The following is a 131,711-nucleotide window of genomic DNA, read 5'->3' as shown; positions in this document are numbered from 1 at the left end:
AAGTGAGCAGTCAATGGGGTTGATTCTGAGTGGTCTAGACCAAATGACAAAGCATTTCCATTTGTTGAAATAGCAGTGTCTTGTGTTGGGTTTACGTGCCTCCTTCAAGACTTACATATATCTTTGTGGCAAGTTTAAATGTCTAAACTCTATTCAGGAGCGAAGCTGCTAAGTTCAGTGTTTGAGGGCATGGATGGAGTGTTGTCCCCTGATGTTGGGATAGCATGTTGTAAGGGCACAGTAGTTTGACTGGAGAGTGAAGAGACATTTTGAGAAGGTGTGAAAACCATGGCTGTTATGTGCCCCTGTTGATGCTATCACGATAAGAGTGACTTGTTCCTGGTGCATCTTGTTATTATTTTGTTCAGAAGTGGTGTAAAAGTGGCTTGCACTGCTAGGTTGCAAAAGGGTGTTCTCTTAAACATGTTTTCTTCCGTCCACCACTGCAGTGTCCACTAGATGGCCCCACCTACCGGCTGCTTGAGACCAATTTTTCGCTAACCACGCTTGCATGGGATGCATACGCAAACGTGCGTGTGGGACAAGGTATATGCATGAATCCATCATCCAAAGAAGGCACATTGCATTTCGTATGGTTATCTGGCAACCAGCTACATAGTGAGGGATTTGAAACAGCATGTTTTGTACCCATTAGTTGGAGGGGAAGACTAAAGTCTTTGTGTGTTGGAATCAATGCGCCCTGGAATTGTTTTACTTGGCTGGGGACGAGGCTGGATTTTTTGTCATTGATGGAGAACCCCAATTGGAACACAAGGTTGATTGTGGCTTGTGTGTGCTGTTGACACCTTTGTTGTGTGTATCCTGTTATAAGCCCGTCATCTAGATAAGGGTAAACTGGGATGGATTGCCATGTTAAGTGGACTGTGTGAGGAACCTGAGGGCGTCCTCACTTCTTTTCCCAGTGTGCCCTCCTCTCGTGTGGCGAGGGAAAGGCCATCGCTCTTGGATCCTGGCACTGGAGTTGGATATGCGAGGGAGGATCACCTGGGTGGAGAAGACTTGGGTTGTGGAGGAGAGACGTCCTTGGGTGAGACATGGTATCCCCCCATCTCCTTTCCATAATGAACCCTCAATCTCTTAAGCCTTTATAGGCTATTTTCCCCCCTTTCTCTGTTCTTCCCTTAAAACATTCCTCAAGAAACCTCAGTTCGGTACTGGGACAAGGAAGAGACCAACTAGAGAGACACATCCTCATTTTGTTAACACACACATCAGTTGTGTACTGAGACGAGGAAGGCAGGACTACAGTTTCAACAGTGAGCTATCTAGTCCTTTTTGGACCAGTCATGTTGGCGGGAACTTTAAAAGCTGGAATCAATGTGCAAATGGAGTCAGCTGTGGAAGCAGGGCTACGGCCTGCTGGGTGAAAGCAGACCTCTCCGGAGAAGCGGTCTGGCAGGCGGAGCGCACAAGACCCTTTGAAAGATGCAGAGTTTATGTAGTGGGAAACAAAGTGGAGAGGCTCTGGAGGCCAGTGACGAACTGCGAGAGGGAGGCTGGCGCGTCCGAGTGAAGCAGTGGTATGAATCCAGAGGTGCAGGAGGAGAATCGATGGTTGAGCAGAGCCACGGAGAGCTGCTGGGAGACTAAGAGAGAACACATGGCAGCAGAGGACCTTGCAGGAAAGCCGTAAACTCCAACCGATGAGTGTACCAGGAAGTGAAAGCAAGTTTAAGCACTTTTGAATCCTAAATGGAATGAAAGCAACATTTGAATATTGATCGGAGTGAACAGCAATTTTGATGAATACCGATTTCAGTGAAAGCAAGTTTGAGCACCAAACGGAATGAAAGCAAGTTTTGAATATCAATCGGAGTGAACAAAAGTTTGTTAATCTGCCGGCAACAAAGAACTGTGTTATTTGGGAAAACAGCCAAGAGAATTTGAGGAACTGTATGTTATGAGAAAACAAGCGTTGGCAAGAGCCAGGAGAATATAAAAAAGCGTAACAAGTGCATGGTGGCAAACCAAGCCAGAGTACAACATCAGGAGATTGTGACATATGTGAATGAATGAAAGCATTGTTGTCAAGTTGAAGCACTGGCTCAGTGTTGATGGAAAAGCAGCAAGTAAGGTATATCGGTTGGGTGATCTTTAATGGGTGGACAATGTGGTCTGACAACTGCGCCTAGACCGAATGCAACCCTGCATGGAAAAGCCACTAAAAGCAACCATTAAGAAGCTTGTGTTTGAACTGCCAAGAGCGTTTATGTGATGCTGAAGTCAAAAAGTTGAACTACATATGTGAACAAGTGAAAAGTAACAATTTCAGACAAGCTAGAAGTGTCCCAAGGAATTGTGCTGTTTTGAAAAGCTGGAAGATTGTGTACTCTTGTGGAAGGGTACCCCTGTGTCTTATGAACTATTTGAACTCTTGGGGAAGGGAATACCTGTGACATATTAACTATTTTAAACTTGGGGAAGGGAAAGCTGATTAAAAGGTGGGAGCTGGAAGAAGCTCTGAACCTTTATTAACACTACTTATTTTGATCCTAACATCCCTACACATTGTATAAAGTTAGACATGAGGGCAAGTATAGATTTTGGACAAAGACAGACATTGGCTTTGGACTTCCTGACACACACCATCCTTAGTTCGTTTTAGGTAGGGAAATACCACCTTAGCATAGGGCAAGTTAGGCATTAGTCCATCCTGCATTTCTAGTTAATAAAAGTTTGTGGACCAAACCTGTACCTGTTGTCTGCGTCTGCTTCATGATGCCTTCACAAATGGTGTCAGAGGTGGGATACTCCAAATCGGTACACATTGTGGAACCCTTATGCCTCTTGTAGCCCATCACCCCTCTGGAAAGGACACTATTGTAAGAGTTCAGGTTCAGGAGAAAGTTTCGACAAAACTTTTATTGCCACTCAATGGCAGATTCCGATTAAGTATTAGGATTTAGTAAATGAATCACAAATCCTTCATGACACACTTCCCCTGACCACTTATCAATTGAAACACAGTGACAGAATCGTTTTAAACATCAGGAAACCCCAAGTCTTCATTCGTCCAGTGGCATTAGGTTCATTTAGCACTGGAAAAGGATTCCCCGCCCCAGCCGCCTCACCCTTCTCCAGAGGTCATCACAGTTAAAGGGGAGAAAAGGAATGCACATTCATACAGCCCAACCGAGATAGCCTAAACCCCAGAAACAAAAGGGGACTCAGAATTATTTTCTCTTTCTGATTCTGAAGAAATCCTCAGTAAAACCCCCCTGGCCTCAAGATGCCATGGCATCCCTAGAAGATGTGTTAGCCCAATTGGTGGCGCTCCAAATACAAGCTGAGGAACGGTTTAAGAGAGGGTGAGATGAACTGATTTCCGCTCAAGAGATACCAAATATCCCACAGGGGTTTCTTCAACCCTAGAAAGAGGGGGATGATGACATGCATTACTCACCGTAATTGCATTTCTGATGATTGTATCTGCTTAGATTCACATGCTGTGCATATAGTCTGACGTCTAGAGGTAATCGCAGAGTATTACATTTTTCTTTCGAGGATCGAAAGGGGACGTTGACATGGGAATGACTAACACTATCCCTAATGTGACGTGTAGTGTACGCAAAACCCCTCACGCATCGAGGTCCCTCCAATTGTGTTTTTTCCACTGTGAGGGAGCCTTATAGTCAACGTGAGTGAGTACAGAAGAGAGAAGGTGTAAGATGTCTATGTTCCTTCTACTACATGAGGGGAGGAAGATGGGCGCATGTGAATCTAAGCAGATACAATCATCAGAAATGCTATTATGGTGAGTAATGCATGTCTTCTGAAGCTTGTTAATCTGTTTAGAATAACATGCTGTGCATAGACTAGCGAGTAGTACCCAGAGATGGTGGTCGGATATGAGAAGGAACAGTAGCAAAGATGTCGTAGCACCACTTGTCCCACCTGAGAATCAGACCTAGAGTGTGCCTCTAGGCAGTAGTGTTGTGTAAAGGTGTGTACAGAACTCCCGGTTGCTGCTTTACAAATGGACTCAAGAGGAACATGGGTAGAGTGTGCTCTAGGCATGAAGGGCAGATCTCTCTTGGCAAGAGTGTAGCACAGTGTGATGCAGTTTACGATCCACTTGGAAATAGCTGATTTAGAAACAGGTCCCCCTTCTCTACCAGCTGGCACTGAAACAAAAAAACTGGTTTGTCTTTCTTAGTGGTCTTGTCTTTTCCAGATAATAGATCACCGCTCTCCTCACATCTAGGGCGTGGAGGCTTCTTTATGCCACGTTAGTGGGGTTCTGGAAAAAGGTGTGTAGTTCTATGGACTGGTTCACATGGAACTTTGAAATCAATGTATGCGCAAATCGTGGACGAGTGCGCAGGATCACCTTATCCTTGTGAATTGTGACAAATGTGTCTTGAACTGAAAGGGCTTGCAGTTCACTAACTTTCCTTATAGATGTGATCGCCACCAAAAAGGCAGTCTTGTAGGTGAGTGCTTTAAGGCTATCCTTATACATAGGTTCAAAGGGAGGCCTCATTACCCTAGTAAGTACAGCGTTCAGGTCCAATTCGGGAGCTGGGATGGAAATAGCGGGATGAAATCACTTTACCCCTTCCATAAATGCCTTGATTACTGGAATTTTCCACCACACAACCTTCTTCTGGGATGTGGTGTATGCTGAAAGTGCAGCGAGGTGGACCCTTAAGGAATTGAAAACCAGGCCTGAATCTAGCAGGTGAGTTAGGTACAGGACAATATGTGTTGGTGTGCATTTAATAGGATTGATGCTTTTGTCATTGCTCCAGATGACAAAGCGTTTCCATTTGTTGGAGTAGCAATGTCTGGTGTTAGGTTTCCGTGCTTACCTAAGTATGTCCATACATCTTTGAGGGAGATGGAGGTGCCCAAACTCTATGACCTCAGGAGCCAGGCTGCTAAATTGAGAGTTTGAGGGCATGGATTTAGAGTTTCCCCCTTATCTTGTGACAGCATGTTGTAAGGGCATGGCAACTCGGGGGGGGGGGGGGGGGGAGTGTAGACAAATTTCCTTGACCATGTTTTCCAGAGACCGTTACCCTTGGAGCGGTTCTGCAGGTACCTGGAGGCATAATCTGGCCATTGTGCATTCTCCAGAGTTGTGAACAAGTTGATCTCTGGAAAGCCCCCCTCTGCGAAGAAGTTGAGAACAATGTCTATGTGTAATCGCCACTCGTAATCTATGGGTAGTGGGAAGTCTCTGCTGAGTATGTCCCCCTGGAACGTGTTGTGACAGGAGGAACATCTTGTGTTTGAGAGCCTATTTCCATATGTTCTGTGATGGTTTGGATAGCCCTGGAGAATGAGTGTCCCCTTGTTTGTGTAGGTAATACATGGCCGTAGTACTGTCCATGAGGACTAGGACTGTCTTCCCCTGGAGGTGTGTTTGGAATGCCTTCAGGGCCTTGAACACGGCTAGCAGTTCCAACAGGTTTATGTGGTTAGTTGCTACCGCTGGGGACCACACGCCGTGCACCATCTGATGAAGGAGGTGAGCCCCACACCCTGTCAGAGATGCGTCCGTGGTGAGAGTGGCTTCTACTGCGAGGGTGGTGAAGGTCTTCCCTTGAAAGAGGTTTTCCCTTGACCACTTCTGTAGAGACTGAACAAGGGCTTCCGAGACAACCACTAGATCGTCCCATTGTCCGCTGGTCTGACACCATTGGCTCGAGAGCCACTCTTGCATGGGGCACATTCGCAGGCGTGCATGTGGAACTAGGAAAATGCAGGAGGCCATCATCCCTAGCAGTCGCATGGCTTTGCATACAGTCACCTTGTGACTAGCTACATAGTGAGGGATCTGCAGCAGCATGTTTTGAACCCTGTCATTGGAGGAAAAGACAAGGCCGTCTTTGGTCTGAATTAGAACCCCCAGAAACTGTTTGACTTGGCTGGGGTCTAGACTGCACATTTTCTCGTTGATCGAGAACCCTAGACTGAAGAGGAGATTTACTGTCTTCTGGGTATTTTTTAGGCATGTTCCAAATAAATCCCCTGTTATTAGCCAGTCGTCGAGGTAAGGGTAGACTGGGATGGACTGCCTGCGCAGGTGAGCAGCTACTACCGCCAGTACCTTCTTGAACACCCAGGGAGGTGAGGCAATGCCGAACGGAAGGACCTGTTGTAAATAGCGTCACGAGAACGCTGCGTACCTGTTCGTCCAGTTGGATTCCTTGGTGATGAGGCCAGGCTGTCGGATGACCCGGAGAGATGTGACGGATGGCGCGGGGAACCAGCCCAACACCAGCCCGAATGGAACCGGATTGGAGGTGAACCGGCTCCCAACGCCACGGGTTGGCTCACCCCTAATTGAGTGGCGTCAGGACAGTGCAAGCACTGGCAGGGGGAGCCTCTGAGTTGATGGTCCGGGGTCCTTGGTGGGATTCCGATGGTAGGCAGGTCCGGGGACTGGAAGCTGAACGGTCCCTCCAGGGACGAAGACAAGGAAGCAAGAAGAGCAGGCCGGTCAGGAGGAAGTACGGAACAAGAGGGGAAGCTCAGAGCGGATAGGAACTGTAAGGACTGGGCAGAGACTAAAACCAAGGAGGGCGAGCGGGACTTCTGGAGCTGAAGGAAGGGGAAGAAGGAATGAGGAAGGACAAGGCGAAGGGCAGGGGTTTCCCAGGCAGAACAAGGGAAGTGGAGGGCAGGGGTTCCCCAGGCAGAACAAGGGAAGGTGGAGGACAGGGGTCCCCCAGGCAGAACAAGGGGAAGTGGAAGGCAGAGGTCCCCCAGGCAGAACAAGGGAAATAGCAAGGCAGCAAAGACACGATCCGAACAAACCGCGTTGAGACGCGGTTTGGAAAAGGATCAGGGCTCCTTAAATAGGCCCGCCAGCACCTGGGAGGCCTGTCACGCAAGCCGTGCCGTCTCCCCGGCAACGGACACCCCACAACGAGGCTTGAGCCGCACGCCCTCCCGAACCGAGCATCCTGCGCACTGCGCATGCGCGGAGCGCGGAGAGCGGGCGCCCGCGCATGCGCGAAGCAGTGCGCGTAGGAGACCCGGAAGCGCCAGGGACCCAGGACATCCCCGGACCTCGGAGCCGAAAACGAGGATACAGCCTCCAGGACGGGGAGCGTCGTAGCGGGTAAGGGGACCTCAGGACGGGCGGCGTGACACTATGCCCCCTCCCAGAAAGGCCCGGGGCCCCAGGTTTCCAGGGGAAATGAAGAAAATATTCACGGATAAGCCGGGGAGCGTGCACATTATAGTGCGGCTCCCAAGTGCGATCACAAGCGGGATAACCCTTCCAATCGATCAGGAACTGGAGCACACCCCGACGAATCCGCGAATCACAGATCTCCTGAACCTCAAATTCAGGAACCCCTTGTACCAGAACAGAGGAGGGCAGAGGACTAGAGCGTCGAAAGACATCCTTCACATAGGGCTTCAGAAGTGAGACATGGAAGACAGGGTGTATCCTCCAAGTGCGGGGCAGCACCAATCGAAAAGCCACTGAGGACAAACGCTTGGCAATCTTGAAAGGCCCATAGAACCGGGGTGCCAATTTGGTAGGTAAATTACGAATAGGTAGATTTTTGGAAGACAACCAAACCAGATCGCCCACCTGGAGATCGGGCTCCGCGGTTCGGTCCCTATCGGCCTGCTCCTTCATGCGCTCACGTGTCTCTGTAAGGGTTCTCCGGGCCAGGACATGTTGTTTCTGAATATTGAAGACCAAGTGGTCTGCAGACGGAACAGAGCTGGGCACCACAGGTGAGAAAGGAACCAGCTTGGGATGTTGTCCAGCTGAACATAGAAAAGGACTGATGCCGGTGGCAGCATGGGCCGCATTGTTATAGGAAACCTCCGCCAAGTCCAGGTACCTTAGCCAGTTTGACTGAGTGGCATTGGCATAGCAACGTAAGTATTGCTCCAGGGTTTGATTCGTCCTTTCGGTCTGACCGTTGGTGTGCGGGTGATAGCCTGAGCTCAAGGCTCTATGGATGCCTAGATGACTACACAGCTGACGCCAGAAAGATGAAAGAAATTGTGAACCACGATCAGAGATGATCTTCACAGGGAGTCCGTGTAACCGATAGATGTTGTGTAGGAATGCCAAAGCCATCTGGGAGGAAGTAGGGATCTTCATGAAGGGAATAAAATGTGCATATTTAGTGAAACAATCCACGACCACCATGACACAAGTGTGATCAGCAGAGGGCGGAAGCTCAACAATGAAGTCGGTAGCGATCGTATGCCAAGGGTAGGGAGGTGTTTCAGTAGGCCTAAGTAGTCCCAAAGGCTTTCTTCTAGGTGTCTTTGTCTGAGCACAGATAGGACAACTTTCCACATATGACTTTACTTCTTTGGCCCATCCAGGCCACCAGAATTGTCTGGAGATCAACTCCTGGGTAGCCTTGATACCACGGTGACCAGCTACTTGAGAATCGTGAAACCCGTGGAGAATGTCCAAGCGAAGGGCAGCCGAAGGTATGTATAACCGGTTCAGGAAGAACAAAAAACCGTCGCGTTCGCAGATCTGGGGTTTCTTTAGTAGATCGACATGTTCCGGATCCCTCAAGGTCTCTTGGATGATCTTCTGGAGATGCGGAGCTAAGGTTAGGAGAAAGTGTTTGGGAGTTATCATAGGCGTATCCAAACCGGCTCCCACTTCTTCCTTTTCCAAGGATCTGGACAAGGCATCAGCCTTCTGGTTCTGGGAGCTAGGAATGTATGTGATTTTGAAATCATAGTGAGAGAAGAAGAAGGCCCAGCGGGCTTGGCGAGCAGTGCGACACTGCAATGTTCGTAGGAACTGCAAGTTGCGATGGTCGGTGCGAACTTCTACAGGGAAACGACCACCAAGTAAATGATGCCTCCATTCTTCAAACGCTGTCTTGATGGCCAAAAGTTCTTTTTCAATAACGGCATAGTTCAGCTCACTAGAGGTGAGTTTCCGTGAGTAATAGGCCACAGGATGTTCATCGCCGGATGCAGGATGTTTTTGTAGCAGGACCGCTCCAACAGCGAAGTTGGAGGCATCTGCTTCGATGACATATGGCATCTCATCGTTAGGATGACGCAAAACAGGGGCTGTACTAAACGCTGTCTTCAAGCACTCAAATGCTGTCGATGCCTCTTGATCCCAAAGGAAAGGTATCTTGGCACTGGTCAGATGTGTCAATGGGGCCGTGACCTGTGAAAACTGTGGAATAAAGCGCCGATAAAAATTGGCGAACCCCAAAAACCGCTGAAGGGACTTCAAATCATGAGGTTGTTTCCAGTTCTGAATAGCCTTCACTTTGCCCGAATCCATGTGTATACCTGCATTGCTGATTACGTATCCCAGGAACTCCATGTTATTCCGGTGAAACGAGCATTTTTCGGCTTTGGCGTACAGGTGATTACGTGACAAACGCAATAGTACTTCGCGGACATGCGAGACATGTTCCTTCAGATCGTCCGAGAAGATCAGGATATCGTCTAGGTAAACCCAGACCGAGATGCCAACCAGATCGCCAAACACGTTGTCCATAAACCGTTGGAAGACGGCCGGGGCATTACACAACCCGAAGGGCATTACCCTGTATTCGTAGTGTCCAAAGGGCGTTTTGAATGCCGTCTTCCACTCGTCGCCCTCTTTGATTCTAACCAGGTGGTAGGCTCCCCGGAGATCCAATTTAGTGAAGATCTTGGCCGAACGTAAGGACTCCATGATGTCCCGAATCAAAGGTAATGGGTACCTGTCCTTGAGTGTTATGTCGTTCAATTGACGGTAATCGATACAGGGCCGCAGGGTCCCCTCTTTCTTCTTGACAAAGAACAACGGAAAACCGGCGGAGGATCTGGAGGGTACGATGTAACCCTTCTTAGAACAATCATCCAGATAATCCCGGAGTACTTGTTTTTCAGACTGAGTTAGAGAGTATAACTTCCCATGAGGAATCACAGCACCAGGGATCAGGTCTATGGGGCAGTCAAATGACCGATGAGGAGGAAGAGGTATTTCTCCGGGTTCCGAAAACACGGTAAAAAAGTCGGCGTAAACATTCGGAATCTGGGACAGGGAACATAAGGCAGACGAGTCCTCTCCCGGGATTAGAGGGACCAAGGTTGTAGACTTCAAGGAGGTGTTGTGGCAGCAACATTCACGGAGGCAAAAGGCAGAAGCAAATTTCAAAGTACGGGACTCCCAATCGATTGTAGGATTGTGTCGCAAAAGCCAAGGCAGTCCCAAAACCACAGGATACGATGGTGACTTGATGACGTCGAGGGCTATGTTTTCTTCATGCCCCTTGACCTGTAACAGCATGCCGATGGTATGCAACCGAATGGGACCGGAAGCTAAGGGTGTACCATCGATGACCTCTACCGGTATAACCGTTTTTCTGGTAAATAAAGGCATACCAAGGTTGATGGCGAATGTCTCGTCAATATAGTTCCCGGAGGCCCCACAATCTAATAGACCATGGACATCGATCCTTTTATCAAGCCACTTCAAAGTGATCACTAGATTCATCAAGACGGCAGGCTGCATTGGGGGCAGTTGTAACCCAGGGCTGGAAAGGTCTGAAAGCAAGAAAGGACCTGTCGTAGCCTTTCCCTTAGACGACAGGTCTTCTAGTTTCCCCCTTTCTTGATAGGACGTAGAGGGCAGGTTCCCAGGAAATGTCCAGCGCCTCCGCAGTATAAACACAGTCGCTGACTTCTCCTGCGCTTCTTCTCCTCTTCCGATAACGGGCCCCTTACAGCTCCTAGTTGCATTGGTTCTTGGGTAGCATCCGAAGGTGTTGATATCCCAGTAGGATGAGTCAGTGGTCTGAGGTTTCCCTTTTCAAACCGACGTCTCTCTCCTTTTCTCTCGGCCAACCTCTGGTCTATCCTCAGAACTTGTTCAATAAGTTTCTGTAGATCATCAGGTTCCGGTATGTGCAACAATTCATCTTTGTATTCTTCTCTTAATCCCCGGCGAAACAAGGTTTTTTGCGTTACTTCTGGCCATAAGGAGTCAGTTGCCAATTGACGGAAACGGCTGATGTAAGAAATGATGTCGGTATTGGCTTGTTGTAGATCCATCAGTTGATTCTGCGCTGCAGAGGCTAGATTGGGGGATTGAAACACATCCAAGAATGCTTTCTCGAAGGCTAAAAAATCATTCAGGATTGGGTTATTAGTAACGACCAATGGAGTCGCCCAGGCAAGAGCGTTACCAGATAAGTTGCCCAATATGTATCCGATCTTGGCCTTGTCATTGGTAAAGTGTGATGAACGGAAGAGAAAGTGTATGCGGCAATGATTACAGAATTCACCCACACGGCGGGGATCTCCATCGAACTTGATGGGAGCTGTGTGAGCCATGGGACCTTCAGGTTGTGGTATGGCACCAGTGTTCTGAGTCACCATTTGGCGTAAGGCTACATTTTCCTGACGGAGTGCCGCCATCTCGGCACGAAGCGCTTGAAGTTCGTTACGAAGACCCGGATCCTCTTCCATCGTAAAGTCCGAGGAGTCAGAAGACAGGCGTCTCAATCTGTTGTAAATAGCGTCACGAGAACGCTGCGTACCTGTTCGTCCGGTTGGATTCCTTGGTGATGAGGCCAGGCTGTCGGATGACCCGGAGAGATGTGACGGATGGCGCGGGGAACCAGCCCAACACCAGCCCGAATGGAACCGGATTGGAGGTGAACCGGCTCCCAACGCCACGGGTTGGCTCACCCCTGATTGAGTGGCGTCAGGACAGTGCAAGCACTGGCAGGGGGAGCCTCTGAGTTGATGGTCCGGGGTCCTTGGTGGGATTCCGATGGTAGGCAGGTCCGGGGACTGGAAGCTGAACGGTCCCTCCAGGGACGAAGACAAGGAAGCAAGAAGAGCAGGCCGGTCAGGAGGAAGTACGGAACAAGAGGGGAAGCTCAGAGCGGATAGGAACTGTAAGGACTGGGCAGAGACTAAAACCAAGGAGGGCGAGCGGGACTTCTGGAGCTGAAGGAAGGGGAAGAAGGAATGAGGAAGGACAAGGCGAAGGGCAGGGGTTTCCCAGGCAGAACAAGGGAAGTGGAGGGCAGGGGTTCCCCAGGCAGAACAAGGGAAGGCGGAGGACAGGGGTCCCCCAGGCAGAACAAGGGGAAGTGGAAGGCAGAGGTCCCCCAGGCAGAACAAGGGAAATAGCAAGGCAGCAAAGACACGATCCGAACAAACCGCGTTGAGACGCGGTTTGGAAAAGGATCAGGGCTCCTTAAATAGGCCCGCCAGCACCTGGGAGGCCTGTCACGCAAGCCGTGCCGTCTCCCCGGCAACGGACACCCCACAACGAGGCTTGAGCCGCACGCCCTCCCGAACCGAGCATCCTGCGCACTGCGCATGCGCGGAGCGGGGAGAGCGGGCGCCCGCGCATGCGCGAAGCAGTGCGCGTAGGAGACCCGGAAGCGCCAGGGACCCAGGACATCCCCGGACCTCGGAGCCGAAAACGAGGATACAGCCTCCAGGACGGGGAGCGTCGTAGCGGGTAAGGGGACCTCAGGACGGGCGGCGTGACAGGACCTTGAACTGATAATGCACATCCACTATCATGAACCTTAGGTACTTTGTGTACTGGCAACATTGAAATATGAAAGTATGCATCTTTTATATCCAATGTTGCCATGCAATCTCCCTGCACCAGCAGTGGGATTACTTCCTGCAATGTTGTCATTCTGAACCTTTGCGGTTTGACATATTTGTTCGCTAACACAGTGCGCATGGTGAGATCCTTTTTGGGTACAAGGAAGTACACTGAATAAATACCCATGTTTACTTGGAGAATGGGGACAACTTCTATGGCGCTCTTTTCCTGAAGGATCTGCACCTCTTCCAGCAGGAAATGTAGGTGTGCTGGTGATACGAGTCTGCTCTTTGGTGGATGGTATCGAGGTGGCCGGTGGAATTCATTGCAATAACCGTAGGTGACTGTCTTGAGCCCCCACTGGTCTGATGTGATCCCCTACCATGTGTGAATGAATGATGACAACCGTCCCCCGACCGGGGAGTCATGGGAGAGGACCCGGACTGGCGAGTCATTTTGATGCAGAGGCTGGGAAGCCTCTTAGGGGGGAGTTTGTGCCCATATCCATGCCTCTGCACGGTCCCCTTTGCTGATATTGGCTGTTGTCAGCTGAGCCTTTTTTCGGAGGACCATGGGGTAGCTCCTGCGCCATATTGCCTGTGTGGAGATCGGGAGAAGGACTGACCCCGAAAGGAACGGTGAGAGTTTGCACCTCCCTGCTGTTGAAAGGCTTAGCTGAGATCTAATTGAGGGGTTTTAGCATATCATGCTCTTTTTTAGCCATTTCCAGGGCGTCATCCACAGCCTTACCAAACAAATTAGACTCTTCTACAGGCTTATTTATCAAGGACACCTGATTCTCCAGCTTGAAACCTGAATTCTTTAGCCAGGCGTGTCTCTTGAGGAGCGTTCCCTGTGCCAGAGTGTGTCCCGCCATTTCAGCAGCATCTAGTGTGTTCTTAAAAATGTTGTGGGTCACCTGTCTACCCTCAGAGATGACCGTCAGCAGGCGCGATCATGTGGGTTCAGAGACCTCTTGGAGGCCTTCTTGGAGCAGGCCCCATTGCACGTCACTGTAACTAGCGAGAAGGGTGGTATTATTCGCAATTTTGGTAGAATAGGCTGCGGACGGGGTAATGCGCTTGCCAAGGGCATTGAGTTTTTTTGCAGTCCTTATCGGGGGGAGCCTCTGCCGTAGACAGTGGCATCCAAGACCTTTTTCTGGTGGTTGTAAAAACCAGGGAGCCTAGTGTGGCATTAACTTGAATGTACATAGGATCAGATGGAGAGGGGCGAAACAGTTTCTCAACCCAAGGGTTGATAGCCCTTGTAAGGGAAGGAGATAGTAAAGAAGGAGCAAGGTGCTTCTTTATGGGAGGTTTTTCTTTAAGAATGTCCTCAACAAAATCAGAGTCCTGAACAGCCTCCTGTGTGGCGATCTGAAGGAGGTCTGCTGCCCTCTTTAGGATGGCATTAAATACCATTTGGTCATCTATTGGCAATGGCTGCCTCTGTTGAGGGGAGGAAGGCGGGTCCAGACAAATAATGTCTGGGTCTGGGGTAGGAGTGGGTGAGAGCCAAGGCCCTTTGTTTGCTGGTTGATCTTGTCCCCAGTCTGGGCACTGGTCAGTTGTGTCCAGACCAAAAGGATTGTCCCCATGACTAAAAACATCCTTGTGTGTTTCTTCTGGCTCAGAATACTCAAATACCTCCTCCTAATGAGTTTGTGTCTGAATGGGAAGCTTCTGCAGCTTTGGTAGAATGGGGCAGGAGTCCTCCTCCCTAGGTCTCTTGGGAGTAATGTATCTTTCAGAAAAGTCTATGAACTGGGACATCTTATCCATATAATTTTCAAACCTCTGCCTTGTCCACAGGGATGAAGCAGAGGGGTCTGGAGGAGGAAAGGCTCTTCAGAGGGGGGGTGAATTTACCAGCTAAAGTCCTAGAGAGCGCCTGGGGGCATTTAAGAGTACTCCTCTCGACAAGAGGGGGTGCTTCTGGGCCGTTCTGCTGGCAAAACAATAACCGCAAGACTCTTGTGTAATTTCAGCGGCTGTATGATGAATTTAGATGTGCCTGTAGGCAAAGCCGCGGTTGTCAACTCCACCAAAGCCTTAGGATCTGATGCGCTCTTGGACGGCATGTCGGCACTCGTGTGCTTTTTAGTGGGAACACCCTTATGAGTAGAATGCCCAGACGCATGCTGAGAAGCCAGTTGTGGGGAGGGCGCTGGACCGCAAGGTTCGGCAGGCACCGTCGAAATTTTCAGCAGGCCTGTTGGCGTTTGAAACTTCCTCGACGTATCCAATATAGCTAAAATGAAGAGGAAGAGGACAGCGATGACATTGGGGGAACCATGGGGTTGGATAAAGATCCTGGGAAAAATGACGATGACGAAGGGAGGAGGCCATGCCGCCCCTCCAAGGAAGTAAGCCCAGAGTGGGAGACATTGTGGGGTGGAGAGGAAAACATCAGGAAGAGCAAGCCAGGACCCGACGGACACCTTGAGCATCGCAAAGGCCGATTACATAGAGCAGACAAATTTACTCCATAGATGCTGAGGGCCTCACCGAGACGGAAAAACAGCAAGTATGACGAGAGCATTCACAGCCACAAAAGACACAGGGAAGCACGATAGGAAAGTCGAATTGACACAGTTCCCGTTGCTAGAAAAAGGTGGCGGATCACCACAATATATACAGTGACAACAGATGAATAAGGATAATTTGAGGTGCAAGTTACCCTCGTTGACAGCAGGGGTGGGGAAATGGATAGATGAGTTCAAAAGGCTGACGTCAGGGACGACAGTGGCAGTGGGCGACATGAAGAGCTTACATTCAGCCATTCTTGGGGAGACAGCTGACAATGTGTGGAAACATGCAGGGTACCCAGGAGTGACAGCAAGAATACGCAAAACTGCAGAGCAGCCATATACCAGGCTCAGAGTACAGTACCCAGAGAAGTTCTGACTGTTGAATATTGTGAGATAGGCCTGGTATCAAGAGAGAGACAGACTCAAAAGGGTACGTTTGACTTTAAAGGGGTAATTCCCTTAACAGATGTTTCTAATGGCTGTCGTTGTCTAAGAGTATAAAATAAAAGTCTGTTTGTGTCTAAACCTATGCTTTCCCTCTGTAAAAAAAATGTGATAGGAAGTCTTTTTAGAATAAGAAAAATAGTGGTTCAACAAAAATGGAAACCAGAGTTAGTTTCAGGTGGTCTTCTTACCAGCTGGTCTTCTTACCAGCTGCTGCTTGGTCAATGTCACACAAATGAAACTAATGAAACAAAAGGCAGCGTGTGATTCTTGCCGCTGTTGTCACTCCAACAATGGCGAGAATCACACGCTGCCTTTTGTTTCTGGGCATTTAACCCTTTATACAGGACATTTCAGGTATTGACACCATTTATTGAGTCTGCAATGGATTTATCCACTGAACTACTTTGAAACACCCATCTCATCGAATTCTTGAGCGCATCCAAGCATATCACAACGGCAACAGTCCAGGAGAGACACAGTTGTATTCCTGGATCTTTTCTACACCTATATCTTTAGAGGGATACATCCCCTATATTACTTGCCTTGAGGACGACCCTTTGGGTCGAAACACGTGTCGGCTGAACATGCAATTAAAAGTCTTCATTTACGAATCTAGATGGCTACTTCTTTGAATACTCAATAATACTGAGACTTGACAATTGGAACTTGGTGTCCTCAGCGCAGTAGTACTGCACATCCACTCAGCTTAGGTTTATAATCATTGGAGATAGATAGGGGTATCTCCTGTGCTGTACTTGCAGCAGCAGACCTCTCATATTACCAGCAAGTTTGTGCGCACCCCAATTTGATCACTTTCCCCTTGCACAGTTCTCTAGTCTATGGGACAGTGGTTTTCTCTAAAGTAGGTTTCCCTTACTTTCCCCAGGTTATTCCTATGGGTCATCTTTACTGATCTCCTCATCTCAGTATTTGTTGGAAATGGGGAGGTTGGAGATGAGGTGAGATTGTAAATAACCCACAAAAGCGGAGGGAGAGTAGGGTAAGGTGTTATCAGGATTGGGGAAATACCATGTCTTGCCCTCGGGTACCCCACAGCCCAGAGACAGACGTAATGCATTCAATCCTATCCGTTACACCCAGCCTGAACGAGGAGCCACGTCTGGGGGTGACCATAGGTGACAAAACTTTCTCTTTTCTCGTGGATACAGGGGGGACCCAATCCTGTATTAGGGAGGGGAGATACCCAATTTCAGACATTGCAATGAATGCGCAGGGATTCTTTGGGGCTAGAGATTTGGTTCCTTTCACTGACAAATTTCTGATCTCTGTAGGGGAACACAACCTCACTATGCCACTGTTATATTCCCAACAGACACAGGTCGACATAATGGGTGGAGACACGATGAGCTGACATAACATGATCATTTCATTCACAAAGAAGGTAACAGTATGCTCAACCCCAGGAATTCACTACATGAACACATGAGAATTCATTCAGGCCTTTTGCGGTCAGACTGTACAAAGGGGGGTGCTGGTGAACCCTGAGCTGTTCCAATAGGGGTGGAAGTACTTTTAGCATGGCTTCCAGGGATACAGGGTAAATTGCTTCATCTACCCAATGAGTTCTTAATCAGACCAGAGATCTCCTTAGAGGAGAAGGAGGGACAAGTGTTTCCACTAGAACTAGAGACGGTTGTAGTAAGGGATGACAGGATAGTGTTGCATGGGACTGACAATACAAAACAGGCATGGAAAACAGTAATTGCGGTAAGAGAAGGGCACAGACTGACTGACGTGACTGACAAAGAGTTGTTTATAGATGATTATTCAGATTTGGAGACAGTGTACTCTATGAGCATCACATACCCTATTGAAAAAGGCGCCAGCACCATTTCTTGTGGAAGACCTAGCACAATCGTCAAGTGTACTATGGACCAACAGCCTGTATGATGCTGGCTTGTTGACGGGAATGGTAGCTGTTACAATCAAGCTCAAGCCAGGGGCAAGCTTACCAAGGGCAAAATAATATCCTCTGTCTAGGGAAGCAGACAAAGGCATTCATCAGACAATCTCTGTGTTAGTGCAACATGGGATTTTGGTGCCATCAGAATCACAGTGTAATACAGCGGTGTACCCAGTAAAGAAGGCGAAAGGGGGGCAATGGTGTTTTAATCAGTATTTGCGCCCTTTAAACAATATTGTTGAAGCACAATTCCAGCTAGTTTCCAATCCAGTGACGATACTATGCAGCATTCCGCTGGAAGATGCATAGTGATACACTTGAAAAATGCTTTCTTCTCTATCCCACTTCATGAGGAGTCACAGTGCCTGACATTGTTCCTACATAGAAACAGCAAGTGGAAACAAACAATACTTCCTCAAGGGTACTGTGAATCACCATTCATATTTAACAGGGTGCTCCAAATGGACCTAGGGAACATACATTTATATAGCACATACATTCACTACGTAGATGACATCTTGATTTGTAGCAAGTCAGACGAACAGTGCAAGAAAGACTCCATACAATTGCTGACAGTATTAGCAGAAAAGGGTTAAGAGGTGGACAAGGCAAAACTGAAATATAAGCAAGGTTTTGTACATTGGACAGATTATATCACAGAAAGGTAGGAAGGTAATGCCCGAAAGAGCGGAGGCGATCATCAGAACGCAACCACGCACACTGTAAGGGAAATGCAGCAATTCTTGGGTCTCTGGAATGACTGCAGAGCCTGTGTGTTCAATTACAGCACATACACAAGACCCCTTTTAAGTGGACTCCGGCGGCTCAGAGGGGGGCTGGTAAAGTGACATGGATGCAGGAGATGATGAAGCATTTGAGGAACTGAACGGGGCGATATGCACGCCCCTGTGTTAGGGATCCCTAGCTACAATTATGAATTTTACTTGTTCTTGCACTGCAACGGATTAGTGATGATGGTGGTGCTCACACAAAAGACGACCTTAGGGCACAAACCAATAGCTTACTATAGTGGGCATTTAGACCCAGTAATGAGAGGGCATTGGCCTTATGAACAATCATTGGCTGATGCTGGATTTGCAGTCGAGTAGTCAACAAATGTCATGATCGGCTTTAGTACCACGTTATATGTGGAGCATGCCCTTTTTGCCATTTTCGAAAAACCCAAGAACACATTGACCACACAGAGGGCATCTGGATACGAGGTAATCATCTCGAACCCTGCGAAAGAAATAGTGAGATGCAGAATTGTTAATCTGGCAACATTCATAGGAGAACCAATAAAAGAAGGAGACTATGTACACAACTGAACCATTTATACAGAGGACTATGACGACATCCCCAGAGCAAGAGAGAATGTCCTCGAAAGAGGGGAGATACTCTTTATTGATGGGTCCTTGAATATAGACCATGCGACGGAGAGAGACAGACTGGGATTAGTATTCGCGTACCTTTTGGGATCAGCTCTCGTACTCCGCTCCAGGATCCCAAACAGTCAACATCTCGGCGGATCTCTCTCCATCAAGAAAACCTCTACCTGGAAAAAGAAACAGAGAAAACAACATTAGTAAGCGTTTATCCTTCACATTCAAAAAACGCTCGCTCACCTGCATAGAACGGCCTCCAACACCTGCAGAAGAACAGAAGGGCTGATTCCGACTCAGAGTGCCAGTAAGCGGTTCACTCACCGCTCTCCATCTTCTCGGCACGCAAATTCCAGATCAGCATCGCAGCCTGCAAGAAAGACAATATAAACAGGTTAGCACAAGAAAAGCATTTGGCGCTGCGCTCCGCACTTTAACATCTCGTGCACAAACTGCGCGACATCACGAGGGCAGCATCCACACCTATAAACAAAGGAAAGAGTTAAATAGAGACAATTACAAAACAAAGAACACACAGTCAGACAGACTTACCTGAAGAACGGAGTCGCAGCAGGTCTGGACTCTGTAGAGTTGCTCCAGTGAAGCAACTAGGCAGCGACAAGCCCACCCCCAACGCACCCCTGCACTGAGTGGCAGGACGGAGAGTGCACCTTATCAAGAAGCAAGGTGAGAGGTGCGCGAGGGGGTTCTTGGGTCCATATGGGAGGTGGGCACCGGGTCAGAGGAGACAACCAAGCTAAAGTTTAACTCCTGTGTTTCAGACCTGGTCTTCAGCCACACAAGGGTCCAAAGGAAAGAGGTCCAAGGGTGAAGCACTCCGGACTGGGTGGCGCCCCTGTGGATACCAGGTGAGCGTTACAGAACGCAAAGCCCCACAATATATAATCCACCTGGGCATCATGGAAACCTCTGAGACCGACCAGCTAGCACAGCTGTTGGGGCAGTTACATGCGGATGTGCATACAGCCAGGCAGGAGACCAATGCATTGTGGAGGGAGTTGATCGTGTCAAAGGAACAGACTGACGAGCTGAGTAGACAGCTTCTCCAATCACAGTACAAATCACTCTTCCAGGAGCAGTTCCATTAGCCCCACCAGAACGTTTTACAGGGGACCCTAGAAAATATGCCACCTTCATGAACCAGTGTCCACTCCATTTTCTTTGCAGACCTGGAGCCTTCCCTAATGATCAGTCGCGAGTTGCCTTCATGTTGTCTTATTTGAGTGGCAGTGCTGCAGACTGGTCAGTACCTTTTGTCAGTCAGGATGAGCCTCTGTTACGAGATTTTGAGGGTTTCCAGCACGAGATGGAAAAGCTCTTCGCCCATCGTACTCATGGACAGGCAGTAGATAATGAACTCTTGTCTCTTCGTCAAGGAAGCCAGGACCTACTAACCTATATAGCAACCTTTAACAGGCTCGTGGTCGAAGCAGGGTGGCCGGAGGAGAAAAGGACCACGTTATTTCATCGGGGACTACGGGGAGAGTTAAAGAACGTACTTGCCCAAGTGGTGGATCCGCCAAAAGACTGTGGAGAGTTCATCAACCTTGTGGTTCAACTTGATCACAGGTTGCAAGACCAAAGGGCAGATCAGAACAGGCCTGACATTCGCCCACTGTTCGTGCGGCCCAAAGACCAGATTTCACGAGCAACGGGCAATTCGGTGGAACCGATGCAACTGGGAGGGGTGAGACCGCCTTTAACTAATGCAGAAAGAGATAAGAGAAGGGAAATGCAGTTATGCTTATACTGTGGAAAAGCAGGTAATTTTCTCAAAGAGTGTCCAGTAAGGCCTCCAAGGAGAACTGTGGGTGCCACGGATAAGGAGACCACGAGTGAAGAGTCGGAAAACTACCAAGCCCGGAAAATGTAGGAGTCCATTTGTCGAGCAAGGAAGTCAACTACAGACCTCCCATTTTGCTTTGCCCGTGATTTTAATCAACCACCAACAACCGTCTAAAATGCATGCCGTGGAGGCATAAATCGACAGCGGAGCATTTGGGAATTATATGGACCAGGATCTTGCAGCAAAGATGGGGCTCTCCCTACGTCCTAAGTCGACCACTGAAACAGTGACCACAGTAGATGGTACAGAAATCGCTTCCGGCCCAGTATCCCAGTGCACGACAGTTCTAACCCTTCTGTGTCAAGATGGCCACTGGGAATCGATTGCCTTCGACCTCATCAAGGCGCCTCAGTTCCGGTTGATCCTCGGGATGCTGTGTTTGGTTGCACACAATCCGCTTATAGATTGGCGTACTCGAGAACTGGTGTTCTCGAAAGACTGCCTCCGCACATGCTATCCCAAGGAAAGTAAGGCAACAACTACCAGTCCCTCAGTCCATGGAACCGCAGCAATGACCCTGGGGGTGGTTGGTATTCTACCGAGTGAATATCAGGACTTTCAGGATGTGTTTCAAAAAGAACAAGCTAACACTCTACCGCCACACAGGCCTTATGATTGTCAAATTGATCTGGCACCAGGAGCTCAAATCCCTTGTAGCCGAATCTATGCACTTACGGAACCTGAAAACCAACCTTTGAAAACCTACCTTGAACAATACCTGGCTACCCGAGGAAAACTTAGTACCGATCATGGCAGAGATTGAGAAGTTCTCTGAATACTCAGGGTACAGGATCAACATTTCTAAGTCGGAGCTGTTTCCGCTTACACCTAAAACTAGAGACATGTCAGACACACATGATTCAAATGGTCTCCTATGCACATCCGCTATTTGGGGATCATGGTATCGAGAGACAAGAGTATACTGTACACAGAAAACCATGACGAACTACTACAATCCCTCACAGTTAAATTACAACTCTGGAACAAGCTCCCCCTATCCCTCTATGGGCTACTTAAGATGGTTGTGCTACCCAAGCTTTTATACCTTTTTTGCAACATACCGATTCTTTACCAAACTCAGCACGCTAGCCACTACATTTGTATGGGGAGGGAAGACGGCCAGGTTGAAATGGTCCAAAATGACAGAACCTTTTGAAAAGGGTGGGATCGCGGCACCAGATTTCAAACTCTATTACCTGGCATCGCAGGCGCACTTTGCGAGACACTGGTTCGACCCGGAAGACACAGCAGCACATATAACCCTGGAAAGATATGCGGCATCCCCCTCAGACCTACGTGCGGTGATGTTCGACCCCAATCGAAAAGACACATGCGAATATGACCCTTTGAGCACCACTGCACGCGCATGGTTTATGATATATAAGAGAATCGCTCTCACAACCCCATATGATCCGGAGGTGCCACTGTGGAACTTCCCGGGTATAAGCCCCACATTCGATAAGGCCCTCCAGGGTACATGGGATCCACAGAGGCAGTTTAGAATGCGGGACATGTTCCCAGAAGGGAGGTATTTTGAATTAGACGATTTTGTTGGGGAGCTGGGTGGAGATCACCTCAAGCGATTCCAATTTCATAGGATGAAATCCGCCTTTGCAGCTAAATGTCCCTCGTTCCCAGAAGAACCGCCCACACATGAATGTATTGCAGCCATAACGGAACCGGGGGGACACAGGAAAAGTCTGTCCGCACTATATAACCTTGTTCAAACACACTCTGAGCCATGCAATAATATTAAAGAGGCCTGGGAACGGGACCTGGGTGTGGAACTATGCGAGGCCACATGCTTGAGATACTGTCAACTGACCAAACACGTTTCCATGAACTCGGGGCTGCGTCTCATTCAGTTTAAAGTTCTAAACCAGCTACATTATAGACCGGCCAAGCTAGCTAAGTTTGTACAAGGCTACACAGGGAAATGCCCCAACTACGTTGCCCTTAATGCAGACTCTTACCATATGTACTGTGCTTGCCCATCGGTAACTAGATTCTGGGGGGAAGTGGCGGAGATTCTAGAAGACATTACGGCAATACCTGCTACACCTTCTCCACGGAAATACCTTTTTGGGGATATCGGTAAGGCTGCAGTTACCACCAGACGACTGTTTAACTTGGCATGTGTGGTTGCGAAACGAAATATACTAAAATGTTGGAAATCTGTAGATCCTCCTAGACGGCTGGACTTTCTGAAAGATCTATCAATGGTCAATGAGCTTGAGGAACAATTTATTATAACATTGCCATCGAGATGCCGCCCCAAGGACATATGGGCACTGTTCAGACTATATTTATGCGATATGATACCCGACGAAGATGAGAATATGTCAACACCCTTCTAAGTACTGTCAAACAATATGAAAATATGTAACCTATAATGTAAATGTTCACTAATAATGTTGTGCTTTGATGTGATGCGCCGACTGCCGGCCAGTTTAGTCTTGATATAACTCTCTCTGAACAAAAATAAAAATTATTTTAAAAAAACAATACCTGGCTAATGGTTTTATTCACCCCTCAAAGTCACCAGTAGCATCCCCCTTATTCTTCCTACCGAAGAAGGAAGGAGATTTGAGGACTTGCATCGACTTTCGTGCACTGAACCAAATCACCATAAAGAATCGTTACCCCCTGCCACTTATTCCGGAATTGCTGGACCAAGTCAAAGATGCCCAAATCTGTACAAAATAAGATCTTAGAGCAGCATACCATCTCGTCCGAGTTAAAAAAGGAGATGAATGGAAGACCGTGTTTTGCACCAAATATGGCCTGTACAAGTACCAGGTAATGCCATTTGGCTTTTGTAATGCCCCCGCTGCATTCCAATATTTTATGAACGATGTCCTGAGAGAGCTGATTGACGTCTGTGCCCTGGTCTATATAGACGTATATTCTATACCAACCTCGAAACAAGACCACATGAAGCATGTCCGCTCCATCCTTGTGAAACTCTGCCAGCATCATCTCTATGCCAAACTCGAGAAATGTTTGTTTCATGCCACCGAGGTGGAGTTCCTCGGCTTCATTCTCACTCCAAAAGGAATCCGAATGGATGCACATAAGGTCGATGCCATCCTAAACTGGCCAGCTCCAAACTCATTCAAAGTAATCCAGAGCATGTTGGTGTCATGATGCCTACCCCCGGGGACCCAGACCAAGTCCAGCAACCCCTGAAGCAGGCATCAAGTTATACTAAGCAAACCCAACAACCCCTGCTAGGGGCTATTTGGGTGCAGTCCTGGCGCCTATGGCGCCAGGCTCATATGGAGAGTCAGTCCTGGCGCCATAGGCGCCAGGCTCATAGATTAAAACTTACCTGATGCAGACCATGCTGCAAACTCACCTGATGCAGACCATGCTGCAAGAGCTCCAAGCCAAAGGAGGCTTGGAAGGGACTACTTTACCTAAGGGACTATTTTTTACTCGGGTGGGGCTGGGGAGGAATACTTACCTGGGACTACTTTGGAGGCTATTTAAACCACGCCCAAAGAGCAGCACACGCTTCCCGTTATTCTGCATCCAGCAGCGTAACGCTCACCGTGCCTGCAAGTCTGCATCCAGTCTTCTGCCATGCCCGCCTCGAGTCCGGAGCTCCTAGAAAAAGGGGAGAGAAGGAGAAAAGGTTAGAACAAGAGCAATACCTTTGATCCTTACCTGAATTCCTGATCCATCGCGCCTTCGAGCTGGAACAAAGAAGTTATTTTATGCGTGTCGCCTCGCCTACAGCACACCGCGCTGAACTCACCGGCCTTTGCAGCATCTTCACATTCCACCGCATCCTTCTGCATGCTCCCGCCGCACTCCGGCACCTAAGGGGAAGACAAGAACAGCAAGGTGAGCCAAGGGAATACACAGAGGCAATATTAGTTACTCCCCATAGACTTACCTGATTTTACCACCGGGGGTACTATTCCTCTTCACGGGTCGGCGCAGCTTCCACTGCATCCTCGCCGAACCCCGGCCCTAAGGGGAAACAAAAGGACAGCAAGGTGAAACAAAGGGACAAACAAGGGGAAACCTCCTCACCACAATAGACTTACCTGATTTTACCACCGGAGGCATTATTCCCTGAGACTTCATATTTTCTCTCAGCTCCTGAATAAGGGAGAAAGCAACAGGTTACATATTGACATTTTATCGAACTGTGTTGAACAATACAAATCCTTACCTGAATATTACCGGTTGCCACGAGGAACTCTTTGCTAGGGTCAAGCTGCAACCTGCAAGGAATCAGACAAGAGTGAAAGTCAGACATTTGAACTCTTACGAAGTACATACTTACGGCGTCTTGCCGGGAATCTCAGAGTCAATATTGTTCTGGAACTCACCAATTCCTTCGAGCCAGTGAAGCAACTGGTCATCAACGCGCCCCTGCGCTCAATGCAGGGTGGAGAGCTCATCTTTCCAAACCAGCAGGTGAGACTATAAGAGGGGAGAACAGCGGGAGTGGGGGAGGGTTAATGTTCAATTCCACGGGTGGTTAATTCCCTTTCTCCATTTGCAGAAGACTATTCCTACGGGCCAAGCAAACGAAGCTAGGTGGGCCAGTCCAGTCCGTCATCTCGGCACTACGCGTGACATTGGTGGAGGCCGCAGCTGTCCAGTTCAGATCGACACCCCTGTGGGAGCCAGGTGAGCGTAACAGTTGGGCTTTGCAAATTTTTACCGCTGATTCATTCCACGATTTTCTCAAAAAGTGCATCCAATCACATCTTTATTGAGAAAGTGCAACAAGAAGTTCCAGTGGACAGAAGAGGCAGAAAAGGCCTTCCAGGAACTCAAGGTGAGATTTACCTATGCCCCGATTTAACAACACCCTCGACCTGATCTACCATACGTGGTGGAAACAGACGCCTCCAGTATGGCAATGGGCGCAGTTCTTTCGCAAAGGGACCCACAAACCGGTCAGCTGCACCCGGTTGCCTTCTGGTCCCGTAAATTCTCACCACCAGAACTCAATTACGCTATCACAGATAAGGAGATTCTAGCTATCAAATCAGCCTTTAAGGCCTGGCGGCACTATCTTCTCGGTGCCAGACACACTATCACTGTGATAACAGACCACCGGAATCTGCAATACCTAAAGACTGCCAGGGCCCAATCTTCACGACAGTTACGCTGGGCCCTTTTCTTCGCAGAATGATTATGTAATCACTTTTCGACCGGGAGTCAAAAATGGAAAAGCTGACGCCCTTTCCCGAATGGGTACGGATGAACTGGTATATACGACCCCCGATCCCGTGGCTATCATTCCGAGTGACAAGGTCCTAGACATTACAACCACGATGACTCAGGAAGAACTGCGGTATGAAATCCAACGCATGAGGACTCCCGAGTTGTTACAGGACTGGGATTCGCGAGGAGAACCCTACACAATCAAGGACCAACTACCATACTTTGGAAGCCGTTTGTTTGTTTCCAAAAAAGAGCTTCAAGTCCAAGTAATCTCAGGGTATCATGGCTCTTTACTGGAGGGCCACCCTGGAATTGCGAAAACTTTAGCCAAAGTAAAGCGAAGTTACTGGTGGCCCACGTGGCGTAAGGATGTTATTCAATTCATCAATTCGTGTGGGGTCTGTGCACAAAACAAATCATCTAAGCAGAAACCAGCTGGGCTCCCCAAACCATTAGAAATTCCACCTGAACCTTGGGATACTTTGTCTCTTGATTTTATCACCGATTTACCACCCAGTCAGGGATACAATACCATTCTCGTGGTTGTAGACTTGTTTTCAAAGATGGCCCACTTTCTGCCCTTTAAAGGTCTCCCAAACGCATGCAGCCTGGCGAAGGTTTTCCTTGAACACATCATACGCCTTCATGGAATTCCGTCTGTGTTGATCTCAGACCGAGGTACCCAATTTGTGTCCAACTTCTGGAAAAAATGCTGTTCAATGGCTCAAATAGACATCAGACTATCCACTAGCCATCACCCCCAAACAGATGGTCAAACAGAGAGAACAAACCAAATGCTCGAACAGTCCCTATGCTGCATGTTACACCAAGTTGAAGGAAACTGGAAGGACTTGTTCTGGGTAGCTGAGTATGCGTATAACAATTCCCTGCACAGCAGTACCGGACAGACCCCATTCTTCACAATTTATGGCAGACACCCACGCACTTCCGAATTGGACGTGCCAACGACACTGGAGATGCCGGCCGTTGAAACCTTTCACACCATCATTTCTCAAGCCTTCACAAGTGCCGTCAAACACCTACGTCAAGCCAAGGATCGCCAGAAGAAATACGCAGATCAACATCGTGAGATGGCCCCAAACTACCAGGTGGGGGAAGAAGTTTGGTTAGCTTCAAAACATGTGCCTATTAAGGGGACTCACACATTTTGGCAACAGTATTTGGGACCTTTCACCACCAAGGCTATCATAAATCCAGCTGCAATTAAACTGGCCTTTCCTACTAACATGCATATTCATCCGGTGTTCTATGTGTCTCTCTTAAAACCAGTCCAACCAGGGACACGAATAACCATTCCACCTGAACCAGTAATGGTTAATGAGAAACCAGAGTTTGAAGTTAAAAATATCCTGGACTCAAAGTATGTCAGAAGGGAACTATACTATTTAGTGGATTGGAAGGGGTATGGCCCACAAGACAGGACATGGGAGCCCTATGATTACATCCATGCGCCACGCCCGATTTGGTGTTTTCATCGGGATTATCCTACTAAGCTCGGACCAGAGGCAAGGACCACCTTGAGAGGGGCCTTGGGGGGCGGGGAGTGCTGTCACGACTCCTGCCCGTGGCCTGTGCTGTCAGACCATGTGGGCTGCACCTAGTACCTCCATCAGGGCCTCAAGTGCCTTGACATTTGCCCCCAGACTCACTCGCAGTCAGTCCTGGCGCCTTTAGCGCCAGGCTCATGTGAAAAGTCAGTAATCTAGGCCCATGAGGGCATATTACAACAACATGTATGCTCCCAAATGGCTCAGTTCCATAACTGAGCCATGCGGTCTAGCATTTTGGGTGTGGCAGGCCCAGGGACACCTGGGATACCTGCAGGCTATATAAGCCACGCCCGGATTGCAGAACACGCTTCGCGATGCTCTGCTTGTGGCAACGTGACGTTCACCGCGGTCAGCTGGAATCTTCATCCACACGCCGGACCTGATCTCCTACAAGAACAAAGAGAAGACACCATTAGTATTTGCTTACCTTTTGGGATCAGCTCTCGTACTCCACTCCAGGATCCCAAACAGTCAACATCTCGGCGGATCTCTCTCCATCAATAAAACCGCTACCTGGAAAAAGAAACAGAGAAAACAACATTAGTAAGCGTTTATCCTTCACATTCAAAAAACGCTCGCTTACCTGCATAGAACGGCCTCCAACACATGCAGAAGAACGGAAGGGCTGGTTCCAACTCAGAGTGCCAGTAAGCGGTTCGCTCACCACTACTCACCGCTCTCCATCTTCTCGGCACGCGAATTCCAGATCAGCATCGCAGCCTGCAAGAAAGACAATATAAACAGGTTAGCACAAGAAAAGCATATAGCACCGCGCTTTCTTACCATCTCGTGCACAAACTGCACGACATCACAAGGACAGCATCCACACCTATAAACAAAGGAAAGAGTTAAATAGTGACAATTACAAAACGAAGAACACACAGTCAGACAGACTTACCTGAAGAACGGAGTCACAGCAGGTCTGGACTCTGTAGAGTCGCTCCAGTGAAGCAACTAGGCAGCGACAAGCCCACCCCCAACGCACCCCTGCAACGAGTGGCAGGACGGAGAGCGTACCTTATCAAGAAGCAAGGTGAGAAGTGCGCCAGGGGGTTCTTGGGTCCATATTGGAGGTGGGCACCGGGTCAGGGGAGACAACCAAGCTAAAGTCTAACTCCTGTGTTTCAGACCTGGTCTTCAGCCACACAAGGGTCCAAAGGAAAGAGGTCCAAGGGTGAAGCAGTCCGGACTGGGTGGCGCCCGGTGGATACCAGGTGAGCGTTACACTACAACTCCCGACAGCCATAGCAGTAGTGAAGTGCCAGGCACACAGGTGGGGGGGGGGACATGATCTCCCATGGCAACTAATCTGCAGACACAGAAGCAAAGTGAGTGCATATTTTACTGAAATAAATTAATTTGGCACCCCACCTTACACATGCACATGTGCGCTCGACATGATACAACGCACAAGGGTATAGTTCACTACCCATTACCCAAGTAGTGGAATTTCAGGGGTGAGCACCAGTAGATGAGAAGGAGTTATGGATGAGAAGAGGGTGTTCATTATCCCCAACGGATGCACTGTGAGGACAGGAAAGCTGGTGATCCCCATGGCATTGTTACAGATTGCGCTTGGGCAGCTACATTACCCTACTCACCTTAGTAAGGATGTTCCTGCTGCACACATTGGGGAAGATTGGTTCTGTCTCAACCTAGCAGAATATATTTCCTCTTTTATGAACACTTGCATAGTATGTCAAAAATTCCACGAGGGTCACACGTTGTGTGTAGTGCTAGGAGCAATACCATGCCCTAATGGACCCTTCCAACACCTCCATGTAGATTATGTATGTGGATATGATCCAAGTGTGCCAGGGATATAAATACATTATTGTTATAGTATGCCCTTTTTCCTCGCTGAGAGGTGTTCCCATGATGTGGGGAGTAGGGGATGCGAGGTCCTGCGTTCAGACAATGGACCTAACTTCGCAAATAAAGTATCTGAGCACATCACAACCCTCCTGGGAATTAAGCATACATTTTCCTGCGCTTATCCGCAAGCGAATGGAATTTGTGAATGCCTCAACGGCCTGCTCAAAGAGAAAATAGCCAAAATAAAAGCGACATTAAAGAAAGGTGTAATGCTTACCTGGTATCCATCGGGACGTCACTCAGCCTGTTCTGACCTCTTACGACCTCAAACTATTCCCTGGAGTCTATTCGACTGGAGACTGGGCCTGAAACACAAGATTGGTAGAATTTAACCCCCTATTGTCTCTGTGTGCTTGAACCCCTCTTCCCCGGGGTCCAGCCCTTCCCTTTGATCCACAGCTCACCTTGTTTTCTTGGAAAGTGTGCTCTCCATCCTGCTTTCAGCGCAGGGGCATGTTGATTGATGCGGGCTCGCTGCTGCCTAGTTACTTCACTGGTAAAAGTCCGACAGGTAAGTATAATGAGTCTTTTGAACAGTTCTCTAACTTCGTTCCTTTCCTTGGCCGGCGTCCGGGGATGGCGACGTGCTGCTGAGATGAGTAGCGCTGAAGGTGAGTGAGAGCACGATGCGCGATGCCGCCCTTTCGTATTTGTATTGAAATGAGTCCTTTTTCTGTGTCTTAGGTGCAGCGACGTTTTCAGCATGGATGCCGGTTATGAAGAAGAAATGCAGTGAGTAAGCGCGGTATGCGGCACCTCTAGATGTTTCCACGCTAACCTGGAGTGTCTTTTCCCTCTTGCAGATGGATGAGAAGTTCCAGAGACAGAGTTCCACCAGAGCGGCTGGGATTCAGGTAAGCGTTTGAAGCTCGTACAGTATTTAAAAATAAGCAAAGATTTGCTGAATGCTTACTAATGCCTTTTTTCTGTTCTTTTCCCTTTTCCTTAGGAAGCGGCGTGCCGGGATGGGAATGACATTGCCGAAGATGCCCGCAGAACAGAAGAAGCGATGAATGATGGGCAGAAGCGCCGCAAGGTAAGGCTGTTCCTAACAGTGTTCTTGTTCTTGCAGGAGCTGAACATAGAAGAAAGATGCAGGCCTACTGGAGACCGATCCGAACACGGTGAGTGTCACGCTGCAGGTGCAGAAAACACTAAGCATGTTTCTCAGCCTGGGTGTGGCTTAAATAGTCTCTGGGTATCCCAGGTGTCTCTGGGCTGAACCACACACACTGCACATGCAGTTCTGGGAACCGAAATATGTGGGGGCATCCATCTCGTCTCCATCAATGCACTACAAGTCCAATTCCCAATGTTATCCTATGGGAGTGAGTGAGTCTGGTGCCACAAGCGCCAAGTCTGACTCCAAGTGGGTCTTTGGACGGATGGAGAGGCCCTTGAGGGCCATGTAGGTGATCGTGGCCTGGCTCCAGCCTGACATCTTGGAGGGCTGGGGACATGAGGGGCAGGAATCATGACAAAAGGATGGCTACATTGCCCGCCCTTAGCCTTCTTCACTTTGTGCAATCAGTCTGGATCTGACCACCATTTAACCCCTCATGAGGTGGTGACAGGACGACGCATGCAGCTCCCAATTGCTCCTCCCACTATAGCGCTGATAGATGGCCAAAGTACATCCACTGTCCTAGTTGATGAAATGCATGATTACCTCTCTACAATGATAGCTAGTGCTTCTTTTATCTCTCAACAGCTGCAATACCAGTGGGGCAGGTCAAAGAAGGATGAAGAACACAACCCACCTGTAAAAGACTCTGAACTGCTTAAACAACCCCTTCTCTATCCAGGAGACCAGGTGCTACTCCGTAATTTTGTTCAACTCTGGTATAAGCCCTGCTTCGAGGGTACCTTTTCTGTAGAACAAGCAACGGACAAGGCTGTTAAACTCATAGGGAAAAAAGGCATGGAACTACATTGGAGATGTCAAACCCTGCAGAGGTGAGACTGTCAGAAATGTCTGCAGTGGAATCCCCTAACACTGTTAGATCCTCCTCCTGCTTCTCCTCACCTGAATCCTCCGATGACGACACGTGGTTCTTGTCTTTCTTTCTTCTGTTTATCTTCTTCTTTTGGAAGAGGTACGGCCTTCCTCGGATGGAAGCCACAATGTCGCTGTGTGACTACAGCAGACAAAGTACCCCCGCCTGAGAACGCCCGAGTAAGAGGAAAAAGGCAAAGGCTAAAAAAAACCTCTTAGGAGTTGATCCTGGAGTGCATTAACTGGTGAACAGACTGACCGAATGTGTGTCCACAATCCGTAGAGCAGAGGAGCCTTGAGAGGTGGTGAAGAGGTTCCACTATCCGTAGAGCAGAGGCGCCTTGAGAGATGGTGAAGTCGCCTCCAATACAAGACAGCAGGTAAGTATGCTTCCACAGGGGAGCGGGTCAGGAGGGATGAGTATAAGAAAGCACCCGCTGAGGCAGGCAAGCGGGAAGAGGAACCGTGAGAGACCACTGTTACTAACAAAACCAAGTAAGTAAGAACCACGGTAGGTAAGTCCAGGGGACTGAGAAGGTAAGAAAGCTAGACAGATAGAAGGACAGAGAAAGAAAGGAAAGCACGCCCAGCAGAGCGGGAAAGAGGACACCGTGCAGGTCGGAGCGGGCACCGAGAGAAAGGCAGAAGAAGGGAAACACTAGCAAGCAGAAATCAAGAACAAATACGGACAGATCACAAGCAGGAATTAATACAAAACAGGATAGAGCGACAGCGGCAGCTGCAAGCGGAAAACTGTAGAGTGTCAGAACCAAAGCGAAAGTAAACACAGGGGTTGCAACGCTAAGCTCAGAAAGAAAGGTGGGGCTAATAAAGGAAACAGAGATCAGACCTAAACAACTAGAATGTTACAGTGCAAGCGCAGGGAACGTGATGTGCCAATCAATGGCAGCGAAACCTCCAGGCATGCCACAAGCTCCAGGAGGGCAGGCGCGTGACAGAGACATTAGCAACAGAAATCCCAACAATCAGAGCACAGTGCCTCATGCACCTGTCGCCCTGCACTACAGGGGGTCGATTTTAAGGAAGATGGGCTACATTAAGATGGATGTCCCAGAAGATGTTCCCGTACAAACATAGCTATATCAATGGACAAGAAATGATAGAGGACCATTGGAGCACTGACAAGACAATAGGATATAGTTCTGATGGCCCAAACAAAGGAGAAGCTAGAATAGTGACACAACAGGAGTTGCAATGCCAAAAGACAGGACAAACTGAGATAGGAGGGATGCCCGGATGCCGGGAAAGATCTCAACTGCTAGAATATGGACAAATATTCACAGGAGAAGGATGGAAAGAGGGAATGGTAGGGTGCAAAGCACACATGCTCCTGTCAATTCCAGTTGAAGTGGTGCAGAAAGAAAATAACGATTGTGTGGAAATCTCAATTTTTTTCAGTTGATCAGTTCATAACAATATGGCTTGCAGGAGAGCCTGCTATAAAACATAATCTGCTAGGGGCCACATACAAATGCCATTCAAAAGATTAGGCCTCCCTTCTTTAACACACAAAGCTAAAACATTAGGCCTCATGTTAGGCACCTTACTGCTTAAAACTGCACTATGCATAAAACTTGCTTACGCCCGCTGGATTTCAAGATAAACAGCATGACCTCTCACCGAGATACACGTGTTGAAAGTACATTAGCTCATCCCAGATGTGAGAAAATTCAGCTGACATTAATGGGAATTTACAGTAAACCATTTTATTAATAAAATGAGACTGGCAGAAGACTTCACTTTTTCTGCTCATGGTCTAACCTTTATACACGGTAAACGTTTGTGCTGCTCACTTTCTTCCCCATTTTACAAATAGCATTTGCTTTCAGTGACACGATTTGTGATGTATTATGACGCAGCTGCCTTTTTCCTCTCTGCATATACCGTCCTGACACATTCAGGGATAACATTGCAGAAGTGACGGAGGGGTGATTAATCTGCCACGAGATGTCTAGGCACGTATTGTGTGGGAGTGCTGTCTGGTATCTAGCTATATAAACATGGTCATTCTGCTTTAAAAGTTGTCAGCAACTGGGGACTGAAATGACTTTTTTCTCCGTCATTGTAATCTTTCTTTGCTCACCCACTTAAGTGTTATTCTTAACAAATGCTTGCAATTGTGAAAACCTCTGTGTCGGAATCTGTATGCATCTGATGTGAAAGTGTTTGTTCCATTTATATTTCAGACGAGGCAAACCTTATCTCAAACCACTGTAAATTCCCTATTTACAATTGCCTCAAAGAATGGGCAGTAAGTGCAAAACTGCTCACCTGGTTGGAAAATGAAGCGGGTCCTATGCCAATCATACCACTCGAGAATGCTTCCTTATGTTTCCAGAATGACGGTCCAGGATGGGGAGAACCTAGGGTATAAACGAATATCAAAGATACCAGGCATGAAGGTCAGCACTGCAGTGCTAATGGATCACTACTGGGCCTGCGGATCCAAAGCGTACATGCAACTACCGTCATATTGGGGACGAATATGCTCTCTAGTACAACTGAATATACAACCACTGGTAGTGCCTTGAAAAGACATGCAGTAGATGTATTCCCCAACATGAACACACACCAGAGGACGACAAGGTCTGCAGAACTGGCAAGCTTAAAGATAGGAAACTATATTTCAACAAAGATGGAGGAAGCGCTTGATGCAATACCAGCAGAGCACAGACTGTTCAGCAGAACCGAAATGTTTTTGCATCGGTTAACCCAGGAATCCAGACCAGCTCGAACGCCAAATGGCTCCAGATAACATGATGGGAACTGTTGCAGACAAAAACTGGCCTGTCAAGAGGTTCAATGCTATCAAGGAAGTGTTGAGAGCTGTCAGGTTGACGACCCTGCAGAACAGATATGTTCTGGATTTCCTCACAGCCAATGAAAGAGGCGTTTGCACAAAGATATCAGGCCTTCCTGTTGCATGCATGTGCCTTTCCGTGATGGAGAGAATGGAACAATCACAGAGGCAATCATGCAATTATCAGACCTGCCTGCCAAGATGGAGGCAGTGACAAACCTGATAACCCGATAGAAGATGGAGACTGGCTGCCATACATCTTTTCCTGGATACCATCATGCATGGCTAATGGACTGAAAGTGCTGATAGCAGCTTTAGTGCTAGTGTTATTCGCCTTCTGGGTTATCTGAATAGCTATATCACAATGCAACAAGACTACCGAAAAGACTACAGGGATGAAAATATTATTGGACATGGAGACGAAAATACAGATGGAGAAACACAGACTCTCAACGTATTGCAATCACACTTAAAGCAGTGTACCTGTTCCCGGCAGGCACATGGTTCTCATTTCCGCCAGATCCATGCAACTATTGGGGAAGATGGGTGTGGTGCAAGCCTGATGGGGATTGCTGCTACAAAGCCTGGAGTTTAGATGAACAAGAGAGACATGCTGGACATCTGAGAGGAGTGGCAAAAGTATACAGCCCAAGATCACACATGAATAAAGAAGGTTGTTGAGGTAGTGTGGCCGACCTATCGACCAGAGGGGGAATTGAAGAGGGAGACCTAAACATGGCCTTCGTTGTACCCATCCTGCTGTCAGCTCGGCATCAGAGAAACGAGAGCTGCACATCACTTATGGGCCCTTCCTCTCCATCATGGATGTATCTCAGACGCGACACACGCTACTCCCTCAGACAGCCATTCAGACCATACCCGGATGGCAGCATTGAAGAAATACAGTTGCCATCAATCGAACAAGTTAACTGAACATCTTTGGGGAACACCGATGATGTCCCAACTGGAACCATGACATAGATACGTTATACATGAAGCACATACGCATCCCGGCACGAAGCTACGCAGACATTTAGCTTTATTGCTGAGAGACATGTAGAATATGCTTAGGACTCACGTAGCTAGAGAACTGACACACTTATAAATTTCGGGACACATAAACCGCAAGACGCATAACAATAAACATAAACTGCTAGCTGACGCTTAACGCAACTAACAAGAACAGCCATAGAAATAAAGATGGGAACCACAGGTACATTGGAGTGAAAGGGAGAAGCTTTGAGAACTCAAGACACAGAGAACGCTGACAGGCTGATCCAGCTGAAGCATGCAGAACAGGCTTCCAGCGTTGCTACTGTGCACAGCCAGCAAATGACAGTGAGAGAAGGAAAGTTTCCAGTTAACAGGAAAAATAGGGCACCTGCAGGGAACACAAACCGAAAATGCTCATAATTACAGACAGGAAAAATCTATTTTGTGGCCCTAAACACAAGACCCGCACCTGTAAAACAGAGCCTATTCATTCGAGCCAGATAGAAATGGCTGTTCCCATTGGACTGGAGGCAGGGCGATACAAGAGTAATAAAGGATCAAAGCTGAATGATCTGTCCCAAGGCCTAGGAGATCAGAGATGGTAACTTATTTGGAACATGCAGCTCCTTAGGGGTTGTTCCCACTATCTTGAGTAGTTGCACTTGGCATGTTAACTGTCCGAAGTTCCAAGTCAGAGAAGAACCTTCCTGTGCAATCCCTAGCCACCTTCTACGCTAAGCTACACTTTGTTGCAGCGGTCAACCACATTCCACTAACCTGGAACTTAGTTTTTGATACTTTTGGAGGTGGTCTCTGGAGGAGCCATCAGATATGGTTTATGCAATGAGTGCACTAATCCCATATAGAATAGATATGTAGTTCACCTCACTGACCAATCCCTTCCCCCGTTAGGTTTTTTAGGATGTGACTTCCTTTTTGTAACATCACAGGTTAACAAACCAGACAACAGGCTCCTGACAAACGGGACCGTGTGGAGAATGTTACATTGTTCTTGCTGCAATCCCTGTCATTTGAATTTGCAATAAAGACAGTAAACTTTTGTGCTATGACTGGGTCCTCATTTGTTGGTGCAGTGAATTTCCAGGGCCCAGTTCCTCTTGCATGTAGATGGGGAGGCTGATAATAGTCCCCTGGCCACTTTTACAGAGGCGATTTAGTTCCACCTGAGACGCTGATAAAAATACACCTTAGGTAAGAATCACTTGTGTCCACGGAGACCAAGAGATCTACCCTAAAGTTGCCATTCCCATACAGGTGCATGGAACGACTACCATCTTTCCCTCAGCCATTATTGCAGGTCTACCAGAAGAAAAAATCATTGGGATAGATTTCCTTAGTTTTTAATCACTAATACCGGAGGTCAGCCCACGCGCCCTTCACAATTTTCACCCTTTAAAACTTGGCAAGAAGAACCATGTATACCCAACATCTTCTGTGTGGGATTGGTCCTCTATTCCGATAGACTCGCAGCAAACCTCCCCCACCGACCACCCGAGAGAGGAACACCTGCGTGGAGGAGACTTGGGAAATGGAAGGGAGACGTCCTTAGGTGAGACATGATATTGCCCATTTAATTTCCTTTCCATAACAATCCCTCTATCCCTCAAGCCTTTATAGGCTATGGTCAGTCCTTTCCCTGTTCTTTCCTTAAAAAAGTCCTCAAGAAACCCAGTTCAGTACTGGGACAAGGAAGAGACCAACTAGTGGGACACATCCTCATTTTGCTAACATACATACACCCACCTACAGGCATAATCTGTGTACTGAGACGAGGAGGAGGCAATCAAGTGCAAGGCAGGACTACCGTTTCAACAGTGAGCGGTCTAGTCCTTTTTGGACCAATCATGGTGGAAGGAACTTTAAAAGCTGGAATCATTGTGGAAATGTTGTCAGCTGTGGAAGCAGGACTATGGCCTGCTGGGTGAAAACAGACCACTCCAGGGAAGCAGTGTGGCAAGCAGAGCGCTCGAGACCCTTCAGAAGATGCAGAGCTTATGCAGTGGAAAGCGAAGCTAAGAGCTGCTGGAGGCCAATGGGGAACCGCAAGAGGGAGGCTGGAATGACTGAGCAAAGAGGTTGGGTGAATCACAAGCTGCAGGAGGAGCATCGGTGTGTGAGCCGAGCCACAGAGAGCCGCTGGGAGACTAAGAGAAATACCACACGGGAAAGAGAGAACTTGTGGCGGCAGAGGACCTTGCAAGAAAGCCATAACTTCTGATTGGTGAGTATACCAAGAAGGGGCAACACTGGGCAGGCAGGCGAACATGCAGAGCGAGCAATGAACCTTGATTTCAATGGAAGCAAGCCAATTTGGTGAATACCAATTTGAGTGAAAGCAAGTTTAAGCACTTTTGAATACCAAACGGAATGAAAGCAAGTTTTGAATATTGATCGTAGTGAACAGCAATTTTGGTGAATACTGATTTGAGTGAAAGCAAGTTCAAGCTCTTTTGAATACCAAACAGAATGAAAGCAAGTTTTGAATATCGATCAGAGTGAACAGAAGTTTGTGAATCTGCCTGATACAAGTAACTGCATTATATGGGAAAACAAGCATTGGCAAAAGCCAAGAGAATTCGAGCAACTGTATGTTATGAGAAAACAAGAATTGGCAAGAGCCAGGAGAATACAAGAAAGTGTAACAAGTGCATGGTGGCAGACCAAGCCACAGTACAACGTCAGGAGATTAACATATGTGAATGAATCAAAGCATTACTGTCAAGTTGAAGAAGAGGCTCAGTGTTGACCGAAAAGTATCAAGTAAGGTGCATCAGTTGCGTGACCTGTATTGGGTGGACCGTGTGGTCCAACAACTGCGCCTAGACCGAGTTCACCCCTGCATGGAAAAGCCACTAAAAGCACCCATTAAATAGCTTGTGTTTGAACTGAAAAGAGCTTTTATGTGATGTTGAAGCCAAGAAATTGAACTACATATGTGAACAAGTGAAAAGTAACACTTTCAGACAAGCTGGGAAGTGTCCCAAGGAATTGTGGTGTTTTGAAAAGCTAGACGATTTTGAACTTTTGGGGTGGGGAACCCCTGTGCGCCTTATGAACTATTTGAACTTGGGGCAGGGAAAGTTGATTACAAGTCAGAAGTTGGAAGCTCTGAACTTTTATTTGAACATTATTTTGATGCGGACATCCCTAGAGGTTGTATACAGTTAGAGGTGACGGCAAGTATAGGGTTTGGACACAGACAAACATTTGCTTTGGACTTCCTTACAAAGGCTCTGTTCTCAACCGGCTCTCCTCCTACCTCTCCAACAGTTCTTTTGCTGTCTCCTGGGGCGGTTGTACCTCCTCTTCTCTCCCCCTGGAATTCAGTGTTTCCCAAGGCTTTGTACTCGGACCTTTCCTTTTCTCATTTTACACTTCCCTTCTTACCGCCATCATCTCCTCCTTCGGTATATGTCACCATTTCTACACCGATGACACCCAGCTTTTCCTCTCCTTTTCTTTCACTCCTGACCTCCACCTTAATCTTTTGTTCCTGCTATCAAAAACTGGATGTCATCCCACTTTCCCTCCCTCACCACTGATAAGACTGAAGTCTTAGTCTTTCCCTCCAACATGCTTGCCCCTCTCTCTCCCCCTCCTTTTATTCTCTTTCCCTCTACTAACCTCCCCATCTCTACCTTTGCTAGCAATCTAGGCCTCTACTTCGACTCCACCCTCTCCTTTACCCACCACATTTCTCTTACCTCCCGCGCCTGTCTCTACCACCTCTTCAATGTTCGCAAAATCTGTTCTTCCCTCACATTCCATGTTGCCAAACTCTTAATCTCTTCCCTCATCTTCTCCCATCTTTTCTATTGCTCTTCTCTCCTCTTTGGACTCCCTGCCTCTCATCTTGCTCCTCTCAAATCCCTCTACCACTCAGCCATCAGAAAAACCCTTTGCGTTCTCGCTCCTCATGATTCCATTTCCTCTTCACTCTCTTATCTTGGCTGGCTTCCCTTTCATTCCCAACTTAAATTTAACTTCCTCTGTCTCGTTTTTAAACCTCTTCATGATCTCACTCCCACTACCTTTCCTCTCTCCATTCATTCTACGCTCCCTCTCGCTCCCTCCGATCTGCTGATCTCTTCCTACTCACTGTTCCTCCGTCTCCTTGTGTCTCTTCTGGTTTCCGATCATTTCACCTCCTTGCCCCCCTACACTGGAACTCTCTACCTCTCTCTATCCGCTCCATTTCCTCTTACTCCTCCTTCCGTGCCTCCTTGAAATCTCTTCTCTCCCATCCTGACATCCCTCATTACTTCCCTCTTCTCTCCGACATCCCTCATTTTTCCCTCTTACTTACCGCTCCCTATCCGCTCCATTTCTTCTTACGCTTCCTTCCCTCCCCCTTGAAATCTCATCTTCTTCACCTCCCGTCCTAACTTCCCCCTTACTCTTCCTCTGTCCTACTTCTCGTTTATTGACCTAGGTAAATTGTTCTACATACTGTTTTTGATGGTTTGTCTCATGTTTTGTAATTATGCTTCTATTTTATTATATTCTAATGTATTCCTGTTGTTGTAATGTACAGCGCTTTGGCGTAAAGCGCTATATAAACTTAATAAATACAAATACTATCATTAGGCCCTCTATCTTTAGGCCCTCATTACGAGGCCTTTCATTACGAGTCTGCCGGTAACCCACTGGTTCTAACGGCGGGTTACCGGCAGACCTGGCTTACCGTTTCCACTGCCCGATATCCCAGTGTTACCAGGCTATTACGGGCAGCCGAGGAACAGTAAATTCCTATTCCTAGGACTCCATGGGAATGGGAACACTGAAGCACCTGCACCATTCAGTGAAGAATCTGCCAATAGGAGCCATAACAGAAAAGGTGCTGGTAACCGTTGCGGTAACTCATGGTCTCACACCCCGCCCTCACCCGGGACCCTCTCGGGAGAAAGAGGTGACACCATGAGTTACTGCACCGGGTGTCACCAACCCTAGTGACGCCACTGGTGGTAGCTGAAACAATAGTTGAATGAATGAAGCTCTGTTTGCTGAAACAGCACCTATAAGAGGCACTGGTATCCTGATAACCAAAGCACAAATTCCTCCTGATAGTTTCTAAGAGATGTAGTGAATCTGAAAGGTGGGGTGATCTGCTCAGCCATCACGAGTCCTGTCCGTTTTGTGAAATACTTCAAACACAAAAAAAGAAATTGACAAAACTAATGTTCCGTCACTTGTGCAAATATGCAAGTTACCCCATTACATTCACTTGGTACAGTCTGCCTGCTATTTAATCAGAAAGAATAAACTAAAGTCGTCCAGTCATGGAATAGCAGCTCACTAACATGATCTTGACCATGGAGTGGAAACGGATAGCTGTGAAAGTCGCCAAAAATGAAGCATTAACGAGCACATGATTATGCTACCCATTCTTTATATTTTCTTTCTTCCATACTGCATTTCTAAACTTCATTTGCTGAAGGTTATTTCATGCTGTTGACGTGAAACAGGCTTGGATTGTCCCCGAAATTAACAGCCTGTTCCTCATATTTATTAAAATGTACCGAAAACTGTGCATTGCTTGGACTGGACACGATTTTCAGTGCACAAACATATTTCGATGTTGGTCAAATAATGACGACTGACAAACAGGAAGCAACACAGGAAACCGTGTTCATTCATGATGAGATCATTGCAGCCCTCCAAATCAGTATCCAAGTAAAAAAAACCTTAAGGGGGATACATTTGTCCAAACAGCAGGACAAATCTTTTATCATTAGCTGTTTCAAAAGGAAGAAAAGCTGGTGGGTGGAGGGGGGGGGGCACGAGCTTTGATACGCTCCTACCTGACGGCTACAAGATCCTCTCCGCTCCCAGGACCAACTGCTCTGGGGCGGGCGTAGCCCTGATCTTCCCCGAGTGGATTCCTGCCTCTTTCACTCCTACGTAGGCCTACTCCTCTTTCGAATGCCTCGTCTGAAGGCTCTCTCTCTCTTACTGTGGCTACTATCTATCGGCCACCTGGTCAGATTTCCTCCTTTCTCTCTGAGTGGGCGGACCTCTCCTCTTCCCTCCTGGTCTCGACTACCCAACCCCTCCTTCTTGGAGACTTCAACATCCACCTGGATGCTGCCTGTCCTCTTTCTGGACTCTTTCGCAACGTCTGCGACTCTCTCTCACTCACTATTCTCCCCTCTGGCCCAATTCACTCTGCAGGGCACACTCTGGATGTTCTGATCTCCTCAGACCTTCCCCTCTCTGTCCCTCTCACCACTCCTCTCTCCTGGAGTGATCACTTTCTCCTCTCCTCCCACCTTACCCTCCCTACCCCTCAGGCAAAGCCACTTTCATCACTGCCACCCACCTTCTCGGTCATCCGACCCATGAAGCGCGTGTCAGCTGAGGCTTTCGCTGCCACCTTCTCATCCTCCCTCCCCCTTTGGCTGACTCTCATCCTGACACAGCCCTCTCCACGCTCCACTCTGCTATACCTGATACTCTTGAAATCCTTGCCCGTCATGAGAATCCGCCTGAAGCCCGAAGCCAAGCGCAACTCCTGGTACGATTCCGACCCTGTCACCCTAAAACGCAAGTGTAGGGTGGCCGAGAGGAAATGGCATGCTTCATGTACATCCTCAGACAAACTGGCCTGCCTCCTGCTGCATAGGCAATACCGGCTCTCTGTTCTAGCCAAAAGGAGAGCGCATACCCAACCTCTCTTCTCTGCGGCATCTACAACTCGGCAAGGAACTGGCCAATCCTGCCGCATTCTCCCCCCACTCCCTGCTCTTCCTCTGCCCTTTCTGCAGCCACCTCTCCTCCCTCTTTCTCTGCCTTTCCCCTGTTCTCCGCAGACGAGGTTGCTATACAAGTCTGATCTATGAAAGTCTTGTTGAAACAGGTTCACCCCTGTTCCTGCAAAACTATCAAGGACCACATCGACTCCCTGGCTCCTGCCCTGGCTGATTTCTGCAATCACTCCTTCACCACTGGGGTCTTCACATCCCCCCCCTGAAGTACTCCTTTGTGCACCCCCTTCTCAAGAAACCCACTGCCGACCCCTCCTGCCCAGCCAACTATCACCCAATCTCCATCACTCCCTTCCTGGGCAAGCTCCTGGAGAAACTGGCCACCTCCCAGCTCAATCTCCACACTGAATCTGCTGGCTGTCTACATTACCATCAGTCTGGCTTCAGAGCTGCCAGAAGCATGGAAACTGCTCTCCTGAACATCCGTGACGACCTGCTCTCCAACCTTGACTCTAACACCCCTTGCATTCTCATCCTGCTTGATCTCTCTTCTGCCTTTGACACAGTCAACCATGCCATCCTGTTCAACCGTCTCCATGATAACCTGGGAAACACTGGTCAGGATCTGGTGTGGCTGACATCTTTCCTCTCCGACTGACCCTCCCAGGTCCAACTTGGGTCCTTCCTCTCTGCTATCTTTTTCTACACCTTTGGTGTCCCCCAGGGGTCTAACCTCTCTCCCTGGCTGTTCAACCAATACCTGGCACTCCTGGCCCACTGTCCTGCTGCTCTCTGCCCCACTTTTCAGTGCTATGCAATGACACCCATCTCATCTTCAGGCTACCCTCTGCCGCCTCCTCCATTTCCCTCATCTCTGACTGTCTGTCTACTATCCAGGAGTGGTGTGCTGCCAATAACCTCTGCCTTAATGCCAGTAAGACTGAGATTCTCCTCATCGGCACACCCGCTACCTTCTACCCTGTAGCTCACTGGCCGGCCTCCCTTGGCCCTCTTCCTGTTCCCACCTGCAAGGCTAAAAACCTTGAGGTCATCTTCGACTCTACACTCTCCTTCTCTCCTCACATCTATGACGTCTCTAAGAAGTCACACTACCAGCTGCACCTCCTCAGAGGTATACTTCATTTCCTCTCCTTCCCCCAGAGGCTCACTGTCTCCAGAGCTCTGATGCTCTCTAGGCTGGACTTTTGCAACAGCCTCTTTCTAAATCTGCCTGCTTCTACTCTCCGCACTCTGCAACTTATCCAGAACAGGACCGCAAGACTTGTCCTTGGCCTCAAGCCCAGGGATCGTATCTCTCCAGGACTGAAATCTCTGCACCGGCTCCCAGTGGCTGCAAGGATTAAGTTCAAAACCCTCTGCTTCATCCGCAAGGCCTTCTGGGGCCTGCGGCCTCAATACCTTGAACTCTCTCTCCCTAAACACCTTCCCTCTCGTGCTCTTAGCTTATCTACCTCAAACTCCCTCAGTGTCAGTCATTTCTCCAAGTAACGAGTTGGTGGTAGATCTCTTTCTTTGGCTGGTGCCTCCCTCTGGAACAGCCTCTCTGCATCCCTGAAACTTGAGGAGAATCATCTTCGATTCCGGAATCACCTCTTTGCTTCTGCTTTATCTCCTCCTCTCCCTTGCTGACTTCCTGGCTGACACTGAATTTGCACTGGTTACCTGGTCACCCTCTGAACTCGGGCCCAGGTCCCTTCCCCTACCAGTCGCACTCCTGCACTGCCTTCCGGGCTACCCCCGCACTCAGTACTATTTCTGTATCCCTACAGTCCCATAACCAAGACTTGACACCTGATGTTTGCACTTATCCTTGCCACCTTTGGGCCGTACTTTTACTTACTATATATTTATTTTTTGTTTGCTTCTTATCCCATGTACTGCACTGTCCTCTCCCCCTTCTCCCACGCACTTCTCCTCCTTCCCAAATCGTCCTCCTTCCCCTTCCCATGCACTTGCGCGATCTGAATGACACCTGGCCTAGTAGGATCGTTGTCTGTCCACCCTTGTACCCCCTCCCCTGCTTCATCGCGCCTTGAAACACTTGTGTTTAGGCGCGTTATAAATGCCATATCATATCATATCACATCATATCACATTCCAAATCCAAATGGAAAACACCCGAGGAAATGTATTTCTTTATAGAACGAAAGAAAAAAATAGAAACAATGTCCAATGACGTGTCAAAGTCGGTACTGCTCTGCCTTCAGTGGGGAGGCACAGCTTAGGACAAGTGCAGACAGCAGGGGAAGAAATGAATGAATCTGTGCGGGCAGATGTAAGTGCTGCCTGCAGTCTAAAAGCAAGGAGCCAACACAGTCACTGTGACACTGCACGTGCAGTGGTGAGAACAAAACGTGCTTTAGACGGCACTGCAGAATAACGTTGCCGCCCTGACCTTGCCCAGCTTTTGACAGCAGCTCTGTTGTCACTGCAACACCTCTCTCCACAGTGCAGACTGGTGAAAGCAGCAGGTACGCTACAGCCGGTCATATGCAGCAATAGAGTTTGTTGTAGAATAGCTGCACACACACACACACACAGTTTCACCAGACAATGCGAAAGTCACCTCTATTGCCAACGTCTTTCTTTTAGGTGCTTATGGGTGTGTTTTGGTGATTGGCCTACCTAGTGACTGCACATGACCATGCTAATCCCTTTGGCCATTCCCACCGAGTTCCTGCCACTCCTCCTCCCAAAACACCTCCTCAAGGGAGCTCTTCGAGCTTGTTTTAATCAAGCCTCAAGTGCCTGTCAGTGTTTTTTCTTTCAAATAGTCTTCTCAGAGTTAATGACTCAATTGGAGTTGTAATGCTACTGGTGTAAAAAAATGTCTTAACCAGGTCTGCCTTCAGCCACTCGATTTATAAACACTATGTGTGTCCTTCTTCATTGTTAAAAACAAGCAATGGCAAAGCGAACAGTTTTGGCTTATTTGTAACTATTAGACATTTGTCAGACACTTCTATTAGATGCCCATGTACTCGCACTATTTTGTACCTGCTACCATCAATGGCAGTTAATACCACTATGGAAGGGCCTAGCAAGTGCCTCTCCCATGCCTACACAAAAGCCCAAAACCGTTGCCATTGCCAATGCTTGTTTTTAATAATGGAGTTGGCAACTGGTTTGCCTTCAGAATCTGTTTTGCGAACTTGGCTCTGAAACAGCATCAAGTTAGTCATGGACAAATGTAGATAGCAAGATACTGACTGCCCTCTTTGCAAATAGATTGCGCAGAGTAATCCCCCTGCTGATCCACCAAGACCAGACTGGCTACGTGCCGGGTGCTCTATCACCGAGAACCTGCACAGGTTACATCACGTCATATATAGCACGGAGCGAGGGACTCAGAAATATGCAGTCGCGTCATTAGACGCCACCAAGGCCTTCGATTCGGTGAGATGGGAATGGTTATATGCCACCATGGTCAAGATGGGAATTGGACCCGCCTTTTTAAAATGGACCCAATTGATCCATACCAATCCCACCGCTAGGGTGCGCACTAACAAGACATATTCAGATAAGTGGTCTCTCCACAGAGGCACTCGGCAGGGATGCCCACTGTCCCCAATGTTATATATTATCGCCGCAGAGCCCGTAGCCGCATATCTCCGACAGGAATACGGAGACAGGGGCATTGAAATAGATGGGATGACCCACCTCATCTCCATGTACGCAGACGATAGGCTGCTGTACCTGCACAACCCCAAGCACCTCTTACCCTACATTTTAGAGACCCTAGATGGCTTCCATAGACATACGGGTATCCAGATTAACAAAGACAAGTCTTGCCTATACCCCCTCGCTGCATTGTACAGTGACGAACACAGATCCCTGCCCCCCCTAGAACTTAAATGGCAGGAGACTTCCTTTAGATACTTGTGTATCACCATACACCGAAATCCTAGCACTGAACACATTCTCAACACGGTCAGGGCCAAAGACTCCCTTGTGAAATCTATGGAATTTTGGGTTAAGCTCCCTCTCTCGGTGGCTGGGCGGGCGGGTCTCCTCAAGATGGTGGCGCTCCCCAGATTACTGCACTATTTCACCAACGTCCCCTTTAACATCCCCCCTCATTCTTCAGAGACACTAACAAACTCTGTAGGGGATTCCTATGGCAAGGAGCGAGGCATAGGGTAGCGCTGGAAATTCTCTAAAGACCATACGAGAGGGGTGGGTTGAAAGTCCCTAACTTTGAGCTATACTACCTGGCAAGCCAACTGAGGCACGTGATACAATGGATGGCCGATGAGACCACCACAGACACTCGACTCCTCCAAACAGCCCTGCCCCGACTGTTACTCCGAGACTTACTATGGGTCGAGAAGGGGGCCCTGCGACATTACCCATACCTGGTTAGGCTAGGGACCCAGCTCTGGAAAAGGGCCTGCCGAACAGTGGGGGCAACAGACCCGCTCTCCCCGCAGATTCCCATCGTGGCAATCATGGCAAAACTTTCATGGGGCCAAATAGAAACACGTGCCCAGTGGGAACCCTGCAGTGTGGCAGTACTGAGAGACCTTACTCAGGAACAGGATCTTATGTCATTCACTGAACTTACCCAAGCCACAGGGCTACCCACAGGCCAGTTTTTGCTCCACAGAGCAGTGATACAGGCTATAAGGAACAGGTGGCCAGAGGCTGCCGACCAGGTCATAGAGAACGAGATCATTGAGACAATGTTAGACACCGCTGAAGGAGGCCATGAAACCTCCAGAATATAGCCTTGATGCTGGGTACGACCGGGAACAAACTCAAAAGCAGGGGGAGGTGGGAGACTGAACTAGGCCTGGAATTCGAAGACAAAGCATGGGAGGAGATAACCCATTATCACAAGAAAATCTCTAGAAATGCCCGTCTACAACTCATCCAACTATACATCACCAATAGGGCTTACCTTACACCCGAAGCCATATCAAGGTTCAAGGGGGCTGCAATCCAGACATGCCGCAAATGTAACGAGCCGAAGGTGGGAATGACCCATATGTTCTGGGGATGTCCGGTGATTCAGGGATTTTGAGCCCAAGTGAGGGAAAGGGTGGCAAACACGGAGATCGAAGTGGAAGTTCACGAACCGGCAGCCTGCATATTGGGAAGATACAGGCGAAGCAGCAAGAACAAGCCCTTAAACAAACTTCGAGACTTGATATACATAACGGCGAAAAGACGCATAGCCATGGGATGGAAAAGCGCCAGAGGCCTGAGTGAGGCCCTTTGGTGGGGAGATCGCAAAAGATGGATAGCCGCTGAGACTGCTGCATGGGAAACAGCAATTCAGGTACAGAGGCTGGACTCCAGCGAGGAACTACTCCGTTGGGTAGCATTAACTGTAGCACTGCTCCACCCCGCGGCGCCAGACAATGCCTCGGACAGTATAGATGGGCCTGGCCCGTCACACGGCCCAGAGAGGACAGAGGATTCAACTGTGGTCCCGGAGGGAGGGGGGAGGGGCGGGAGGGAAGGGGAATGTTGTTCTTTTTTGGAATTAAGCACATTGCAATGATGAACCATTGATTGTTACACCTTGTTAAAAACCAATAAAGAAATTTAAAAAAAAAAAAAACGTTAGTCGTGGACACTGTCCCAGAGTGAACTATGGTAGCTGGCTAATAATGTTGTATTGTTAGCTATGCATACTTGATAGGCTGCTGATGTGGATACATTTGTACCTACAGCTAATCATTCATTGCTCTCCTTTTCAGGTGGTGCGGCAGCATACGCTAGTGGGGTGCCCACCCTTTTCGTTGTGGTTGTGGCCACTAGGGAATCTGGTTTTAACTGTCCACTAATGTAGAGGGGGCCAGTAGGAGCAGGTTTAAAGGTTCTCTTGACACTGGGATTGACTGCTCTGGTTAGAGAAGAGTAGACAAAGAAGGCTGATTAAGTTTAACAACTGACTGAAGTAAGGGAATAAACTGGCCAACAGACTTGTTTTCCCCTAAGAGGTCGTCAATAAAATCTATATCTTGCACTGCTTCTTGAGTCTGGATTTTAAAATGATCAGCTGCCTTGATGAGCAGATCATTGTATTGAATTTGGTTGTGTATTGTGGAATCCGCAACAGGCCGATCTTGATCTTCGGGCGATAGCAACAAATAATTTTCAGGATTATCATCATCTTGATCATGGGTGTACTGATCATCAAACTGACCTAGATCATTATCAGTGTAAACGTCATCCTCCAACTCTTGATCATATTGGTCCTGTTGATCATCTGGTATAGAGATCACCGTTGTGGGTTGGGCGGAAGATTAGAACCTTTGAGATTTAGCAGGAGGCTCTCCCTCTCCTAATCAAAGTATTTTTGTTTCAGAGGGTTCTTTTCTAGAAAGTTTACAAAGTATGACATTTTATCCATAGACTTTTTGCAACCTTTTCTTTAGTCCATTACCCTGGCACTTTGGAAGTCACAAACTATAGAAACATCTACAGCTTGAAAAGTGTGTTGTGAATATAAAGCCTCTGAAAGTGGAGAGGAGGCAGATGTACATAGTATGTGTTTTGACGTACTTTCTAAGGACGTTGAAACCTGTTTTGAAATATGCTTATGATGTGTGCTTTTCAATGTACTGTCAGAGGGTGTGGAAGTGAATGGAATCTTTATGCCCAGTAGTGGAAGTTGTTTTGTTCGAAGTCCGTTTCGAGTGTTTGGCTTGTGGAAAACGGTAAGATGAAGGCCCAGAGGACAAAAGTCGCAGGTGAAAAAATGGGTGTTAGGGCAGCTGTAATGCCTATATTGCCAGAGCCTCTTTTAATAGGGTCAGATGTGCCCAATTTTCTACAGATAATAAGGAACATAGAAAATAACTGGTTAGAAACAGCACCTTTTTACAATCAAGAAATGATCAGTCCTTTAACAAAAGAGATGAAGAGTCGAGCCGTCAGAAGAAAGATGAAGAAAGAGTGGGGAGGAAGAAATGTCTTACTGATTGCTGTAGATTGGAGAATAGATGAAGGAGGGATAGTTTTCGAATGGCGCAGGAGTTAGACCCTCTGTTAAAACATGCCAGAACCGCGGCCTGAGAGAATACCAATAAGTAAGAGCCTTATTTTCAGGAGAGGGGATTATTATATCGTATCACTAAGGATGACAGTGGGAAAACAGTCCAGCAATTATTGGTTCCCAGTAAATATTATAAAACCGTATTAGAAGTAGCACATGTAAAAGTTGGGGAAGGACATTTGGGAACCGACAAAACAATTCAAAAGATTTTGTCCAGGTTCCTTTGGCCAGGAATTTACGCTCAAGTTGCCAGGTTTTGTCAGGCATGTGAAGAGTGTCAGAAGAAGAATAGAGCCAATGTACTAAAGGCACCATTACAACCAATGCCAATAGTTCTAGAACCTTTCAACCATATTGGAATGGATATTGTAGGACCACTCAACCCCTCCTCCCGGGGACACAAATATATCTTAGTGATTGTTCACTACGCCACAAGGTATCCTGAGGCTTTTCCCTTGAAATCCACCAATGAACAACAAATTTGTGATGTTTTAATTCCTTTTATGAGTAGGGTAGGAATACCTAAAGAGGTGGTAACTGATCGAGGGACTCATTTCATGTTGACTGTTCTTAAACAAGTATGTGAAATATTACGGATTGATCATTTGAAAACAGCAGTTTATCACCCCCAAAAGGATGGTCTTGTTGAGAGTTTCAATCAAACCATTAAACAGATGCTACGTAAAACTACTGAACCAGGAGAGAAAAATTGGGATAGACTATTACCCTGGATACTACTCACACTTCAGAATACTCCACAATCTTCAACTGGATTTTCCCCTTTTGAACTTTTATTCAGCAGACCAGTGAGAACTATCTTAGATATTTTAAAAGAAACTAGGGAAGAACAACCTTCTCAGGAGATAACTCTTACAGAATATGCTTGTCAACTGAGAGAAAGAGTGGAGAAGCTGCAGACAATAGCGCGAGAAAATTTCTTACATGCTCAAGGAAAACAGGAACAATATTACAATCGAAACACTAGGCTGTTACGCTCACCTGATATCCACGGGGACGCCTGTATGCCCTGGTTGCCGGATTTCCCCCAGATGTACTCAATTCGGGATGATGTCTTCTATGGGAGGTGGGCCTGAAAACACAGGAGGACTGGGCTTAGGTTCAGATTTTGTTTCCTCCCATCAGCCCCTTGGACTCGACCTGAAGGCCCCCCTTCTCACCTTGTTATGATGTCTGGCGTGCTCTCCGTCCTGCTTTCTGCGCAGGGGCGCATAGTTTCTGTGGGTTGAAGCGACCGAGTTAACTTCACTGATGCCAACCCATTCAAGTGTCTTTAAAGAGGTAAGTTCGATTATAGTAGTCTTTGAGGGCCTTTGCTTTCTTGCGGGCTATTAATGTCTTTCCCTGATTGTTTCCCCCTTAGATATGCAGAGGTTCGCTGGGTGCGCTGCTTGGGTTCGGCTCCTGCCGGGATTTACAGACGCGGAGCGTATGAAGAAAGGTTGGTTCAGCGCGAAGTGCGGCACGCTAATGTCTTTTTGGGCTAACCTGTATTCTTTATTCCTTTTCAGGTTACGATGGTCTTTCTGGGCATGCAGTGATTTCCAGAGCGGAACCGGGCAAGATATGCCCAGCCAGGTGAGGAGATTTTGGTTACTGCTGAGCTTGCCGTGAGTAACCTGTTTAACGTTGTCCCTTTTTCTCTCCTCCCCTGGTGCTTCATTCCGGTGCGAGCGCAATGTCATGAAGATGCTGCCAACGGGATGGAAGACCGCGAGCAGCTGGGATCGAAGGATGGAAGACTGCAGGTAAGCTGGAACTGCTAATAATGTTCTTTTGTCTCCTCTACAGGTCCGCGATTCCAGGAACGCCGGGTGATGGTCTCTGAATACGGTGAGCGTTACGCTGCTGGCTGCAGAATAATACGAAGCACGTTCTTTAAATTGGGGGTGGTTTATATAGCCTACCCTGTAAAGTAGCCTGGGCTACCACACCCTAAAACACTGCACCGCACAGTCTGGTTCTTAGGGACTAGACTGTGTGGGTGCCTCCATGTTGGCTGCAGGCCTCCATATGAAAAGTAGTCCCTTCAAGTCCCATTCCAAATATGAGCCTGGCGCCAAAGACGCCAGGACTGACTCCAGGGGAGTCTCTGGTGACAATGCAAGGCCATTGGGGCCCCAAATGAACCCCGAGCCCTAACCCTACCTGGCATGTGACCATGCCAGTGGGGTTCTGGGTCACGGGTCGTGACAGCACTCCCCCCACCCCCCAAGGCCCCTCCTAAGGTGATTCTCATACCTGGTCCAGGCTTGTCTGGAAAGTTCCGATGAAACGTTCTAATTAGACGTGGTGCATGAATGTTCTCACTAGGTTCCCATGATCTGTCTTGAGGGCCATAACCCTTCCAATCAACTAGATAATATAGTTTGGATCTGGTATATTTGGAGTCTGGGATTTCTTTCACTTCGTATTCGGGTTCTCCATCGATCATGATGGGTTCAGGTGGTGGTTTAACTTGTGTACCGGGTTGTACTGGTTTTAGCAGTGAGACTTGGAACACTGGATGAATTTGCATATTAGCTGGCAATGTTAGTTTAACTGCTGCCGTGTTGATGATGGCTTGAACAGGATATGGCCCCAAATAGCGAGGATGAAAAGTTCGGGTTCCCTTTAGTGGTATGTACTTTGTTGCTAGCCAAACTTTGTCTCCTATCTGATAGTCAGGAGCCTTTTTTCGATGTTGGTCTGCAAACCTTTTTTGCTTACTTTTGGCTTGGATTAATTGTTCTGCTGCCCTTTTAAGGGCCTGAGTGATGTTTGCATGAAGCATCTTTACAGCCGGCATTTCGAGGCTGGGAGGACTGTCAAGTTCGGAAGTATGTGGATGTCTGCCGTAGAGGGTGAAAAAGGGTGTTTGCCCAGTACTGGAATGTACAGAATTGTTATAAGCATATTCGGCTATCCATAATAGATCTCTCCAGGTTCCCTCAACTTGATGCAGCATGCATCGCAGGTATTGTTCGAGAGTCTGGTTGGTCCTCTCTGTTTGACCATCCGTTTGGGGGTGATGACTGGTGGATAGCCGTATGTCGATGTGAGCTATAGCGCAGCACTTTTTCCAGAAGTTTGATACAAATTGGCTCCCTCGATCAAAGACCAGGACTGAAGGGAATCCATGCAGTTTGATGTTTTCTAAAAACACCTTTGCTAGCTGGGATGCATCTGGAAGGCCTTTGAAAGGGATAAAGTGTGCCATTTTATAAAATAGGTCCACTACAACTAAAATAGTATTGAACCCTTGGCTGGGAGGTAAGTCAGTAATGAAATCGAGAGAGAGTGTGTGCCATGGTGCCGGAGGTATTTCTAATGGTTGCAGGAGGCCAGCTGGTCTTTGCTTCAATGACTTGTTTTGTGCACACACTCCACATGACTGAATGTATCGGATGACGTCTTGACGCCAAGTGGGCCACCAATAATTGCATTTGACTTTGGCTAAGGTTTTGGCGATTCCGGGATGACCTTCCATTAAAGAGTTGTGATATTCTGAAATGATTTGTTATTGTAGCTCAGTCTTAGGCACGTACAGATGTTCGCCAAAATATGGCAGTTGATTTTTTGTTTTCCTTTGGTATGCCATTCCAGTAACTCTCTTGGGGTTATTTCCTGTTGGATCGCATTTCTAAATTCAGTTTGTGTTAAAGCTGTGATGAGGCCTAAAAGGTATAATGGCCACTGGATCTAGAGTTGCATATTCTCTTTCATCGATGCCCATGCGAGATAGTGCGTCAGCTTTCCCATTACTTACGCCTGGCTGATAAGTGATTATATAGTCATATTCGGCAAAGAAAAGGGCCCATCGTAATTGGCGGGAGGATTGCGCCTTTGCTGTTTTTAAATATTGTAAATTCCGATGGTCCGTAATTACAGTGACCGTATGCCTGGCCCCTAAGAGATAATGCCGCCATGCCTTCAAGGCGGATTTTATAGCAAGCAGTTCCCTATCGGAAATGGCATAATTGAGTTCAGGAGGTGTACATTTTCGTGGCCAGAAGGCCACAGGGTGCAATTGGCCAGTTTCAAGGTCTTTTTGAGAAAGAACCGCCCCCATCGGCATACTGGAAGCATCTGTTTCCACGATGTAAGGTAAATCTGGACTAGGATGTCGTAGGATCGGGGCTGAGGTGAATTTTTCCTTTAGTTTTTGGAAGGCCTTTTCAGCATCTTCTGACCATATGAATTTTTTATTGTTTTTTCGTAGAAGTAACGTGATTGGATGCACAATCTGAGAAAAGTCTGGGATGAATCGACGGTAGACATTTGCAAAATCCAGCATACTCTGGATCCCTTTTACTGAGGTTGGGGAGGGCCATTTTAGAATGGCATCCACCTTGTGTGCATCCATTTGAATGCCCTTCGGAGTAAGAACGAAACCAAGAAATTCAACTTCGGTTACATGGAAAGAACATTTTTCAAGTTTTGCATATAGTCGATGTTGGCACAGTTTAGCAAGGACAGCACGGACATGCTTAACATGGTCTTGTTCTGATGTTGAATACACTAGGATGTCATCTATGTAGATCAGGGTGCAAACATCAATCAGCTCCCTTAGGACGTCGCTCATAAAATATTGGAATGCCGCCGGGGCATTGCACAGCCCGGAAGGCATTACCTGGTACTCAAACAACCCATATTTAGTACGAAAGGCTGTTTTCCATTCATCTCCCTTTTTGACTTGGACCAGGTGGTACGCTCCTCTGAGGTCTAACTTCGTATAAATCTGGGCATCTTTGACTTGATCTAGCATCTCGGGAATAAGGGGCAGTGGGTAACGGTTTTTCACTGTGATCTGGTTCAGGGCGCGATAGTCAATACAGGTTCTTAAGTCCCCTTCCTTTTTTGGTACGAACAACAGGGGACTGGCTGCCAGAGATTTGGATGGGCGAATTAACCCATTTCCAAGCACTGGTCCAGATAGGACTTTAGATGCTGGTTTTCTGATTCGGTGAGCGTGTAGATTCTACCGCAAGGGATCTGTGCACCAGGTATGAGGTCAATCTGACAGTCGTAGGACCTGTGCGGTGGTAGCGAATTAGCTTGTTCCTTCTGGAACACATTCTGGAAATCTTGATATTCTTCAGGGAGAGTACTGGTTGCGCCAAGTGTAACTATACCGACTCTTGGACTCATAGAAACCTTGAAACCGGACTCGTTTTCTTGGCGATAGCAGGTGGAGGCGCAATCATGAGGAAAAGTCAGTTTTCTTGCAAGCCAATCTATCCGAGGGTTATGAGCAACTAACCATGGCATCCCTAAAATTAGCTGAAACTGAGACGCCTTGATGAGATGGAAGGAAATCGATTCCCGTTGTCCATCCTGGTACAGCAGGGTTATTCCTGCCGTACATCGGGTTACTGGTCCATAAGCAATTTCAGTCCCATCTACTGTGGTCACCTTTTCTGTGTTTGGCTTAAAACTTAAGGGAAGCCCCATCTGTGCGGCCAGATCTTGATCAATATAATTCCCAACTGCCCCGCTGTCTATGTAAGCTTCAATGGAATGCATCCTTGAAGGTTGTTGGCGATTGATTAGGATTACTGGTATTGCAAAATGTGAGGTCGGTTGCTCATTCTTCTCACTCGACAAACTGACCTCTAATTTTGTCGAGCTAGGCAGTTTTCCGACTCCTTACTCTCATCCTTTTCGGTAGCTCCTACAATTCGCTTGGGAGGTTTTATTGGACAGTTTTTTAAGAAGTGCCCCGATTGTCCGCAGTACAAACATAACTGCTGTTGCCTTCTCTTGTCTCTTTCGGCTTTTGTTAACGGTGGTCGTATGCCTCCAATTTGCATTGGCTCTGTGGTATTCTCTGACGTCCACGGAGTAGCATCTTTGGTTTGTAGATACACGGCCCGTGTGTCGGATTTGGACCAATCCGCTTTCCGATCTTGTAATCGATGATCTAATTGCACCACCAGATTGATTAATTCACCACAATCTCTAGGTGGATCAACTACCTGAGCCAAGATGTCCTTTAATTCCCCTCGAAGGCCTCGGTGAAACAATGTGATTCTCTTGTCTTCAGGCCACCTGGTTTCGGCCACCAACCTATTGAAGGTTGCTATATATGTTAGCAAGTCCTGATTCCCCTTCTGGAGTGACAAGAGTTCATTGTCTACAGCTTGTTCATGGGTGTGTCGGGCAAAGAGTTTTTCCATTTCCCTTTGGAGGCCCCAAAGTCACGTAGTAACGGATCATCATAGCTCACAAGCAGCACTGACCAGTCTGCTGCACTACCGCTTAGATATGATTAAAAAAATGCTACACGTGCTTGATCGTTAGGGAATGCAGCCGGTCTGCAGAGGAAATGAAGGCGACATTGATTCATGAAAGCTGCATATTTTCTTGGATCTCCTGAAAACCTTTCTGGCGGTGCTAAGGGTATTGTTCCGGGTAAATTTATATGCACTGGAGCGGTAGACTACGTGGTTGCCTGTGCCGGTGTAGTTGTTTTTGGTAATGGAGCTTGCCCGGCCTGTGATTGCAGTAGTTGCCTGCTGAGTTCTTCAGTGCGATCCTTGGTGACGACAAGATCCCTTCGCAGGGCATTAGTCTCTTGCCTAGCCGAATGCACTTCGGCACGTAATTGCCCTAATAACTGGGCAAGTTGGTCCATTTCTGAGGTCTCCATGGCGCCCAGGTGGATTTTGTTATGAGGGTTTGCGTTCTGTTACGCTCACCTGATATCCACTGGGACGCCTGTATGCCCTGGTTGCCGGATTTCCCCCAGATGTACTCAGTTCGGGATGATGTCTTCTATGGCAGGTGGGCCTGAAAACACAGGAGGACTGGGCTTACGTTCAGATTTCGTTTCCTCCCACCAGCCCCTTGGACTCGACCTGAAGGCCCCCCTCCTCACCTTGTTATGATGTCTGGCATGCTCTGCGTCCAGCTTTCTGCGCAGGGGCGCGTAGTTTCTGCGGGTTGAAGCGACCAAGTTAACTTCACTGATGCCAACCCATTCAAGTGTCTTTAAAGAGGTAAGTTCGATTATAGTAGTCTTTGAGGGCCTTTGCTTTCTTGCGGGCTATTAATGTCTTTCCCTGATTGTTTCCCCCTTAGGTATGCAGAGGTTCGCTGGGTGCGCTGCTTGGGTTCGGCCCCTGCTGGGATTTACGGACGCGGAGCGTATGAAGAAAGGTTGGTTCAGCGCAAAGTGCGGTGCGCTAATGTCTTTTTGGGCTAACCTGTATTCTTTATTCCTTTTCAGGTTACAATGGTCTTTCTGGGTGTGCAGTGATTTCCAGAGCGGAACCGGCCAAGATATGCCCAGCCAGGTGAGGAGATTTTGGTTACTGCTGAGCTTGCCGTGAGTAACCTGTTTAACTTTGTCCCTTTTTCTCTCCTCCCCAGGTGCTTTGTCCCGGTGCGAGCGCGATGTCCTGAAGATGCTGCCAACGGGATGAAAGACCGCGAGCAACTGGGATTGAAGGATGGAAGACTGCAGGTAAGCTGGAACTGCTAATAATGTTCTTTTGTCTCCTCTGCAGGTCCGCGATTCCAGGAACGCCTGGTGCTGGTCTCTGAACACGATGATCGTTACGCTGCTGGCTGCAGAATAACGCGAAGCACGTTCTTTAGCTTGGGTGTGGTTTATATATATGTAAAGTAGTCCAGGTCAAGTAGTCCGGGCTACCACACCCTAAAACACTGCACCGCACAGTCAGGTTCTTAGGGACTAGACTGTGTGGGTGCCTCCATGTTGGCTGCAGGCCTCCATATGAAAAGTAGTCCCTTCAAGTCCCATTCCAAATATGAGCCTGGCGCCAAAGGCGCCAGGACTGACTCCAGGAGAGTCTCTGGTGACAATGCAAGGCTCTTGGGGCCCCAAATGAACCCCGAGCCCTAACCCTACCTGGCATGTGACCATGCCAGTGGGGTTCTGGGTTACGGGTCGTGACAAGGCTGCGCACTTTCCAAAAGAGTGATCAAGTATTAGTTCTTCTACCAACTTCCGAAAATAAAATGTTGGCAGCTTGGAAAGGACCTTATGTGATAGAAGAAGTTCTAGGGCCTCTGACTTATAAAGTCCGACAATCAGATAAAAGAATTCCATTTCAAACTTAACATGTGAACCTTCTGAACAAATGGATAGAACCTCCTGCTACCGTATCTATGATCAATACCACGAAGTGCAAGCGGAACACTTTCCACAAATACTACAGAAAATGGGTAAAGAATGTCTGAATATCAATCAAAGTCTATCTGAGTCTCAAAAGGTTGAGTTATCAAAAGTAATAGGTACATTTTCGGATACATTCTCTTTTCTTCCCGGAAGGACAACTGACTTTCCATTGAATAGATACTCACCCTGCTAACACAGTCAGATTGAGGCCATATAGAATACCCGAACCCAAAATTCAGGCAATCAATCAAGAAGTACAGGAAATGTTAGAGCTTGGAGTAATCAAACCTTCCCACAGTGACTGGTCCTCTCCAGTAGTACTAGTCCCTAAACCAGATGGAAGTTCCAGTTTTTGCATGGATTTTCGTAAATCGAATGAAATCTGAAAATTAGACGCATATCCTATGCCTAGAATAGAGGATCTTTTAGATAAACTTGGTAAAGAAAAGTTTTTAACCACCATAGATCTTACAAAAGGATATTGGTAGATAACGTTACAGCCATCAGATAAGGAGAAAACGGCATTTGCCACTCCTACAGGCCTTTTTCAATTTACTGTCCTTCCCTTTGGTCTACATGGGGACCCTGCAACATTCCAGAGGTTGATGAATTCACTCATTAAAGGACATGAGAATTATGTTGGTGCATATCTAGATGATATAATTGTGTTTAGTCAATCCTGGAAGGAACACTTAACTCACTTAGAAGCCATTCTGCAAGCGTTGCAAAGGGCAGGCCTTCATGTAAACCCCAAAAAAACTCATGTAGCCAATTTTCATATAAAGTATCTGTCATGATGCCTACCCCCAGGCATCCGGACCAAGCCCATCAGCCCCGGGAGCAGGCATCTAGACATTTAGTAAAACCTCAGCAGCCCCGGCTAGGGGCTATCTGGGTTCAGTCCTGGCGCCCTAGGCGCCAGGCTCATAGTAGGAATCAGTCCTGGCGCCTAAGGCGCCAGGCTCATAGTCATTACTTACCAAAGGCAGACCATGCTGCAAATGACTCCAATCCAACATGAAGCCTGAAAGGGACTATTTTTCTACATGACTATTTTTTACTCTGGTGTGGTTCTAGGGACTTCTTACCTGGCACTACTTTTGAGGCTATTTAAACCACGCCCAACCAGCAAAACACGCTTTGCGTTAGTCTGCATCCAGCAGCGTAACACTCACTGTGCCTGCAGCCTGCATCCAGTCTTCTGCCACGCCCGCCTCGAATCCGGAGCTCCTAAAACAAAGAGGAAAGAAAGGGACAAGGTTAGAAAACAAACTTATTTCTATTCCACGCCTGATTCTGGATCCATCTTGTCGCCAGACCTGCAAAGAACATCATTTCTGCATGCGCCGCACCTCCAGCTACAGCGCCGCGCCATACTCACCAGTCTTCACAGCATCCTTCAGGTCGGCGCTGCCTCCATCATTTCTTCGCCGAACTTTGGCACCTAGGAGACAAAAGAAAACCACAAGGTGAGCCAAGGGAACCAACAAATATAATTCTTACCACCATAGACTTACCTGATTTACCACCGGAGGCATCCTTTTGTGACTCTCCATATTTTCACGTGCCGCATCTGTAAAGAGAGACAAAACAACACGTTTTCCTTGTGCAACATTTACCGGACAGCGCCGGGTAATACAGACTCTTACCTGAGCGCCACCAGCTGCCACAAGAGCATCTTTTCACGAGCCAGCTGCAAGACAAGAAAGGAAGGGGGGAACAAGAGTGAACATCGGACATATTGAACTCTATGAACTTAATACTTACTACTGGTTCTCACCAGGAACCTCAGAGTCAATTCTCTGCGGAACTCTCCCAAGCCTTCAAACCACTGAAGTAACTGGAATCGACGTGCACCTGCAAATCCACACAGGATGGAGAGTTCATCTTTCAAGAATATAAGGTGAGATTGCTGTGAGGGCATTTCGGAGGTGATTAGTTGGGGAGGACTGTGGGGGTGCCATCACTGGAATCCACAAGTGGCTAAATCCATCTCTCCACTTGCAGGAGAATATTTATACGGGTTAAGCAGACAAGATTAGGAGGGCAGATCCAGTCAGTCATCGCTGCACTACGCATCACGTGGGTGGAGACCGCAGCTGCCCGGGTCCGACCGACGCCCCTGTGGGAGCCAGGTGAGCGTAACAGTATCTGGGCTATTATGTAGGACAGGGAGTTATAAAGCCACGAGAAGAGAAGTTAGCTGCTATTCAATGTCTCCAATTCCCTGTGAATGCCAAACAGGTTCGAGCTTTTCTCAGATTTGTCGCTTATTATAGAAGATTCATTCCACATTTTTCAACTATTGCAGCTCCTTTGACTAATCTTTTGAGGGCGATGGCTTCAACTAAGAAGGACTGGCGGAATCCAGAAACCGAGAGAGCTTTCAACTCTCTGAAAAATGCTCTCACAGATAAAGCAGTACTTCAGTGCCCAGATTATGCAGCACCATTTTACATACTGATGCCTCTGGGACTTGTCTGGGAGCGGTCTTGTACCAGAATCAGGGTGACAAGGAAAGGCCTGTTCTATTCATTAGCAGAAAACTTCTTCCTCATGAGATGCACTATGCCACTATAGAAAAAGAGTGTCTGGCCACCAAGTGGGCCATAGAGGCACTTAGATACTATTTATTGGGAAGAGAATTTACACTAGTAACGGATCATGCTCCGTTAGTGTGGCTTGCTCGAAATAAAGACACAAACCCAAGGGTCCTAGCATAGTTTCTTTCTCTTCAACCTTTCCCCTTCAAAACAATTCACCATCCAGGTCGATTGATGGCTCAGGCTGATTTTTTGACTTCTTTACACTCCCTTCCCGAACGTAAGGGCCCAGAAGGGGAGGTATGTGAGGAGTCCAGGGTGGAAAGCGTTTCGAACAATGGCAGGCTACTTAATAGTGAGGGCAGCTTGGATACATTAATACAGAATAGGGGAGTTGATTGACAGATCTTTCCACCAATAAACTGTAAACGGTAGAAATTAGGCCCTTTCCTCTAATACACTCTGTCTTGTTCTTGTTGCCAGGGAACGGAACAGGACGAGGACGAAATCGTCCGTTATCAGTGGACATATTGACAGCATCATGAAAACAAAGCTAAAATGGTTAAAACTCTGTGCTGTTGCGCGGATAAAAGTTGGTTATTTTGTTTGCTGTTCGTGTGAGAGAGAAGCCTGAAGTAAAGTGAGACAGCGGCCGTTCGAGCTGGGACAGGTCACGCTGGAAATACCTTCTCCGCGTCGTTGGGGCCGAGGCCGACAACTGAGAGGAAGTTTCACCTGCGAAAACGAAAATAGAGAGGCGTGGACAACAGTGACGAGCGAGAGGGTAACTTCATCAGCTGTTGCTTGCTGAAGCCGGAGATGTCGAATCAGATGCAACGTTAACACCCTCATAAGGAGGAGTCAACGAGAGGGGACACCAGCCCTTTGAAGCTACGCTGTCGAACGAAATCTTCACAGTGAGTTAAGGGAACAGATAAGAAACATAGCACACTTACAAATATAGCGTTCGAGTTATTAACGCTTGGGGAAACTGTTTGATAATAAAATCGGACGCAGCCTGTTATACGAGGTTTGGGATGCGGCCTTCAAACAATGCAACGTTCCATTGAGGTTAAAGAAACACGTATGCCGAGTTATAGAAACACGATCTAAACCCCAGAATCAATGTAAAAGACTGGCAGAGGTGAAAAGACGTATAGTGAAGCTGAACTTCAGAGTTTTTGAGCATTTTGTTTAAAGAGAGAAGAAGATCAAAGAACAAACTACCTAAAATAAAATAGAATAAGAGACAGATCAGAAAGAGGGGAAAGTGATAGTTTAAAAGAACTGAAACAGAACAAAGAAAGAGAGAACAGAAAGAGGCAAAGTGAGAAATTGAAGAAAGCAATTAAACAACTTACCTGAGCAAAGATGAGTCTCACTTCAAGTGGAAGAATCTTCAGAACTCACGTGTCCTTTTAAAAAAAAGATAGAACCAAAGAACATAGTTAATAAAAGTGTATACTGTTAAAAGTTTTACTACTGTGTCAGCGTTTTAACTTATCACAACCACTACTTATTGACAGGCACCATTGTTCTTCCAGAACACGTCAACGAGGATATCTACCAATTGGATACTAGACCCGATCAGAGGATTTTATATGTGTAGTAAATGTAAGGCCCGTAGATATGGTTTTAATGCTGTAACATTCATCCACGCATGCAGACAAAGATGACTATTAATAAACATCTGACAGGTGAGAGCATGCCATGTTTGCTATCTATATCATTAAGTGTAGCTGTAAGAAGTGTTACCGTACTAAGTATAAGGCCAAAATACGTATTCTGTAACATATACGTGCTATAGTCAACAAAGATCTGGTGCACACATTGGCACACTTTCAGGAAATACATAAAGGAGATTTGTCATCATTACAATATTATGTGATAGACAATATTGATATACATCCCAGAGGAGGTGACAAGGGAAAAACATTATGCCAAAAAGAGTTTTGATATATATTGGAATTTGATACCAACCAACATATCCAATGTAGATGAAGATATGTACATATTATTGGGGAGTGATAAATTATGTTCAGTATGTTCTTCTCAGAGAGACCAGCTTTGGTATGATTATGAGGCTTTGAAAAATTGGCAGATCCTAGATAGACTATGTTTTCAATTTGAAATCTTGCGCACATATTTTCACAATGGTATACCGGATTGTCTCTCTTCTTATGCTTAAGAACAGGATTTCAGATGGGGGGGCTACAGGTAGTTCCAGAAGTAGATGTCCATATTTTGAAATAATGGCATGCAGTTCATCATCTCTCTGGCATAGCTTTGTGACTCCAATAGGTATATACTGTATCAGAAGAGCATACAAGGAACAATGCTAACAGAATATTGATGTTTTATTTCATGACTTTTTGCCTTGGCACTATGCACTTTAAAATATCATTGCAATTGTAGCTTTGGAATAAGCTCTATAAGGGGCATGATGCATCAAGCACTTTAATTTCAAATGTCTGTATTAATTGATATGGACGTTGACTTTATTACTTTCTCAGACAGTATAACAAATTATCATATCCACTAGCTTCCTTAGGAGTTACTATTTTAACAAGAATGGTATATGAGTGAGCAAGCTTAGTTTAAGCTCTGATGCATATCATTGCTTGCTTAAGCACCAAGCACTGTAGCTGTATGCACTAGACAGTTTAAATTCTAATGCACACTCTGTGTGTGATGTAGTGCTGTACTCTTAATTGTATAAGCTATGATGCACTATGCACTTTATTGTTTGATATATGACATTTCAAAGGTCATGCTGTGAGTCTATGCACTATATTTTGAACTAAGCTACTTCATTTGTATTTACGAGAAAATGTGCAAATGTATCTTATGGATACTGTTTCCAGTACATGCACTGGGCCTTTTATGTGGACAGAACACTTTGCACAGGCAATTATGCCTGTATTAGGTAATATATACATTCAAACAGCAATGCTCTGGCAGTGCAAAAGTCCGTAAGCGCCAATGTTATCATGTGCACTAAGAGCTTTACAATACTGCAGTGATTCATTTGTCAAGTTTGTACATATAATATTTCTTTGTCATCTATGAATTGTGTACGGGGCGTAGCTTGGCAGCCATGCAGCAGGTCGCATCCCGGGTTGCTCCTGCTGATCCGTCATTGATCCTGGACTTTACATAGGCTATACCGAGTGCAGACACCAGCTGAGACTGCATAATCATTATGAAAGTGCTGGACATAACCAGGTGCTAATTTTATCATTGTGGAGGTGACAGCGATAATGTTTGAGCCAACCGGAGCTCCTGACCCAGACGGCCAACGCAGATGCAAGATGGTGGCGTTGTGAGAACAAAGGACTGTGAGCGAGTGAAGACGACACGGGATGCGGCCGCCATGAAGGACAACGAAGATTCAGGTTTGCCCAGCTGAGGATGTCACGAAGCTTGGTGTAAATAAAGCAGGACTGCAGAATGCAGCTGCTACTCCTGATCCACTTGTTGGCCAAGATCACCTCCGGCAAGGGTTTGAACGGCGTTACAGCATTTTTTTGAATGAAGATCACCAGGCACAGAAATCAAGTCGAGTTTGATGGGAGCTAGCATTGACTGTTTGATATTAGCTGAGCTTGCTCCAAGTTATTTGTTTGTTTGAGAAATATATGCATATATTTTGCCAGACTAGAGAAACATTTTTTTTTAAAGATGCCTGATGTAGGAAAAACTCACACATGCTGTGAAGATTTGTTTGTTGAGAAAAACCCCACAGAGTTAGAAAATGAAATAATGACTACGTATCTTAGTGAACTAAGACCAATACGGGGAGACTGAGGCATATGTTGGACGATGGGGAAATGGTCCCAAAGTCAGTACACCAGTCGGTGCAAAAGAATGAGGAGATAGGAGGTCACCCAGGAAAAGAATTTACATAGGGCAGACTCATATGTGATAGAAACCAGGTCACAAAAATGTTCCCTTGACAGCTCACTGGTTACAGATATTGCCTTGTCAGGGCAACAGAATGTTTCTATAGGGTTTGCATGTACACCAGAAATATACCCTATGTCACAGCCAGTACCCATTACTGTTGGTTCCTTTACAGATAAATGCCATTTCTTGCTGACATCACATTGTGGAGAGAACATATTGGGCTGGAATGTGTTGAGAGAATTGTATACAATGATGCATTGCAGCTCTGATGGTGTATACCTGACAGTGTCCTCGAAGAGAAATGTTTCTATCCAGTATTTAGCATTGCCTTCTGATTTGGTGAGGAAAGGTGAAATTGAGGAAATATATGACAGCAATTGTAAGAGCACAATTTTGCCAGTTTATCGAAAGGGTGACAATGTTTTGCCCTACCGTTTTGCAATTTATTTAGAGAACAAATTGACCATGATTTCTGCTCAAGGAGCATACCCTTCTGTGATTGATGCATTGACCTTTGCTAGAATACCACAAGGATACACAGAGAGTACTAGCATTTACAGTAGAGTGCATAGAGTACAGGTTGATAGATTACATTTGCCACAATACTGCACATTGTTACTAGTAGCAACAGACTGTTGTGAAGCATGCCAGAAGTGCACTACTAGCTTACTGAAGGATCTTGCAAATGCAAGTCACAAAGTTTCTTTGAATGAGTACCAATCTTGTCAACCTGAGGTCGCCTATATAAAGTACCTCTTGTTGAAGGAGGGTAGGAACATCATTGCTCCAGAGAGATTACATGTTGCATCACCATTGCCATGGGATGCTTACTGTCAGAACGCTTTTGTCACACTGAAATGCGCTCCAGTCTTGGGGATATCGAATCATTATGTCAAAACATGGGTTGTGTTTGTATATGTGAAAGATGGATGTCCATGGGGATATTTTTCCTTTACATTGGGTCCTGTTGGTTTTGTGCTAGCTGAATGTCTTAAAGCAATAACTACAGCAGTTGCATCATGCAAAGAAAGTAAAGCCATGGTGCCTCACTCAGTTGATGTTTTAGTTACAGAAACAACATGTCACATCAGCTCGAATTATGACACACCTTTGTCAGTTCCTGAACAAGTACACATAGAATTGGAATGGCCTGGCAGTGAGATACTAGCATTGCTGTCTCTGACAGAGACTAGAACAGGTTTCACCTTGTATGAAATTGTGAAGGGCAGTATAATGCAGTGTAATGAAGGAATTGCTTTGGCTTCGTCCTACTTGGCAACAATCTCTCGGATACTCTCACTGTCCTCGATCATCCTCTGGAAGGTTCCTTTACGGGCGCCATTTCTGGAAGAGTATGACGTTTGTGATGGCGACTATTGAGGCCAATAGAGGAGGTTGGCGTGATCAGTTGCCTGTGCCGTCAGGGTCTGACTGGGACAAGAAATAGGCCCAGACACCCCAAAAAAAGTGTCCCACCCCATGCCTCAAAAAAAGGGGCCCTCAAACCATCATCCGTGAATCGCGTCAATTCACAACTTGCTATCCCAAAAACTCACACCTGGATAAATTGCCCTTTGCAACTTTGAGACACTTTGTAATTTGTGCCCGAGACTATTGTGTGCCCCAGTTTGAACCTGGTCAAACCCTTTAATGATGGCTGCCCTTTTACAAACACCAGAGCTTCTGTCTGGGGCAGCAGGAAGTTCCATTTTCACATTAGAAAGAACGCCACCTCCATTCTATGACAAGACTGGAGGCGAGCATTATGCTTCATCTTCCTTTATTATACTTTTCAGCAGTTCAACAAAACACACATAAAACCTTTGAAAAGTGTCCAACAAACTTTTCTTGTTTTGAAACTACAACATCCATGAGGCCCTGTAGTCCAAGCCCTCTCAGCCAGTCACAACCCACTTCCTGTGCTTGGGCTCCTCCTCTTCTTTTACTACTCTTCAAGCAGATAAGTACCACAATTTTCCCTCTCCGTGTGTCTGTGTGAATGGATTAGAAGGGGGTGACTGAATTTTTAAGAAAGAAGGTCATTGAATGTTAAGAAAGAAGTCATTGTGTATATTGGAATGCGCGTCCGTATATGAGCAACATAAAATGTGAAGTTTTTCACGGTTAGGAAGGCGCGCGTACTACGGTACAATACAGTATTGTTTATATATTTTTTATAGCACACGCGTTGCGGTCGCAGGATTATACCTCACTGCGGAGGTTCAGCAGGTGAGTACATAGGTACAGTCCGCGAGGCCGGCGGCCCCGTGTCGCAATCTCGGCACCTCAGGGGTGCAGCCAGTCTCGCAGACTTTGCAGCAGAGTGCAGCTACTCGTGAGGACCGGCCCCCACCCTTGCGTGGGAGGAGCCGTGGCCCGCGATTTCAGAAGCGTGCCGAAGAATGTTGCGGGAGCCCCCACCCGCGGGTGGGCAGAGCTCCGCGCAGGAGACTAGCGAATAGCACTCCCGCGAGTAGGCCCCCACCCGCGGGTGGGAGGGGCTTAGTGCGAGTATTCCTTGCGCGCAGGATCCAAACGTCGTGCTTAGGCGACGGTATCCAGGTAGTACGGCAGCAGCCGAGTGACACGGGCAGCTCTCTGGAGCATTATTAAAAACTTGCAAGTCAACAGATCCAGCGATTATACGATCGCAGCGCTCGAAATTACCAGCTGAGGGATATCAGCTGTGAGGAAGGTGCGGCAGGCGAGTCCTGGGCACTTTTCACTGCTAAAACAGCAGGAAGACAGCGCAAAGAAGCGAGTTTTCTCGCAGCAGCCGGAAGGCAAAAAACATTTATGTTGGTGCAGCCACAGAGAAAAGAATTAAAAAAAATAATTTAAAAAAAAAAGAAAGAAAAAACTGTTAATCATTCATATTAAGATCAGAACATTTTAAGGGAGCAGTGGGCGTGCTAAGACACCTGTCGCAGGTATTTTGGGCACACAGCACAGCGGTAGGATGTCAGAATTCGAGTGAAGCGAGGAGGAGCAGTGTCAAGACCTCGCTGACAGTTTTAAGCATGTGCTGGGAACCTCCCTTATAGATGCAGTGGCGGAAGGGGTCAGGCCCCTACAGGAGAGACTGGAGATATTGGAGACTATGCTCTCCCAGCCCAGTCCAAGCACCAAGAACTTGAAGCGCACGCCCACGGAACCCTAGGAAAAAGGGAGCAAGGGGAGTAAAATAGCCCTCAAGAGGAAATCCTCTGATGACCCCCGGGGCTCTTTAGAAGGGGCAGAAGATAAGGCCCCGGAGGTGACAGACGCGTTTGCGAAGCTGAAAGAGGCTTATCTACAGCGTCAATCGGTGCCACACCTCATGACCCCCGCTCCATGGGAGGATAACGCTGGAGAAGACCCAGGCTCGGAAGAGGAGCCAGTAGATGATCAGACATCGCAGGGTGATGAAGAAGTCACAGACGACGACTGGGTGGCTCCCAGTGGGGGCAAGAGGGCGCGGAAGGAGAAACACCTTCTGGAAGCCCATGACGACATGTTTGACCCGGACAGCATCCGGAATCCAAGGTCCACAGAGTGGCAACCATCCCCCCGAGTAACTGAATATATGGCGTCAAGGTTACGCAATGCACTGGATAAGGATGTCAGGCAGCGCCTACGGGCAGAGTGTCCACGGCCGGACCTCCCAGGGAAGGTAGCGGAGCCCCCCGAACTCGACCCAAAGATACTAACTTTTGTTTCAAAAACAGCAAAGGATCCACGCAAAGGCATTGATAGATCCTGTAGAAGCTGCCAGGAGAAAGTGTTGGACCTAGCTGGACCACTAGCCAAGATCATGGACCTCGCTGAGAGGGCAAAGGATACCGGGGAGGAAGTGGACCCCGAAGCTCTTGCCGGCTGGGCGCAGAGAGCGGTCTGCCTCCTTGGAAATGCGAATTGTGCCATCGCGTCAGAGAGGAGAAGAGGCCTCCTTCTGAAAATAGACTCAAAATTTGGCATCATATGAAGCAGGAGAAGGAGCCCAGGGTCTATTGTTTGGAGAGACATTCGGGAAGGAGATGAGACACTTTGTCGGAACATATGCGTCACTAGAAAAAGCTCAGGCATCGATCTGAAAAATCTTCCCAAATAGAGTTTTTGGCGGGACCGGCCGCTTCAGGGGTCGTGCAGCCGGTCGCAATCATGGAGGACGAAGATCCCAAAACCCCAGAGCACAATACTGGGAGAACAATGGCCAAGACACCTTCTTCCCGTCCAGGGGGAGATTCCCGAGAGGACGCAGGTCCAGAGGAACAGGACGAGGACAAGGTTTTACACCAGGTGAGAGGGAGTCAGTATCCTCCCGTAGGGGGGAGGACGCGCATGTTTTTAGAGAATTGGCACGCGCATTCAAGAGATGCCTGGATATTGCAAACCGTCAGAGGTTTGCAGCTAGATTTTATAGAAGAGCCAAGACAGCGGGGCAGACCTCAGAATCAGAGGCTAGCGCAAGCGGAACAAGCATGCTTAGACAGCGAGCTAGCACAGTTAGTGCACAAGCAGGCAATAGAGAGATGCGAGTCGACCCCAAGGTTCGTGAGCAACATGTTCCTGGTACACAGGAAGGAGAAAGTACGCCCGGTTATAAATCTCAAAGAGCTGAACGGATGGATCGTATACCGACATTTCAAGATGGAGGGCACCCATCAGCTCAGAGACTTCCTGAGAGAGGGAGACTGGTTGACGCGCCTCGAATTGAAAGACGCTTACCTGACGATCCCAGTACTCATGGAGTATAGACAGTTTCTAGCTTTTTGCTGGCAAGGACGGTTTTGGCAATTCAGGACGATCAGAGAGAAAGGCGTCAGGATGATCATCTACTTAGACGATCTCTTACTCCTAGCAGAGGATCGAGCTGTGCTGGTATACCAGACAAAATGGGTGCAGGACCTTCTCGGATCACTGGGATTCCTAGTGAATACAGAGAAGTCCGATACTACGCCAGCGCAAAGGTTAGATTTCCTGGGTTTTGTGCTAGATACCAAGAAAGCAACATTGGAGCTTCCGCCTCGAAAGATAAGGGATATCAAGAGAGAGATCAGGGCATGCTTAGAGAAACGACAAGTATCACTCAGAACCTTGGCAAGGATAGTGGGTCTGCTCGCAGCATCTATCCAAGCCATATTTCCAGGTCCTTAGCACTACCGAGCGCTGCAGAGGTTGAAGATAAGGCACCTTCAACAGGGTCTGAAGTATCATCAGTCAGTGCCGCTGGACCCAGAGTCCATTACGGAGCTAGAGTGGTGGTTGAAGAATATGGATGCCTGGAATGGGCGAGCCATTTTCGGGGACAGACCGGACCTGATTATAGAATCAGACGCCAGCCGGAAGGGCTGGGATGCCAGATGTGGATCCTTACAGACTGGAGGCAGGTGGAGCGAAGAGGAACTTCGCCTCCACATCAATTGCCTGTAGCTACTGGCAGGATCGTTTGCGATCAAGGCATTCACGAGAGAAATAGTGAAATCTTGTGTCCTGCTGAAGATGGACAACATATCGGCAGTACGCTATATCAACCACCTAGGCGGTACAATGTCCAAAATGCTAGCGGAGCTAGCGAAAGACTTATGGCACTTCTGCCTACGATCAGAAACGTCAGTGACAGCAGAGTATCTCCCAGGTACATTGAACGTAGTAGCGGATTGGAACTCGCGTTATTTGACAGACTCCAGCGACTGGAGACTGGATCCAGCAGTGTTTCAGAAGCTGAACACGAGATGGGGCCCTTTGCAGACGGACCTGTTTGCTTCCCGGCTCAACGCTCAGACGAGAGTTTACTTCAGCTGGAGACTAGACCCAGGAGCTCAGGGTACCGATGCCTTCCTGCAAGAGTGGACCGGAGGCCCTCATTACGCTTTTCCTCCCTTCGTAATGCTGAGCAGAGTTCTAGCGCAATGTCGGAGGGAGAAAGTGGAGCTGGTGGTGGTAGTGCCCTTGTGGAAAACTCAGGTATGGTTTCCAACACTAATGGAGTTAGTGACGGACATACCCAAGATCCTCCCCGAAGGGGAGCAACTGCTCACGGACCCAGCTGGGTCATTTCATCCTCTGAGAGTGAGAGGGATACTCCCGCTAGCCACGTGCAGGATATCAGGAGATGCTGGGCACTGCCAGGAATTTCATCGCAAGCTGCAGAGCTTATCGCTGAATCTTGGGCTCCATCCACAAGGAGGAGCTATGACGCAGCTTGGGCCAAATGGACAAGCTGGTGTAAGAACAGAAGTGTTCATCCCATTTCAGCTCCTGTAGTGGAAATACTGAATTTCTTAGCAAACTTGTTGCAAAACGGTAGAGCTTTTCGCACTATAGGGGTATATAGATCGGCGATTTCTGCAGGTCATATGCCAATAGAGGGAGCCCCGGCAGGTGAACACCCGGCAATAGTAAGGCTCATCAGAGGTGCAAAATTTAGAGTACCACCAGAGCCCAGGTATAGGTCAACGTGGGACGTGGCAGTAGTATTACGACTCCTATCAGATTGGCCAACAGATAAGTATCTCTCCCTCAAGCAACTATCGGGTAAACTAGCTATGCTATTATGTCTGGTCTCCTGCAAGCGAGTGTCAGAGGTGAAGGCACTGGAGATTACCAGAAGGTCTTTCGGTCCGGAAGGAGTGACTTTCTCAATAGTCAAGAGGACCAAGACAGGGACCACTACGGTTCATTATCCCTACTTCCCGAGTAATGCAAAATGGTGCGTTGCACGTTGCATTAAGGAATACGACAACAGGACGGCAGAATTTAGGGCGGTAGGTACCACACAGCTCCTAATAGCACGGAGGAAGCCTTTTCACGCAGTGGCGACAGCAACCATAGCAAGATGGGTCAAAGAGATTATGCAAGTAGCAGGTGTGGATGTGAGCATGTATGGAGCTCATTCAGTGAGAGGAGCTATGGCCTCGAGAGCCGTGAGAGCAGGAGTGTCTTTAAGTGAGATAATGTTAGCAGCAGATTGGTCGTGTGAGCGCACGTTTAAAGAGTTTTATTTTAAACCAGCAGAGAGTTTAGCAGGTACGGTGTTGGGGAGCTTTGAACAAGCATAATGCTCGCCTCCAGTCTTGTCATAAAATGAAGATTACCCCTGCTAGCTGCGCAGGGAGTATTAATTCTATTAAAGACTAAAGAGGCCAGCATTAAATTCCCACCCGAGTATTGTACGGTCTATATATATTTGCATTGTTTTACGATAGTAAGTACACTACATAGTCTCCACCCTAAAATCTCCTATTATATTGCCTCTTAGGGTAAGACCAGAAGAATAACTGAAGACAGAAAAGGATACAGGAGGTCGGAGATTCGCCGTCAGTTGAGTTCTTAAGTTGAGGAAGACTTTGCATCGTTGGCAAGGATCAAGTTATGGAAGTTATGAGAGTTTCAGAGCAAGTAAAAGCAGAGGAGGAGCCCAAGCACAGGAAGTGGGTTGTGACTGGCTGAGAGGGCTTGGACTACAGGGACTCATGGATGTTGTAGTTTGAAAACGAGAAAAGTTTGTTGGGCACTTTTCAAAGGTTTTATGTGTGTTTTGTTGAACTGCTGAAGAGTATAATAAAGGAAGATGAAGCATAATGCTCGCCTCCTTAGTCTTTAATAGAATTAATACTCCCTGCGCAGCTAGCAGGGGTAATCTTCATTCTGTGGGCAGGCTGATTCACAAAAGTGAATTTGCCATTGCAACATGGTTTAGTGTGGGAAGATTCGCTTTTCTGAATCTTCCCACCTCTCCAATGTGGAGCCTAAGAGCTGACCATCAGCAACCTACCGGAAACTCACCTGGCTTCCCAGATACTGCCATGCATGGATCTTTTTGCTGAACGCACATGGCGATTAAACACTCGCCATAAAATAAAAACGCATTGTACCAATCGCAAACCCTGCAGCGTGGCACCACGCTGGAGGGCCCAAGTTCCGTCACAATAGCAGAGATCCCACCCGGCACCGACAATGTTCCATCCCCCGCCCTGCTGTGAAAATGTGCCCTGCACATGTGAAGATGCCCCACCCCCCCTTACCCCACCCAAAGGCTGGGAAACGTCATTAGCATTGCCTTAGGAATTTATCAAAACTACAATGGATGCATATTATTACCACCATCTCAACCCCCAATAAGGATATTAAATAATTCGAAACTGCTATGCCACGAAGCATGCAACCCGTGACCGGACTGCATAATGCACGGCTAATTACCCGCAAGCACTATTAAAAACCTTCCTGTGCCTTCACATCTGCCAATTAAGATAACTTGTGTGATTACAGAAATGGCCCGGCCACGAAAGCAAGAAATATACTATCTGGCAAAGTGGGGCTTAAGCAAGGCACAAGATCACACCATGTCTAGGAAGCAGGGAGGCTCGCTGACCTCCAAAATCAGCAATACAGCCACTAAAACAGATTTCCGCAATCATCCCCTCTCCCGCTGCAGAGCCTGTCTTTTCCAATCACTTCACCTTAACCTGGACACAACCTTGAAACGGAAAGACTCCCCTGGCCCCTCCCTGCAGATCGCCTGCCTTCCCAGGCCTGAGGCCCGGCTCTAATGTTTCTCCAGCCTGTTTCGCGTGGAAAGCTGTCTAGCAAGCGAATGTGCCAGCCTCTGATCACCCAGGGAAGCTGCCCTTTAATCGATTACAATGCCTGACCACTGCATACTGAGAGGATAATGCTGTCGCTGTGTGTATTTACACCTGGAGGGGAAGGGTGTCTCGCAGTCTTTCCCCACTTCGGGCGATGTTTGATGTACATTATATCAGCCACAAAAGAGTTTTAAGTTAATAGTGGCCCGTCGGAAAAGCTGGTGGTCTCTGTCTAATCACTGTAAACACTTTCCTGTACGTTATATTTTTGAACAATGGCCTTCGCTTAATGCTGCTTTTAAGCAAATATATTATATTATTAATTTTATCAACCAAGCACGTTCTACACATATTTCCCTTACGTCAGGACTAGTGGTGTTTAAATACATATTTCCACGGAGATGATACAGAACGGCAACATCTACCCTCAATACTGTTCTGTTTTCCACTTTAAAATACCTTTCGCAGGGATTTGGGGCAATTGTTTCAGGTACGTTTATGTTTAAAATACATCAATTCCATTCCTGTTTACTGTTCTACCAAGCTGCAAACATTCAACACCCCCCCACCACCCATTTCCCGACATAATCCGTGCCTCCAATATTTACCCACCCAACGCTGGTGACCTCGCGGAATCAGATTTCCACTATTCTGTGAGGGGGAGCAGGCTGGATTCTTCTGTGCCATTGCCAAAGGCGTGTGGCTTGTGCCACTGTGTTGCAACCTCATCAGCCCACCCAGACATCCTCTCTACCCCCCATCCCCAGCCCCCAGCCCAGAACATTAGTGCACATGGAGCCTGCCTGGAGGGAAGGAAGAAGCTATTTGCAACTTGTTGCAAATGCGCAATGGCCCGCCCTTGCTGGCCCGAGACTCATGTTGTTACTAAATGTGGCGCTGCCACGGGACGCGCACGCGGTGGCGTGACGTTGCACGCCGCCGCGTGCTGTATAAATAAACAGGGCGTTCCTGGCCGTGGCAGAGCAACTGGGAAGCCCGAACTGTAAGGACGTGTTTCGTGTGTGGTCCTTACAGGGTGGGGGCTTACGGGACCGCATGGGGGCCAGAACACACCCCCAACAGTGGCGACGAGTGGATGCGGATGCCCGGGCCCGGCGGTGAAAGAATTCCGTAATTTTTCTCGCTGAAACTGAACAAACTGACATTTCGTTTCATGCCGTGGCTGCGGATCGCACACGCGGCTGGCGGCCATTTTGTCAGCAGGGCCGTGGAACTTCACCAAGCTCCGGTTTGGATGGTGAAGGTGATCCAGGTCTAATTTTTGGACATACTGCTTGCAGGCAGTCAAACCTGCACGCCAATGCCTGTTTTTTGGATTTTCCTCCAGATTTGGGCCTCCTACGTAGAGTGAAAGCAAGGAGAAGGGCTAAAATGGCTGGGCCTGTTTAGCCCAGTTCTTTTTCTTCGCTTAATTTGTGGAACTCCTACACCCCTGGGTGTTTGCTGCAGTGAAGGAGCACGGTGCTTCTTCATCCCTTTCATCATCAGGCTGCTGTGGCCTCTTCTTCGCCCTCTTCATCAGGGTGCTTCTTCAGTTCTGGTGGCAGTTTTAGGAGTGCTGAGGACAAGATTACACCATCCCCTCCCCAGGTTGGACTGTTACTTTGCCTGTGGGGGGTGTCCAGACTGTGAGGTGGTGGTGGGTGATTGAGTTGCGTCCCCCAGATTCCAAAGTGGGGGTGCCTGTGCGCTCAAACCCATGAGTGACTCTGGCGGTCAAGGCAGTGGGACCCCTGCAGCCGCACAGCTTCCCCAGGACAGTGGTCAGGCGGCAGCTCAACAGCAGGTCCTTCAGGCTCAGGTGATTCCAGTGCAACACCCAGTGGTGGCTCCACAGCTACCCCCTCAAGTCCAAGTAGGTGGTCAAGCTCCTGCGCCTCAGGGGCCACCGGTGGTACAGCCAGTTGCTCAGCAAGGACTTCCTATCATGGCCCAAGCACGTACCCATGCAGCCCTGCAGCCCATCCCAGAATTTGACGCATCGGGCCCACCATCAAGCATGGGGCCCATGTGGAAGAGGTGGGTTGGGCGCCTCGATATGTACTTCAGGGCCGCCCAGGTCACGGATGATGACAGCAGGGCGGCAACTATGCTGTACTCCGCGGGGCCTTCGGTCCAGGAGATTTTTGAATCGCTTCCTGCAGGGGATGGCTCTTACGACGCGGCCAAGGTGGCACTCCTGGCCCATTTTCTGCCCCTTGCCAACGTGTTCTATGAAAGATTTGTTATGCTATCGGCCAAGCAAAAGGAGGATGAAACACTGGACACCTTCTATGGTCGCCTACGTCGCCTCTCCCTGGGCTGTGCATGGGGAGACGCAGAGGACATGATGCGCACGATGCTAATTCAGGCGTGCTCCTCGGGCAAACTCAGGAGGCAGGTACTTAGACAGCCGGGTATCACTCTACCCCGCATCCTGGAACTAGGCCGGTGCCATGAGGTGGCGGAGGCTCGGGCAACCAAGATGGAGGCGGGGTCACGCTCAATAAAGTCGGAGGAGGTGTATGCCATGTGGCGTGGTGGCAGAGGAGTGAGACGGCCTGGTGTGGGACCCCGTGACAGAGCGGAGAGAGCGGGGGAATCGTGCCAGAAGTGCGGGTATGACCTCCCCCACCCGACGGAGTGTCCGGCGGCTGGAAGGACATGTGTAAGGTGCGGCCTACGTGACCATTTTTCGAGAGTGTGCAAGGCAGCCCTGCCCGTGATGGTGCCGAGAGGCCCGGCTCGGACGTGGGTCCCGCGCCAAAACCGCCCACCAAATGTGGCCCAGGTGGACCAGGGCGGGGAGGATGCCCAGGTGGACGAGTCTGAGGAGGAAGAGGAAGAAAACATTTTCTTTGTTTCCAGCGTGGAGATCCTGAAGGGGAAGAACAGGAGGCAACCGAGGTGTGTGGTGGAGGTCAATCACTCGCCGGTCCCGGTGCTGGTGGACACGGGTGCCTCTGTCAATGTGATGTCCCGGGGGCACTATGATGCTCTCGACTCGCCCCCCAAAGCTACTCACGGCGAGGGCCCGCATATTTGCGTTCGGAGGATTGGAACCAATACCGCTGGACGGTGCCTTCGTGGCGAAGGTGGAGCATGAGGGCTCGCAGATCAAAGCCCGGTTCTATGTGACGCCCGTAAGCAACAACACTCTGCTGAGCTGTGCCGCCGCCGAGGCTCTTGGAATTGTCACTTTCGCATACTCAGTATACCTCGAGGACATCAATGATCTGCTCGACAAGTATGCCGCCCTCTTCAATGGCATTGGAAGGTTGGCCGGTGACCTGGTGAGGTTGCAGCCTATCGCCCTGAAACACTGCAGGGTACCGTTTCATTTGAGGGAGCAGGTTGATAAGGAGCTGGACAACCTGGTGAATCTCGACATCATTGAGAAGGTGGAGGGCCCGACCCCCTGGGTGTCCCCGATTGTTGTGGCTAGGAAGCCCAAACAACCTGACTCTGTCCGGATCTGTGTAGATATGAGACTGCCCAACAAGGCCATCAAGAGGGAGCGGCATCTCACCCCCACTATCGATGACATTATTGCAGAAGTACAAGGGGCTCGGTTCTTTTCCAAACTAGACCTCCGAGCGGGCTATCATCAGGTCGTCCTCCATCCCGAGTCCAGATATATCACCACATTCACCACTCGCCGAGGACTATACCGGTATAACAGACTGAGCTTCGGGGTGTCATCGGCTGCAGTGGTCTTTCAGAACATTATTCAGGGCGCCCTCGCAGATCTGGAGGGTGTCCTAAACATCAGCGATGACATTTTGGTGTTCGCAAGGACTGAGGTGGACCATCTGAGAAAGCTGGGGAAGACCTTTGAGAGACTGCAATCGCTAGGCCTCACCCTTCACAGGGACAAATGTGAGTTCCTGCGCCCTTTCATCGAGTTCTTTGGTTTTGTCTTCAAGGAGGGGGGGTGTCGCCAGACCTGAGGAAAGTCTAGGATATCAAGAAGGCACAGCCCCCGGGTCGGTGTCTGACGTGAGGAGCTTCCTCGGCATGGTAACCTACTGTGGGCGTTTCATCCAAAATCTCCCCTCTAGGTCTGAACCAATCGGGGCTCTGACGAAGAAGGAGTCAGCCTGGCACTGGGGCCCGCTCGAGCAAGCGGCCTTTGAAGATATCAAGAGCGCCCTGACAGCTGAGGACACCATGGCGTTCTTCGACCCGGCGCTGACGTCAGAGATCGTTGTGGACACCAGTCCATTTGGCCTGGGTGCCGTGCTAACCCAGGTGGATCGGGACGGGAGTATCCGGCCAGTGGCATATGCCAGCAAAGCGCTCTCCAAAACTGAACAAAGATACTCACAGATTGAGCGTGAGGCGCTGGCGGTCCTCTGGGGCTGCATGCATTTTCGGCTCTATGTCTTGGGGCGTCCAGTGACGGTGGTGACGGACCACAAGCTGCTGCTTCCCATTCTGGCAGGGTCATCCTCAAAACCACCGGCCAGAATCGAGAGGTGGATGCTCGCTCTCCTCGAGTACGGGGTCACCCTGGTGTATCGGCCGGGGGCCAATAATGCGGCGGAATATCTCTCCAGACATCCGGGAGTGCGTGGGGGAGATGAGTACGACACCTGTGCGGAGGAGGCCGATGATCACGTCCCAATGGTGGTGGAGGCGGCCACGCCGAACGCAATGCCCCTGTTGGAACGATCCTAAAGCACTCCATGCAACAGGGCTCCTGGAAGTCTGTCCTGGAAGCGTTGGCGGGGCGGATCCAGGAGGCCAAGACCGGACTTGAGCAACTATGGAAGGTCAAGGAGGAATTGTCCTTCTCAGCGTCGGGCCTGCTGCTCCGAGGTGACCGGATAGTGGTCCCCCAGTCCAAGGTAAAGGACGTGATCACCTTGGCCCACCATGGACACCAGGGCACTGCAAAGACCAAGGCCAGGCTGCGGCTGAAGGTCTGGTTTCCCGAGCTGGAGCGGAGAGTCGATGACTTTGTGGCGGCCTGTGTATGGTGCCAGGCGGCGTCTCCTCTGCAGCGAGAGCCGGCCATCGAAGCAATGCCCCGAGGCACGCGACCCTGGGAGGTTGTCCATGCAGACTTTGGGTCAACGTCCATAGGCACCCATTTCCTTGTAATCGTCGATGAATATTCACGGTATCCGGAGGTGGAGTTTGTCGAGTCGGTGGCCTTCGAGCATGTGGTCGTGGCTGTGGAGAAAGTGTTCGCGGCCCATGGGTTCCCCCACACCCTGTGCTCGGACAACGGATCACCATTCCAGAGTGAGCGGTTCTCTGAACTCATGGAGAGCTGCGGGGTCCAGCATAGGAAGGTGTCTCCGTTGTGGCCCAGGGCAAATGGAGATGCTGAAAGACTGATGCGGACGCTGAACAAGACATTCAGGATCGCCCAGGGACAAGCCACTCCAACGAGCCCTATACTAGTTCCTGTGGGTGTACCGCACCACCCCACATGCATCCACGGGGGTGGCTCCAGCTGAGGCCCTGTTCAAGCGCTGCCCCAGGGGTCTACTACCCGAGGTCGGGGAGAAGGAGCCCGGGGTGATTGACAATCAACAGGTCGAGGTAAACTGGCGGGTGAGGATTCAACAGAACAACCTGCGAAGGGGTCTCCACCACCAGCGCCTCGAGCCGGGGGACGAAGTCCTCATCCGTAATCGACACCCCCATGGAAAGCTCTCGCTCCCCTATGAGCCGGAACCATTGGATGTTGTGGCTGTAAAGGGGTCCATGGTGACGGCCTCTGATGGAAGATCTGCCGTCACCCGGAATGTCAGCTTCTTCAAGAAACTGGGTGATCCAAGAACTGAACCGCAGCGGGAGCCGAACTTAGTGGAAATACCGGAAGACGGAGGAGTTTCCTCCAGCACACCTGGGTCCCCTGTCCCGGGGACGTCTGCAGAAGGACTTCCCGTGCCAGAGGTAAGCGGGAGGTACCCCCAGAGGGCTGGGCGAGGGAAACCCACTTACCTCAGTGAATACGTGCTGGGACAGTTGGTTGGTCAACCTGAATGAAGGGATCCGGGTGGCTGACATTAAAGGGGTGTTAGGCAAGCGTGGCGTGAAATGTATTAGTTAATTGTTTTAGTGGTTTGCAGTGTATATTAAAAGCATTTGTGTGTCCTCCCGAAAAAGGAGGAGTGTGGCGCTGCCCCGTGACGGGACGCGCACACGGCGGCGTGACGTTGCACGCCGCCGAGTGCTGTATAAATAAACGGGGCGTTCCCAGCCGCGCCAGAGCGTCTGGGAAGCCCGAACTGTAAGGACGTGTGTCGTGTGTGGTCCTTAAGGGTGGGGGCTTACGGGACCGCATGGGGGCCAGGACACACCCCCAAAACTAAATAGTAACATTGCGGGCGCCATGGTGTCGCAGCAGTTGGCTCGCCTGCAGGCTGCAGCAGGCGCTCTGAGCACGGTGTAAATCAATGTAACTTACATTACTTAAAGTAACGTGAGTTACATTAAACCCTTACAAAACCGGCCCAGACGTGGGCTTCAGGAACCGTCCCCCGGGGCCTCGCCCACCTCAAATTATTTGGCCGGTCCGAATGGCCAACGGGCCAATCTGGCCCAGCGCCCCATACAGAGGATGGCCGCCCCCCAAACGTGGACTGGGGCTACTGCCTATGGCTGCAGGACGGCGCTCCAGGCCGACCTATGTGCTGCTGTGTGTCGGTCCACGGTAAGGAGGACGTGTTTTGGGCAGGGGTCCAGTAACAGCGTTGCAAAATTATGGGCTTGAGTACGAGAAGGAATCTGCCCATCACATGGTAACATTCTATGTTGTTGCTGGAGCACACACAATTACCATAAAAAAGCATAGCAGGAGCGGACCGCAGTGGAAGCGAGCTCCAGCCGTTGTGAGGTGTGGACCAGAAAGGGGGCTGGCCCTGGGTGCTACAATAAAGCGGACTCCGGTCACTGCGAAAAGGCGGACCAGAAAGGGAGCTGGCCCTGGACACTGTGAGAAGGTGGACCACAGTGGGAACAAGCCCAGGAGAACAAGCCCGGGAGGTACATCGGAAGCACAGGCGGACAGCAAGATGGCAGGTTGGCCTTGACTGAAGCGAGGAGGTGGACCAGAATAGAGGCTGGTCTATTGAGCACAGTAAGCTGGGAGAGGCCCATGGAGGAAAGCCTTGGACAATATATCTGACAAATAGGAGCGTACTGTGCGCAACAGCTAGGACTTCAAGATAATAATCAATGCAATGGGAATTGCACGCTGACGCAACTAGAACATCAATATAAGCGAATACACATGAGGAAGCTCACAATGTTGAGCAAACACAATAGCAATGCAATTACCAGCACATTATGCCAATAGCGGGGTTGCAACTCCAATAACCAGACGAAAGAACAGGTCCTAAGCCCAGCAAGAGGCTGCAGCTCTATCAGTAGCTAAGAGTGCAGGCGTAGCTGACAAAAAAATTGAAAAAAAAGTGCCTGAGCAAAATGGAATCGGCAAAATGTGTGACAGTATAACTCAGCTTAGGCTATCCCGCACACAGAGACAAGCAACCATAGGACCAGCTGATGCACGCAGTGAAATCCGTGCACGGGGGCTGTGGAAGTGGCCAGAACATTAAATATAAACGAGACATACTCCTACAACATTGAACATGCACACTGCACATCTATAGAGGCCTGGTGCAGGACATACTTGATATCAATGTACTTTTAGAGTCACCAGGAGTTGAGCCCATTAACAAAGGACTGAATGGACCAAAAGAGCCTGGAGAAAAACTCTGGTGAAGAGCAATAGCCTCTGCTGGCTGCCTGCTAAGCCACAGCGAAACGGAGCAGTACGGTTTGATCCCACCTAATAAGATCTAGGTCCCTTCAGCGGAAGCAAAGGGCAGGCTGGTGGTTAGTTACAGAAAACTGCAGTCAGCATACTGCTACAACAAGTGCGTAACCTGGAAGACAGAGCTGAGGATGCGCAAGTCAGAGCAAGGCGTAATAATTTAAGAACCATTGGACTTGCGGAAGGAGAAGGAATGGACCCGACTATGTAGAGACCCTGCTGCTGCATGAAATTGGTCCAGGGGCCTCACTAATGGCTGCACAATTGAAAGGGCGCATAGATCATTGATGAGGAGACCACCACCAGGAGTCCCGCCATGGCCAATAATAGCTTGGATACTGAACTACCGAGATAGGGAAAAGATCCTGGAATATTTCCACAAAGGAGGGACAATCCAACGAGTGCCTGCCCCAATAAAGGCATATTCGGACAATACCGTACAGGTGCAGAATCAGCAGATGAACTTCATAGCAGTGAAAAAAAGGCTACGTGGGGCTAATCTGAAGTACATGTTGTTATACCCGGCTAGACTGAAAGTGATTCACAAAGGGTGAGCAAATTTCTTCGATAACCTAGAAGACAAGAGTGAGGGGATGGACACGCAGAATTTGCCGACTGGAGCAGAAGCTGGTCCGAGTGGGGCAGAGTAGACACACTTCAGATACCAAGCCCGCAGCCAGGCAGAAAAGGGCTAAATGTACATGACACTGTGACAGTAAGACCCACATGATGGAAGCCTCAGGATGCAGGAGTCAACAACGTGGTGCTCCTTTAAGATCACACCACGCAGGAGCGTCGTACACCTAAGAGTGGATTTGTTTGTTCATACACGGACAGTTCCGTATCTGCCTACGGCGCTGATGCACCGTGATGAGACTCTGGAACGAGGGTGAGAAGTGAGGAGGCTTGAGAACAAGGAATTGAGTAGGGCAATTGTTGGGGTTTGGGGGTTATGGGAGTTGGGGTAGTTAGTTGGGAGTTAGCCTATGTGTACACACTGTATATGATGTATTTGAACACAGTACCGTTCAAACATAGTAGAGCTGTTAAAGGTCTCAACAGTTATGTTAAGCGTAATAGAATTATGACTTACCTAAGACGTCAGAAAATGGACATTGCGCTTCTGCAAGAAATTCACCTTACAAAAGGAGAAACAGAGTACACTTGCCAAAAAATGGCAAGGTACGACGCTGGCCTCGTCATATTCTGCCTATGCTAGGGGGGGGTGATCGTATGGGTGGCACCGTCAGTACCTTTAAGGGCGCTTGAGACCTTCTGAGACAAAGAGGGCAGGATGACTGTAGTACAAGGTAGAGTTCAACACAGAGAATTTTGTATTATCAATATGTACGCACCAAATCAAGACACAGCAGCTTAGTTCCGCAAGTTATACCCACTAATTAGTCCATACATAGATGGTACATTGATACGGGGTGGAGACTTTAATTGTATGCTCAACCCCATACTGGACAGATCAGACGACAAATTGATGCACCCGGCCCCCGCTGCTAAAGCCCTGGCCACATTGTTGCAAGCATTTAAACTCACAGACGTATAGCGGTCTCTTCACCTGCAAGTTCGAGGTTACTCACATTACAGAGCACCCCAGGACTTGCACACTATGCTAGATTACTTCTTTACGGGTGAGGATACTATGAGGGAATTCAAAGAGGTTAATTATAAATTACGAGTACTGTCGGATCATGCCCTGTTGATGCTTACATGGAAATTTTCCCCCACGAGAGCACGTATCCCGACATGGAGACTTAGAAGTGAGGCCCTGAGGGACAAAGCATTCTGGGAACATCTAACGGAGGGGGTGTGGGAGTATTTTATGCATAACACTGGAAGTGTAGAGTCAGCGGGCACACTGTGGGAGGCTTTCAAGGTGGTGATCACGGGGATAGCGATTGCTAAAGCGAATGGGGTCCAAGCCGCAATAGAGAATAACTACGTAAGGCTGAGATAAAATTAGAAGCCATAGACGGTCAGCGTGATATACCCAGCGAGAGTGCCCAAGAAATGGTTGCCCTCCAGCAGGAGTGCTTAGCACACTGGGACAGATTGAGTAAACTGAGTTATGATAAATTTGTGGAAAGGCAACACGCCAAAGGCAACAAACCGGGTCGCTTGTTAGCCTGGTTGTATAAAAAGGAATCAGAGCGCAGCAATTCGGACAATTACAGATAAGAATGGGGAGATCTGTGAGACGCAACAGGACATAAACAAATGTTTTTATGATTTCTATAAGACACTATATGAAGAGACATCGGAAATTCAGGAGTCAGAAATAGAAGACGCTTTAGCGGCGTTGATAGATCTTCCACAATTAGACGCAGAAGAGGCAGACTGACTTGAGGCCCCCATAACCACAGAAGAGCTGGAACACACTATAAAAGTGTTGCCGTCTGGGAAGGCTCCATGTGCGGATGGTTTGCCAAGCAAGTTTTACAAAGAGTTCATGGCAGAGATTACACCCTCACTGTTGACAATGCTAAATGAAGCACTAGATAAAGGCATTTTGCCCCCGTCATTAAGAGAATCAATTATTGTTCCATTATGGAAGCCCAATAAACCTGAGACTGATTGCAGCTCTTACAGACCTCTCTCGCTGCTCAACCAGATTGGGAAGATTCTGACGGCTCTGATGGCTAATAGGTTGAAGCCAGTAATTCATAAACTCGTACATCCAGATCAATCAGGTTATGTCCCAAATAAAAACATCACGTGTAATCTAAGACGTCTGCACCATGTAATAGATCAAACCCAAGACAGAGCCCAGTAGCAGTGACCTCGCTAGATGCAGTCAAGGCATTCGACTTGGTCCGGTGGACTTGGCTGCCAGCGGTGTTGGAAGGTTTTGGGATGGGTCCCACATATATTCAATGGGTAAAGCTACTATCTAGCAACCAAATGGCAAGAGTCAAGACAGGCTTCACTATATCAGAGCAATGGAGGATGAGCAGGGGCTGAGGCAGGGCTGCTCCTGGTCTCCTATGCTATTTATATTGGCCTTGTAGCCACTGGCGGTATATCTAAGAAAAGAATACCAAGATGCAGGTATAAAAATACTGGGCAGCATGCACTTGATCTCCCTGTATGTAGATGATATGGTTCTTTACCTACAGCAGCCGGAGACCAATTTGGAATACATATAAGAAGTGTTTGAGTGCTATGCGGACCTATCGGGTATCACAATAAATGCACAGAAGTTAAGCTTGTTCCCCCTGGCCGAGTACAGAGGGAGGACTGAGGGCGGGTTACCTAAGCTACCGATTAAATGGGAAATCGATACATTCAGATACCTCGGTAGACATATTCCATGACCCTAGGTTAGAACATGTGCAAAACACGGTAAAGGCGGTGAATAAAATAGAGAACTCCATTAAATTTGGGCCAAGCTGCCGCTGTCATTGATGGGAAGGGCTGCGTTGTTAAAAATGGTAGTGCTTCCTTGTCCTGCTTCATGAATGTTCCATTTAGTATTCCCAAGGCCTTCTTTAAGACACTGAACACCATCTGCTGGAGCTTCCTGTGGCACAACTCGAGGTGTAGGTTATTACTGGAGAAACTACAGAGACTGTATGAACAGGGAGGGAAAAAAGTGCCAGACTTTGAGGGGTACTTTGGGGCGTGCCACCTACAGTTTGTCACGCACTGGCTGTCAGACGAACAGACCCAAGACATGGGGTTGCTGCAACAAGCATGCACCCCATTCTTTTTAAAAGAGATGGTGTGGACTACAGTACCACGCGACCCCAAGCCCCCCTGCTGCTGAAGCTAGACATGAAGATATGGCAAAGATACTGTCAATTTCTGGATAAAGTGACACCCTACTTACCCCAGGTCCCATTGGTGGCGCTGAAAAGAGGGGATGAGCAACTGAGACTAAATGTCCGGAAATACTGGGGACCAGAGGGGTGGCGATGTTGGGAGATATACTAAAAGATGGATGATCAATTACCTTTAACAAGGTATTTTTGGAATTGGGAGTGCGGACAGAGCAACACATAACCCATTCTTTACGACTCCATAGTATAAAATTGAAATGGCCAAAATTGGAGAGAATAGGGTTAGAAGATTAAGCAATCGAAACACTCTATGATATTTCTGAAGGTGGACACAAAGTGTCGAGATTATACGAGACACTGACTCGCGTCCGGATAGCAAACTAATACAGATGCGACAACATGGGAAGTGGATTTACAAAAGCAGCTGTCAGATGCTTCCTGGAGTAGGACTATGGGGTACCACAAGAAAGTGTCCAGAAATGCGAAACTACAATTGATCCAGTTATATGTCACCCACAGAGTATACTTAACTCCGGAGAAAATTGTGAAATTTGGTAACGCAATAGAACAAGCTTGCCCGAAATGTGGCCTGATCAATGCAGACCTGATACACATGTTTTGGGCATGCATTGAATTACGCCAATATTGGAAGGGTGTGGCCCGGACCTTAGAAAAGGTTGGCTTGTCGTCAGACTCAGTCTCCCACAAGGCGTGCTTGTTAGGAATTTTTCTGAGACCGAAGCAGGCCAGACATGTGAGTAAACTAAGATCTAACATGCGAAGCGCAGGATAGCAATGGGATGGAAGGCCTGTAATGGTCCAGTGATAAGCGTGTGGTTGAGAGACCTCCACAAATGAGCACTAGTAGAAACTGCTTTGTGGCAGGAAGCATCCCGCCGGGGCCAAGAAGAGCAAAACATAGATTTAACGGCCTGGAGACAGCTGATGCAGGAACTGACTCCCCATACACGGGAGGATACCCAAGCTCAGAATCATACATCATCACAATCAGTAGGATAGAGACACGGTTGACGTTCAAGTAATGTAATGCATATTATAGGTAGGCATAGCAAGTGGAATAGGCAGGGTAAGGGGAGTTGTGAACAGGCAAACAAGTTGATGTATCATTGTCAATGCTTCACATGTCTGTGTGTTATTTGTTTTCTTGAAAATATAAATTGTGTACATTGAAATATAGATCGCCGTTGAGAAAACACCCTTGTAAGATTCAGGTGGAAAAGATTATACTTTTGTTAGCCACCAAATGCCCTGGCATTAGAAAATTGACTGATTGCATGAGAGACAATCTGTATTTAAGGTGAATACAAGTTTTACGTTTTAAACTCTGACAAAGCCTTGTGGTTAAACGTGTTAGTTGGAACTCACACGTTCATTTTTTTGAAGGGAGGGCGGAGCAGGATGATGCGCCGAGTAGCGGGGCGGGAGGCGGACGGGGTGCTGTGGTCCCACTTGCATCTGGCGGGGAAACCGCGCTGGGAGGCCTGTCGCTGGTCCTGCGGTACCAGAGTGGGGAGCGGGTGGAGCTGTGCGAGGACCTCGGAGGCAGCAACAGTGTGTACCGGAACACGATAGTCACGTGATGCCTGGATCTACGATGCTGCAAGACGGTGGAGAAGCTGTGCAGCTGGGTGGGCAGGCACCCCGAATTAAAATCACTGCACAGATACACGCAGGCTCAGACAGTCTGAAGGTGCAGGAGGCACTTCACCCAACTAGGACCCAGCCAGATGGCCCAGGTCCCACTGATGCAACAACATCAAGCCCAATACCAGTACCAAACACAAAAAAAGAGAGCCAGACAAGAACGTAAAAAAAAAAAAGAGCACAATAAGAAAACACATTTTTAAAAAAGGCTTGATTACACACGAAAAAGATAGTGCCCGCAAAATGACATTTGCCCAAAAAAAGAAACAAGGTCTGAGCATTAGCACGAGATCTACAGGCCCAAACAAGCCTACCACAATGCGAATCTTAACTGACTTTTTTCAGGCACAATTGTCCTCAAAGTACAAGGACTTTAAAGAATTGTCCGATGCCGAAATGTTAGCAGCGGTAAAGGAGAACTTCCCCCGTGCAAAACAACGAAGGCTTGATACCGTACCAGATATGAGACAAGAAACACTGGGAGCTGCAGATTTGCAGAGATCAGCACAGAGTACATGCTGCAAAGTAATTTCCCACATTAGTCCGATCAAACACATCTTCATTTCCAATGAATCGGCGACTGCATATAAGCCCAGCTCGAAGATCCAGTCACATTATCAGCCACTGAATATAATGAGTAATGTTGAAGAAGCCGCCATCACCGCGAATGCGAATAGAAATCACAATGGAATGCCAGGTAAAGGAAAAGAGCGCATCTGAAGGTCTATTCTAAAAGCTGGAGCAGAATTAGAGGAACAATATTCACCCATTGCAAGTGAAGTGTTATACTCTGCACACCCCAGCAGGTCTCCGATGCGACCAAATAAGCAGGCCAAAACAGGCTTACACTCTGTGAAAGAAAACAGCAGAGAGACGTCCTCCCCAATAAACTTATCGGGCGAGGTTGCCCCTTCTGAAAGAACTCAGTCGCGAACAGAGGCACCCATTCTAAGACCGCAACTTGACGACGTGGATGCACATTCCAAACTACAAAGCCAGAGGAGAATCTCACTGGAGGCATCCGTCAACATATCTACTCACAAAGCTTACAGTACTAACAATCAGTTTCACACACCGAGAAGAAGAGTTAGTGATCAGCTCCAAACACCAGAAAAAGGAGTGACCTCTCAGACGGCATCAGCAGGCCCGGAGACACCCACCAAAAGACCGGACATGTTAAGTATCATGTCTGCGATAACAATAGACCTCGCCTCGTTCTGTAAACTCTATGAGGCACTGAATGACACAGTGAAGGATCAGCTAACCATTCAAGCCATGATCCTGTCCAATGTGACGTACTTAGAGGGTTATATCACCGCAAGGGAAGAAAGTATCGCCCATGACAGCACGGCGGACAAACTCGCGAATCACCTAATGGAAAAAATCACAGCATTGATGACAAATCAAGCCAAACTCTTTAAGGCGGCAACCACCGCTACCATGCTCAAAGATTCAAGCTCCCAAACGGCAGCAACTATCGACCTAACTACAGACAGCAACATGATACATGAAACAGGACAGACGTCCTCAGTAAGGTGCACTCAAAGCACGGAAAATGCCAAGATAAAGCCTACCACAAATACCTCAACAGTCGTATTAGTAGTGGGAAAAAAAGCAGGGATTCTTACAAAGACCCTGGAAGAATCAGAACCAGCATACTCAATATTTGAAAAAGCCAAGCTGAAGGCAGATGTGGCTGCCGGCAACACCAACTCGCTAATGCAGGAAAGGTCTGCTCAGTAAAGAAAGAATGCAAATATTCTGACCACATCACCAACTATAAAAACATTTTTAAAAAATTGTCCTATACACACACCGAATAGCACAGATTTTGACATTAAACAACAATCAGTGGTCACCTAAGTATCAAGGTGTGACTCTCGGAAATCAGTAGCAGATTTCCTCAAAAATTATCCATTAATGAACATTAGCATCTATTCAGACAACAAAGCAGAGCAATCTACACCATTAGTCGTAAGATCATTGGAGAACGGTCAGACGCAAGAAACTAACATTGAAGACTGCAAAAATTCTGAAGCCAGAAAAAAGGCTGATGATGAAAGGGAATTTGAAACTCTTGAGGAAAGATGCAAACGACTAACCAAAACAGCAAAATGGAACTGGAGCGAGATGGATCAGGCTTCAACAGACCATTGGAAGCGAGACTCAAATCAAAAAAAGCATAGGCCTTACAAAGAACGGAAAGACACAGTAAGAAGAAATGAGACACACGACTCGAAACAACAACGTTCACACACAAGGCAGACCTCCAAAGAAGAACGGCCGAGAGAAGCATCAAAAGTCCATTACAGATCAAGAACAGAGATGTACAAAATCACAAGTTCAAAAAGAAAGGAAATAAGATGGATACTCAGAATGGAACTGAGAGCAAGCAACAAGAAAGAACTAATTCTGAATAGAAGATCAGTGTTGGCGATTTTTCACCAAATTCCGAAATTGCGGGGTGGGAACTCAGAAGATCTGATCATTGTTGAGCCGTGGCAAGACCATCATAGAGCAGACACATGTCTACACATCGGATAATCTTCAGTATACAATCTAATCTTTAACAGCACTCCTGAAATTCACAGCCTGGGTCATAACTTGTTCGATACAACGCAGCAAGATGGGCAAACAGACAAAACGAGGACAAACATCCAAAAACTTGATGAATCCCAATATACCAAACGGGACAACAATATTGTTAGAAAGGAGAGGAGTGAGGCAACAACAAGACTTGAAGTAGTTCACAAAAAATGCGATTTAGACACCAACGATGAAATTGCCAGTATGACCAGCGCACAAAAACACACAAGAGATTCAACCAGAAGGTTGGAAAATGAGAACACGAGTGAAAATTCCCACACCAATCAAGCGTACAGAGAGCACAGTCCAAGAAGACCAAAGATCTCAACAACAAGAACAATCATCCAAGCAGTACAGAATAATCAAAACCAACAAGTAGCAAATCACAATCCCGACAACAAACAGGGTATCTGGGCATGGTTACCAAAAGCCCTTACAATGCATCGGAGTAAATAGCAATTTGCGAACAAAGATCACAAGCAGACGCCGAGTCGGCAAGAAGAAGCTCCACCACGCAAAGGGAAATTGTGCTCATGGAACACAAGATGCCACTCCCATCTAACCATGCCGGGAGAGGTAAACCTCGGGGCATATGATATCATATGCCTGCAGGAGACCTAGCTAGTACAACCTCCGACCTTAGAAGGATACCAAATCATCACGGCTCCAGCAGCAAAAGGTCATCTTGGTTGCCCCACATCAGGCCTTTTGATTGCTTGCCGCAATGGACGTGGGCTATCCATGGGAAAAACGTTGATCGCAAATCTGTCCATTTTGGCAGTGACTGCTAGTTGGGAGCAAAGGAACAACAAAGGCGATGCAGCAAACACAGTAGTAATTGTCAACACCTACTGGAATCCAGCTGCCATCAACGTGGGAACATTTATTTCATTATGTGAACAGGTGATTGACGAGGCTATGACAATGCTAATAGCGACCTTTCTATTGATCTGCGGTGATCTGAATGCAGTTTGCAACACATACAAAGGAAACCGAGTAAAACCTAAGAATTCCCCGGCAGAACAGCGAGGCAAAGCATGGCTTGACTTGATCCATTCACGAGAGTTATACAATTTTGATGATGTCTTCACACAAGCAAACAGAGCACAGACTTGGGAACGTGCGGACTCGTCCGCCACAATTGACTATGGGCCTCATTACACGGTAGGCGGTAAAAATCGGAATTTTACGGCATGGCGCCATTAGCGTGTCCGCCCTCGCAAGAGGCCGCTAATAGCGTCCCATCACGAGTACGCGGACACGAGCATAGCGCCATGCCGTAAATGACCGTTCCGCCCTGCCGCTAAATACCCCAAAAAGCCCCTTACCAGCGCCCGCAAAACCGCCGATAGCGCCTCCGCCCTCCCGCTACCCGTAAATAGCGGACACCGCCAATACCGCACACCGTTAAAAAGCGGAACCGGAAATTACGTCGTCGCACAGGAACGGGAAAGAGCACAGCGGCCATCTTCAAAAACACAATCCATTGCCATCCTCTGCATCCAGGACATATATCCAGGCAACTCCGACCAGGAACCATACCGGGTAGCTCGAGGATGCCGAAGGCGCTTAAAAAAACTGCTGATCGCCAGCGCAAAGAAAAGTTCACTAATGAGGAACTAATGATGCTGACCACCACACTTGCTGCAAATGCAGGAGTAGTATTTGTGAACGATATGCGGCGGGAGGCCCTCCTTAAGAAGAAGGCCATCTGGGCCGAAGTCGCGCTAAAAGTCAGTGTGGTGGGCACCACCACCCGGAGTGTCAGGGAATGCCGCAAAAGGTGGGACGACCTCCGGGTGCGTGTGCGCAACATTTTATCTGTGAACCGCAACATGGCAATGGCCACAGGAGGTGGCGCAGAGTCCCCCTTGAAGATGAAGGAGTGGGAGGAGATATGTGCCTCCACAATAGGAGTCGAGTCGATAGAGGGGGTCGGCGATATGGAGCATGGCGTGGCCGTTTCATCGGATGGAGGTGAGTGTATGCACCCAAAAATGCGCAGTGAAGGGTGAGGGGTCCCACAATCATGTGTCCATATGAATGCCGTGGATCCAGCCACAAACAGACATGCATGCATCATCACATACCCACCGACACAGGGCCAATCATGCATGAGCCAGCCAACATCCCCATTCCATGCCTCCACAATGATGACCCCAAAATGCATCAAACTGCATGACGTATACATCTGCCATAATGCAGGTAGACCCATAGATGATGATTTACCCTTCTTATCACCCCTGCAGGATCACACACGGAAAATGAGGAGCCACGCACGTCAGCACCCACTCCCACACCCATGAAAAAAGCCAGGAGGGATGCCACCGGGGACCACGCAACATCCTCTAGGGGACCCAAGAGTAGTGACCGGGACAAAGAAAGCAGGAGCAGCAGTGCCACGCAGCCAGAGGCCATGCCTGTCGCTGTTGTGGTAACCACGGGAGTGTGTCTCCCATCAATTGAAGGCAGCATGGAGGGAGTGCACTCTGCTGCCACCAGCTCTACGGGTGAGGCAGCAGCCACTGGGCCACTTTCCGATGCGGAGGAAGCACCGGTGAATGAGGATCTGAGTCAGACCCCCATCCCCACACGCCACTTACTCGCATCCCCAATGTTTTCACCAGGTCCGTTCAGCCAAGGCGGATCGCCCGCCCACACACATGATGTGTCATGGAGCCCCCTGGAACCTACGCCTGATGCCAGTGCTATTGATCCAGGCGCATCAGCCATTCCACCGGCAGACAACGAGGAACTTGACCTATCAGCCATCTACCAGAGGCAGACCGAAATGGCTGGTCTGGTAGGTCAACATGTGGCAGAGACAGGGCACCTGAGGGAGGACATTGGTGCATTCGCACGCCAGACGAGGGAGGCCATGGAGGCATGCACCAACCGCATATGCAATGAGATGGGGCAACTCAGGCAGGCCATGATCCGCATTGCGGAGGCGATTGAGCGCAGATGTCCACTCCCTACCCAGGAGGAAACAGGCCCAGCCTCCTCTGGGAGTTCACGGCAGACAAGCCCCCTACGCCGCTCTATGCGCAACCTCAGGCGCACACCATCGAAAACGCCCGAAGAAGGAGCGAACAAATAGGGCCAACAAGGAATATCGGCCACATTTGGGGAAGGACATGTTCACGCCTTGGAACTCACGTGGGAGTGTTGTGGGGGGAGGAGGGGGAGGGTGTATTCGGGGGTGTTGTGGGGGGAGGGGGGGAGGGTGTATTCGGGGGTGTTGTGGGGGGAGGAGGGGAGGGTTTATTCGGGGGTGTTGTGGGGGGAGGGGGGGGGGTGTTTGCACAGTTGGGGTTATGCACTTTCTGTACACGTTATGTTCAAAATACACTCTTCTGCAGTTGAAAAACAGGCATGGTCTCCATCATTGTGTATGTGTGATTTTCTTTGGGAGAGGGCCCTTTGTGGGCCTCAAGACGGCCACAAGGACAACAATGCACGTCTCTCCATGCATGATATTCCACCTTTTTTCCTGATGCTATTCCTGATTCCGATGCTGACGCGGATCCTGTCCCGCCATGCCATCGCCTCTTGCATGTCCGGGCTGGGCATTTTGACAATACTCATCCACATCCACATCATGCTCATCTGGTGTTTGCATGGTGCCATGGGCACATTCTATCAGATGCACATTTAGTTGTGCCTTACACATACCATGGTCATCTTCGCCTTGATTCCGGGGGTTTGTTGGCTGCCCTTGTGGTGTTTCTGGGTGCCCCGGTGGTGCTTGCTGCGCAGGTCTCGGCCTCCTCCTCCTACTCCTACGTCTGTTCGGTGCTGCCTGTTGTTGTTGGTGCTGCACTGCAGTCATGTACGCAGGCCTATGTCATGCTGCTGGTGTTGGGACCATCTTGCTGTGGGAAGGGGTGTGGGAAGGGGTGTGGTGTGCTCTTTAGTGCTGGCTGTCTCCATTGACTCCACCTGTGCTGGTTGTGTCCACCTGGGGCAGATGGGCAGATGGGAACACTGCTCAGGACTCTTAACGTGTGGTTTTCGATGCTGTTATTAGCGCCATGCCGGTACATGCTTTTTGGGTCTTTGGGATGCCGGTATTGCCGTGTACGCATGGGTTGTGATTGCGTGCTATTTGCGCCATGGCGCTGTTTACGGTGTGGGGGTCGCGCGCAAGCGGCCACGCCGCTATTGGTGGTGCCGTACTTTACGGGTCCACTAATAGCGGTGGGTCCGGGTCGTGATCGGCTTGGGAAAATACCGTTACCGGTAACGGTATTCCCTTACCGCCTACCGTGTAATGAGGCCCTATATCTTTCCCTCTCAACCGCTGCTGACTTTAACAACTTCTTTAGAAGTTCGTCGAACAATTGCCAGTGACCATAACTTACTGGAAACGTGCTGGCTAATCCCGGGCAAAAAGGATCACAGGGCAATCACACAAGTTGAGACCAACGTGCAATGGTCTCGAATTAAACTGAGTGCAAATGCAATTAAGGATCTGACAGCAAAATATAAGGCGAATGGACAACAGGAACAAGTCAAACTAGTTGATTATCAACCCTTGTTAGCGGCATATAAACATCAACCAACTAGCCAGAAATGCTTACGGAGCCCAAAAAACCATGTCTACAATAAAGAGCTGGCAGAAAAGAGACGCGAGTTCAGAAGGGCCATGAGGTTGGCAAAAAAGTTGGCAACACCAGAAGCCTGTACAAAAATCAAAGAAATTACAAGAGTGTACAAGGCATGGGTAAGATTTCACCGGGACAAACTTTACCAGCAGGACGCAGAGGACATTGCCAAAGCATTAAGCAACCATAATGCGAGAGAATTCTGGTCTCTGTTGAGAGCCATTGACGCACCATTGGAAGATACAATGCCCAACAACATCGATCAGTGGACCTGGGAAACACACTTCGATGCAGTATTTAAAACCGTCAGGCCAGGGGGCACAGAAGACATTCAGCAGAGTAACATGAATTGGATTAACCTCGAAAACAAAGAGGACATCATGGAGGTAATCAAGAAGCTGAAAAACTCTAGGGCTCCAGGACCGAACGGTATTACCAACTTTGAACTAAAGGCTCACACTGATGAATGGGCTGACTTGCTAAGTTGAATTTTTCGTCGATGTGCAGATACGAGGTCCCTGCCTACATCGTGGACCACTGCGACCGTGATCCCCACGATTTATAAAAAAGGGGACAGAAACGACCCTCACAACTTCCGACCCATAGCCTTGCTTGACGATATGGGAAAGGTGTATGGATCCTTGCTTTTAAGGAAATTCCAAACTTGGACTACCTCCGCAAACTGCAATGACCATCTGCAAGCAGGTTTTAAAAAAAATGCAGGGACAGCTGGAAACATCTTGGTGCTCAGTATCTTGAAAAGCAAGGCCTTACAATACAGACAGTGCCTTTTTGTTATCTTTATAGACTTTACCCAGGCGTTCGATCGCATTTAAAGACAGCGCCTGTGGCAGAAACTACTAGCCTGGAAGTTCCCTGAAGAAATCTTGCACCGATTCATGCCCTACACTCCAAAACCTCATGAGAGTTCGTCTCAGCAGACAAGGCGAGCTCTCGGCAGAAATTCCAACTAAATGTGGGGTCCAACAGGGATGCCCACTGGCCTCAGCTCTATTCCTGGCCTGTATAGGAGATTTCCAAAAAACAGAGTGAGTGATTCGGGCATTCCCTCCAAAAATCAGAAAAACAACGATCTAAAGGCTTCTTTGCGCCGATGATCTGACACTATTCGATCAAACATCTATCGGCCTCCAGCGGCAGCAGAATGGCTTACTTTTGTACACAAACAAACATTTTCTTGAGATTAACAAAGAAAAAACGAAAGTCATGATACTGCAAAAACATGGCACAAAAGTAGACGGCAAAAAATGGTTTTTGGGAGACACTCAAGTAGAGACAGTTGAAACCTTTAAATACTTGGGAGTCCTGCTGGACAGTTCCAAATACGAAAATGCCATGCAAACTGCCCTGTATGGAAAGATCAAAAAACTTGCGGCACAGGCAAAAGCAATTGATAGAAAATTTGGGAAGTTCTCTTTAACTCCGACAATACATTTTTACAAAACGAAAGTTGTGCCGGCCGTGACGTATGATACCGAAGCCATGCCAACCATTCCAAGAGAACTTTGGCCCAAACTAGAAGCTGTCTTTTGGAGATCGGTGCTAAAGTTGCCGAACTCTACATCTGGAGTTGCGATCAGGCGCAAACTGAGTCTACAATCACTCGAGTGCACTGTGAGTTGCAACTCCATAATACTGTTCAGAAAGTGCAGAATGGGCGACAGCAACGTAATCTTCAAAATGATTAACAGAGAAATGCTCACAGGCAGATGCGTGTTGATAACAAATTGGCAAAAGGAAAATGAACTTTTATTAGACACCATTGCCTCAGAAGAAGAAGAGCCCATACAAAATCCGTGCAGAGTTCTGTGCAAAATCAAAGACCTAGACTGGGCAAAGATAACAGAAACAGCGGCCAAAAATAAACTGGCGCTACACCTACCTCATAATACACAAACATTTTATGAATTGCAAAACTATATCAAGAAATTTCCCAACAGACTGGCTCGAAATCTGATATTAAGTGCGAGACTAAACTTACTAGGAACTAATGAAATCCTATTCATTAGAGGCCGTTACAGCAATCTGCCGCTTTTGTCAAGAAACATTGCCTAATCCAACAGAAACTATTCAACACCTATTGATGGTATGTTCGGGGACACGAGCGATAAGACTACGATATCTATCAAGTGTAGTCGGACCTGACATACCGCCACAGGTAGAGACTTGGTGGAAAAGGCTCATAGACGGCAACCGAACTAGCTGGCAAATTACAACAGCAAATAGTTTAGAGCATATTGTGAACAATTTGCTCTAACAGAAACCATCGACTTGTTGAAAGTGACATTGCATTAACCAAGTAACAATATGACGCAAACGGTGACTTAATCACGGAGCAGTTGATTTCTGACTGTAATATTGTAAAAATCTCATGTTGATTAAACAATTTACAAAAAATACATCTGATTATCGCAGGTGGGAAAGAGAAAGGGATGCAGTGTCTTAATTTTGTGTTTATATTCATTAATTAAAATACACAAAGGGACCTCGCGAGGCACCAGGCTTTTCCAGCACCCCAGCAAGGTCTAAGAAATCACAGCAACAATGCATAGAGGCGGCTGTGCACACCAGAGCCCCACCCCTGTTTTCATACAACGAAAAATAGCATCAGAGACAAGGACCGGATCTACACAGAACACTGTCTGCAGAGTAGGGAGCGGTCAGCCTCTCCCACCATCCCCTGTAATGAAGACCAAGGCCGCCACCCATAGCCTGCACTGACCGCCCGCCGTCTTTGCTTGGAGCAACTCTCCATCCCGGGCTAGATGATCACAGAGGCCATCTGGAATGAATCGCCCAGCAGGACCACCAGGACTAGATCACACCCAACCAGGCCCCCTGCTGAGTAAAAGGGCCTGGGAGATGAACGCCCCAACCCCAATGCACCCAGAAGCCAAGCAGGGAGTGCATGGGGCAGGAGAACATACAGGTGCCCCTCCAAGCCCAGCTGGGAGAGGAAGCGACACTCCTGGGCAAACTCCTGGAAAATCTGGACATCTCCCATCTTACTCTCCACACCAAATCTGTTTGTTGCCTCCATGACCATCAGTGTGGCTTCAGAGCAGCTAGAGGCACGGAAACTGCTCTCCTGAATACCTGTGAAGATCTGCTCTCTAATCTTGACTCCAGTCTACCCTCTGTCCTCATCCTCCTTGACCTTTCCTTTGCTTTTGACACTGTCAATCACGCCATCCTGAGCAATCGACTCTGCAAGAACCTGGGCATCATGGAGCAGGCCCTGGAGTGGTTGACCTCCTTCCTTCTGGACCAACCCTCCCAGGTCCAACTTGGGTCCTTTCTCCACCACCTCACTCTCCAATTGTGGTGTTCCCCAGGGTTCCACACTCTCGCCCTGGCTCTTCAATGTCTACTTGGCCCCTTTGGCCATTCTGATCTCTACCTTCTCCTCTAACTTTCAGTGTTATGCAAATGACGCTCAGCTCTCTTTCAGGCTTCCCTCAGCCTCCACGCCTCTCCTGACTGTCTACCTGTGATTCAGGATTGGCGCGCCTCCAACGATCATTGCCTAAATGCAAGTAAGACTGAGATCCTTCTCATTGAGACCCCTGCTCCCGCTTTCCCTCTCTCACTCTGGCTGCCCTCCATGTGCCTTCTTCCTTCGCCTTCCTGTGAGGCAAAAAACCTTGATGTCATTTTCTAATCCACTCTCTCCTTCTCTCTGCACATCACAGACCTTGCAAGAAGGCCCACTACCAGCTGCACTTCCTCAGAAGTATTCTTCCTTTTCTCACTTTCCCCCAGAAGCTCACAGTCTCCAGAGCCTGGTCCTCTCTAGGCTGGATTACTGCAACAGCCTCTTTTTCAATCTGCCTCCCTCCAATCTCCTATCCTTGGCCTCAAGCCCAAAGGCAGTACCTCTCCAGCCCTGTAATCTCTTCACTGGCTCCATGCGGCTGCAAGGATCATGTTCAAGACCCTCTGTATCGTCCACAAAGCTTTCTGGGGCTAGGGCCCGCACTACATCCAACTCTCTCTTCCAAAATACCTTCCTTCCCGAGCCCTTTGCTCGGCTACCTCCAACTCTAAGGGTCAGACGCTTCTCCAGGCAGAGAATGGGGTGTAGATCTCTCTCCTCTGCAGGTGCCTCCCTCTGGAATGGTCTCCCTGCCCCTCTCAAACTTGAGCCGGATCACTGGAAGTTCCGGAAGCAGCTCAAGACCTTCCTTTTCTCCTCTGCTCTCTTTCTCTCATTCCCTCCCCTGCCGACCGACCGGTCTGCTGTGCTGTCTGGTTGCCTGGCTACCCTCAGAGACTCACTGGGTACCAGGCTCCTCCGTGATCAGTCTCCACTGCCCTGCCTCTGGGCCTACGGTGCACTTAGGGACTGTAACTGTAACCTCTACAGTCCCTTGCCTCCATGCACTTATCCAGAGCCACGCTGCCTTTGCTGCACTTACTCAGAGCAATTGCTGCCCGGATTGCATTCCCACTTCCCTCTCCCTGGCACTTCCCCCTGTCCGTTTCCCTCTGCACTTTGCGCTGTCGCACCTGCACGATCCGAATGACACCAGGCCTAATAAAATTGTTTGTCTTGTCGCGCCTTGAAACAATTGTGAACATGCGCGTTATAAGTGACATATCATAGCAGTAGATGACCCAACCAAGATCCTGAAAGGCAGGAAATTAAAAAAATGAACATGTTGTGGGAGTGGGAGAGGATTGTACTCTCTGGAGAGCGGTGGGGCAGATTTGGGTATTAGTAAAAAGAGGCAATAGATTCCTGAGATTGAGGTTGGGGATCTCACAAGTAAGTACTGTGACAAGGAAGAGGGATGTGGAGGTAATGGCGGCATATAGAGAGAGGCAGAGGAAGTTGATGGCCTGATGATGCCAGTAAAGGCAGCCTATAACGTGAGTGGTGCAAATCACATTTACTATCCATATTGAATGAAGATTTTGCTGTGTATTTAGACTGCTAACATGAGGGCTGCTGTCGGGGGCCGATTTCATCTGAAAAGGCGGAAAGGCCCTGATGCCCATCCTTGCTTTGCCCTCCACCCACCCCTGTGCAGGGTAAGTTACACATATGGGCGTGGTAATATTGGCATTCTGAAGCCCAGCAGCGAGAGGCAAAACAGGTACCTGTCTAGAATGTGGTGGACAAGAAAATATTTACTAGGGCGTGTGAGTGAAGGCAGGTGTTGTACCTCCTGGAGGGTAGGGCTTAACGCTTAATTGGGTTCTCTCGTTTCGTCTCTATAATAGCTATTTACTTAATTAGCTGTGTACGAAAATCATAATTTGAATAAAGACAATAGGAGGCGTAGATTTTGCATTGAACTCCTTTTCTGTGCTGGCAGCAACAAATAGATTTAGAGGTTAATTGTAAAGAAATAAACAAGTAAAACACTCGACCTTCGTGTAGCGCCTTCACGGTCCAGGGCTGCATGGTATGACTTCGTCTTAAACCGGTTTCCCTGGCCAAGCAGGTATGCTTGGAGGGCTGCCACAATGCTTTCCCCCAGGGCCTGCTGAAGGTAATGTGAAGATATGGATGGCTAGGGCCCATTGCAGCACGATGTTTGGGGACCAGGCCTACATATAAGAAGAACAGCCCGAGTCGCCCTTTGAGGTGATTAGATTGTAACTTAGACAGAGGAAAGTGCCAGGGGGCTAGTGGTAGACTATCCCGCAACAGGCAGTCTGAGGGAGCTGAAGCATTTCATGTGCACTGAGAAGCCATTTGGCATCTTGCTGGCAAAGAGACATTTTTGGTCAAGACAGGGAGGCTGCGATTTTGCATTGAACTCCTTTACTGTATTGCCAGCAGCAAAGAGATTAACAGGTTAATTGTAAAGATAGAAAACAAGTAAAGCACGCTGAACGTAACGAATGTGGTTCCAGATGCATGAGAACACAATCAGAAGCCTATACATAGTCTGTACTGCTAGAACGCTTCCTCTTCTATGTCGTTACCCTGTCATCTTAGCCCCAAGTGATCGGTCTGCAGGCTCACATCCATAGACCTCACCATGCCAAATCCATCTAGTTTCAAAAAGGTGTTGTCTAGGAATAAACAAAAACGGGTTGAGAAGGGAGGGTGGTAATGGGTGGGAAAATCTACACCGCCATTGTCTTCATTAAAATTATGATTTTTATACACGGCTAATTAGGAAAATCGCTATTTTAGGTCGAGACATGGAGCTTGCAATTTTGCACGTTTAAAGCGCATTTAACACAGTGTGTGAAGCGTGCAAGACCGGTCTAAAATAGAACGCCTTAAAGGTAAAATCGCAAGACCAATCAGCCAATCTCGAAATATCTTGCAGGGAACCAGTTTGAAGTTATACACCCTGGGAAGAATGGGCTCCAAATATGGAGGTATCATTTCCAGCTCGGGTCATGACCCATCTAACCAGTATAGGGGTAGAAACGGATTTGAAAGGTGTTTTGAAAGAAATCATTAGCTGTGATGGATTATTGGACCCAAATCAGCTGTGGCTGTTTCACAATGTTTCAAACATTTAACAACACATAATTCGTTAGAAGGCCATGCATTGAAAATATGGAATACTAGATTAACATCCCACAAAACAGTGCATTTAGGACCTGGGGTTCAACACTTTCACTCCTTTTAAGAAAACAGCATACCAAAAGGTGGATTTCCGAACTATTAAGACATGTCCAGCTGAAACGGCTGATCTGTATAGATTAATTGTGCGAAAAGAAGAGTAGAAAATGTACCACCTCTACTGTAGTAGCCGTAACGGGATCCAGGTCTTGCCCCACACACCAGCGAACCCAAGCTCCCTAAGCTGTTCGATAAGCTTTGGAAGTTGCGGGGGCCCAAGATTCCTTGACGACAGAAGAAGCTGACACCGAAAATCCTTGGAAAATCCAAGAACCCCTGACATTTTCCATATTACTAGCTGAAGCGATCATTGCACCACCAGTTTATGAATATTTCCATCTGGATCCACCAGGACCCTGGGAAACACGGTAATCATCTGAGGAAAGTCCACTGACCTTTGCAGTAGTGCTGGGTACCAGGCTTGAGATGGCCATAGATGAGATACTATAACCTGCATTCACACTTGTGGAATTAGTCTTGGAACCATTAGGAAAGGTGGAAAGACGTATCCTTGAATCCTGGACCAGTCCTGTTGTAATGCATCCACAGCCATTGCTTCCGGGTCCAGTTTCGAACTGTAGAACTGTGGAAGTTGAGTATGGAGACAGGATGCAAATAGGTCTACCTCTAGAGGTCCTCAAAGTCAGAAAATCTTCTGGAAAACCGATTGATTTAGTTTTAGAGTGGCATCCAACAACATGATGAGAGCTGGGGGTCATTGCAAAGATTCCCATGCCATTCCACGCTTGCATGTGCTGCAACCACCAATGTAACTCTGTCTTGGTCTCCATTGAGAGGTGGATCTTGTCTGTGTAACTGAGGCCTCTCCCGGGATGTAAGGTCTTCAGCCTCCATAAGGCCCGATAATGGAGTGGGCCTGGATAAATTGCCTGGATCGATGCTGACAGCAAACCCACAATCCGAGCTAATGACCTTAAGGGGATTATCTGAGCTTTCTTAATTGTTTTGATCTCTTTCTGATAGATTTGATTTTGAAAAGGGGAAGATGAAGTGAGGTTTGAATTGTGTCTATACAGAAACCTAAGAATTCTATTATTTGGCAGGGCTTTACCTGGGATTTCTTCCAAGTGAAGATGGACACCAATTCCTTAAACAGATTTATGGCGATTCTCAGATGCTCCATTGCATGGGTCTTGGATTGTGACTTTAGAAGACTGTTGTCTAGGTAAATGATGAGACAAATTTCCCTTGATCTCAAAGCTGTAACCACTGGTTGCATTACATTGGTGAACCACCACAGAGCTGATGACAGGCCGAAGGGGACAGCAACGAATCACAGTTTTTTGTTGTCCTACGGAAACTGCAGGTAGTTTTGGTGAGGGCTGTGAATTGGTATGCTCAGATATGCATCATTGAGATCCAACCTGGACAGCCAGTGCCCTGGAAGTAGGATATCTCTCAAAAGGTGAATACTCTTCATTTTGAAATGGTTGTATTGCAGAAAACAGTTTAAATATCTTGGCAAAAACGATTGTATTGGGATGATTAATATGAATTGGCTTTTTGTAAAGCAGAATATGGAAACACTGGATAATCTGCAGAATCCATGGGCCTGTGTGATATTGATCCAAGAATGGGAAAACTGTGCTAGTCTGACTCCTATTTGTTCCTGGAAAGAAGGTTGAAGAAGGTGAAGAGGACTTACCTATGTAAAACCGTTGTCGCTGGAAATTCCTGTTGTTTCTGGGTCTGGCATGCCACCTTCTATCACTTTGGGGGTAAAACGTGGATGGTTGAAACTCGTCCTTTACAGGTTGGGGAGGACAGAATTACATCTGAGGTCCTTGAAATGGATGGCCGGGCAAACAACCTCTACTTTTTCGAGCCCGTCCAAAAACACTAATGCCAAAAACTCTTTTCAGGGAAGCTTGCACTTTATCTAATGTGGTATATAGGCCATAATATTTGGAAATGTCTTTGATAAAATTGTCTCCTAAAAACAAAGAGCCTGCTACGACTCCTGGTTCTCTAGAGACGAGGTCTGCTAATTTGGGATCTAGCGCTAGCAGGACTCCTTTCCTGCGTTCTGCAGCAATGGTGGAATTGGGATTGCCTAGAAAACATATAACTCTCTGAGCCCATTCCCGTAGAGGGATCAAGCTTACTGAGCTTTCATTACCCATGGCTTCTTTGGCTAGGTCACACATTTTTGTCAATGGGCCTGAAATATCCAGCACCTTGTCTTGGCATAGCCTTAGGGCTCTATCTAGGCCTTTTTTGGGGGCTTTGTCTGATTTTCCTAGGAAAGTGACCGATTCTGGGTGTAGCTCAGGAGTAACAGTGACTTTATTAGCCGGGGGCATGTCGGAGCCAGGGTTTGACCCGAGTTTACTTTTTTTACTCTTTCTAGAGGATTCCTCAAATGGACATCTAAATGCTTTGCCACATGGGCCATATGAGTCCATTCTTTGGATGGAGGGGTCAATTTGGAAAGATTAAACAACGGGGTGCCTCTGGGATAGTCTCAGATGCTTCAACATTAGGAGGAAGCATAACCCTCACCCATACGGGGTGCAGAGATATTTTCGCGCCTTGAAACACTTGTGTATAGGCGCGTTACAAATGCCATATCATATCATATATTTACACTGTGTTTGGCCCTCCGAAACCAAAAGCAGATGAGACAAATCCATATCTTCATCCACCTCAAGAGTCTGAGGACAATGAAAAGGCTACTTCCCATTTTCTTTTATAGGAACACTCTTTTGAAGGATGAAGTAAAGTCTTTTTTAATGATTTTCTTTTTTTGCTGAGGTACACTCATCAACTTTGTAACAGAGGCCTCTCCTGAGGACTTGCGTTGTGAAACAGCCTCTAATGATTTTATAGCAGGTGCCTCAACCAGGGATTCCTCAGGTCTGGAAACGTCAGCTGACGAAAATTGCTCCTCACACTCAGGAGATGTAATTACTTTTCTATTTTGTTTTTATTACAAGTTTTTACATTACACCCACACATTTTTGTCGAGGTGTTAGTCATATTGTTAGGCAAGGATTGGACAGGCCCTAACACAGAACAATAAAGTTGGGCTCAATAATGAAATTACTCCCTAGTAACACCAGAAGTTCCCCCTTGAGGGTTTGAGTCTATAACCACCTCCGTTAGGGAAAACAAAATATATGTAAATAAATTATATGGCACTCTTAATAACCATCTGGAATGGTTGCATTTATGGGCTCCCTAAATTATAACCAGCCGGGAATGGAATACCCTAGAAACAAAGTATCTGTTGTGTGCTTGTAGAAGAGAAAACATACGTGGGTGTAGAAACAGGACTGGGAACAACACACACTAACTAATGTGGAACAACCGGTTTACCATGACCGATCTAGTTGTTATGCACAGCACGCAATCTCTATTCTTGAATGGTGAGCCACAGAAGCACAACAGTGACAGCAAATAATGTGCAGTGAATATGCAAGAAGAAACTAAGCATAACGCTCAGCGAGCATGCACATGAAGAACTCACAAAGTAGATCTGCTGAGTGTTAGAACGTGAGTGCTCTCCCTTTAAAGAGTTCCCCGCTTTGCATACAAAGGAAAGTGAACCTTCTGTAGTTAAGAAAACATGTTGGTAGCGCATGCGCTGAACCAACTGCCATACAACAAAATTTAAGAACTATGTAACAACAAGGGCACTTAACTCGGGCCGGCAGCAGCAAAGAAGGCGAGGCGCTGTAGCAGCACAGACTAGTTATAGGCCGCTGATTCTATGAAAAGACACAGAGGCTCGGATTATGCTTTCTCTCAGCTGTACTATTGGAGCAGCATCATCAAAACAATAACAATAGCATACAAATGCGAAAACTACAATCCGCATATGTTTAGAGTCTTTTGTAGTTCGTACTGTTATTGGTCACTCAACATGTGACCTTAAATCACCAATAGTCTCTGTCCATCCCTATAAATTCTGTCCACCATTTTATATAATCCTCTTTATTTGCTGCTCGGGCAGCCAGTTAAGTACTTCACTGATTTACTGAGGTATCGGTTTGAAATACTTATGTGAAAGTAGTTTTAGACTGTTTAATGCAGAGATAGCACACAGCGTTAGGTGAATGTGGCGGAACATATCCACAGGGTTTACTGATAGTTTATATATAAATAGGAACAGAATGCGCTGGGACAGACGGTTCCGGCGGCCACAAAGCTTCATTAACATTAAAAGGGGGCACTGCTCAAGCTCACTTCCGTGACAGTTGCGTAGTACGAAACCCCAGTGAGTAAAACCCTCAGACAAACCAGAATGTTCTGTTTATTCAAGCTGTAGGTTTTCAGCGATCGTTATACTGTCCCTTGGAGGCACGGCTCGAAGTATGTGAGGGATAAGGACAGCGTTCTAGAACACGGATCAGAAGACAGTGCCACCTAGTGGGCAGAGAAAGCAACACATCCTAAAAGAGGTTTAGCAGAGAATTTTACAGCCTCAAGAGCATGATTTGAAAAGAATCTGCCCTAACAATACATTGTTTGGACGGGTACAGGCCCAAGATAACCTGTTGGCTTGTCAAACAGTGGCACATCTGTCCCCAGTTAAGTTCAATGATGTCCAGCTCCAGTGAAGAGGGTGCAACCCGGTATGGGTCAAATATTACACCAAGCTCTGGGACAGAGTCTGGGGGCACAGCTCACAACAGCTGGCAATCAAAGAGGACTGGTTAAAGTTCTCCAAAGGTATGGAGAAACTTAGAGGGACAAGGAATGGAAAAAAGAGGAGGAAAGAAAGCCTGCAAGGCCATGAAAGACGAGACCCCCCCCCCCCGGGCTCGACACTGAAAGAAAAGGGCAAGATAGAGGCAGTAAGTCTAAAAAATACAGCGAGCAAATAAATGATGAGATGGGGGGCGCTGTTGCACTTGATTAAGATGGCTGCCTGAGCGCGACGCTCCGTGACAGGGAAGATGCTTTTCGCTGACCCTGCATCAATGCTGCTGCGTTATATGCTGTAAACTGGCGGATTGCTTATCTAGGATCTACTGATCCTCCTGCTCGTTCGGCGTCTTCCAGAGAAGAGCCGATACAGAGCTCCCCGGGGTGCAGCGGGACCCTGCCTGGACACACTCCGCCACCCCGACACACGCTTCCATAGGGAGTGGGTTCCGAAACACGCAAGCTCCGCGGATCCTGAGGCTGGGGAGTCGAGACCGCCACTCGGCGCAGCGCGCCCTTTTCAAACTGCTCTCCGCAGTCGTGGCTGCGCTCCCGGGCCCCCTTGGCCCCCTCCACTAACACAGTCTCCGCTGTGGAACTACCAGGGCTTCCTCCTTCGGCTCCTGCTGTGCTCCCGCCCTCGACTCACCGTTCGGGAACCGCAGCCTTGGAGACACCACCCGGGCTCTGACGTCTGCTGGGAGCCCCGCGGACCAAGCAGGGCCTCTGGCTGTCGGCCCCTCTGATGTGCTGGGGCCCGGTGCCCGGAGGCATTGATCCACGTTGAGGCGGCACACGGAGGGAGGCGCAGCCCTCCTCCATCAACATTCAAGGTATGGAGGCCCCTACATTTATAGCCACTCCCCAAGTTGCCACTCATATGGAATGGTGCCTACTTTGAACTTATCAACAGTTTTTAGAGCACTAAAGGCAACATAAAAAAGCCTACATAACGGTGCAGTGCTGGACTGGCCCGTGCTGCACTACGCATTATCCAGCAGCCTGGACATTACCACTATCCTGCCCCTGGCTCCCTATGACCCTGTGAGCCCACTGCCTGTGGTTCGTTTATTCACCAAATGAACGGTTGATCCCTCATATGCTGCTAGTCTGTGGAGCTGAGAGCACCCTGCACACCATACTGCCCTGAAATCCACGCTGCACTGCCTTTCCTCTGTGGCGGTGGCATCCACACCACCCTGAATCCCGGTACTCACCTGAAGATACCCCCTATTGGGCAGGACCCCCTCTTCAGTTGGCCCATTGCTACCCTGTGGTCCACAACTGCGATCGCGCCGATTAAAGTTGTGACAACATAGAAGTGGTACTACGCTATCCGCATACTTGCCAACCCTACCGATTTAGGCAGTAGGATACCGCTTTTTAAGCAGTCCTACAGCCTACCGATTTATTGGCAAGAAATACCGATTTTTAAAACATTTTCTTTTTTTTTGTGGCCACGCCAGCTCGGGGGAGTCTTTCAAGGGCTCCCCCGAGCTGGCGTAGTGAGAGAAGGTGCAGCATCCAGGCTTTTAATTTAAAAGGCGCCCACGGCGGCAGGCTAAATGCGCCCCTCTGCCGTGGGTGCCTTTGACAAAAGGGTCCATTAGCCCCCCCACCACGGCAGCTAGGGGGAGTCTTTCAAGGGCTCCCCCAAGCTGGCGTGGTGGCAGAAGGCGTGGTGGCAGAAGGCGTGGCAGGTGCCTCACTGTCATTGAATGCACCCGCGGCCGCGGACTCATCCAATGACAATGGGCTGCTGAAGCGCCCTATTCCTATCATTACCTCCTCGCCTCACTATTTTTGAAACTTTAAGATTCCTACAGATTTTTGGTCACAGAATGTTGGCATGTATGTATCCACGCGCTGGGGCACAGGGTGCAAAGCCCCCACTACTTATAATACCGAGAGTTGTATGGGCGCATCTACCACACTAACTGTACTACTGCACCCCCGGCATAACTAGAAAGCAGAAACTGGGATAAGACTCTAACACCAGGAAGTCACTCTGGGCTGGGCCCACTGCACTGCGCATTGTTCAAAAGACTTGCAATCGGAGGGGTGCTGCCGTACTCGATAGTCTGGTGACCTGTAGGCTGAACTCCAGACCAGGGAGCCCCTAAACTCGGAAAGGGACACTGGTGCTTGGGTGTAGCTAGCCGCTTACACCAGCCCACACCCCCCAGGGCCCACCCTTCGCCGACACTATGACCAAAGGAGCGGGTGCAGGCAAGAAACAGAGCTCTCTAAATATGTTTGCTAAGCCCCACTAGCACCCGATGAAAAAATGGTAGAATACATCTGCGAGGGGTTCACTACTCTTCACACCAAGCTGGATGACATGAATGGCACCATCTCATCCATAAAGGCGCATATTGAGAAAACTGATGGCAGGGTGGCAGAAATTGAAACAAGGATGGGGGCCGCTGAAGACGATCTTGGGTCCCTACGGACCACGGTCTCCTCGCTCTCTACCCGAATGCTGGCGGTTGAAAAAAAATGATCACTTCCCGTTCAAGGCGCAACAATCTACGTATAGTTGGAGTGCCCGAGGACAATATTAACGAGCCCATGGAAGACTTTGTGGAGCACATGTTGCTGTCAGTTCTTGATTCTCCAAAACTTTCCCCGCAGTTTGCGGTGGAAAGAGCCCACCGTTCCTTGACTGCAAAACCCAAACCTGGCGCACCTCCACACCCCATCATTGCCAGGATCTTAAATTGATGCTCTTCTGACTCAAAGGGGAGTTACGGATGGGGGCAGCAAGGATCCATCTCTACCCTGATTTTTCTGTGGCAGTGCAGCAGGAACGTAAAACCTTCATGGCAGTAAAAAGAATACTCTGTGATCATGGGGTTAAATACTCCATGTTATTCCCTGCCAAATTAAGAATAGAACACTCTAATCAAATATTCTTCTTCACGATCCCAGAGGAGGCCTCGAAGTTCACAGATGAACATTTCCAAGGCTGACACTTGACCACCGACATGGCACCTATGTAGCCCGACCACTTTGCGCCGATTCCCTGCCAGGAAACTTGCCCACAGATGCACTCACGCACAGCTGGAGCTATACTGCAGGGAATGCATCGGCAATTCAATCTTGTCATTCCATCGTATTGTTGATCCTCCGTTTACGCAGACTATACTAACATCGTTCAATCAAGACTGCAGTACTGAAAATCTCCATATATGTCCCCCAGTCCGATGAGTCATTGCCAGGCCAGCCAAAAGGCCCTCAGGCGCTGATGCCAACGAGTTTGTTGTTACTATGGTTCTATTGGGTTGTCATTCCTCTGGTTGGGGGAGGGCCCATCATTCCTCTGGTTGGGGGAGGGCCCACCGAGAGCCCACCCACATCCCTCCCCCAACCAGAGGAATGACAAACCAAGAGGTAGTCATCTTAAATATCTATGGTCCGAACATCGATGACCCCGATTTCTACCTACACCTAGCTTCAGTGTTGGAGAGCTACCACCTGGTCCCGATTATATGGGGCGGCGATTTTAACACAATACTTGACGTCAACCTAGACAGATCAGGCTCTAGGCCCTGCCAACTATCCAGGGCAGCCCACACAATTTTGACTACGCTTCCTCGTTTGGCGGTCGTGGACGCCTGGCGACTCATGTACCCTGACTCCCGCACATACTCCTACTATTCCACAGTGCACGATTCACACTCCAGGATAGATAGGCGGCTTGTGTCGGACATATTGGTCAGGTGCCTATCCCACCTAATGATCCTCCCTAGAACTTTATCTGATCACTCACCAGTGATTATTTCACTTAATTGGGGGCAAGACTATGATAAAATGAGACAGTGGAGAATGAGACCTCATGCCCTATTCGACCAAGCCTTCACATCTGAACTTGAATCCTCCATCGAGGAATTCTTTCAGATTAACACTAACTCTGTCACATCACATGCCACTCTCTGGGAATCATTTAAAGCATACATCAGGGGTATTGCCGTCTCCAAAGGGTGTGGTATTCTGAAGGGAATCCACGCGGAAATCGCTGGTTGCGAGTCAACCCTGGCTACCCTCGAGACCCAATATGCCCTCGGTCAGACTCCTGAAACGTTGGCACGACTGGGGAAGTCAAATTTTTAGACAGCCCACACTCAGTTAGGAAATATGGCGAGGGAGAACGGCCGGGTCGACTGCTCGCCAGGTTGATTCACCGAGAATTCGGAGCCCCCAACATTCCGGTGATAGAGAGACCAGACAGAACACTAGCCACATCCCCACAAGACATCAATTCGGAATTCCTATCATTCTACACCTCCTTATACTCTAAAGTTGATGGCCCCCAGGTATCTGAAATTGACTCCTATTTAGAAAACCTCCCTCTCTCGGCCCTTTCCACTGACTCTAGCACCTTCCTGGAGAGGCCGTTTACACCAGAAGAACTCACTTAGGCCATTGAATCATTGGCATCGGGTAAGGCCCCTGGCCCAGATGGCCTCCCCATCGACCTGTATAAGCGCATCAAATCACTCCTAGTCCCACACCTATTAACCCTATGGGAAGAGGCGTGTGAGAAGGGCATACTCCCTCCCTCGCTCTGAGAGGCGATGATAACAGTTCTTCTTAAACCTGGCAAAAACCCCACCCAATGTGGCTCATACCACCCCCTTTCACTAATCAACAGTGACGTCAAAATATATGCCAAAGTGCTGGCTATTTGACTGGCCTCATTCATGCCCCACATCATTCATCCTGATCAGGCAGGATTTATCACAGGCAGATCCACCGCCCTGAACCTGAGAATGCTCTTTAATGTGATCAGTAGGATTGACCCGGAGATACAGGCGGTGGCGGCCACCCTAGACACGCAAAAGGCATTTGACTCAGTGTCGTGAGAATATCTATGGCGAGTCATTGTGAAATGCAAATTTGGCCCCAATTTTTCGCACCTGGGTTAGGTTGCTCTATACTGACCTATCGGCCAGGGCCCGCACAGAAGATAGATGCTCCTCCCCCTTTCAGATAGCTAGGGGAACACAGCAGGGCTGTCCATTTTCCCCGCTGATATTCGCTATAGCCATGGAACCCTTCGCCGACATGATGCGCCAGTCACATTCTCATAGGGGCTTGCGTACTGCGGGTCAAGCCGATATGGTTTCGCTGTATGCCGATGATGCCCTCCTTTATATTGGCTGCCCAGAAACCAACCTTGCCCCTATCGTGGAGGATGTGGTCCACTTCGGACACATATCGGGTCTAAGAGTAAACTGCTCTAAATCTGTCCTATTTCCACTCACAGACTCCACACTACCCCCCTCAGTCCTGGGTGGATTCACGTGGTCCCAATCCAACATTGCTTACCTGGAGGTGGTGGTCTCCCGGCATACGGCGAAGCTACGTGAAGACAACTATCGTAATTACCTCACGCACTTGGCCGCTAAAACAGAGAGTTGGACTAGACTCCCTATCTCCTTAGCGGGTCGGATAGGCATACTTAAAATGGTAGTACTGCCACAACTCCTTCACCTTTTTACGAATCTTCCCCTGTGGCCAGGCGATGACTTCTTCCGATCGCTTCACCGTATAACCAACACCTTCCTATGGCACTGCAGTGCAGTCTGACTCAAGTTAACTACACTGACCAGCCCTGAGGAACTGGGTGGGTTCGGCGCCCCTGACTTTGCCAGATATTGGTTAGTGGCTCAGGCACAATTTGCCTCCTACTGGTTTAACACCACTGACCCCCCTCCACTTGTCCGCCTAGGAAATTAACGGTCAGTGATCAAGAAATTGGATCCCTTATTCTTAAACCTGTCCCAGCTGACCCAGACTCGGCTGATCCTGTTGCCAGTACATCCTTGGCTCTCACTAAGATCTGGAAGCTGGTTGAAACACCACACCCCTTCCACAGGGACCTCCCGCTCTGGAACTTCTTTCCCGATGTCCCAAATATCCCACAATCCATAGTGTCCCTCTGGGCAGATTCAGGCTTCCTGGTACTCCGGGATGTCTATAAACAGGGTAATTTCCTTGAATGGGTAGACCTCCCAATTCCCCTCAAGCGGAAGCCTTCTGCATGGTTGCAATACTCTTCCCTTCCGGAAAACTCTCAAGGCCAGATACTCCAACTTCCCAACAATGCCACCGGACGAGCCCATAATTGAAGAGCTGTGCACCTTTGACTGCTTTAGAGGGAAGGTATCAAGGCTCTATACGCTACTGCAGAGTAGGGCTATGCCCTCCTTTGGTAAACTGAGATGTAGGTGGAAGGAGGACGTTGGAGTTGAGATCACTGATGAACGCTGGTCCCAGATGTGTGCGCGCACCCACAACGTATCATATAACTCCCGGTTCAAACTAATACAATTTAAAGTGTTGCACGGATACCATCACACTCCGGGCAGACTACACCATATGTTTGATTAACTGTAACAAAAGTGACGAATGTCACAATGATCTTACAATTTAAACAACTGGCAGGTTACCCCAAGGACTCACCGTTAGCTCTCTTCTTGTCCTGTGACTGACACCTTCTAGCAGGGGAAGACTCTCCTTGCTCCAGGCGGGGAGATGAAAGTGAAAGCCTCCCAAGTACCTCTTCCCCTTCCCGGATAAACCAGGTAAGAGAAGAAGTCCCCGGGAAACCCTCTGGGGAAGAAAACCCTGTGCCGATGATAGCGGTAAGATGTCTTCAGGTTTCAGGTGGAGATTCCGGTGAAGTCCGGAGGACGCTTGTCTTGAAAGAGAAAGAGACTGGTAAGTACAGGCAGGTAAGTGGAAAAATGGATATATGAGATATATAGGTATGGTGATTACCCTTAAACAGGAATGAAATGTGGGTAAAGGTGCCAGCCAGAGACTTCAGAGGACTTCTGAGAAAGTAAGGAAGGTTTTGAAGAGAACAAGTAAGATAACTAAAACGGAATAGTGAAAAGCCACTGGGAAGTCTTTACCTGAGAGGAATGGAGGGCGGAGCTAGGAGTTGTTTCGATAGAACAGAGTTTAGCACGGGCGGTCTCAATACCGGGGTAACATAAGCCTGTAGCTATACGAAGTAAAAGAGATCAGTAAGTCGGGAAAGGAAGAGAAAACGGGCATTTGATATGTCGGAGAATTCCGAAATAAGCTTACCGCCCTCCGAAACGAGACCGGTAGGCAAACTTTGGTGAGAAGGAGATGGAGTCCGTGGAATCGGGAGACAGAGAGGCAGTGGAAAATGCACTGAAATTCAGACAGAGCAGAACAGTTTAGAATGTTGAAAGGTAGTGTTTTAGCAAGCCGTATCAGGATTCCTAGATGCGAACTTACGTAGCGTTGTTGAAGCAGAGTAGCAACGCAATTGTGTGCTGATCACAGGAACAGATATACCTACACTCGGGTAGGGAGACAGCACTTCCTGGAAACCGAGTCGTGCAGAATCTAGACCCGCAACTCCAGTTACGGCGGCCATCTTACTAGGAAAAATGGCCGCCACCTGTCGTCCAACGGTCCATCGATGCCACAAGGACCACCGCCTTCGAAGGGGCGTGACAGTATGCCCCCTCAAATGCCCCGGGCCACCCGGTTTATTCGGATGGGACCGAAAAAACCGGTGGACCAGAGCCGGAGCATGTACAGCCGATGCAGGTTCCCAAGAACGATCAGCTGGAGAATACCCCTTTCAGTCAATCAAGAACTGCAGACGGCCCCGAAAGAGACGAGAATCACAAATACCAGCCACTTCGTATTCGGGACCCATCGGGGTGATGACAGGAGGGGGTGCACCCATCCGTACTCGGGAAAAACGATCCACCACGTCCTTCTTCAATTGCGACACATGGAAAACAGGATGAATCCTGGACCAAGACGGAGGGAGCTTGAGCTTGTACGCAGACGACCCCATTCGTTGCAAAACAGGAAAGGGACCGAAGTATCTCGGGGACAATTTGGACGGCACCAGATGACGAGGCAAAAATCGGGAAGCCAACCAAACCAAATCTCCTGGCACCATATTTGGAGCTGGAGTGCGATGTTTATCAGCAGAGCGTTTGACACGGGCCTGGGCATCCAGAAGAGAGGATCTGGCTGTTCGATGTCCCAGCTGAATAGTATTGATGAGATTGTCTACATCGGGAAATCTAGATGCGGAGACTGGACCGCTGGGAAAGCACTGAGGGTGGTATCCGTAGGAACAAAAGAAAGGGCTGAACCCCAAGGCTGAGTGTCGAGAGTTATTATATGCAAATTCTGCCAAAGGTAACAATGAACACCAGTTGTCTTGCGATGAAGAGATGTAACAACGCAGATAACCTTCAAGGGTCTGATTTAGACGTTCCGTCTGACCATTTGTCTGCGGATGGAATCCTGAACTCAATGCTCGGGAAATATGCAAACTCTTGCATACCTGCTGCCAATAACGAGATGTGTATTGGGAACCTCGATCAGAAACAATGGTCTCAGGAAGTCCATGAAAAGAGGAAATCTGTGAAAGAAAGACTTTTGCCATCTGGGATGCGGTAGGAATCCGCGGAAGTGGAACAAAATGTGCCAATTTCGTGAAGTAATCTATTGTGACCATGATTACTGTGCAACCGTCCGAGAGTGGCAGATCGACAATAAAATCTGTTGAGATCATTTGCCAAGGACGGTTAGGAACTGGCATTACTGAGAGGAGGCCCGAAGGGGCAGATCGCGGGCATTTAGATTGCAAGCAGATGGCACAAGCGGAAACATAATCTAGGATGTCTCGATTCATTTCCGGCCACCAGAAATTACGCCGGATCAATTCTTTAGTATTATCCACACCTCTGTGACCAGCTAGGTAGGAGTCATGACAAAGATTTAGAACCGTTCTTCGTAGTTCACTCGAAGGGAGGAAAAGCCTTTTGTTATTATAAGCACATCCTTGGACCAAAATGAGTTTCCAGGTTGTCAGAAAATATGGATTCAACTGGATAAATTGCAAAGTTGAGTTAGCCACGTTTTGCAGAAATGTGGTAACTACGTGCACGAATGTGGCTCTGGGAAACAGAGGCTCTGTTCGGAAAGGCGTAGGGGAGTTATAATCCTTTCTAGACAAAGCATCTGCCTTGAGATTGGCTCTTCCGGGAATAAAGGTAAAAACAATCTCATACGGTGAAAAGAAGTGTGCCCAACGTGCCTGTCGGCTATTTCGGGTCTGAGCATATTGTAGAACACGTAAATTACTGTGATCAGTTCTGACCTCAACTGGGTGTCTTGCCCCCAACAGCAGGTGTCTCCATTCTTCAAATGCCCTCTTTATGGCTAGTAGTTCCTTTTCAAGCACTGAATAATTTATTTCAGAGGGAGACAGAGTCTTAGAAAGATAGGCTACAGGACATTCCATTCCTTGATCATTTTCTTGGAGCAGAACTGCACCAAGGGCCTGATGAGACGCGTCAGATTCAACAATGAATCTCTTGTATTGATCTGGAGTAATCAGAATGGGTCCTGTGAGGAAATGCTCCTTCAATCTCTCAAATGCCAGTTGAGCCTCCTCTGACCAAAAAAATCTTACATTCTTTTTAAGAAGAGCTGTCAGTGGGAGAATTTCTTGCGAATAATGTGGGATGAAACGTCTATAAAAATTTGTAAATCCCAGAAATCTCTGTAGATCTTTGATGCACGTCGGTATCGGCCAATCAGTAATAGCTGAAACTTTCCTAGGGTCCATGGCTATCCCATTTGCAGAAATTATGTATCCTAGGTAGGCAACCTGGTTCCTGTGAAACTCACATTTCTCTAGTTTGCAATAGAGATGATTGTTAAATAGTCTCCGTAGGACTTCCTTTACGTGCTGACAGTGATCCGATGGGGATGTAGAGAACACCAGAATATCATCTAAGTAGACAATTACTGAATGAAGAAGAATGTCTGAAAATAGGTGGTCCATAAAGCGTTGGAAGACAGCGGGGGCAAGTGGACAAGCCGAACGGCATTACTTTATATTCATAATGTCCCAAAGGAGTACGGAAAGCCGTTTTCCACTCATCGCCAGCTCGTATACGGATGAGATGGTAAGCCCCGCGGAGATCTAGTTTTGTGAAAATTGTAGCTCCTTTAACGGCTTCAAGTATATCGGGTATGAGAGGCATAGGATAGCGATCAGGGATAGTGATCTTATTCAATCCCCGATAATCTATACACGGTCTGAGTTCCGTAGATTCTTTCTTGGGGATGAAGAATAAGGAAGCACCTGCTGGTGAGGTGGATTCTTGAATAAGTCCATTGTGAAGATTCTTTTGAAGATATTCCTTAAGAATTTCACGTTCTCGTCCTGATAGGACGTACATGCGACCGAAAGGAATCGGTGCATCAGGAACTAGTTCCAAGGCACAGTCATCTCTCCGATGTGGGGGTAATTCGGCATATTCTGAATCAGAAAATACTGATCAGAAATGTCTGAAATTGCTTGTATTCGAGGGGTAATTCCTGAATATGGTTCAACATAGAGATGGAATCCGTATTTTGCAACACGGAAACAGTAGGACGAAACCCAACAGCTCCGTCCAAGAGACAGTGCGTCAAACAATGTTCAGAACCCAGAAAAACAGTGCCCGCCTTCCAATTGATATAAGGATTATGGGTACGAAGCCAAGGTAACCCTAAAATTACTGGATAGTGTGCTGTACGGATTACATCAAAGACAACAGATTCTTGATGGGAGGAAATATTCATCCGCAAAGGTATTGTTTGTTCCTTTATGGGTCCTGAAGTTAACGGACTACCATCCACGGACTCAACTGGTATTGCCAAGGTCTTAACAGAACACGGTATATTATGAGCGGTCTTCCAGAGGGTATCAACAAAATTCCCTGCGGCCCCACAATCTATTAAGGCCGTGACCAGAATGGGAACAGAATCTCCCCATTTGATTTGGACTTGCAAAGCCATCATAGTAAGATCGGGGATCTCTGTTACTTGAGATGGTATCATAGAGGATGAGGAACCTGTTACTGATTCCCTAGCCGCGGTTCCCCTTGCGGTTGGGAAATGGCGTTTCCCTGTCTTTTGACTGGGATTAGAAGACAATCTTGTATAGTGTGTTCCTTGGAACCACAATACATACATAGCCCCTTGACTCGACGTCTATTGCGCTCTTCTGGAGTAAGACGACCTCTGGTAGTTCCTATCTGCATAGGTTCTTCCGTCTGAGATTTTCCTAAATTAGGGTAGTATGTAACAGGTTGTCTCACGGGACGGCCGCGACGTCGTTCCTTTATTCTTTCTTGCAATCTGTAGTCCATCTGCATTACCATGGTGATTAATTCTGCCAGATTTGGAGGTCTGGGTACTCGGGAGATCTCATCTTTTAACTCCTCATTTAACCCCCTGCGGAATATAGTGATCAGAGCATCGTCAGCCCAAGACGTGCCAGCTGCTAACTGCTTAAAATTGGTGATGTAGGACAACAGATCTTGAGATCCTTGTTTGAAATCCAATAACTGTTCTTGGGCTGAAACCGTGATTTCTTGACGGCTAAACATGGCTCTTAGACTATTCAAAAAGGCAGGGTAAGAATCTAGCAAGGCATTATTTGTAGTAACAAGAGGCGTGGCCCATGCTAAAGCAGGACCTGTTAAATTTGCAATCATGTGTCCTACTTTATCACGGTCACTATGAAAAAAGGCGGTCTTGAATGAGAACTGAACGGTACAAGCTTCAATAAAGGCCTTGAGTTTATGAGGATTACCGTCGTATAAGCCACCCGGAATTGGGCCAGGAGGTATCTCAGAACAACTAGGGACTCTGCCTACCTGTTGTCGGAGATAGGCATTCTCCTGTTTTAGAGCCTGCACTTCGGCCGTCAACGCTTGTACAGCGGTGATTATTTGTTGTTGTTGGGATGCGTCCATATTTCCTTGTAACCCTGAACCCCTGAGATAACCTGCTCAGAATTTCTGAAAGCTCAGTTTAAATTTCGAATCTCAATAATATCTTCTTTAAAGTGGGCGTTGCTAACTGTAACAAAAGTGACGAATGTCACAATGATCTTACAATTTAAACAACTGGCAGGTTACCCCAAGGACTCACCGTTAGCTCTCTTCTTGTCCTGTGACTGACACCTTCTAGCAGGGGAAGACTCTCCTTGCTCCAGGCGGGGAGATGAAAGTGAAAGCCTCCCAAGTACCTCTTCCCCTTCCCGGATAAACCAGGTAAGAGAAGAAGTCCCCGGGAAACCCTCTGGGAAAGAAAACCCTGTGCCGATGGTAGCGGTAAGATGTCTTCAGGTTTCAGGTGGAGATTCCGGTGAAGTCCGGAGGACGCTTGTCTTGAAAGAGAAAGAGACTGGTAAGTACAGGCAGGTAAGTGGAAAAATGGATATATGAGATATATAGGTATGGTGATTACCCTTAAACAGGAATGAAATGTGGGTAAAGGTGCCAGCCAGAGACTTCAGAGGACTTCTGAGAAAGTAAGGAAGGTTTTGAAGAGAACAAGTAAGATAACTAAAACGGAATAGTGAAAAGCCACTGGGAAGTCTTTACCTGAGAGGAATGGAGGGCGGAGCTAGGAGTTGTTTCGATAGAACAGAGTTTAGCACGGGCGGTCTCAATACCGGGGTAACATAAGCCTGTAGCTATACGAAGTAAAAGAGATCAGTAAGTCGGGAAAGGAAGAGAAAACGGGCATTTGATATGTCGGAGAATTCCGAAATAAGCTTACCGCCCTCCGAAACGAGACCGGTAGGCAAACTTTGGTGAGAAGGAGATGGAGTCCGTGGAATCGGGAGACAGAGAGGCAGTGGAAAATGCACTGAAATTCAGACAGAGCAGAACAGTTTAGAATGTTGAAAGGTAGTGTTTTAGCAAGCCGTATCAGGATTCCTAGATGCGAACTTACGTAGCGTTGTTGAAGCAGAGTAGCAACGCAATTGTGTGCTGATCACAGGAACAGATATACCTACACTCGGGTAGGGAGACAGCACTTCCTGGAAACCGAGTCGTGCAGAATCTAGACCCGCAACTCCAGTTACGGCGGCCATCTTACTAGGAAAAATGGCCGCCACCTGTCGTCCAACGGTCCATCGATGCCACAAGGACCACCGCCTTCGAAGGGGCGTGACATTAACTTCCTTAAAGCTTCCTAGATGCAGTGCGGATCATGCCCCCTACAGCCATATGATCTGGAGCTGCCCGCGGCTCACGCAATATCTGACCGAAATATGCACCACATTATCTGCCATACTAGATTACACCATAGATCCATCCCCAATGTGATGTCTCTTCCATGACTTCCCCCAACTGGTTTGTGACTCCAAAAAACTGGCTGGACTCTGCATGATACTGGCTGTACGCTGCATCTTGATGAACTGGCTCCGCCCCAGAACCTACGTATGCGCAGTGGCTCAGGACGGTCACATAGGCACACGACACGAAGGAGGCCTGGGGAGCACTGCAACATCCGCACTCAAGGCCAAGAGACATTTGGCGGAGATTTCGTAATTACATGTCCGCCACAACCTCGAACTCGGACACTGAATCCTCTACTCCTGGCCTCTCCCCGCACGGTTGTCATCCCATGAATAGTGAGTCTTAACTTTTATACCCATGCCGCCACCTAGTTTCATGTCCCTCTTGACGCATCCGAAAGCCAGCACCTTATTGTGAAGTATGCATTTCTGTAATGATGTGTCCTATTGTTATGTTGTGAGCATCTCTGTCGTTTTGTATGTCGTCAAGTCGAATAAATAAAGTTAAAAAAAATAAAAATGGCGAGATGCAACCTCAGACATTTCTTAGGCATATGATGAGGATGATTGGGGGAGTCAATCATCAGAGGAAGAAGTTGAGATTATATCCTTAGAAGAAGAGGAAAGTAACAGAGCTTCTAAGAAAAAGAAAGTGGAAGACAAGGAAGAAGAAGCCAGGGATGAGTTTGACCTGGATGCCTTGATACATCCATTGACAAAAGAAGCCAGAAATAAATTTACGAGCGGAGACCCCAGATATTGACGACCGCATGGTCACATTTATGGAGAGATATGTTAAGGACATTAAAAAAGGTCTGGACAGGTACTGGCGCTGATTCCAGGACAAAATGCTGGACTTGATTGGGCCCCCGACGAAAATCATGGAGATGGCGGACGAAGCGAAAGAAATAAATGAAGTAATAGACTTAGCTATACTGTTTAGATTGGCACAGAGAGTGATATGTTTGCTGGGCAACGACAATAGTGCTATCATGTCACAGAGAAGGAGATACATTTTAGTTAAGATCGATCCCAAGCTCAGCGAGCTGGACTCGTCAGAGGCAGCCCCTTCCACCAAATAGAAACTCTCGGAGACACGTTGAGAACTAACGAAATGTGCAAATTCTTACACAGCAATTGATAAAACCCAGGCTTCCTTAAAAAGGGTATTTGGCAGACATGATTTTGGCCAGGCTGGAAGAGGCAGGGGCCGCTCCACCAGCCGCTACTCAAGCAACAGGTTCCATACCGACAGAGGAAGAGGAAGAGGAAGTGGGTGGAGACATGCAGAAAATCAACATCAATTTAACTCAGATGAGAATAAAAGTGCAGGCGCACACGTCAGATGCACATACTCCCGCTGTAGGGGGAGAGTAGCAAAGTTTTTAGAAGAATGGCAAATTATTTCTTTAGATGCTTGGGTTTTAGACACCATACAATGTTTTCACATAGACTGGCAATGTACGCCATGCCAAGGGAAATGGCCAAAGACACTAATGCACAACACGGCAGACGAGGAGCTGTTAGACACAGAAATAGGAGAACTAGCATGAAAAGCTGTGATAGTACAGGCAGCAGATGCGAAGGACAGCTTTATATGCAACATGTTCCTAGTGAGAAGTCGCCACAAGATGAGACCAATAATAAATTTAAGAGAGCTGCACGTCTTTATAATATACAGACATTTCAAGATGGAGGGCATACACCTTCTGAGGGACATCCTGCAGCAAAGGGACTGGATAGGCAGGATAGATCTCAGAGATGCTTACCTGACCATACCTAAGGCAGTAGTGCAGCGGAAATTTCTGAGATTTTGGTGGTAAGGCCAAATATGGGAGTTTACATGCCTACCGTTCGGGCTAGCATCAGCTCCATGGTGTTTCATGAAAGTAATGAAACCAGAAGTAACCTTTCTCAGGGAGAGAGGGGTCAGACTGATTATTTATCTGGACGACATTTGTATACTGTGTCAAGACAAACTACTGATCAAGGAACAGGTGGACAAAACCTTAAACCTCCTGCAGCAACTAGGGTTTTTAATAAACTGGGAGAAATCAAGCCTGCAGGCGGAACTGTGCATGGAATTCCTGGGTTTCAGGATAGATACAGTACGGGGAACAATGTACCTCCCTCTGAGCAAAGTAAACAATATCAAAAAGGGGATAGGAGCAGACTAGCGGCAGAGACGATCTCTCTGAGAGAGTTAGCGAGTCTAGTGGGTCGACTGGCATCGCCAATTCAGGCGATCTTCCTGGGTCCGCTCCACTACAGGGCCCTCCAGAGATTAAAGATCCAACACTTAAGGAGGGGCGTATCCTACAAGCAAAGAATACCCATTTCTCTAGAAGCAAAGGAGGAGCTGGAGTGGTGGCTAAAACACATGGATACCTGGAATGGAAGGGCAATATTTGGCTCATCCCTGGACCTAGTGATAGAATCCGATGCCAGCAGGTGGGAATGGGGAGTCAGATGTGGAGATCTGTCGACAGGGGGCAGATGGTTAGAAGATACTGCCTGGAACTCCTAGCAGGCTCATTTGCGGTAAAATGTTGGGACACAGGAGAGGGCACGATGTTAACAGGAGAGGGCACGATGTTGTATGCTCCTCAAGATGGACAACATGTCAGCAGTCTGATATATATAAACAGACTGGGAGGAACAAGGTCAAGAATGTTGGCATTGCTAGCAAAGGAATTCTGGCACCTCTGCTTGCAGAGAGAGATATTAGTGACGGCAGAATACTTACTATGCCGTCGGAACGAGGTTGCCGACTGGAACTCCAGATTCCTCAGCGAAGCCAGCGATTGGAAGCTGGACTAGAGTCTTTCAGATGCTAATGACGAGATGGGGTCCGTGCAGAACAGACCTCTTTGCATCGAGATTGAACAGCCGAAATGCTCGGTTCTTCAGTTGGAGACCAGACCCAGAGGCGGAAGCAATAGATGCATTCCTACAACAGTGGGGTCCGAGCAAGGAACATGCATTTCCTCCATTCACGATGATTGCAAGGACACTGGTGCAGGTGAGGAGACAACAGGTATCCATGGTACTGATTATGCCAGATTGGAGGGGTCAAGCATGGTTCCCGGAACTGCTAGGAATGTCCCACGGCAACCCAATAGCACTACAGAGATTTGATCTAATAGTGGAGGGACCCCACAGGGGAGGTCATCCTCTGGTGAAGACAGGCAGCCTCGATTACATTGCGTGGGAAATTTCAGGGGATCCTGGGCTAGGCCAGGATTATTGAACAAGGCTGAACAGATTATCAAAGAAGTCTGGACGCCTAGGACCAGGAAAGCATACAGAACAGCCTGGTCAGGGTGGAACAATTGGTGTGTGGAAAGGAACGTGCATTCCACTGGAACAGATGTGGTACACATAGCCAATTTTCTGGCCCAGTTAGCAGCTCAGGGCAAAGCATATTGGAAGATCAACACAGCTCGTTCAGCTATTTCAGCAGGACACCCGAGAATATAAGGGATACCAGTGGGAGAACATCCTCTGATTTGCAGACTTTTGAAAGGGGTTAGAATAAGTAGACCCCTGAGACAGAAATACAATCAGGTATGGGACGTGGATAAAGCCCTAAGAATGTTCACATCATGGTCATATAACGATGAGCTCACAAGGAAGGCGTTATCAGCCAAATTGGCTATGCTACTATGCTTACAGTCTTGTAAGAGGGTATCAGACGTCAGGGTGCTAGAGATCAATAGAAAAACCTTATCTCCACAGGGAATGACATTCGAGATCGTCAAAGGGACAAACACTTGGTTGAGATCAATATCATATGAAGCATTCCCAGATGAACCCAAACTATGCCCAGTGAGATACATTTCAGTTTATGAATCCATGACTAGGGAATTGTGACCCCCGGGGGTGACTCAGTTGTTCATAGTCATAAGGAAACCTTTTGGGGCAGTGGCATCAGCTGTGCTCGCTAGATGGATCCGATGGGTTATGTCCCAAGCGGGAGTAGATACACATTGGTATGGAGCACACTCAGTGAGAGGAGCAATGGCCTCTATGGCTTTTCAGGCAGGGGCCAGACTGGAAGACATTATGAAGGCAGCAGACTGGTCAAAACAATCAACTTTTAAAACCTTTTATTTCAAGCCAGTGGAAAAAGTGGCAACGTTGGTGGTAAGTAAGCTTTGAACAAGCATAATCCGAGCCTCTGTGTATTGACATAGAATTCCGATTTTCCATACATACATTATAAAAAGTCATAATTCTATTAAAGACATGATATGATATGATAGTTTATTTATATAGCACCTATACATTATGTGTTACAAAACACTTCAAGGCAAGGGAGGGAACAAGGGAAAATACAATGATATTCTTACAGGCCATGAACAGTAAGGATGTGAAATTAACTATCGTACTCGCCCTGACGACATTTCAGATAATGGAAGAGCTAAGACATAGATAAGGAAGGGAGGGGGAGAATGGGAAGGAAATGGAGACAGACAGGTGACTACCGTATTAGGCCTGACAACATTTCTGGTGGAGCCAGAGATAAACAAAATGTAAGGGAGGGGGGTGCAGAAATGGAGGGGAGGAACAAAACAATCGACTATCATACTAGGCCCGACAACATTTCAGATAGTGCTGGGGGAGAGGTGGAAGGGGTCGGGGGGAAACAAGTAAGGGGAGGTGGTATTATCCCACCCAATAATCAATGTCATGTATTGTTAATGAGATGTTATAATAGGATGTTAATGAGGTTATGGTGATATGTTTACAAAAATGAATCTTCGGATGCTCTTGCTCATGCCGATTACCCACCCTTCGGCCAGACCACTGAAATATGGTTTGTGTTTCAGGTTCTATGGCGGATAATAAAGCAACAGGATCATGAAGTTGTCTTAAGAAGAACAGTTCTACAGCATCGACCGGTTGGGATGCTACAGTTCGGAAAGGATCAGACAAGGAGGATTATATAAAATGCTGGACAGAGACTATTTGTGATTTAAGGTCACATGTTGAATGACCAATAACAATATGAACTGCAAAAGATTCTAAACATATGGGGATTGTAGTTTTCGCCTTTGTATGTTATTGTTTTGATGATGCTGCTCGAATAGTAGTTGAGAGAAAGCATAATCCTTCGCCTCCGCGTCTTTAATAGAATGATGACTTTCTGTAACGTGTGTATGGAAAATCTGAATTGTGCTCTGATGCACCTGGGACCACGTTGGTCACGTTCAGAAGTGGTTTACTTCTTTCTTTTGACTTTACAATTAACTTCTTAATCTCTTTGCTGCTGGCAGTAAAGTAAAAGAGTTCAAGGCAAAATTGCTCCCTGTCTTGACCTAAAATGTCTCTTTGCCAACAAGGTTCCAATTGGCTTCTCAGTGCACATTAAATGCTTCAGCTCCTTCAGACTGCTTGTTGCGGGATAATCTACCACTATTAACCCCCAGACGCTTTCCTCAGTCTCAGTTACAATCTAATCACCTCACAGGGTGACTCAGGCTGTTTTTCCTAGGTGTAGGCAGGGGTTCCCAAACATGTTGCAATGGGCTCCAGCTAGCCATGACACACCTTCAGCCAGCCCTGGGGGAAAGCATTGTGGCAGTCCTCCCAGGGACCCTGCTTGGTGAGGGAAATTGGTTGAGGAAGGTGTCACGATGCGCTGCCCTGGATGTTGAAGGCGCTACACGGAGGATGCCGCATGCATCTTTCTCTGGACGGGGAGTAGCCCAGTAATAGGTGAGGTGCTGCGTTTTACTGGGGCAACTGTCAGGGCCTGCATGGTAGCTACTGAACAGCATTTGAAGCTGTGGATTGAGCGGGGGGATAGGCATGGTGCTTTGGTTCAGTTTGACACAGCTCTGGATAAGGCAGAGTGGGTTGTGCGCTCCTGCCAGGTATAAAGATACAACAGCAATATGTTGGTCCAGATGGGCGGGGTGTGGACTCCTATCGGGATTGGATCGTACATTATAGAATCCCCCACTTGGTGGAGGTAGCATTATATCCGTTTTACAGAGAGGACTTGACAAGTAGCATGGCTCCTTGGTGGGGACCAGGTTCAGTGCGTGTGAAACTCTGGCTGCTTCTATTAATGATTGTTTCTGTCAGCGGGATGTTTATTTAGTGGATTAGCTTCAGGTGTGTGGGGATGTTGCAGTTTTAAGGGGCTCTGCAGAGCAACTAGTTTGTGGCAGGACTGGTTGGTGGATGGTGTGAAGAATGCAGGGTATTCGTCCCGTCTTCCCTAGGGTGAGCCACCCCCTTTGAGTCTAGGGAGGTGAGCTCGCTTAGCAAAAGCATCCCTAGGGGTTTGGGCAAGCAGGACCTTATTGGGAGTGACTCCCCTCTAGGGGATAAGGACTCCCATTCCCATGGTGAACTCCCTATAGGGAAGGTATTATCAGCTTACATGGGAGTAAGTAATCTCAACACTAACGCTATCCATTTGGCTCAAGATAATATTAACAAGACTTACAGGTTTCTGACCCAAAGTAATGATGAACTGTATACCTGCTTGACAAACTGTGCTGAACAATACACCCCTCTCGTTACAGTAGCAAGCTAACAAGAGAGGAAGATAAAATAGCCAAACATCCTACCTTGGAGGAAGAGAATTCCAATGCCAAAGCAAGTCAGACATGAGGACGTTGGTAAAGGGAGGAGCTGCACAGAGCATCACAGCCAGCTGTAGCGTGGAAGGAAGCAGACACCCGAGGGAGATCCATCCAGCCCGCACAGCAAAGCACAAGGCATTAGAGACAGAGGCCGCGCAAAGTGAACCATACTTGGAGGTGCGACCACAGAAAAGTGTGGTGTACCCGGGGATCAAAGGTAGACACTGAGTCCTCCGCTCTCAGACCGAGAGTCAACCAAAGGAGAGAGTCCTATGGCAGAATGTTTTGGAGGGGCGGGGCTACGCTGTAGTGTGGAGCTGGCGGTAGCGTGGGGGATGTTGGGAGTCGGTCGGGGCCCCCATGCGGTCCCGTAAGCCCCTGCACTGCACAGACACACACACACACGTCTTAGCAGTTCGGGCTTCCCGGTCGCTCTGACGCAGCCGGGAACGCCCCGTTTATTTTTGCAGCATGCGGCGGCGTGCAACGTCACGCCGCCGTGTGCGTGTTACATCACGGGGTAGCACCACACTCCTACTTTTTCGGGAGAACACAGAAACACTTTTAACACACACTGCAAGCCACACAAACACATAAACTGTTATACTTAACAACACAACTTGCCCAAACCCCTTTATTGTCAACCACCCGGATCCCCTTACTCAGGTTGATTAACCAACTGTCCCAAAACATAATCGCTGAGGTAAGCGGGTTTCCCTCGTCCAGCCCTCTGGGGGTACCTCCCGCTTACCTCCGGCACGTGAAGTCTTTCAGCAGACGTCTCCCAGGCAGGGGACGCAGGTGTGCTGGAGGGACCTCCTCCCTCCTCCGGTATCTCCATCAAGTCCGGTTCCAGCGCCGGTTCAGTTCTTGAATCACCCAGTTTCTTGAAGAAGCTGACATTCCCGGTAACAGCGGACCTTCCGTCGGATGCCGTTACCATGGATCCCTTTACGGCCACCACATCCAACGGCTCCGGCTCGTTGGGGAGTGACAGCTTTCCGTGGGGGTGTCGATTACGGATGAGGACTTCGTCGCCCGGTTCCAGCCGCTGGGGCCAGAGCCCTCTTCACAGGTTTTCCTGCTCAATCCTTATCCGCCGGTCTACCTTGACCTGTTGATTGTCAATCACCCCGGGTTCCTTCTCACCGATCTCGGGTAGTAGACCCCAGGGGCATCGCTTGAACAGGGCCTCTGCCGGAGAGACCCCGGTGGATGTATGAGGGGTGTTGCGGTACACCCTTAGAAACTGATACAGGGCTCGCTGGAGTGGCTGTCCTTGTCCCTGTGCGATCCTGAAAGTCTTATTAAGTGTCCGCATCAGTCTCTCAGCATCTCCGTTTGCCCTGGGCCACAATGGGGATATCTTTCGGTGCTGGACCCCGCAGCTCTCCATGAGTTCTGCAAACCGCTCACTCTGGAACGGCGATCCGTTGTCTGAGCACAAGGTGTAGGGAAAACCATGAGCTGCGAACACCTTCTCCACAGCCACGACCACATGCTGGAAGGCCACCGATTCGATAAACTCCACCTCTAGATATCGTGAATATTCGTCGACGATTACCAGAAAATGGGTGCCCACAGATGTCGACCCAAAGTCCGCATGGACGACCTCCCACGGCCGCGTGCCCCGGGGCATCGCTTCAATGGCGGGCTTTCGCTGTAATGGAGACGCTGCCTGGCACCATTTGCAGGCCGCCACAAAATCATCGACCCTCTGCTCCAGTTCAGGAAACCAAACCTTCAGACGCAGACTGGCCTTAGTCTTCGCGGCGCCCTGGTGTCCATGGTGAGCCAGAGCGATCACGTCCTTTACCTTGGACTGGGGACCACGATCCGGTCACCTCGCAGCAGCAGGCCAGACGCTGATAATGAGAGTTCTTCCTTAACCTTCCACAGCTGCTCGAGTCCGGTCTTGGCCTCCTGGGTCCGCCCCGCCAGGGATTCTAGGACAGACTTCCAGGAGCCCTGCCGCATGGAGTGCTGGAGGATCTTGAAGCACTCGTCCTCGGCAGCTGCCGCCTCCAGCTCTGAGAGAGGCATGGCGTTTGGTGTGGCTGCCTCCACCACCATTCGGACGTGCTCGTCGGCCTCCTCCTCGCAGGTGTCATACTCCTCTCCCCCACGCACTCCCGGATGTCGGGAGAGATAGTCCGCTGCGTTGTTGGCCCCTGGCCGATACACCAGTGTCACTCCGTATTCGAGAAGGGCGAGCATCCACCTCTCAATTCTGGCCGGTGGCTTGGAGGATGACCCTGCCAGAATGGCCAGCAGGGGCTTGTGGTCCGTCACCACCGTCACTGGACACCCCAAGACGTAGAGCCGAAAGTGTCTGCAGCCCCAGAGGACCGCCAGAGCCTCACGCTCAATCTGCGAGTATCTTTGTTCAGTTTCAGAGAGCGCTTTGCTGGCATAGGCCACAGGCCGGATGCTCCAGTCCCGGTCCACCTGTGTTAAGACGGCCCCTAGACTAAACGGACTGGCATCCACAACGATCTCTGATGTTAGCGCCGGATTAAAGAACGCCATGGTGTCCTCCGCTGCCAGGGCGCTTTTGATGTCTTCAAAGGCCGCCTGCTCAAGCGGGCCCCAGTGCCAGGCTGACTCCTTCTTCGTCAGAGCCCCGAGTGGTTCCGACCTTGAGGCAAGGTTCTGGATGAAACGCCCACAGTATGTCACCATGCCAAGGAAACTCCTAATGTCAGACGCCGACTCTGGAGGCTGTGCCTTCTTAATGTCCTGGACTTTCCTCGGGTCTGGTGACACCCCCCCTTCTTTAAAAACAAATCCGAAGAATTCGATGGAAGGGCGCAGGAACTCACACTTGTCCCTGTGGAGGGTGAGACCTAGTGATTGCAGTCTCACAAAGGTCTTCCCCAGATTTCTCAGATGGTCCACCTCGGTCTTCACGAACACGAGAATATCATTGCTGATGTTTAAGACACCATCCAGATCTGCGAGGGCACCCTGAATAATGTTCTGAAAAACATCTGCAGCCGATGATACACCGAAGCTGAGTCTCTTGTATCGGTAGAGCCCCCGGTGAGTGGTGAAAGTGGTGATATACCGAGACTCCGTATGGAGACCGACCTGGTGATATCCTGCTCGGAGATCTAATTTGGAAAAGAACCGAGCCCCTTGCACTTCCGCAATAATGTCATCGATGGTGGGGGTGAGATGCCGCTCCTCTTAATGGCCTTGTTGGGGAGTCTCATATCTACACAGATGCGGACAGAGTCAGGTTGCTTGGGCTTCCTAGCCACAACAATCGGGGACACCCAGGGAGTGGGGCCCTCCACCTTTTCAATAATGTCCAAATTCACCAGGTTGTCCAGCTCCTTATCCACCTGCTCCCTGAGATGGAACAGTACCCTCCGGTGTTTCAGGGCAACATGCTGCACAGACTCATCGATGTGTAACCGCACCGGGTCACCAGTCATCCTTCCAATGCCATTGGAGAGGGCGGCATATTTATCGAGCAAGTCATTGATGTCTTCGAGATACACAGAGTACGCGAAGCTGACAATTCCGAGGGCCTCAGCAGCAGCACAGCTTAGCAGAGTGTTGTTGCTCATGGGCATCACGTAGAACCGGGCTTTGATCTGCGAGCCCTCATGCTCCACCTTCGCTACAAAGGCACCATCCAGTGGTATTGGTTCCAGTCCTCCAAACGCAAATATGCGGGCCCTCGATGTGAGCAGCTTCGGGGGGGACTCAAGGGCATCATAGTGCCCCCTGGCCATCACATTGACCGAGGCTCCCGTGTCCACGAGCACCAGGACCGGCGAATGATTGATCTCAACCACACACCTCGGCTGCCTTCTGTTCTTTCCTTTTAGGACCTCCACACTGGAGACAAAGAAAATGTTCTCTTCATCCTCCTCTGCCTCCTCCTCCTGGGCATCCTCCCCGCCCTGGTACACCTGGGCCACATTCGGTGGGCGGTTCTGGCGCGGGACCCAACTCGAGCCTGTCCTCTCGGTACCAACACAGGCAGGGCAGCCCTGCATACTCTTAAAAAATGGTCAGGCAGGCCACACCTACCACATGTCTTTCCAGCTGCCGGACACTCCGTCGGGTGAGGGAGGTCGTATCCACACTTCTGGCATGATTCTCCCGCTCTCCCTGCTCTGTTCTGGGGTCCCACCCCAGGTCTTCTCACTCCTCTACCACCACGCCACATAGCACACACCTCCTCAGACTTTACTGAGCGGGACCCCACCTCCATCTTGGTTGCTCAAGCTTCCGCCACCTCATGGCAGCGGCCCAGTTCCAGGATGCGGGGCAGAGTGATACCCGGCTCTCTCAGGACCTGCCTCCTGAGTTTGCCTGAGGAGCACGCTTGAATTAGCATTTTGCGAATCATGTCCTCTGCGTCTCCCCACGCACAGCCCTGGGAGAGGCGATGCAGGTGTCCATAAAAAGTGTCCAATGTTTCATCGTCCTTTTGCTTGGCCGACAGCATGACAAACCTCTCATAGTCCACGTTGGCAAGGGGCAGGAAGTGGGCCAGGAGTGCCGCCTTGGCTGCGTCATAGCTGCCATCCCCCGCAGGAAATGACTCAAAAATGTCCTGGACCGATGGCCCAGCGGAGTACAGCATCGTAGCCACCCTGCTGTCGTCATCCGTCACCTGGGCGGCCCGGAAGTACATGTCGAGACGACCAACCCACCTCCTCCACCTAGGGCCTATGCTGGACGGCGGGCCCGAAGCGTCAAATTCTGGGATAGGCTCATGCTTGGGCCATGATAGGAGGTCCTGGCTGGGCAACTGGCTGCACCACCGGTGGCCCCTGAGGCACAGGAGCTTGACCGCCTACTTGGGGTTGAGGGGGTAGCTGTGGAGCGGCCACTGGCTGTAGAACTGGAATCACTGGAACCTGAGGAGCTTGCTGTTTACCTCCTGCTTGGCCGCCGTCCTGGGGAAGTGGTGCGGCTGCAGAGCGCCCACCGTCCTGCCCAACAACGCCACTCATGGGCCTGAGCGCACAGGCACCCCCACACTAGGACCTGGGGGCCGCAACTCAGTCACCCACCACCACCACACCTGGATACCCCTTCCACAGGCACAGCAACAGTCCAACCTGGGGAGGGGATGGTGGAATCTTGCCTTCAGCTTCGAAGAAGTAGAAAGAAGATGACTGCCAACTTGAGTATTCGCCACTGCAGTACTCCGCCCTGATGATGAAGAGGACGAAGAAGAGGCCACAGCAGCCTGATGATGAAGAGGATGAAGAAGCACAGTGTCCCTCCACTGCAGCAACACCAGAGGTGTAAAAGTTCCAAAAATTGGCTGAAGAAGAGAGAAGAAAATAAAAATCTGGGCTAGGCAGGCCCTGCCATTTTAGCCCTTCTCCTTGCTCTCACTCGACGTAGGAGGCCCAAATGTGAAGTAAAAATCAAAAATTGGGCATGTATATGCAGGTTAGACTGCCTGCAAGCAGTGTGTCCAAAAATTAGACCTGTATTACCTTCCCCATGCAAACCGGAGCTTGGAGAAGTTCCATGGCCCTGTTGACAAAATGGCCGCCAGTCGCGTGTGCGATCCCCGGGCATCCGCATCCACTCGTCGCCACTGTTGGGGGTTGGTCGGGGCCCCCATGCGGTCCCGTAAGCCCCCGCACTGCACAGACACACACACACACAAGTCTTAGCAGTTCGGGCTTCCTGGTCGCTCTGACGCGGCCGGGAACGTCCCGTTTATTTATGCAGCATGCGGCGGCGTGCAACGTCACGCCGCCACATGTGTGTTAAATCAGGGGGCAGCGCCACAGGGGAGCCTTGCAGAGAGCAAAGTACGCTGGTGGGCCAGCGAGCAGAGAGGCGAAGTAACCGCACTAGAGACAGAGAAGCCGTCTCCCCTGGTGGCATGACCAAGCTGAGGCCATGGTGGGCTGGGAGGCCGCAAACTAGAGCTGACACCAGAAATTAATGGAGGAATGAGAGGACCTCCACTCGAGGTGAGAGAACAAAGGCTGTCAGAGCCAGAAGCATTACCGAAGCATAAGCAGCGGTATCAACGCAACGAGTGACTCAAGCAGGGAAAGCCGCTACGTGAAGAAGCCAATCCCAGGGAACGGACCGATGCCAACACAGGTAGTAGGGGTGGCCCAGGGAAGGAGGAGATGAGTGATATGATGATAACTTAGTGGTAATGTGGGTTACGGGAGCCCAGGAAACCAGAGAAATTCATGTTGGCAAGTTCCAGTAACAATATCACGTTTAAAGCATCAACAGGGTCTGGAGAACTCCACAGAGGCAACCAGTGAGATAAAACCTGGAGGGTTCACACTGTTGGACTATACGTGTACAAATAGACGTGTAGGTGATTGGAGAAGGGGGGGCAAGTAATATCCCTCCACTAAAAGGAATGGCAAACTTGCAAATATATCAGGAATTTCTACAGGAGTATGCAAGGAGAAGAGCTTTGTTAAAAACTCTGTATGAACACTTGTTTTTCCTTGGGATGGATAAGAGAACTTTCTTTTGCCTACTTTGATACGAACACTTTTATTTCTTTATTTTTTAACCAAGCGCTGCATCCCAGTTGGAAACTCAGTGAACTTGGACAGACGGAGCTATAAGCCGGAGGAATAGTGCTCTAGCTATTTAGGTTGTTGTCTATAGTGATAGGGCCAGTTAGAAGGTAGGTTGTTGGATGAAGAACTATATTTGGTTTGAAGGAATGACAAGCATCCTTAGTATAGTTTCGTAGGTAGGGAAGACCCTCTTGGCGATAGGGACAGAGAGGTCTTTTCTTTACTTTATTTCAATAAAACCCTTGAAATGTCCAGTATGACTCCTTCTTCTGGCTCGCAAGAGCCTGTTTTGCTCAGAGACGGAGTTCAGTATAGCCTTCACGAATATTTCAGCTGCTGCAGAATGTAGGTAGAGCTTTCTCCTGTCTCACACATTTGAACAGGGAAGGGGAGTGTATACCATCCTTTTTCTGGTGGCAAAGATATTGGGGGAGTGGTGCCCAATCATAGACAAGAGGGTGTTGTGAGGCCGCAGGCCCACAAATCACGCAACGACACGGGTGTACGTCTTTACAACTCCTTTATTCAATCGTAACTGCCGACCCCTTAACTTTCCCGCTTTCCCTCCCCCTTGCCCCGCCCCCCTTCCCTCTGTCACTCTCCTTTACTTAAAGGGCCTGTGTCCCTTTTCTCTGCACAACACCCCCCCTTACTTATCGTCGAACTCCGTCTTCACATTTCTTCGATGAGCCGAGTGGGCCGTCTGGCCAGCCTGTGGGGTCGCTCGGCTCGCTCTTCCCTTTCGTCCTCCTGGCAACGGCGCCTCGGGCGGATCTGGAGGGGTCTCTGGGTCCATGGGGTCTTCTTCCTCGAGAGGCATGTCTTCAGTGCCATCTTCTTGGAACATTTGTCTGAAGTATGACGCGTTTCGGGTTATTTCACCCTGGTCTCCCAGGGCGGTGATCATGGGTCCTTTCACTTCCGTCACTATCATGGGCTCGGGCCGATGTTTCGAGTCCATTTTCCAGCGTTGGGCCTGCCTGAACAGCACTGTTTCTCCTACGGGGATCAGGGGTTCCTTGGCCTTCCGCTTCCTGTCAGTCCATTCTTTGGCTTTTTGTCTTTTCTCCGCTTCTCATCGTATCTCGTCGTCCTCCGGCGTGTAGTCCTCGAGTTGGGGAAGCCTGGACCGTGGTTTGTATTTAATCATAAGTTTGGCTGGGGTGTACCCAGTTGCCTCGTGGGGGGTATGTCGGTAGCTTCGTAGCATTTGTGAGATGGCTTGTGGCATCGAGGCTTGGTCTGTTGCTGCTTTTTGGCGTGTGCGCTTAATGTTCGCCATGAATCGCTCCACCATCCCGTTGGCCTGGGGCCATAGTGGTGTGATCTTCTGGTGGTGGAATCCGAGGTGTGCCGCAAATTTCCTAAACTCTTGTCCTTGGAATGGGGATCCATTGTCCGTTTTCACTACGTTGGGGATGCCCCATTCGCTAAATACTTCGTCTATTGTGCCTACCACGTGGTGGAAGGCCGTGGACTGTACGTGCTTTACCAGTGGGAATCGGGAGTACTCATCTATGGCCACCAGCAGGTGACCTCCCTCTTCGAGTGGGCCGTAGAAGTCAAGTGCTACTCGCTGCCAAGGTCCATCAGGGAGCGGAACTATGCGTAGGGGGCAGGGTGGTG

At 48.4% G+C, this 131,711-nt stretch overlaps 1 long non-coding RNA gene across 1 annotated transcript; it reads left to right on the top strand.

Moving 5' to 3' along the window:
* The first annotated feature begins 60,064 nt into the window (after positions 1-60,064).
* On the top strand, positions 60,065-122,059 carry LOC138577759 (uncharacterized). The gene is made up of 2 exons (XR_011303980.1): positions 60,065-61,281; positions 121,780-122,059. It is a non-coding gene; the product is annotated as an uncharacterized lncRNA (long non-coding RNA).
* Positions 122,060-131,711: the final 9,652 nt, after the last annotated feature.

This window comes from Ambystoma mexicanum, chromosome 1p (assembly GCF_040938575.1).
Source record: "Ambystoma mexicanum isolate Mex_15411 chromosome 1p, UKY_AmexF1_1, whole genome shotgun sequence".
Taxonomy (NCBI): domain Eukaryota; kingdom Metazoa; phylum Chordata; class Amphibia; order Caudata; family Ambystomatidae; genus Ambystoma; species Ambystoma mexicanum.
Note: the sequence above shows the minus strand (reverse complement) of the source record. Positions and strands in the feature narration are given on the sequence as shown.